The sequence below is a fragment of the Tamandua tetradactyla genome, chromosome 25, assembly GCF_023851605.1.
Source record: "Tamandua tetradactyla isolate mTamTet1 chromosome 25, mTamTet1.pri, whole genome shotgun sequence".
Taxonomy (NCBI): domain Eukaryota; kingdom Metazoa; phylum Chordata; class Mammalia; order Pilosa; family Myrmecophagidae; genus Tamandua; species Tamandua tetradactyla.
The window spans coordinates 30,746,743-30,870,832 of NC_135351.1; the positions used below are offsets into that span (position 1 = coordinate 30,746,743).

Consider the following 124,090-nt stretch of genomic DNA (forward strand, 5'->3'; position numbering starts at 1 on the left):
CCGACAGCCCCCGGCAGCAACTGAGCGCCTGACCCAGGGGGCGCTGTGCCCGGAGAGTCCGGTCAGACTCCAGTGCCCAGAACAGCGCCCAGCACCCCGGAAAGGCGCGGCCCTGCAAAAAACTGTTTCACTGGGGGGTCTTTCTGGAGAGCCTGGAGGAGCGATGGTGGAGGAACTAACAGAGAAAGGTTAAGCGGTCGCTCCTGGAGGGCAGAAATATTCGTGCACATCTTGGGGCCAGAAAACTTGACTTATTCATCGTCCTGGTCTCCCTCTTCTGCAACCCCTTCCTCCCATCTCTATCCATCCCTCCCTTCCCGCGCCCCCCCCCCACACACACACAACCAGAGTTCCGAAAAATATTTTTGGCTGGAAAAAAAGAAGTACAGTTGCCAGCGACAGTTAGATCTTCTGTCTGTTAGTCGTCCCTGCTCATTAAGAAACAAAAAACAAAACAAAAGAAACAAAGCCCACAAACTTTTTATTGAGATATCAGAGCATCCTGCACATGCTTTTTGCCCATTGGAAGTTAGCTATTCAGGCCTTTTGCCCGTAGTCCTCAAAGTGGAAGGTAAATTATTCAACTACTAGAAAAAGAAAAAGAATAGCTTTGTGAGCTTGGAGAGACAAAGTTTTCTTAGAACTGGGGAACAGGGATATAAAAAGTTAAATAAACAGAGCTTCATGAAAATTAAGAATGTTACCAAATAACACCATTGAAGATGTTTTCCAGCCGTAGAAGATATTCCTAATATAATTCCCCACAAAGAACTCTTAACCAGACGATATCACACAACTGAATAATAAAGACGGGAAACCCGATTAAAGATAGGCCTCCCTGATTCTAAAGGGAGTTGTTCACCATTTTATGAACCATGATAGTTTCCATGATTTTGAAGATTGCGGAGCAGGGGCTGCTGCTATTGTCCCACCATCCTCAGGCTCACTAAGGAGCAGCGGACGGGAGACAGAATAGCTGGCCGCCAGACGAGGCACCCCGGGCTGTGTGCTGGGACAACTGGGGAACAGGGAATATTTGAGAATTTGTTAAAATACCTTGTTTCCGCCCGGTTTCGAACCGGGGACCTTTCGCGTGTGAGGCGAACGTGATAACCACTACACTACGGAAACCTCCCTGAGGGGATCACGTCTCCCCAAAACCTAAAATAAATGCTTCCTGAATGCTAACGCTGAATTTTCCTTTCCTTTTTTTTCTCCCCATATTTGCTACGCGGTTCTTTCTTTCCTCAAACTTTTTACTTATCAACACTCACAGAACCTCAGCACCGAAACCAAACAAGCGCTTCCTTCACCCAGTGACCTCAAATTTTCACAAACTCCAGGCCGGGAAAGCTCAGGTAGGACCCAGGAGGAACTTTATTTCAAGACCTTTCTTTGTACTGTACCCATTTCTCTGTCCGTCCAGCACGCCCGAAGCTTACCTATTGATGATCAACAATAACCGTTTAGAAACCAAGTACCCAGAAATGGACCTTGGAGACCACGTGGGCTTTGCGCCAGAAAACTGCTTGGCCCAGAGAGACACAGCTCGAGGTGGGTGAGCGGCCAGCTGACCGCTGAGTCCCAGGCCAGGGGAGAGGCCAGGGCACCCTGCTGTCTTCCAAGGGCGCCAACCAGAGCACGGCACCCAGCCTCATCGCCATCAGCGTCCAATCTCCCCCAACCCCCCAGCATTCCCCGGGACTTAAGCTTTCAGCGGCTTCATCTCAGCACTCCGATTTCTGCATATCTCAGTGATTTTTGTTTTATGGTGCTGAGCTCCCACCCCACTCCCCATCTGTATCTGGTATTGTATCTGTTTTTTGATTGTTTGTTAGCTTTTATCCGACATTGCTTGAGAAGTCTACTGGATTACGACATTTTTATTTGCGTCTCTGGTTGTGCCTGCTGCATAGTGCGTAGAGGTTCGAAGCCACTGCAGTGCGCTCAATCTGCAGATGAGCATCCAGGTTGCTTCCAACCCTCTGCGCCCTCACATTGCTGCCAGGCCTAGGTGAAGCCACCTGTGGAGCTGAGATGGAAGGTCTCTGAGGAACATTCCTAGGAGATGGGATTGTGGGGTACTATAAAGGCTACACAAAAGTAAAGGCTTACTTAATGCCACCACTTGAAAAGATAAAACCTAGATTTTAAAGGTGACGATCTTACCATTTATTTATATGCAGTTTTTTTCATCACTAGCTGAGACAAAGGAAAGACATTGTTCTGAGGATAAGTCCCAGAAAGTCCCAGAAAAAAAAAACAAAAGAAAAACAAAACCTGAGGTAGAACAGGTAAACTTGGGGAGAATAAGGAAGGAAGGTATTTAGAGAGCAAGGAACTTGTAAAATTCAATGCATTCTATCAAATAGTTCCACATCCCTACCCCATAGTAGTGACAGACCCTTCCAATATCAAAAAGTTAGAATGGCCATAACCCAAACAACCCTAAAGAGAAGAATGGAATGCTCAAAGGTGATGGTGGAGTTATACAAAGAAGATAGGATTTAACAAAAAAAAAAATGATGAATTCTGAATCATTACATCATATCTCTTTTAGTCTCCAGTATCTTAGAGCAGCTAGAAGTAAAAACCTAAAATTGTGAAATTGTAACCCATGTCAAACTCTGAAATATGTTCTAAAACTAATTGTGGTGCTGTACTTTAAAATTTATAGCTTTTTAATATCTATGTTATTTTTCACAAAATAAAGAAGGAAAAAAGTCGATTGTGATGATAAACAATATATTTAAGCCCTCTAGCCCCTTACGTTCTGGAGCAGCTAGAAGGAAAAATCTGAAAGGACCATATAGTAGCCCATGACAAACTCTGGGATCTGTCCTTTAACTACTTGTTGAAGAGTACTTTGAAAACTATTGCCTTTTTATTTCTTTGCTTTGTATATATGTTATACTATGCAATAAAAAAGTTAAAAAATAAAAACAGCAAATAGACATAAATCAAAGGAAGAAAACAGACAGCATCCGTAATCTCCATGCCCAGAGATGACCGGGTCAATGTTAGGTGAGACTTCTGTAGAAATAGGATCCTAAAGGCTCAATGTGTTGTTTTCATCTTTTCATTAAACAGCATGTGGTTAATAAAAAAAATAAATGTTTTCTTTGCTACTAATAACAAAATTATTTTCAGCAAAGTCACAATCTTTTGTGGGGCTGTTCTTTTTATAGTTTTGGAGTAATACGTGGATTCTAGAATCTTACAACAGAGATAACAGATTCTTCTCCATATATAGAAGATCAGTGAATTTCCAAATAACTCTCTGTCCAGAAAAAACAAAACAAAACAAGACTCAAGATGTGGATTCCCCATCAACTGTCTCTTTTAAAATTGTTCTCCTGTCTTTTGGTCAGTATGTTGTGGGCTTTCTTTTGTTGTTGTTTTTAAAGTTGAACCATTCTGTCTTCCCTTCAGTCATGTGGGAGACCTGTTCAAGTTTTCCATAAAGAGTCGGAAATGGAATTCCTGACTTGGGCTTACAGCAATCTAGATGGTTCCAGGAACGAGACTTCTCTGAATAGTGTGATCTTTTAATAAGTCGGATTCATGGGTATTAATCGGTCAATGGGTTGTGTTCAAGTGACTTTCCTTCTGTAAGAAATTCAATATTCCAACATCACAAGGAATCCCAATGTCTTTTTCTTCTACAGCCCTCCGGAATTGCGCGGTTTCCAATTAGAAGTACCAGGATTTTTTTCCGGTGTACTCCCTACAAAGAATAAACTGTACTTAGCTCCCACGGAGGAAATTGGCAGAATCTACCAACATTTTAAATGCATATATCCCTTATGCACATTTTCATAAGTGTGCAAAGTTGCACACTTAATTACACACGTAAGAAATCGATTATAGTCGAAATATTCCTTATAGCCTTATTCGTAATAGTAAGATTAGGGGGAAAACCTATTTCTTATAATAACTAGTTAAATAAATTATGGTACATCTACAAAATGGCATGGGAGAATAAGGAAGATGTTTGTGAACTTAATTGTGAAGATCTCCAAGTATATTGCAAAGTGAAAAAAGCAAGGCACAGAACAATGTGTCTAGATGTGGTACCATGGGGAGTGTGGGGTGGGGAGAAAAAATATTTGTATTAGATGTAAGTGCACTTTAAAAAATCACTGAAAAGATAACCAGGCAATTGTTGGGAGCTGGGGACTGGGCAGATAGGAAACAACTGGAAGATGATGTTTGTTTTATTTCTTTCTATGCCGGATATCTTCCCTATATTTTAAATTAAATAAAGAATTCAAGAAAACACTCTAAAGAAGTAGTAAACGAGGAGAATAGTTTCTGGAATGGTGACTGCAACCAAGCTACCAATTCAAATAATTAATTAAGAAACAAATGACAAACGCACAATAACCTGACGAGCGAGGAGAAGAGCAGACCTTATAAGAATTCTTCCTAGTAGCATCTGGGATGGTGGCAGGAGCCACGATCCTGGCCCTAGAAGGAGGCTCGGGAATGGGTGCAAGCCGGGCGCGAGCTGTGGGAGGCTACGGAGAATCACCTGATCCAACCGCAACCAGACCCGCGAGGGATTTCCGCCAGAAATGGGCCTTCGGGGTGAACTGGCAACTGTGGAGCCCTAAGCGATCCTGAATCTGCGCCCTGATTCCCGTCCTCGGGGACGCCAGGGAAGGCTCCAGGGCGTGGCGGCGTGCCGGAGGTTTCCTCTCCCTGGGAGCACACATCCCCTCGGGAGCAGCCCTCTCCCTGGGAGCACCTCTCTCCTAGGGAGCACCCTTCTCCCCGCAGAGCGTCTCGGCGTATTTCCCACCGACCGCGCAGATCTGGCACTATGAGAATTTCCTTATTCAAGGCTATGTGTTCGGTTTTAAAAGTTGGAATTATTTTTCTGTGAAGAACCGTGCTTGTCTTTTTATTAGGTACAAAGGGGGAGGAACTTTTCCCCCCCTCTTTCCAAAAATCACCCCAAAATGAGCTCGGACAGTTCCTTTTGTTGGGCCCTTTCTACTCACGGGTGGTCTTTGTAATCCTAGCTGTTTTGTTAAAATCTCCTTATTCTGGACACTTTCTGCATACACGCCTACTTTCAAAAAACGTCCTCAAGGCGCTTCAGCTGTGGAGAGCGTAGGCTAGACTCCCATTTCTGGCTGGGCTCAGCGCGCAGCCCTGTTCCTTCTTTGAAATCCCTAAGACACCTCTCGGGACCCCAAGGGAGCCGTCCCCGGCGCGTTCAGGGGTCCTGTACCCGGTCCCTCCTCGTGTGGCCGCCTCGGGGGCTTCGGAGACCGCGGGTGCCGAGGGTTAGGGGATGACACGGGCCTCAGCGCGGCTGCGGACAACGAACTGAATACAGGAGTTCTATCAGATTCAGGTGGAGAACATCAGAAGCAAAACGAGGATATTAGAAGCAAACTGAGGATACCCGTGTTTCCGCCCGGTCTCGAACCGGGGACCTTTCGCGTGTTAGGCGAATGTGATGACCACTACACTACGGAAACACCCGCAGGGACTGTCTTTGGGATAAAATATAATGATTATATTTGGGGCTCCAGATTCAGAAACTTTGATTGTAGTTGTCTTACTTTCCATTTATTGTAGTTAATTATATCACACTCTGATGACTGATATTTGCTTAGCAGAAATCAGTACATAGGCTCATAAATACATTTATCAGAATGTCCAGTATCTGATTCTTAATAGTCACAAAAATGGAAACTTCCCCACTGCCTATCAACAGTCCTGAGAATAAGGTCGTATGAAATATGCTGCAATGAGAATGAACATTCTATTTTCATGTGAATATAGTAAGAGAAGTTTACATAATCCTTAATATAGATATGTATAATCTAAAATGTAGACATCACCTAGAACATTTTAAATTATAATTTAGAATATTTTAAATTATAATTTAGAATATTTTCAATTATGATAATTCATATTATATATATATATATAATTTGCATGCAATGTATTGAACAAGTCTTCAGGTACAGCTCTGTATTAGTTTCCTAGGGCTGCCATGACAAGTTACCACAAAATGAATGACTTAAAGCAACAGAAATCTATCCTCTCGCAGTTCTGGAAATCTGAAATTAGGGTGTTGGCAGGGCCACCCTCCCTCTAGAGGCTCTAGGGAGGAATCCTTCCCGGATTCAACAGCTTCTGTGTCCGCCCTAGCATTCCTGGGACTGTGCATTATCCCAATCTCTGCTTCCATCTTCAGAGATACTCCTTCTCCTCTATTTGTGTCGTCTCCTTGTCTAAGGACACTTGTCATTGTATTTAGGGCCCACCTGGATAATCTAAAATGATCTCATCTCAAGATCCTCACCAATTACATCTGCAAAGACCCTTTTCCCAAATTAAGAAATCTTTACATATTCTGGTGGTGAGGAAGCAGACCTGGGGGGGAGAGGGGCAGCCATCACATGTCCCACCACAGCTTAGATGTCTCTTTAATGTGTGTCCTGATTTTGACTAAGATTAAGAGGTAGGATTTTACATCCCCTCAGAAAGTTTGCCTGTGCCCGTTTCCACATGAGAGGCCTTAGGTCTTAGGGAGAAAACAATATTGAGTTCATCTTTATGATTTTTATATACAATACCTGACATGAAAATGAAAATTATGTTATGCAAGAAAAAGCAAGCAATCACATCAAGAAGTAACCATCAAGTTTGGCAGTGTAAGATGTTTGAGATTTTTCTGATTATGGGTCTTGTTCTAGTTTGCTAGCTGCCAGAATACAATATACCATAAAACAGAAAGGTTTTTAAAAAGGTAAATTGAATAAGTTGCAAGTTTACAGTTCTTAGGCCGTAGAAATGTCCAAATTAAAGCAAGGCCATAAATGTCTAATCTAAGGCATCCAGGGAAAGATTCCTTGGTTCAAGAAGGCCGATGAGGTTCAAGGTTCCTCTCTCAACTGAAAGGGCACGTGGCAAACATGGTGATGTCTGCTAGCTTGCTCTTCAGGCTTCTTGCTTGAAGCTCCACTGGGGGCATTTTCCTTCTTCATCTCCAAAGGTCCCTGGCTACTCGTGGCTTCTCATGGCTATGTTGTTCTGCAGCTCTCTCCTCATTCTCAAAAGGAACTCTCCCCCAAATGTTTCCTCTTCTATGGGATTCCAGTAAGCTAATCAAAACCCACACAGGATGGGTCAAGACACGTCTCCATCTAATCAAATTTAATACCCACAATTGATTGAGTTGTATCTCTGTGGAGATAACCTAGTCAAGTTTCCAACCTATAGTACTGAGTAGGAATTAGAAGAAACAGTTGCTCTCACAAGACTGATTAGGATTAAAACACAGCTTTTCCAGGGTACATAAATCCTTTCAAACCTGTACAGGCCCAATTTTACTATAAGGTTCAGAGAGAACTTAAATACTTAATTTCAGGGTGTTGGATGCACCTAATCTCTGTGCGGTGCTTGTTATGGACCAATTTTAAAGTGCAATTGTTGACGCCGACGTGTAGTAAGGCTGACTAGAAGACTAATTAAGGAACCAAGTCCTGATGAACATAGAAACGTAGGACAGATCTACTAAAGTTTTGCTTTCCGGTGAAGAGGTTGTGTAATGTAGTGGTTATCACATTTACACACAAAAGAGATAAAAGATGCCATCTTCAAAATTAGGTGGAGACAAAAAGAAAAAAAATGATGTTGAAAAATATTTATTCCTCCTAGTCTCAACGTTCTGGAGCAGCTAGAAGGAAAATTCTGAAATGATGGTATGGTAGCTCTTGACAAATTCTGGTATCTGTCCTGTAACTACTTGTTGATGAATGTTCAAAAAGCCATTGCTTATAACTTTCTTTTCTTGATATATATGTTATATTATACAATAAAAAAAGTTTTTTAAAAATAGGTAGATCACATATGGAGAGCATCTGTGATCAATTTTTTACTATTTCTCCTTTCCAAGGTTTACATGGATACCTTTTTTTACTTTGTCTATCCAGTTGGAATAGAAAAGGTAGTTGAGCCAAGTCCCTAAGCCAACAACAGGCAAGAACATAACAGAGGAGTGTTCTATTCCATGCTAGAGCATCCCAGGCCAAGTGACATTCCATGGGACCTGGAAGGAAAAGGAGCCATTTGAGAAAAGAATGACTTGGTCAGGAAGGAAATGGTATTTCAGTTGTGAGAAGCCTCTAACAAAGCCATAACTTCAAGAATAGTATTAACAGTGTAACATTTATTTATTCAATACTTTTAAGTTCTCACATCTTTTCTGATAAAGGTATCTTATGTAACCGATCATCATTTTAGATTCCATCCCATTTAAAGGTGTCCTTTAAAATCTTCTGGCACATAATTGCACTCCCTAATAGGGCTGCCTTCATGGGCTTGTGACCAATGCATCTGCCCGGGATCCATGCAAGATTTAAAGTTCTGCTATCAGTGACCTAAAACTCTACATAGTTTATCAAGGGACCCCATATACTCATCTTTCACTGGGCCCCACAAATTATGTAGCCAACTTTTCTCCCCTAAATGCTCACAAGAGAAGTAACCGTCTAGCTGAACCATTCACCTCAGCCAGAACCAAGGGGCTAGGAGCAATGTCATCCTTTGTTTAGCAAGGAATGCCTTGCACGTTACTAAAGATAAGGGCAGGCACTTGGAGAATATGTTCAATAGAACAGCTATATCATGAAAACTTTAGTTTGAGTCTGAAGAAGTTTTTTTCCAAGTCTTTATTTTAATCTGTCTAAAAAATGATCCAAGACTTCAGGTCTCATTTGCCCCAGTCTCATGTAAGGTATTTTTGTAGGCTTAATGACTAATTTCTCTTCTTACCTTTTTTCAAGATATTTTGTTACTCTATTTTTTCAAAATATCCAGTGATGTCCTAAAGGTCAGAATCCTGCAAAACTTAATGCAATATGCATGTACAATCTATTTTTATCTTCTTTTTAAATTGAACTCAGAGTAAAAATGTTTCTTGGGACATGTGGAAAGTAGCTACAAAAGTTTGAAAGAAGAAACTTTTGATTCCAGAGCTTCAGCATAGATTTTGGTAATTCATGCATGAATAATTTCCTAACTCCTTTCACCATCCTCCTTTACCAAGTATCTCAGATACAGTGATTCAAAGTCCGATTATTATAGCCTTCGTCTGGAGTAAATTCAAGTTGTCTTCAATTTAAACAGACTTATTTAAGATGTAAAGCCTACAAGAGAGGCCCTGGTGAGATTCCAACCCAGGAGCTCCTGCCCACTAGACAGGGGCTTTAACCAACTAAGCCTTGGTAAGGACATTTTCCTGGTTTCTTCCAGGGTTTCACGCTTGAAATCTCTCCTGAAGGATTCTTATTCTCTCCTATGAGGTCTCCTGTTCCCTTTGGGTTGACAGTGAGGTATCCTTGACCTGTTCCAGGCTTGAGGAAAACTCCTAAAGCAGCTTTCCAGAAAAGGCTGGATTTAGAGACTTTTCCCCTGTTACAGTCACCTTCCAAAAGTCCCACCGCAGGGAAATTCCGCAAAAAGCGTGACACTTGCTGGAGATTCCAGGGCCTTGGTTATTTGCAGAATGTTGTTTTGCGCTTTATCCTGCACTAGAGGCGGCGCGGTCTTTGACGCCCACCGCCGGCCTCGCTCCCAATCCGAAATCAGGAAACGCAGCCTCGCTGCGCAGACCAGGAAGCTCAGCCTTCCCCAGGCCGGCTCCCGCGGGAAGGGCCCTGACGAGCCCCTGGAAGCGGGTCCCCAGGCCACTAATGAAGTGGCAGCAGCGCTCGTTCGTCGCTTTCTGCTGGACCCCGTCGCGCTCCCGCCGGCGTGAGGACGTCACCAAGATGCTGTTCACCAAGACGCGACTCTAAGACACTCACCGAGAACCCCACGCGGAAACCGATTGTTTCATCGATTTTCATAGTGTGCGCGCCTGCGTCTGTGCGGGAAAGGACAGGTGGGACAGAAGCGGGGACCGTCCTCGAGCGTATTTGGGCGCACGTATTTCCAGGAGGTGGAAGCGGATTCCGAGGGCCGTGGGCCGCGCTCCGTCCTGGGACTCTCCCGAGGGAATCCCTCTCCCCTGCGCCCCCTGAGCTGCGCTCCCAAGCCTGCTTTGCTCTCCTTCCAGCCCTGTCGTCCAAACGCACTCATCTCCGTTTTCCATAAAGCATTTCCACCAGCATCTCCCTCTGGCTTTGGCAGAATCCCTCCATATCGCGTCCGCAAAACGCCAGGTACCACCCCGAGGTAAAGACGATTTTCATGAAAGCAGAACGATGCGCAATGCAGGGTCTCCAGTGTCTGCCTCAGTTTCCTCATCTGTAGAGTAGCCATCTTGGTCCCCACCTCACAGGGTTGCAGCGAGTCCTCGGTGAGGCGCTGACTATAAAACACTTGTCGTAAAACCTGGCACACTGCTCAGTCTGGGTCAACAACCTCACTCGTTTTTCAATTAAGAAACAGAGGAGCGGGGCGCCAAGTCCTGAACCATCTGAAAAAAAGGCCTGGGCGCGGGGGCGAAGGGATTCCTGACGTTTGGAACTCGTTCTCCATTAAGGATGGAAAGGTTGATCTAAAGGATGTTGGGTGTAGGCTTGTGAAAGGCAAACTTCCCTGACTTACTCCTAGAGCAGAGGCAGAATCAGTCTGGGGGGGGGGGGGGGGGGCCTGGATATGGAGAATTAGACTATCAGTAATACAGGGAAAATATAACTGATCAGGGCCCCATGGTGTAATGGTTAGCACTCTGGACTCTGAATCCAGCGATCCGAGTTCAAATCTCGGTGGGACCTCAAGTTACCTTTTCCTTTCTCTACACTATGAGGCTAATTGCCTGCTAGTCTCGGGTTCCAGCCACAAGTTTTCATCTACCAACAAGGAAACTGATTTGAAGAAAAGGTCCCATACCTTTCATCAAGCTGAGCATACTACTGCGACATTTAAAGATAACTCAAACCAGAGAAAAATGTGTAAAACACTTTATTGTCACTAAATATTTCAATTTTCATGTACATTTTTTTGCTGCAGAGTGATGTGTCAGGGTGATTGATAATAGCCTTTGAGCATAAAATGAACTATATTGGTTAAAAATCTCTGACAATTATTTGTTTCCCGTTTTTCTCATAACATTCCCACAAATCTAGTTTATGCAAATGTGCAGGAAGAGTACAAAAGATAATTGTAACATAGATTGCTTTAGAGAAGAGTAGAAATCTATTACCATAAACGTGATCTGAAGTTAGCATACATGCATGGGAATGAATAAAGAAGGGAAACCAGAAGGAGATTCTATCCAAATAAAAACACAACGTGGATTTACAGTACCAACAGTGTCATAACAATGTTTTTCCTATGAGTGAAATAAGATGTGCACGAAATATAAAACCATAACTTACTGCAAGGTTGATTTTATTCACTGGAAGATAGTCACGGAGACTTTGTCACCTCCTGTTCAAAGTAAAAAAGATTCGCCTCTTTCGAAATGAAGTAAAAGGGTCTTTTGCAAATATTTGCGTCGGAGGAGAGGGGAGGAAATCGCCAAAGAATTCCAGAAATTAGATGCAGTCTCAGGAAAACATATTGTGAAGATTCAATACTCTCTCCTATCTATAACCCTTCTTTTAGTCCGCGGTTAAGAAGAGCAAAGAAGGAAAACACTAGTAGAGAACGGTTTCAGTCCATCGACTTCTGGGTTATGAGCCCAGCACGCTTCCGCTGCGCCACACTGGTAGCGCCCCCCCCCCCCTTTTTTTTTCCTGATGTCTTTTATCATCTATAAGGAGTAATGGTCGGGGCTACCTGCCCTGGCATTAAAGTAGCGAACGACGCTACCTGGACTGCTGAGGTACCGCGTATCCCCTGTGCCTGCGAGCCGCTACATGACACACTAGTGTGTGCAGGGCACCCGGAGATCCGCTCTTTACTAGCGGCGGGATCCCAACCGCCCACCGAGCATTGCGTGCCTCGCCTCCGGTGGCGTCTGCTAACCGAGTCCCTCATGGCACTTACTCGATCAAGCAGGGACCCCTGTGGCTGTCCCCAACCCAGGCGCGTACGGATCTGGCCGAAGAGGCCTGTGCGCCGCCGGCTGCCCAGCGCTGAGCGCATTCGCAGGTCCTCCGCGCACACTGGGTCCCGCTGCGCCCACGCTTCAGGGGGCCTCCAGATGGGGATCCCGCCAGTTCCGGGGCGTGGGTGCTCACCGAGGCTTAGAGGCGCTTTCCCAGACTTCCGTCATGGCGTTGATCTTTTCTAACTGATGATTAAGTTATTTTAAACGGAGGATTTGGTCTGCTTGACATCGCAGACAATGTGGAACCCAGTGACCATCAAAATCGCCCTCCCGAGCAGAGAGTCCCCACTCCGCATCCTCTCCGCAGTACCCCCACACTCTGCGGAGCCCCCAGGCCCTTGTGACAGTGTGAGGGACATCGGAGAGTGCAGAACCCCAAGAATAAGTTAAGGAGCCAGAAGGCCAGACCACCTACATTTTTACAAACCCACATCCCACCCCACTCCCATGAAGAGGTGGAGCCCTGGCTTCCTGAGCCCAGGCCTGAACCCCTAAGAAGAAGGCTCTACTCCTGGAGCGCAGAACACAGCCTGAATAAGAGAAACCGTCCTCCACGAGTTCCTTGACCCCCTCAATAATAATTACCATTAGGAATAAATACTGCTCTGCTGGAGACTTCACCGGGCCACGAAAGAGAAAGGGTCCCAGCTCATCACCCCAGCCAGTGGACTGGCCACCAGAGAAAAGGAACCCCACTGGCCTCAGACAGTGAGTCCCTTAGAGAATCTAGTAGTGCTGAGTTGAAAAATCAGAAGATTCTGCTGCTGCTCTCATCCAGGTCTGGGAAGCAGCCGACCCTGACCCGCCTCCCCAGCTTGGCTATACAGCCCTTTGTGAGGACCTGGCCTTGGGGAAGACATGTATTCTCCAATGGAGCAACACTATTAGAGGAAGTGAGAATGAGGCTCCCATTTACCCTGTCACTAAGACCTGCCCTTATAGCTTTCTCTGTCTTGGCCCTTGCCTTCTGTAGGTACAGCTACAGCCCAGAACGCAAATCCTGGGTTGGAAATCTCAAAAAAAACTGCAGAACTCTCCAAGTTCTCTAACCTCCCCCAGTCTACTAGAGAGGCAACTAGTGTAGCCTGCTCACTTCATTACTGAAAATGCCCTCCCTCAGGATATCAGATTGAAAAGAACTAAGCTGCATTTATATCATATTTGCTGCACCGATATGAATTAAGACATCATGGCTGTTGGCATGGAAAAGTAACTCTAAGTACTAAGGGCTAGCAGATATTGCCTCCTGATTGTGTGCCAGGCACTAGTCTAAGAACAACATAGGCTTAATTCTCATAACAGCTCTGAGTTTTCCCTATTATCATCTTCATTCCAATGCAGATGAGGCAAGAGTACACAGAGAGATTTAGTAATTTGCCTTAACCACGTGGCCTAACTGTCTGAGTCTAGATTTGAACCCATTGCCTATTGTCCCAGATGCTCCTCCCCTCTGCGACTGGTTTACAATGGGGACAAATATTATTTTGTCCTTACAATATAAGGACAAAAGAGAAAGATACAGAGGTGACCAATAGTGGAAACTCCTGATTGTTGACAGGTAACTCACTCCACCACTGACCTGGGGTTGCATATGTCCCTAACCTGCATTTGGACAATATCACTGTCTACACACAAAGCCACAGATAGGAATTAAATGGATTAAATTGTGTAGAAAACATTTTTCCATATGCATGAATCCTGATGTGCAGAAGAAGGGGAGGGTGGCACTGAAGGCCAAACTTTGGGATGAAACTTGGAGAGACCTCTGCTCTAGGTGGCTGTGAAACATGAAAGAGGGAACAAGGGGCTCCTTAGGACCACAGAGGATGAGCCCACTGTGATGAGAACTGGGTGGTAGATTTCAGCATTGCCTTCTAATGATTAAAGGCAGAAAGGCTTGGATGTATTGTTTCAAAACTCAGATCTCCAAGATGAGAAACTATGATGATTGGGTAGATTCAGTTCTAACTGAAAGAAGCAAAGCCCTTCAGCTGATAAAACCCTGGGAAAAAATTAAATTAAAGTAAGTCTTAAAATCACAGAACCCTGCCTTCCCCCCATTTGTTCATCAATTGTATAACCTCCTTCTATAACATTCTCCTTACAAACCACTTTCCTAGCCTTGCATCACATGAAGCTCTTTATAGGAGTGAGTTACCAGAGGCATAGAGAGAAGACACACTTACTCACAGCAAGTACTATAGGAGAGAATAACAAATTTGGTCTGCATGCTGGTCTCTCTCTTCCTCTCAGTGAGAGGAGCACTGTGTCTTAGAAGCATCTAAGGATGATGTATTCTACCTTAATTTTTATTTTCTAATAAATCAACTCTAAGTTTCTATATTCCATGTAAAATATGAATTTTAAGTTGTTTAGATCATCATATTCTTGCCAATTTTTACCCTTTTCCTTTGCTTTTAGTGTTTTTGTCAGTTTCATCAACTTGAACAAATCTGCAATGATTTCCTCGCCTTAGTGAGTTATGACTTTCTGAAAGCATGAGGAAAATGTGATTTGCAACTAAAAAGGATATTTTAAATCACTTCATTTTTCTTGGAATCTTAATTTGAAATAATAAGGATTGCTTATTGCTGGTTCATATGTGACATCAGTAACCAAAGAATTACATGAAAATCACGTGGAGCAGCAGAAAGATAAGGAAACATCAATACTGCTTTGATTACATTCTGGTCTCAACTTGGCCAAGTGATTATGCCCAGTTGTCTGGTTAAGCAAGCGCTGGCTGCAAGGATATTTCTTGGCTGGTCAATTAAATCACCAACCAGTTGATTGCAGCTGTGGCTGATTACATTTGCAATCAACTAAGGCATGTCTCCCACTAAGAAGTAATCCAATCCATTGAAGGCTTTTAAGGAGAAAGAGAGGCCCTTTCGCCACTTCTTCAGCCAGCAAGCCTCTCCTGTGGAGTTCATCCAGACCCTCTATTGGAGCAACAGCCTGCCCTATGGATCTTGGACTCTTCCAGTCCCATGGCTGCATGAGACACCTTATAAATCTCCTATTTAAACACCTCTCCTGTTGGTTCTGTTTCCCTAGAGAACTCTTGCTAACACAAATACATAACTTGCAGTAGCAAAATGTAGAAGTAAAAACACATGTAATGTTGAAGAAAGACTTTAAAGAAATGAAAATCAATCCCATCTCATTTATAATGTTTTAACAATAAAAAATGGTTTTTGTTTGTTTTAAATGTAAAGATTTTTAAAGGAATAAGTTTTATGCAATATAATGAAAAGCTGTATCTGTCTGCTTCCCAAGACTATGTACAGTCTCGTGGGTGTCATTTCTATCTATACAGAGAATCAACCATTCTTTCCAGGGGCGTCATGTACTTGAACACTGTGGTTAAAAGCTGATATCAGAAGTTATCTACAGGTGGCAGCTAGTGATGCTTCCAATTATCTATATTTACTGTTAGAAAATGTGGAACCTGTAATCAAACCTGTAATCTTCTAAGCTGTAGTAACAATATTTTCTGTGTACATCGTTCAGAGTGATATTGAACCAACTTATTGGAGTTCTATGGAGGGGAGTTATCATTTCCTCCTCATATGCTGCTAGCAGTCCCACACTGCAATCCTGCCTGTCATTTAAGTCCAAATGGGTCTGAAGGGGCAGTGAAAAACCACCTTCTGAGATTTCCCCCTTTTATCTCTGTATTCTTACTGCTCTTGAGAAGGCTGGTTGACTAAAAAACACCCTTAGGAAGACAATGTTAAAATCAAAGATTTATTTTTTTAAGAAATAAAAATTTACCATTGTTTTCTCCACTAGTATTTTCCCACTTGATAGGCTTCTTACTGGTGTCTCTGCCTTGTACAGCCCTCCCCACCACCCCCACCCCTGCAATAGCTCCTGGAGCATAGACAAAGGAAGTTCCTTGGTGAAAATGTAGAATCGAGAGAGGTATAGTCTTGTGTCAGAGGGTCCCTGTCGGCCCTTCTCATCAGCTGGCTCTCATCCCAAGGATGTGATTCAGTCTTGATTCCTCCACTCAGACCCATTACCCAGCAGTTTCAGGGCATCAGAGAGAGGGTGAGAAACTATCTCAAAGTGATAGGTGCCGGGAATTCCCTAGAGAACAGTGGAGAAGAAAGGATGCTGTACAGGATTAAGAAATGACAGACACAAGAAGATGGTTAAGTGGGGTTGGGGACTCAAGCTCATTAGGAGCAAGAGCCCTGAATATGCTGACGTCCACGTATTTATTATGCCCTTACACAGGGACTGCTTTAGGGAGTGTAATCGAAGCAAGATTATTTTTTAATATCTGTCATGCCAACTGTTCTAGTTTGCTAGCTGCCTGAATGCAATACACCAGAAATGTTGGGCTTTTAAAAGGGGAATTTAATAAATTGCTAGTTTATAGTTCTAAGGCTGAGAAGATGTACCAATTAAAACAAGTCTATAGAAAAGTCCAATCTAAGGCATCCAGGAAAAGATACCTTGATTCAAGAAGACCGATGAGGTTCAGGGTTTCTCTCTCAAGTGGAAGGGCACATGGCAAACACAGTCAGAGTTTCTCTCTCATCTGGAAGGGCACATGGCAAACACAGCATCATTTGGGAGCTTCTTCTCCTGGCTTCCTGTTTCATGAAGCTCCCCGGGAGGTGTTTTACTTCTTCATCGCCAAAGGTTGCTGGCTGTTGGACTCTGCTTCTCATGGCTAGGTCCTACTATTCTGCTCTCTCTGAATCTCCAGCTTTCTCCAAAATGTTTCCTCTTTTATAGGACTTCAGAAACTAATCAAGACCCACCCAAATGAGTGGAGACATACCTCTACCTAATCCAGCTTAAGAACCACTCTTGATTAAATCACATCTCCAAGGAGATGATCTAGTAACAGTTTCAAAAATAGAATACTGAATAGGGATTAGAAGAAATGGCTGCCTTTACAAAATGGGATTAGGATTAAAATATGGCTTTTCTAGGGCACATACCTCATTTCAAATCAGCACACCAGAAAAGCTACAAAGTTTGGTTCTCAGTTCCTCGTCTCAGAAACCATTTATTTCTTGTCAGAATGTTCTCTTTTCAGGTCTCTTCGGACTCTTGAGTCAACATCCTTGAGAACATTTGCTTCTGTAATTTCATACATACATCAGCAGAGCATGGCATGTCTATGACCCATGTCCTCAGCTGTCAGCCAACTGCTCGAACCCTCAGAGGACCATCTGGAACAGATAGGATTCCCAGCAAAAGTTAAACACCTAAGGAAGGGGCAGGAGTGGAAATAAGAGATGGGAATTAGCAGCTTTGGGACAGTGTCACTCTAAACAGATGGGCCTCCTTTCTCTGTGTTTCTGTCTAGGATTCCCTGACTCCTGACCCAGGGACAGAAAGGACAGTCCTATGGAAAAGCCATAAACAAAATCAAAACAGGCAATGAATTTGTAAGTTCATATCATGAAAAGTACATACTCTTTCTCTCATGAAAATGTATTAATATTGGCCAAGACACCCTGTGAGGGGTGCTGGGAATAAAAATAACACATCCTTCAATAATAGATCTACCTTCAGCTGATTCATCATCGTTTCTCTGGTGTGAGCAAGTTCAAAAGGAAATAATGAGGCAAGGGATCTGCTATTTTCCAGAGTAGGGTTTCTCAAACTGTGTAAGTATTAGGATCGCCTAAAGCAAGTTTAAAATTACAGCTTACTGACCAAGCCTGCCGCCTCTCACCCTCATTCTCATTCGGTCTCATTTTCATTAGGTCTGGAGAATTGGCATTTCTACCACCAACAGAGTGAAGCTGATACTCTTAGTCCATGGACCACACTTGGAGTAGCACTGAGCCAGAGCACTACATTTATTCACTGCTTTCTATAGCTCAGGTTGAGAAGGAACTTTCTCAAAAAGTACTTGAGACACCCATGAATTCACTGGAAGGAACATACTGCAGTGTATCCCACTGGAAGATCAAACCAATCACTCTGATAACATTAACACCACCCTCTAGATAAATGAGTAAATTGGCCTTGTACTTACTAGGCTTCCCCCTCTCACCCCCATTCTTGTAAATATCATTTCTGAGCCTCATCTTAGAAAGAAGAAGAAGTCTTTTCTTGCTTTTTCTTCAAAGACAGAAACAAAATGAAACCTGTAATATGTCAACTATTTTTTATTCTAGCATATAATTTTTTATTCCAGCATATTTCAGCATATATATTCTGTACAATAACATGGACTTACCTACACACCGTTTCACAGTAAATGGTGACATTGATAGCATGTGATTCCTGGACTTGAGCTCACTATATTAGATGTATTTGTCAGGCTTGGCAAAAATTCCAACATCTAAAAATAAACTGTGTTGGAGGGATTTTGTTAATTTCCTATAATTAATATCTGTCTTCTCTATCACCAGTATTCTCGGTCCTGAGTAAATGGAAAAAAGAAAAAAAATCTCTGTCTCCAAATTTAAATTCTAGTGGAAGCCAAATGACAATTAAAAAAAATATATATCTATTGTTAAATGAATTGGATAGGGCCTGGAGGCAACTTAACCACAGTGTCTAAAGCAAAGGTCAACTTATTTATACATGACTGAAATGAAAACTAACTTGTCTGTACATCTTGAAATCATCCACACATACCTAAGGCAAATTACCTGTGAAACAAGGTGACCGAGGCTCTCTGATGCTGCACAACGGCTAGGACATTCTAACATTCTTTAAAACTGGGTCTTGATTTCCCTAAACCAGGACTTTTGTTTGGGTAAATAAGTTTTGTTAGTTAGCACTCCATTCCTTTATTTGGCTGCTTTTCTTACTGTTTTTTCTTAACCAATCATATTTTTCTTTGTGTTGTCTCATTGAATTTACTATACAATATGCCCCTTTCTCAGGGAAAAATGGAGAGCTTTGTCTTTGCATATAGTGTTCCCCAGTGTGCAAACTGTCTCCTTTTGATAAATAAAGTCTCTATTTTCTGAATCCTTAAATTTGTCTTATCTTTAACACTATATATCATTGCATATTTGGTGCCCAGTTGTGACTAATTTAAAGGAAGAGAGCCAGATCAGTTTTAACTGATGGGACTGAGTTGAAGGGCAATGTAGCAGAGGGGGTAGACAAACAAGGAAAGAGGAAGCCCAACACCGCACTTCAATCACTGGGCTGAACCCTGCCTGTGGAGTGTTCAATTATGTACACCTGGAAAACGTGTGCATAATCTTAGTCCATTTCTGTGGGTGTGAATCCACTGTAAACAGAACCTTTTTAAGATGTCATTTTTAATTAAGGTGTAGCCAACTGAATATAAGGTTGTGTCTTAATCCTATTACTGTAGGCCTTATAGACAATACCACAGAGAGAAAGCCACAGAAAGGACAGGAAGTTAGAAGTCAAGGGAACTTGGAAGAGAGAGAACACATCACCATGTGCACTGCCATGTGACAGCAAAGTCAAGGACCCGAGGATTCCCAGGAGCTAGCACAGTCTTCAGAGAAAAGATAGCCTTGTTGACAGCTCCATTTTGAATTTCTCCTAGCCTCAAAACCATGAGCCAATAAGTTCCCATTATTTAACTTCAATCTACTACATAGAACCTGTTTTAGCATCCAGGAAACTAAGACCATACCTAAGGGACAGGGAGAAGGAGGTGCTCAGTGAACAGTAGCTGTCACATATACCTACCCTTTAAGTAAACATATTTCTTCAGTAAAATTTCTATCCCAAGCTTTTAGGAAGATGGTGGACCAAGATGGTGGCTTAGCAATGTCCACAATGTAGTTCGTCCTTCAGAACAGCTACTAAATAACCAGAAACAGTACAGAACAGCTCCTGGGGCCACGTCAGTGACCGGACACACAGCATACCCCAGTCTGGACCAGCTGGATCAGCTGCAAGCACCCACAGAACCATGAATTCCCCAAGCTGTGGCAGCCGGCACCCTCCCCAACAGGCTGCTTCTCAGAGAAGAAAGGAAAGAGACTTTTCCAGCAGCAGGGGCTGAGCACAACCAAACGCCAATTGTGGAATTAATTCACAAACTCTGACTACTAAAAATAGGCCCCCACCCAGCTCAGGTGAACCTGGTCAAAATGGAGGTCACTCATTTTTGCCCAGTCACCAAGGGGTCAGGGATGACAGAAAAAGGAAAAAAATAAAAACGAAACAGAGGTTTTTTGTGGCTGTGTTTCTACGGAGGATTGACTGCCTTTGGATACAGGGGCAGGACTTCTCAGGCTGCAACTGCCCCAGGCATAGGCAGAAACAAGCTCTTTTGAGGGCTTGTCTGGAAACTGAGCCTTCCCCAGGGGAGGGGAGAAGTCTGGCTCAGGTGGGATCCCTCCCTTAAGGAACTCAGACACCAGGGCTTGGTAATTTGAAGCCATTAAAACCAGCCTACAACCTCTCCTCTGTCTCCACCACACCCCCAGCAAGGAGAGTCTGCCAAAGTTAAAGGTACCACATCATCTTATGCTGGTGGGACCTGCAGGCAGACAAGCACCTCATACTGGACAGGATAAGAAAAACAGAGTTCAGAGACTTCACAGGAAAGTCTTTCAACCTACTGGGTCTCACCCGCAGGGAAAATTGATGCAGGTGACTCTTTCCTCCTGATAGGAGGTCAGTTTGGTCTGGGAAAATCTGGCTGGGGTCTATAATACCTATGTAGACCCTCCTAAGGGTGGAGGGGAAAAGGCACCATACAAACAGGGCAAGAAACAAGAAAACAAGAACTGAAAAATTCTCCTCTGTTAAACAAAACCTAAGCTAGAGTTCCAGAAAAAGCTGAATGGAATGTCAAAGAACAGATAGACAACAAATTAATCCAACAAGAAAACACTAGGTAAAAGAAGTGAAAGCAATCTCCAGAATAAACTAATTAAGGTAATTAAATGCCTAGGTGCCAGCAAAAAAACAAATCACACTGGGAAAATTGAAGATATGGCCCAGTCAAAGGAACAAACCAACAATTCAAATGAGATACAGGAGTTGAAACAATTAATTCAGAATATATGAAAAGACATGGAAAACCTCATCAAAAACTAAATCAGTGAATTGAGGGAGGATATAAAGAAGGCAAGGAATGAACAAAAAGAAGAAATCGAAAGTCTGAAAACACAAATCACAGAACTTATGGGAATGAAAGTCACAGTAGAAGAGATGAAAAAAACAAAGGAAACCTACAATAGTGGATTTCGAGAGGCAGAAGATAGGATTAGTGAACTGGAGGATGGAACATCTGAAATTTGACAAGAAAAAGAAAATATAGGGGAAAAATGGAAAAATATGAGCAATAACTCAGGAAATTGAATGACAATATGAAGTGCACGAATATACGTTGTGGGTTTCCGAGAGGAGAAGAGAAAGGAAAAGAAGGAGAAAAACTAATGGAGGAAATTATCACTGAAAATTTCCCAGCTCTTATGAAAGACTTAAAATTACAGATCTAAGAAGTGCAGTATACCCCCAAAGAGAATAGATCCAAATAGACGTACTCCAAGACACTTATTAATCAGAATGTCAGAGGTCAAAGAGAAAGAGAGAATCTTGAAAGTACCAAGAGAAAAGCAATCCATCACATACAAGGGAAGCCCAATAAGCCTATGCGTACATTTCTCAGTAGAAACCATGGATGCAAAAGACAGTGGAATGATATATTTAAATTACTAAAAGAGAAAAACTGCCAACCAAGAATTCTATAGCCAGCAAAACTGTCCTTCAAAAACGAGAGAGAAATTAAAACATTTTCAGACAAAAAAATCACTGAGAGAATTTGTGATGAAGAGACTAGCTCTGCAAGAAATACTAAAGGGAGCACTAGAGACAGATAAGAAAAGACAGAAGAGAGAAGTGTGGAGAACAGTGTAGAAAGGAAGACTATGAATAAAGGTAAAAAGAAGAAAAATTAGATATGACATATAAAATCCAAAAGGCAAAATGGTAGAAGAAAGTACTACCCGTGCAGTAATAACACTAAATGTTAATGGATTGAACTCCCCAATCAAAAGACATAGACTGGCAGAATGGATTAAAAAACAGGACCCATCTATATGCTGTCTACAGGAAACACATCTTAGACCTAAGGATAAACATAGGTTGAAAGTGAAAGGTTGGGAAAAGATATTTCATGCAAATAGCAATCAGAAAAGAGCAGGAGTAGCCATACTAATATCCAACAAATTAGACTTTAAATGTAAAACAGTTAAAAGAGACAAAAGATACGATGTGTTAATGAAAGGAACAATTCAGCAAGAAGATATAACAATCATACATATTTATGCACTGAACCAGAATGCTCCAAAATACATGTGGCAAACACTAAAAACACTGAAAAGAGAAATATACATATCTACCATAATACTTGGAGACTTCAATTCACCACTCTCATCAATGGACAGAACATCTAGACAGAGGATCAATAAAGAAACAGAGAATTTGAATAATACAATAAATGAGCTAGACTTAACAGACATTTATAGAACATTACGCCACACAACAGCAGGATACACCTTTTTCAAGTGTTCATGGGTCATTCGCAAAGATAGACCATATGCTGGGTCATAAAGCAAGTCTCAATAAATTTAAAAAGATTGAAATCATACAAAACACTTTCTCAGATCATAAAGGAATGAAGTTGGAAATGAATAATAGGCAGAGTGCCAGAAAATTCACAGATATGTGGAGGCTCAACAACACACTTGAGCCTGTGGGTCAAAGAAGAAATTAATAGAGAAATCAGTAAATATCTCGAGGCAAATGAACATGAAAATACAACATATCAAAACTTAAGGGATGCAGTAAAGGCAGTGCTAAGAGGGAAATTTATTGCCCTAAATGCCTATATCAAAAAAGAAGAAAGGGCAAAAATCGAGGAATTAATTGTCTACTTGGAAGAACTAGAGAAAGAACAGCAAACTAACCCCAAAGTAAGCAAAAGGAAAGAAATAATGAATATTAGAGCACAAATAAATGAAATTGAGAACATGAAAACAATTGAGAAAATCAACAAAACCAGAAGTTGGCTTTATGAGAAAAGCAATAAGATTGATGGGCCCATAGCAATATTGACAAAAATAAGAGAGAGGATGCAAATAAATAAGATCAGAAATGGAAGAGGAGACATAACCACTGACCCCACGGAAATAAAGGAAGTAATGACAGGATACTGTGAACAACTTTATGCTAATAAATACAACAATGTAGATGAAATGGACAACTTCCTAGAAAGACATGAACAACCAACTTTGACTCAAGAAAAAATAGTCAACCTCAACCCCGAAAAATCCACAGCAAAACTACTAGGGCTAATAAATGAGTACAGCAAAATGGCAGGTTACAAGATCAACACTCAGAAATCTGTAGTGTTTCTATACACTAGTAATGAACAATCTGAGGGGGAAATCAAGAAACAAATTTCATTTACAATTGCAACCAAAAGAATAAAATATTTAGGAATAAATTTAACTAAAGAGACAAAAGACCTATACAAAAAAAACTACAAGAAACTGTTAAATCACGGAAGACCTAAACAGATGGAAGGGCATACCATGTTCATGGATTGGAAGACTAAATATAGTTAAGATGTCAATTCTACCTAAATTGATTTACAGATTCAACGCAATACCAATCAAAATCCCAACAACTTATTTTTCAGAAATAGAAAAACCAATAAGCTAATTTATCTGGAAGGGCTGGGTGCCCCCGAATAGCTAAAAGTATCCTGAGAAAAAAAATGAAGCCAGAGGTTCCACACTACCTGACTTTAAGGCATATTATGAAGCTACAGTGGTCAAAACAGCATGGTACTGGCATAAAGATAGATATATTGACCAATAGAATCAAACAGAGTGTTCAGGTATAGATCCTCTCGTCTATGGACAATTGATCTTTGATAAGGCAGTCAAGCCAACTCACCTGGACAGAACAGTCTCTTCAATAAATGGTGCCTAGAGAACTGGATATCCATATGCAAAATAATGAAAGAGGACCCATATCTCACACCCTATACAAAAGTTAACTCAAAATGGATCAAAGATCTAAACATTAGGTTGAAGACCCTAGAAAGAGCTGAGACTTAGCATCAAGGGATTGAGAAAACCTTCTCGACCTAAAGGGGGAAGAGGGAAATGAGACAAAGTGTCAATGGCTGAGAGATTCCAAACAGAGTTGAGAGGTTGTCCTGGAGGTTATTCTTACGCATTAAGTACATATCACCTTGTTATTCAAGATGTAATGGAGAGGCTGGAGGGAACTGCCTGAAAGTGTAGAGCTGTGTTCCAGTTTCTTGAAGATGATTGAATAATGATATAGCTTTTACAATGTGACTGTGTGATTGCGAAAACCTGGTGTCTGATGCTCCTTTAATCTACCTTGTGAACAGACAAGTAGAACATATGGAATAAAAATAAATAATAGGGGGAACAAATGCTAAAATAAATTTAGTTTGAAATGCTAGTGATCAATGAAAGGGAGAGGTAAGGAGTATGGTATGTATAAATTTTTTTTTCTGTTTTCATTTTGCTCCTTTTTCTGAATAGATGTAAATGTTCCAAGAAATTATCATGATGATAAATATGCAACTATGTGATGATATTGTGAATTACTGATTATATATGTAGAACGGAACGATCAAAATAGGAATGTTTGTCTTTGTCATGTGTTTTTTTGGTATTTAAAAAAAAAAACTAAAAAAAATTTCTATCCCAGTGTTTTGTGCCACTTGTTCAAAAATATTTTGTAGCTGTTATGTTGGAGTTGGAGAAATCCAATAAATCTGAGAGCACATACATACAACGCAAAGTTGATCTCTATCTTTACAAGGAGCAGCTATGACTTCCGGCTTGTAAGCCAGAGCTGAAGTAGCTACTCCAAGCCCAGTACACAAGCACCTATGGGGCCAGTCAGACATTTCTTTAGATTAGTCCCAACTGGGACATAAACTTGAGACCTTGGGGCTGCTTGGACAAGGTAGACCACCCCGCTGCTTTTCTGATTTAGAAATTTTGCTCTTGGAGAAAGTTAAGGAAGGGTCTTGCTCATTGTTTCGAGCTGTCCCTTACCCAGCTCCCATGAAAAAGAGGAAAGAAGAAAATCTTACCTGGGGAAGGAATGAACATTGCCATTCCGTCTCTCATGCCGAACAACACAGAGAAACATTCCAGAGTGAGGTTCCCTTCTTCCACCCCAGGAAGCCACCAGGAACTATCCAGAGACCCCTGGAAAAATCCAGAATAGAAGCTGGTAGTTTGAAGCTTTATGGGAAGTGTGAAATTAACTCATCCCCCTCCCACGCCCACCCACCAACCCCACCATCTCCCGCCCAGAACGGGGTGGTGGATTTCCTTCCCATTCTCAACGTGAGGGTCCCATTCTCTCCGAGAGGGAAGGAAATCTCGGGTCCATCTGTCGTGCAGCTTCACAAGGACCACGGAGACGCACTTCTCTGCGCTCGGCGTAGGAACGCCCCGCGGTGTGTCTGTCTATCCCTTCACTTCGCGGTTTGGTTAAAATTAAGTCCTTATGTTCCCCTTTCCTGTCCTGTTCTTTTGTTTTTTCATTTGTCTTATACCTGCTGTGCCGACACAGGGCCCGGCATCTGGTGAATTAGGCAATAATTTGTTAATGAGTGTGGAATAAATGTGCTCACAACAATATTTTTAGTAAAATATTGATCTTACCTTAGTTTTTAAAAAATGGTTCTTAACTTGTAAATAAGTAAATTCAGTCTTTCAATTATTCCCAACCCTCAACATTTCAATGGCCCTGATCTACCTGCTGCCACATTATTTCAGAGGGAGAAGCGGCTCTCCGCCTCGGGCACCTCCTGGAGAAGTGACTCTGAGATAGAAGCGCAGGTGGCGGGACTTTCAAACCCGCCTACGCTGGGAGCCAACCTCCAGCTCAGAGCAAGGCTGAGCTCAGGGATTGTGGTGTTTACTCGCAGCACAGAATTGTACCGTAGAATCTGGAAAGAGACAAGTGGGTTTCATCTATGCAAGGAAAGGTGAAAAGGTAGAGCAGGAAGGAAAGAAAAGACATTAGGGTTTTCATCCTCGTCTCCTACACCAAGTAAATGGCACTGAACACCTATCTTCCAAAGATGGAAATGTTTGTGACGCGTTTTACGAATCCATTCTCGCAACTTTCGTGCTCCCTCCCCCACTGTACCTGGCCCTGCAGCTGGACGTTACTGTGTCACATCCCATGACACACACACACACACACACACACACAAGGCCTGGTGGTCTCCAGCTCTGAGTCCTGCTGGTCCTGGCTCCTAAGGGCCATTTTCTGGTGACAGAGAGGAAAAGATTCAGAGTGTGTTGCTGGGACAGAATTAGGATACTGAGAACTTTCAAAAAATCAAATCCTCCTTTCCTCACTCCTCCAGCTACCTGAGGTTTTCTTTCTCCAGGCTGGTAAGAGAAATTGGATCCACCGCGGGAATACTTTGCTCTCAGCGTTGGAGTCTGTTGAACTTTTTAATGTACTAAAAGTGCAAAGCCAAGAAACTTAAAGCCACCGTGACCATTTCCTGGAGAAAAAGACAGCACTGAAATTATCTACTCTATCTTGGAGAGGAGATTTGCAAGCGAAGGCAAATCTGACAGGTTTTACATTGGCCTGATTCAGGAAGGGCCCCTGGTTTGAAACCTGGAAGGAACATTTTGTAGTTGTTGGAACTGAACCTTTCTGCCGTCTCCGCTGTCCTGGGTGAAATCGGAAGATAACCTGGAGCTTAGAGGCGCGTTCTTCGCCCTCAGCGGGGCGCCAGCTCCTCCCTCCTTCCTGCGGCTGTGCGCAGGGGTGCACAGGAGAAAGCGCCCCCTTGGAGGCCGGGTCAGTCTCCTGCGTGGGTCCGGCTCTCGTCGCAGTCCACGCGGCGGCACAGGCGGGTTTTCCGCGAGGAGGTTCGCAGGGAAGGGAAGGAGAGCGCCCGCGGCAATCCTGGGGCCAGCCAAAGTCACTAGCTGGCCATCGCCAGGACCTGTATTCACCTTACCACATCGACTTTCCGCCTGTGTAGGAGGCCGGAGGGTCGAGGCAAAGTGGGCAAAGGCGCACGCGAGGCCCCAGGCCTCGAGCCCTGCGCGGAATCTTCCCACGGCGCCCGCCCCTCTGCGCTCCGGCGCCGCGCTCGGGTCCCCACGCCCGGGAGCGGTGCCCGGGTGTGCGCGCCACGGGGCTTGGGCTCCGTGTCTCCCGCTCGCGGCGTTTCCACAGGCGCCAGGCAGGGCCTCGCCTTTGCCGCACGCAGGGGGCGGCCCTGGGAGCTGGAACGGCACCCAGCCCTCCACGTCCGCGCGGCCCCGGTAGCTGTTAAGGGCTGTGTGCGCACATCTGGGCTGAGCGAGGGCTCTGCTTCGGGCCTGAGGCTGTTTGCAGGAAACACGACAGCTAACGAAACACCACGTGTTCGCTCTAACTTCAGCCTCGCCTGGGCCATTAGGCCTTTATTCTTCAGAAATCTTCCCTTGAAATTGCCCACCATTTCCTTTCCTTTCCTTTTGTGGGGGGTGGGTGGGGAGGTATTCTTTAAATGATAATCGACATTTAAATACAAAATTCTTTCATCACTTAAAACGTATCCAACACATTATAAGTGGAGGAACATATTTATAAAACCATCGCCTTTAGAAAAATATATAGGATCACAATCTTCTTTCATAGCCTTAAATGTTGTCATTGCTTTTTCCTTCTTGAAACTGAATTTTCCTCAGATTTATATTTTAATGTAATATTTACTTATGCTAATAAGTTTTTAAACATAGCTTTACCCTAATGTTCTTTCCTGCTAATAAAAATAAATAATCAGACTCCTTTTAATTTATTTTTGTTCTGGGGAGCATAAGACTCCTGTTGTTAGAGAATTCCTCTAGATGAAGATATCAGCAAAGTTTGTTGTAACAATGAAGCATTCAAACAAATACATTACAAATTTGAAAACTAATCAATAATTTTAAAAGGTAAAAATAATTAAAAGTATAACTAAGTATTCGCTTTGGCAGCACATATGCTTTTTAAAAAAGAACGATATAGAAAAAATTATAATGCAAGGATGACGCACAAATACATGAAGCATTCCATATTAAAAATAAAAGTTTATAAAGTGGCAGGATTAAAATTAGTTCATAGATTCATGTGTGAATGAATGTATTCTAATGAGCTAAGTTTCTATGTTAATTCTATGCCCATTTTGATGATTAATAATTACTAAAAATGTATTTTATTATACAAATAAGTGGAAATGGATTACGTTGTATTATGCAGCAGTCTTCTAATTTTTCATGCTTTGAGTTATTTGCAAAAATTCACAGTGATATACTATCAATAATTATTCTCACATTCTATCAGCTGACAATTTGATTAGGCCCTCCCATAATTTGATGGAAACAGATCATTGGAAATTTCCTGACTATAATTCAATTACCTTAACTCTTCCTCAGCCCTTCCAATTGTCCCTGCATTGGATCCCAAAGCTCCTTGCACTTTGAGTCAAGAACCTTGGCCAAATTTGTGTGAAGTGTAGGGAACTTTCCTGCAGGGAAGTGAGAAAAGGCCATGGAGAAATACATACGTTATCCCAAAAATGTTCTTAGAAAGATTACTTTCAGATAAAATTAATAAGGTGGCTGATGATTAGGAAGCTGACAGCCTGAGACTCTCTGCCCTCCCATGCCTGTCGGAAACGTGACCTGAGTTCTCAAAGGTCATATCACCTTGGTTTGATGACTGCTGCATTGGGCCACTGGGACCTACTCTCTAAACAATGAAAAGAGTACACATCCACCACTTACTATGCTCCCTATTCTGTGGTACTTGTGGAAACCTGAGGGGCAGGCGCTATTGAGTTTAAGCTCACCAAGGGTAGTAAGTAGCCAAGGCATACCCAGGTCTCCCCAATCTGGGTCCTGGGAAATCAGAATTCAAGCACTTTTGAATCTACTACATATAGCTAGGTAGTCAGCTGAGAGAGAGCTGTAACTAAAACTCCTTCTATAATGTTAGGAAATATATTAATCTAATTACCCACATTGACAGGTTATGAATATAGGCTATTCAGGTTGATGTGAAAAGGATTTTGTGTCCAAAATCACTTTTCATTTTTAGGAGAACAGTCTCACTGCTGAGCACCTTCATGGGAATCTGTACCTCTCCACGAACTTTTTCATATATGATCTAGAAGAAAGCAGCTAGTTTCTTAACTATTATGGTGATATATCTTAGAAGGAAAATGGACAGCGATGAAAGTAAGTTGAAATGTGGCAAAAAATAAATGCATCACCATTCCCAAAATAGATGGTAAGCAATGGCATCTGTGTGTAAAGAGTCCAGGGTAAACGAGTGACCCAGAAAACAAAAAGGGCATTGTGTCTATTATAACCCCACATCTCAACATTTTCTAGTGGACAATTGGACATACCCAGTCCTAATCCCACCTAGCAGTCTCCCCCAACCAAACATTGCTCTGGCTGAAACATGGGCAGTTTTCATTCCTTGGGTCCTGGTTCCTAAATGCTCATTTTTCGCCACCAGAGATGGGCAGATTCAATCGCCTTGCATGATGGGCTGAAATTTCTTGAAATCTGATTTTTCTAGATGATGCTTGAGGTTTACATGCTTGTAATTTAGGGTGGGGGTGCTTGTGTGTGTTTAATTGAGTTCCTGAAAGAAGCCTTTCATTAGTTGTCTCAGAGGTTTTAAAAACTTTAAATTTTGAAATAATTTCAAACTTAATAGTTTCAAGACTAGAACAGAGGATTCCCTTATTTCCTAATCCAAGTTTCATACATTGCAAACATCAATTTGCCACATTTGCTTTATCGATATTATTATCTCTCTTTTTCTTGATACATCCATTTCTCTCTCTTTTAGTGTAGGTTGCATATATCATAACCCTTTACCACTGTAATAATTCAGTTTACTTCCAAAGAGCCAGCATATTCTATTACAGTGGAGTTCTTAAATTCAGGAAATTCAAAGTTTATGTAATACTAATCTGCTGTCTATATTTCAATTGTGGTAACTGCCCCAATAATATTCTCTTTTTTCTTTTCCCAATTAGTTTAATATATCCTTTATAAATCATCCATTACATCTCACCCCACCTCTAGAAGATAAGTGATGGCACATTTTTTTTCTGTTTTCTCCCCCTCATTTATTAGAGAAGTAGTGGGCTTACAGAGCAAGCATGGAAAAAATACAAGATTCCCATATACCACCACACCTTGCATTAGTATGGAACATTAGTAAAATTGATGATAATACATTTTAATTATTTATTTATTTATTTGTGATGCATAACCACATACAAACACATTCTTATCATATGATCATTCCATTCTTGTTATATAATCAATAGATGATAACACATTTTTATAATTGTACTATTAATTAAAGTCCTTGGTTTAACTGAGGGTTCACTGTGCAGTGTACTTCCATGGATTTTTTAAATTTTTTATTCTGATATTATATATACAATATAGCATTTCACCCTTTTAATGATATTCAGATATTATTTCAGTGCTGTTGTGTTCACAGTGTTGCGCTACCATCACGCCAGTAATGCTCTTTATAGCGAATTTTCCCGGTTCAAGATTTAATACAGTCTTCCATTGCGTTTAGTTGTCCCAGTTTAGTCTCCTCTTATCTAGGACTGTTTTCAGCCGTGCCATTTCTTTCATGACATTGGCAGGTTTGAAAAGTAGAGATTAGTTTATAAAATGTCTATTACCTTAAGTCATCAAGTTTTTATATAATAGAGATGTGTGGGGGAAAAAAAACTCACCATGATCTGAATATTGTCTGAAAAAACGTGAAGAGCTAGTAGCAGTCTGTCACCTGAAAGAGAAAGCTGCCCCTTGTGTGGGTTTCCATCGCGTTTGTCGAAAAGTCCCCGGTTGGAAACCGGGTAGAAAGAGTTTCTTAGATGTCGGTGCTGAAGTTAAGGGTTTGTTTATCTTTGTTAAAGTTAGTTTACCTTTAGATCAAGCAGAAGTTTTTTGCCCTTCCACTTCCCTCCTACACGTGAAAAGGCAAGTTTGTCCTGATCGCAGCACTGTGGCAGCGCCGCCCCTTCGCGTTTTGGGGATTCATTGCGCGCAGTTGGCGCCGCATCTACAGCACCCGACCCGACTCGACGGGCCCTGCTGCGTCTTGCGGTGCGCCCGAGCGGCCTCCGATCCAGGGCAGGAGCGGCCGCGGGGTCCGCGTACCGGAGAGGGCCGTGCCCGGAACCACGTGGCGAGGTCCCCCGGTGCCAACTGCAGCACCCGCAGTCTCCGCTGGTCCTATTCGGCTCAGACGGGTTTTAGGAGATGGCCGCGGGGGAGACGGAGAGAGGTGCGGTGGGAAGGGGGGTGGACGTGACACTTTTCTTGCTCTCGGTGCGTCGTCTGTGGATCTGTGTCCAGAGGAGACGGAAGCACCTAACCCTTACAGCCTTGGCCCTCGAGTTCCCTCCGTCCCGCCCGCCCACCGGCCCCGCACCTGGGCTGCAGCTCCCGGGACGTTGGACCCCAGATGGCGTGCGCTGCGCTCCTGCGGGACACGCGGGCCGCGCCTCTGCCCGCAGCCGGGACCTCCGCGGGGCCCGGCCGAGCCGCCCCGAGTCCAGGCCCGGGATGCGCACGGGGGCCGGGGCCGCGCTTTCAGGGCACCGACGTGCTGTTCCCGGCAAACGCCGTCAGCGCAGGGCTGGGCCAGGCTAAGGCGGGTTTACAGGTGCGTGTAGAGAAAGGTCTGTGGGTCCGGTGCTGAGGCCACTGCAGGAAGAGTCTTCCTCCCTGAAATGTCCCCAGAATCAGAATCCAGCAAAGCTGCCCCAGGAAAGGACGGGTTCAAACGTGCTCGCGATTACCAAGGGGAAATCACGTTGCCTTCACGCAATGCGGGCGGGGGGGCTATGTCTGGAAACGGACTCTACGAGGCATCTCTTAGGACTTCATCTCCAATAGTAAATGCTTTGGAAAATTCCGGGGTTAATAGAAACAGACTACTGAGAATTCAGACCCTTCAGGAGTGAAGGTTTGGTTAACTTCACCAAGTAAAGAACCATGACAGCTTGAGCTTCTGCTGAGACAGGGGAAATATGGGCTGGATAGTGAAAGAAGAAAGCCACGGATATCAATTATGACACAGGACCAATTACCAAAAGAAAGACTGTAGCAACCTTGCGTGTTCTCTATTTGTTTATATGTGTGTGTTCCTCCAACACGGAATGAAAGATTTTTTTGCTTCACATCCTTGCTAATGCTTGCTATTTTGTCTTTTTCTTTTTCATTTTAGTCATCTAAAATGTGATTTTTATTTGCATTTCCCTGATGACTAATAAAATTGAGATCCTTTTCATATGTTTATTGGCATTTGGAAGTCTTATTTTAAGAGCTGTCAGTTTCAGTCTTTTGTTTCACTAGGTTGCTCCTACTGATCTGTAGAAGTTTTTAATATTTTAAGTTCAAGCCCTCAGTCATACTTCTGTATTATTAGATTACCATTCTGTTTTTTTATTTTTTTTTTTTACCATTCTGTTTTAAAAAGCTATTCTGTTTCTGGTACATTGCATTTGGGCAGTATTTACAAACCCAAACATTTGGATTGTTTTAATTTTTTGCCATTGCAAATAGAGGATGCAGTGAATAATGTTATACATATATTATTTTGCGCATGTGCAAATATAACTTTAGGATCAATTCCAGAACTGAACTTCGCAGAAAATTTGAATGTGAATCCAGGTTTTGTAAACTCATATTAACTTAATGAACTTGGGAAGTCATTTAAACTTTTAAGAGTCTCAATTTACTCTTGTATAAAGTGAATTGAAATGATAAGATTAATTGATGTACATTTAAATGCTATATATTGCAAAGTGTCATCATCTTTTATATTCTTCCTCCATTCCCAGTAAATATTACTATTACACAGAATAATTTTGCTTTATTAAATAGCTAATTTGCTTTTCCTTAGGGTACGGCATATCTTTAGACTATACCAACACAGATTTAAGATCACATGTTTGTATTAGTATATGACAATACATTATATACACACCTGCTCTTTCCTTCGTTTTTAAATTAATACTGGTCCTGCTGCCTTGTTTAGTTCCTTGCCTTTATTATACTTTGAATGCAGTGGTGTATGTAGATGGTGCTCATAATATCGGTAGAAGTTTTGTTTCCAGCACAAATGTGCAAAACCCCAAAGTTGGCCAAGGTTAGTTCTTTCTGGTTTTGTCTTCTTTCTATAGTCTATCTTGCTCAGGAAGTGAGATCAGGACACCAGGTGATGCAGCAGCAAACGTCTTAGATAACAGCTGCCACTTCTGATATCTGACCCCATCATGGCAACTGGCCCCACTCTTTCACTCCAACTACAGACTGCTCAGCAACCCCTGTTCAAGAACCTCCTTTCAGGACAAGACTCTTCTCTCCAGGAATGAGCTGTTTCTTGCTCAGTAGCTCCCTCTAGCTGTGTTTTCTGTTAATTAACTGCCACTTTTTCTTATTATCCTTTCTACCTACACCAGCTCAGTTTATACCCGAATAATTCTCGTTCTTGTGGATCTTCTCATTCATTTCCTCCACCTCCTCATACACCCATGAGCTCATGCTCAGGAAAGCAGAGCCATGGTATCGCCTGAGAATCAAGAGTGTTTGAAGGTGGGGTTGTAAACCTCATTCAAGTGGAGTCAGGGTTCTCGGACTTTGTTCAGGATTTACTCTTTCAGAATGAGGTTTAAATATGCATTGTCTTTTATGAAAAGCCCCTGGATCTCCTATTCTTTGCAGAGATAGTAGATAAAAGAGAATAGATGATCAGAATTCATTCTTTTTTTTTTTTATTAATTAAAAAAAGAATTAACAAAACAATTAGAAATCATTCCAATCTACATGTACAATCAGTAATTCTTAATAACATCACATAGTTGCATATTCATCATTTCTTAGTACATTTGCATCGATTTAGAAAAAGAAATAAAAAGACAACAGAATAAGAATTAAAACAATAATAGGAAGAAAAAAAAAACAAAAAAAAACAAAAACAAAAAACCTATACCTCACATGCAGCTTCATTCAGTGTTTTAACATAATTGCATTACAATTGGGTAGTATTGTGCTGTCCATTTCTGAGTTTTTATATCCAGTCCCGTTGTACAGTCTGTATCCCTTCATCTCCAATTATCCCTTCTCTTTTTTTTTTTTTTTAATTAACGGAAAAAAAGAAATTAACCCAACATTTAGAGATCATACCATTCTACACATGCAATCATTAATTCTTAACATCATCACATAGATGCATGATCATCATTTCTTAGTACATTTGCATTGGTTTAGAAGAACTAGCAACATAACCGAAAAAGATATAGAATGTTAATATAGAGAAAAAAATAAAAGTAATAATAGTAAAATCAAAACAAAACAACACAAAACAAAACAAAAACCTATAGCTCAGATGCAGCTTCATTCAGTGTTTTAACATGATTACTTTACAATTAGGTATTATTGTGCTGTCCATTTTTGAGTTTTTGTATCTAGTCCTGTTGCACAGTCTGTATCCCTTCAGCTTCAATTACCCATTGTCTTACCCTGTTTCTAACTCCTGCTGAACTCTGTTACCAATGACATATTTCAAGTTTATTCTCGAATGTCCGTTCACATCAGTGGGACCATACAGTATTTGTCCTTTAGTTTTTGGCTGGATTCACTCAGCATAATATTCTCTAGGTCCATCCATGTTATTACATGGTTCATAAGTTTATCTTGTCTTAAAGCTGCATAATATTCCATCGTATGTATATACCACAGTTTGTTTAGCCACTCTTCTGTTGATGGAGATTTTGGCTGTTTCCATCTCTTTGCAATTGTAAATAATGCTGCTATAAACATTGGTGTGCAAATGTCCGTTTGTGTCTTTGCCCTTAAGTCCTTTGAGTAGATACCTAGCAATGGTATTGCTGGGTCGTATGGCAATTCTATATTCAGCTTTTTGAGGAACCGCCAAACTGCCTTCCACAGTGGTTGCACCCTTTGACATTCCCACCAACAGTGGATAAGTGTGCCTCTTTCTCCGCATCCTCTCCAGCACTTATCATTTTCTGTTTTGTTGATAATGGCCATTCTGGTGGGTGTGAGATGATATCTCATTGTGGTTTTGATTTGCATTTCTCTAATGGCCAGGGACATTGAGCATCTCTTCATGTGCCTCTTGGCCATCCGTATTTCCTCTTCTGAGAGGTGTCTGTTCAAGTCTTTTTCCCATTTTGTAATTGGGTTGGCTGTCTTTTTGTTGTTGAGATGAACAATCTCTTTATAAATTCTGGATACTAGACCTTTATCTGATATATCATTTCCAAATATTGTCTCCCATTGTGAAGGCTGTCTTTCTACTTTCTTGATGAAGTTCTTTGATGCACAAAAGTGTTTAATTTTGAGGAGTTCCCATTTATTTATTTCCTTCTTCAGTGCTCTTGCTTTAGGTTTAAGGTCCATAAAACCGCCTCCAGTTGTAAGATCCATAAGATATCTCCCAACATTTTCCTCTAACTTTTTTATGGTCTTAGACCTAATGTTTAGATCTTTGATCCATTTTGAGTTAACTTTTGTATAGGGTGTGAGAGATGGGTCTTCTTTCATTCTTTTGCATATGGATATCCAGTTCTCTAGGCACCATTTATTGAAGAGACTGCTCTGTCCCAGGTGAGTTGGCTTGACTGCCTTATCAAAGATCAAATGTCCATAGATGAGAGGGTCTATATCTGAGCACTCTATTCGATTCCATTGGTCGATGTATCTATCTTTATGCCAATACCATGCTGTTTTGACCACTGTGGCTTCATAATATGCCTTAAAGTCAGGCAGCGTGAGACCTCCAGCTTCGTTTTTTTTTCCTCAAGATGTTTTTAGCAATTCGGGGCACCCTGCCCTTCCAGATAAATTTGCTTATTGGTTTTCCTATTTCTGAAAAATAAGTTGTTGGGATTTTGATTGGTATTGCATTGAATCTGTAAATCAATTTAGGTAGGATTGACATCTTAACTATATTTAGTCTTCCAATCCATGAACATGGTATGCCCTTCCATCTATTTAGGTCTTCTGTGATTTCTTTTAGCAGTTTTTTGTAGTTTTCTTTATATAGGTTTTTTGTCTCTTTAGTTAAATTTATTCCTAGGTATTTTATTCTTTTAGTTGCAATTGTAAATGGGATTCGTTTCTTGATTTCCCCCTCAGCTTGTTCATTACTAGTGTATAGAAATGCTACAGATTTTTGAATGTTGATCTTGTAACCTGCTACTTTGCTGTACTCATTTATTAGCTCTAGTAGTTTTGTTGTGGATTTTTCCGGGTTTTCGACGTATAGTATCATATCGTCTGCAAACAGTGATAGTTTTACTTCTTCCTTTCCAATTTTGATGCCTTGTATTTCTTTTTCTTGTCTAATTGCTCTGGCTAGAACCTCCAACACAATGTTGAATAATAGTGGTGATAGTGGACATCCTTGTCTTGTTCCTGATCTTAGGGGGAAAGTTTTCAATTTTTCCCCATTGAGGATGATATTAGCTGTGGGTTTTTCATATATTCCCTCTATCATTTTAAGGAAGTTCCCTTGTATTCCTATCTTTTGAAGTGTTTTCAACAGGAAAGGATGTTGAATCTTGTCGAATGCCTTCTCTGCATCAATTGAGATGATCATGTGATTTTTCTGCTTTGATTTGTTGATATGGTGTATTACATTAATTGATTTTCTTATGTTGAACCATCCTTGCATACCTGGGATGAATCCTACTTGGTCATGATGTATAATTCTTTTAATGTGTTGTTGGATACGATTTGCTAGAATTTTATTGAGGATTTTTGCATCTGTATTCATTAGAGAGATTGGTCTGTAGTTTTCTTTTTTTGTAATATCTTTGCCTGGTTTTGGTATGAGGGTGATGTTGGCTTCATAGAATGAATTAGGTAGTTTTCCCTCCACTTCGATTTTTTTGAAGAGTTTGAAGAGAATTGGTACTAATTCTTTCTGGAACGTTTGGTAGAATTCACATGTGAAGCCATCTGGTCCTGGACTTTTCTTTTTAGGAAGCTTTTGAATGACTAATTCAATTTCTTTACTTGTCATTGGTTTGTTGAGGTCATCTATGTCTTCTTGAGTCAAAGTTGTTTGTTCATGTCTTTCCAGGAACCCGTCCATTTCCTCTAAATTGTTGTATTTATTAGCGTAAAGTTGTTCATAGTATCCTGTTATTACCTCCTTTATTTCTGTGAGGTCAGTAGTTATGTCTCCTCTTCCATTTCTGATCTTATTTATTTGCATCCTCTCTCTTCTTCTTTTTGTCAATCTTGCTAAGGGCCCATCAATCTTATTGATTTTCTCATAGAACCAACTTCTGGCCTTATTGATTTTCTCTATTGTTTTCATGTTTTCAATTTCATTTATTTGTGCTCTAATCTTTGTTATTTCTTTCCTTTTGCTTGCTTTGGGGTTAGCTTGCTGTTCTTTCTCCAGTTCTTCCAAATGGATAGTTAATTCCTGAATTTTTGCCTTTTCTTCTTTTCTGATATAGGCATTTAGAGCAATAAATTTCCCTCTTAGCACTGCCTTTGCTGCGTCCCATAAGTTTTGATATGTTGTGTTTTCATTTTCATTCGCCTCGAGGTATTTGCTAATTTCTCTTGCAATTTCTTCTTTGACCCAGTCGTTGTTTAGGAGTGTGTTGTTGAGCCTCCACGTATTTGTGAATTTTCTGGCACTCTGCCTATTATTGATCTCCAACATCATTCCTTTATGGTCCGAGAAAGTGTTGTGTAAGATTTCAATCTTTTTAAATTTGTTAAGACTTGCTTTGTGACCCAGCATATGGTCTATCTTTGAGAATGATCCATGAGCACTTGAGAAAAAGGTGTATCTTGCTGTTGTGGGATGTAATGTCCTATAAATGTCTATTAAGTCTAGTTCATTTATAGTAATATTCAGATTCTCTATTTCTTTGTTGATCCTCTGTCTAGATGTTCTGTCCCTTGATGAGAGTGGTGAGTTGAAGTCTCCAACTATTATGGTATATGAGTCTATTTCCCTTTTCAGTGTTTGCAGTATATTCCTCACGTATTTTGGGGCATTCTGATTCGGTGCGTAAATATTTATGATTGTTATGTCTTCTTGTTTAATTGTTCCTTTTATTAGTATATAGTGTCCTTCTTTGTCTCTTTTAACTGTTTTACATTTGAAGTCTAATTTGTTGGATATTAGTATAGCCACTCCTGCTCTTTTCTGGTTGTTATTTGCATGAAATATCTTTTCCCAACCTTTCACTTTCAACCTATGTTTATCTTTGGGTCTAAGATGTGTTTCCTGTAGACAGCATATCGAAGGATCCTGTTTTTTAATCCATTCTGCCAATCTATGTCTTTTGATTGGGGAATTCAGTCCATTGACATTTAGTGTTATTACTGTTTGGATAATATTTTCCTCTAACATTTTGCCTTTTGTATTATATATATCATATCTGATTTTCCTTCTTTCTACACTCTTTTCCATATCTCTCTCTTCTGTCTTTTTGTATCTGACTCTAGTGCTCCCTTTAGTATTTCTTGCAGAGCTGGTCTCTTGGTCACAAATTCTTTCAGTGACTTTTTGTCTGAGAATGTTTTAATTTCTCCCTCATTTTTGAAGGATAATTTTGCTGGATATAGGAGTCTTGGTTGGCAGTTTTTCTCTTTTAGTATTTTAAATATATCATCCCACTGTCTTCTAGCTTCCATGGTTTCTGCTGAGAAATCTACACAAAGTCTTATTGGGTTTCCCTTGTATGTAATGGATTGTTTTTCTCTTGCTGCTTTCAAGATCTTCTCTTTCTCTTTGACCTCTGACATTCTAACTAGTAAGTGTCTTGGAGAACGCCTATTTGGGTCTAATCTCTTTGGGGTGCGCTGCACTTCTTGGATCTGTAATTTTAGGTCTTTCATAAGAGTTGGGAAATTTTCAGTGAAAATTTCTTCCATTAGTTTTTCTCCTCCTTTTCCCTTCTCTTCTCCTTCTGGGACGCCCACAACACATATATTTGTGCGGTTCATATTGTCCTTGAGTTCCCTGATACCCTGTTCAAATTTTTCCATTCTTTTCCCTATAGTTTCTGTTTCTTTTTGGAATTCAGATGTTCCATCCTCCAAATCACTAATTCTATCTTCTGTCTCTTTAAATCTGTCATTGTAGCTATCCATTATTTTTTCTATGTTTGCTACTTTATCCTTCACTTCCATAAGTTCTGCGATTTGTTTTTTCAGTTTTTCTATTTCTTCTTTATGTTCAGCCCATGTCCTCTTCATGTCCTCCCTCAATTTATCGATTTCATTTTTGAATAGGTTTTCCATTTCTGTTCGTATATTCAGGATTAGTTGTCTCAGCTCTTGTGTCTCATTTGAGCTATTGGTTTGTTCCTTTGACTGGGCCATATTCTCAATCTTTTGAGCGTGGACAGTTATCTTCTGCTGCTGGCGTCTGGGCATTTATTCAGATTTCTCTTGGTGTTGGACCCAGCAAGGTTGTAATATTTTTCTGTGAAATCTCTGGGTTCTGTTTTTCTTATCCTGCCCAGTAGGTGGCGCTCGTGGCACACGTTTGTCTGCGGGTCCCACCAGTAAAAGGTGCTGTGGGACCTTAAACTTTGGAAAACTCTCACCGTCCTGGGGGTTCGCTAGCCGAAGCGGCTTGAGCCGGCCCTCGGTCCGAACGCAGGGAGGGTTGCTGGTCGCCGCAGCCAGGGAAAGAGCCCGTCCGAATTTCCTAGTCGGCCCTGGGCAACAAGCGTGGCGGGAGGGCGCCAGCGGCAGCGGCCCGCCCGAGAGAGTGCACGTTCCCCGGGAGTCACGGGTTTGGAAGGGGCCTCCCCCACCCGTCACCGTTCTCCGCGGGCTGGGGATTTCCGATCCAATTCTCTCAGTTGGTCCGGGGGCTGCTCGTGGTGTGGGCGCCAGTCGCCTTGGTTTCAGGGGACCGCCTCTCCAATTCTCCCAGCCGGCCCGGGAAGGGGGAAGGGAGTAACTCCGGCCGCTTCCCGCCCCGCCCAGTAAGGCCCGCGCGCCTCGCGATCTCACCCGAGCTGCTTCTCTCAGCCAGCCAGCCGTTCCAGGATGGGGTACGCTGTCTTTTTTTATCTCTGTTGTGGCTTTGGGCGCTTTCTGTATCGTTTCTACTCCCCTAGTAGGTGTCCTGGAGAAGAAACTAAGATCCGCGCGTCTTACTAAGCCGCCATCTTCCAGGAAGTCCAGAATTCATTCTTGAACTGCTCTTTCAATGCCTCTCCATGTGTCTATGTGGAGAAGTTAATACTTTAAAACGGATCTTGTTTTCCAGGCGCACAGGTTGGAAGAGAGAATTTCCAAGTAGTAGGAGTATGAACAAATGAAGGGCTGCTTCATTTCTTTCTAGCTGCTCCAGAATATTGGAGGCTAGAAGGAATATATATATTTTCATCATCACTTTTTTTCTTTTCTTTTTCTTTTTTTGCTTAAATGACATATACACACAAAAGCAATGAATTTCAAAGCACAACACAATTAGTTGTAGAACAGATTTCAGAGTTTGGTTTGGGGTACAATTCCACAATTTTAGGTTTTTACTCCTAGTTGCTCTAAGATTCTGGACACTAAAAGAAATACCACTATAATGATCCAGCAATCATACTCATTTGTTAAACCCTACCTTCTCTGTATAACTCTACCATTACCTTTGCTCTTTAGGGGTATTTGGGCTATACCTATTCTACCTTTTTCATGTTGGAAAGGCTATCAATAAGGGGTAGGGAGATAGAACTAGCCGCTTCAGAATATAGGAGGCTAGAAGGCTTAAATATTTTTTTACCACTACAATCGACTTTTTTTTTTTGTGAAAAATAGCATAGATACAAAAAGGCAATAAATTTCAAAGCACAGCACTACAATTAGTTGTAGAACATATTCCAGAGTTTGACATGTGTTACAATTCCATAATTTTAGATTTTTACTTCTCACTGCTCTAAGATATTGGAGACTAAAAGAGATACCAATTTAATGATTCAGCAATTATATTCATTTGTTAAATCCCGTCTTCTCTGTATAACCCCACCCTGTCCTTAATCCTTGTTCAATATTGCTGGGTGGAATCTTTATTTTTTTAACTTTTTTTATTGTCAATATTTTTTGAAATGAGTGTATTATTTCTCTTGATCACCAGCTGCTTCTGACATTCTATTTGAGGATATCACATTGCTTTAGGCAAAAAACATGTCTTGTGGTGTACAGTGGAAAAGAAGTTTTCAGATTCAACTGCTGCTTGGCTGTGCAAATTCGTTTGAAAATGAGCCGTAATTTTCAAACTGATTTGAAAGTAAGTTTGTGCAGTTTGCAAAATTGAAAGTACTACATAAGAACTGATAAAATAGAGATCTTCAAAATATATTAAGTTTAAAAAGCAAACTGCAGAATAATGGAAAAGTATTTTACCTTTTTTTTTTAAAAAAAATTTAGGCAAAATAAAATGTTCATGTCTTCAAGTGCCTTTGGTGAGAACTGGGGAGATGAGAGAAAGGAGGGGCGAAAGAGTTTTTCATTATGCCTTTTAATACTTTCTCATTTTTGAACCATTTGTATATAATACTTATGTAAAAAGTGTTAAATAATAAAAAATCTTGTGTCTGTTTGTTTTGATCTTTACTAAGGTTGGTGAAAATTGTTCTTCCTTAATTTTTTAATCTTGTTTTCCCTTACACCAAACTGTTGGAGACAGAATGGTCTAGAGTGAGGTTGCAAAAGTGTGGGATGATTTTACAACTTTTGTCTAAAAATAAAAGCAATCCAATAAACTAATTTTTTTTCTCCTTGAATCCATTTCCCATTGAAAAGAAAAGCTACCTGCAGGGTCTCTTCCTTTGCTCAGAAAGCCTGGAGGGCAGGAAATCGGGGTTTTTACCCCTTCAGTGCCGCATTCCTAGTGTCAGGAAGCATGCTGCAGGCAAAATATTAGTTTAAGGAATGAATAACTGGCTGCTATTGTGACGTTATGTGTTGGATATGAAATTAAAATCTGTAAGTTTATGTCTATATATAAACTGTACTTGTGCACTTGGGAAAAATATGCTTAGAGGAATCTGAAATGTAAATAATATCCGTTTTGAAATATCCATTAGGAAAAAGTGTGTGAGTCATTCAGAGGGTCAGTGTCCCAAAAAAGGGACAGGAAGGCAAGATGCTCAGATGGAGTGTGCCCAGAGGCATTGCACACCCCACCTTATACCGTTCAATTTTCTGCTATAATATTTCCATCTTAGCACTTCTATGTTACTTGCTTTGAACAAACAAAAATAGAAATGTACTGATTTTCTATTGCTGCATAGCAGATTATCAGAATTTAGCAGCTTTAAATAACACCTGTTTGTCCGCTCATCTCTGTAGGTGAGCCATCTGGGCACAGGGTGACTGGGTTCTTGTCCCTTGATCCAACAAGGATAAGATCACCTGCAGGATTGTGTTCTCAACTGAAGTTTGGGTCCATTCTCTCATGATTAGAGTCCCTGTTTCCATGCGGACTGTCTAGTAGCTGAGATCTTAGAGGCCGCCTGCATTCTGATGAGGTCTCATCCTTCTTTAAAATGAGCAGGAGAGAGACTCTCATTTCAAATCCCTCAATTCCTCTCATCCATCCAATCTCTCCCTTCAGAAAGAACCCAGTCCCTTCTAAGGACTCACCTGATTAGATCAGGCTCACCCCAACCACTCCTTTCTTAAAGTAAACTGTGCCATGTAACAATCTTATCATATTCACAGTCCGGAGGATTTTGCAAGGCTTATACAGCATGACATCTTGGGAGCCACCCTAGAGTTGTACTTGCTGCAAGAAACAATAGTAAAATTAGTTGGAGTTATTACATGCCGTAATATGGGCAGAAGATTAAAAAGTATTTGCAAAGACCCCCTGAGGGACTGAGAAAAAAGGTGGCAATATTAAACTGGCAAGCATTGGGCCCTGCCAATTTGATGAGCCAATCCCTCGATCTTGGAACTTGTCGTTATGAAGCTTATTACTGCAAAGGAGAAGCTAAGCCTACTTATAATTATGCCTAAGAGTCACCTCCAGAGAACCTCTTTTGTTACTCAGATGCAGCCTCTTAAAGCCAGCTCTGCAGGTACTCACTGCCCTCCCCACTATGTGGGACATGACTCCCGGGGGTTCAAATCTACCTGGCACATGTTCCAGGGATGAGCCAGGCCCTGGCCATGTGGGATTAAGAAAGGCTTCTTGACCAAAAGGGGGAAGAGAAATGAAACAAAATAAAGTTTTAGTGGCTGAAAAATTTCAAATAGAGTTGAGAAGACATTCTGGAGGTTATTCTTAGGCAGTATATAGCTATCCTTCTTCAGCTGGGTATTTAGCTATTAGAGTAGCTAAAAGGAAATATGTGAATCTATTGAACTGTAATCAAGAATCAGCCTTGATTCTTGAAGATGACTGAATAACCATAGAGCTTTTAAGGGTGTTCATGTGATTGCAAAAACCTTGTGACTGACACTCCCTTTATCCAGTGTATGGTCAGATGAGTAAGGAAAAAAAAACAAAACAAAACAATGAAAGGGGATATGACAATATAGGATATTTTGAGGGTCCTCTTTTATTTTTACTTTTAATTTTTAGTCTTATTTTTATTTTTTACTTTTGGAATGATGAAAATGTTCAAAACTCGACTGTGACGATGAATGCGCAGATGTATGATGATACCGTGATCCACTGAATGTAAACTTCGGATGATTATATGGTATGTGAATATATACCTCAATAAAAATAAATAAATTGCACAAAAAAGAAAAAAAGTCGATTGCGATGATAAAAAAATATTTATTCCTTCTAACCTCCAGTGTTCTGAATCAGCTAGAAGGAAAAATCTGAGATAATGGTATGGTATTCCATGACAAACTCTGGGATCTGTTCTGTAACTATCGAAGAATGTTTTGAAAACCATTGTTTTGTTTTTCTTTGCTTTGTATATATGTTATATTATACAATTTTAAAAAGTTAAAAATAAGTAAATAAGTTGGAGTTGAGTCAAAATTGCCAGTGTTGGCAATTGACACTGTATTGACTCTGAGGTGACTTGTATGGGAATCGAACCCACAACATTGGGGTCCTTAGCACCATGCTCTAAACAACTGAACTAGGGGGCACTGCTGTACTTGCCTCTTGGGAAATTTAATTTCAGGTAAAATCTTTTTCACCTGAAATTTCATTTCAGAAAAGGCAAGTCCTCCATTTATCCTCTCCTTCCTTACCCTACGCACTGGGTTAAAAAAACAAAATTAAGAAAACCCACCTTCCATAGGAATGAATCTTTCCTCTCCAGGGAAACACATGTTTCCTGGAGGTGCTTCCTTCCTTCCTTCCCCACCTGCCCCAGGAAGGCCAGGAGCAAGGGCGAGGCTGCTGGCTCAGAGACTTGATGTCTCAGGGAAACAATCTCTGAGTTGCTGCATTTCAAGGTGGAATCTTGGGGCTTGCTCTCAAAACACAGAAGCACTATTTATCAGGGCACTAGCTAGCCAATTTCTGGGTTTCTGTTAAGGACAGCTAAGAAGGAAATACACTTCTTCTGAGGGTAAATGTACCTAATCTATATAAGGCAAAGAACCTATTTGCCAGCACTTTCTTACTTATAATAAACATTTCTTTTAATCTTTACAACTGCCTTCTATGAGGTAGGTATCATTATCTTCATTTAACAAACAAAGAAATAAAAGCTCAGAAAGTCCGTGAGAAAACCAGAATCAGAACATGATTACCGAGTTTCAAAGTCCATGTTCTTTCTCCTCTTTAAAGCACCAGGCTTCTGGTCCTCTGAATTTTTAAAGTAAACTATATTTGCTATGCTGACATTTCAATTAATGAGGAGAAACACAGATGAATAGAACATACAAAAAGAAGCTCAATGCCAAAATCCAGGAAATGCAAAGTGAAACAGAAATAAGGGACAATTTTCACATTTGAAATGAAACAATTTAAAAACTTCACTCTGCTAGTGAGGATTTATGCATTCATTTATCCGTTCGCCCTCCTACATACCGTCTTCAGAGTAAACAGAGAAAGACAACCTTGGCAAAGATCTGAAGTTTCCAGAGTTCCACTATTTGGCTACAGCGGGAACCCGAAATGGCGAGTCTCACTTCTTGGGGGCCTTAGAGAACTTTTCTGTCGCCTTAGGGGCAAATGGCCTCACAGGTTCAAATACTGTGGGAACTGAAAGGTCTGGAGTGTTAAAATCTCAGCATAGCCCGTGGACTTCAGTGACTTTTCTTTATGTTGACAATCTGATAGACCCATTGCAGAAATTAATTCAAGTACATAATACTGCTCAAGAAGGAATTTTCTTTAGGTATGAAGACAAAACCGAGGGCAGTTTAGGTTTGAAGACAATTAACTGAGGGCAAGTAAGCTGCTGGATATTAATATATGTTTGCAGGGATTGGTTTACTCTTATAAGAAGCATTTCGTAACTTAAAAGCTAACTTACCGAGAGTGGGGTTCGAACCCACGCGGGCACTAGCCCATTGGATCTTAAGTCCAACGCCTTAACCACTCGGCCATCCCGGTCTTAGGCACTTATGTTACGCAATTATTCTTTATTAGAATCGTTACATCTGAGCCTCCTGTACCTGGGAGACCATTATTCCATAATTGTGAAACCTGGCTTTGGACTCTGAAAAGCCTAGGAAGAAAACAAAGCTTTTCATATTGCTTGGAGGGAAACTAATGAAAAATTTTATTTTCAGCAATTATTTTCGAAACATAAATTTCTACAACACATTTGCTGAGCGTTAAGAAAACGCTAAATTATCCCTGTTTTAGTGGGGTTGCATTTGCAAGTGAGGACGGCTATATAAGGAAAATGCAGAAGTGCTTTCTGGAAGTGCCCCCTTTTCCCAAGGCCCGTCACTGGATCACGACTTCTCCTCAAGACGGGGTATTGTTTTTACTTGATCTGAAAGAAAAACCCGTGATGGACAAGCAGGGGGTGACGCCGCCGCACTGACAGCCCCGCACTAACAGCCCCCTACCTCTACTCCACCAGAGAATTCTTCCCACTGATTTCTTCAAAGAGCCCCGCTCTGCCTGCTGAATCCAAGGCTCCACTCCAGACCCACCGAGGCATTGGCCGCATCAGGGTTGAGGACCCAAAGGAACTCCCCTGGGGTACATTTGGAAACCCCTAGTAGACAGTAAGGCAGTTCGAATTCGTGACTGTGATTTTAATGATCAATGCTTTAACCGACAGCCCAAAATATCCACTAAAGCAGCACAGTGAGCAGGGTGGGCTCTGGACTACACAGGAGCGCTCCCAGGAAGGTCAGCCTGCAATTGTTATCATGGAGAACCCAGCGACATGGCCCAAAGTATCCCGGGGGAGATTTACTACAAATGCAGATTCCATGTAACCTATATCAAACTCTGAAATCTGTTCTATAACTAATTGTTGTGATGTGCTGTGAAATGTATTACTTTTGTCAGCTGTATGATGACATTGTGAGCCATTGATTATACACTTTGGATGATTACATGGCATATGAATATGTAATATATATCAACAAAAAAATTTTAAATACAAATTCCACAACTCCTCTTCCAATGATCCTGACTACAGCAATTCGCAGTGGATCCCAAGAGTCTTAATTTCACCTGCAATGATGTGTTGACTGCGCTCAGTTAAGGGTGCTAAAAGACATTATAGAGAATTTAACAACCTATGAAAGAAGCTCCCAGATGAGGAATTTGTGGTCTCTGGAAGAGACACAGCTGAAATGAAATCCTGAAGCAGGGACTGGAATATAATTAATTAATACAACAATACTGAACATCTGGTACTTGTAGCAAATGATGACTTCGATATATTCCCTTTCTGAAAGCCTCATGAAAGGATGTTATTTAATAGGAAAAGATTTTTATAGGCTACACTTCTTTGGGGAACTTGAGGGTGGGTGGAAGAAGAAAAAGTTATTTCCTAAAATCTCCATAATTAACACAACATAATAAATAATTTTAGGCAAAATAAAGAGGTTTCACAATGAAATAACTAAAAGATGACAAGTTGATAAGGAAAAAAGTTATTTGACCTTGAGAATGAAGCTGAGCTGGAAACTGCAAACTATTCTGAGGTAGCACTGAAATGATACCAGGATAGGTATGCAAGGACTTATGAGGATATTTGAGGTTTGAGGTGAGATAATCAATTGAGTCTTATAATAGGAAATAAAGGAAATATGTTGAGCTTGAATGTGAATGTGGTATTTTATGGATAACAGGACTCTACTAATCACTGATACCTAATTATTTTCTGTTTTAAAGATTTTCAGATTTAGAAGATAATAATTGTAAATTAAAACTTGCATAGTACCCAGTATGATGTACTATTACACCTGATGAAGCTTTATAATAAAGGAGGATAGTGAGTGGAGTTAGGAAATTATTCAAGTATGAATTACCAAAATATATACTGGAGACCAATTATTTGGAATCAAAGCTTCTCCTTTTAAACTTTTGTAGCTACTTTCCACATGTCCCAAAAAACTTGCAGTTTCCCTTAACATCTTTGCTCTGAATTCAATTTAAAAAGAAGGTAAGAAAAACAGATCGGACATGCATATTGTATAAGTTTTGCATGATTCTGTTCTCTAGGACATCACTGAATATAATGAAAAATAGAGTAACATGACATCTTGGAAAAGGGTGAGAAGAAAAATTAGCCATTAAGCCTACAAAAATATGTAAACTAAACTAAACTAAAAATATGTAAACTAAACACTGTGTTGCCTCATTTAATCATAACAACAAAATTATTTTAAGTAACTTGCTTAAGATCACACTACTAGTAAGTGGTAGAGCCAGCATCTGACCAGGTAGGTCAGCTCTAGAGCCCTATTAACTATTTGTAAGGTATTTTTTTAAAAGATATATTCACAAACCATTCAATCCATCCAAAGTATACAATCAGTGGCTCACAGTATCATCACATAATTGTGTGTTCATCACCACAATCAATTTTAGAGCATTTTTATTACTCCAAACCCTATTAACTTTCAAACTGTACTGCAGGTACAGTTAACTGTTAAACTGTATTATTTAAACTGAAGAACAAGTTCATAATCTTAATTCTGAGTGATTCTTGCATTCAAATAACTAAATTCAGACAACATGACTTATAAACTAGGAGGTTGTTGTAATCAGACTACAATATCCCTCACCTCCTGTTACTCACACCTTTGTGTAGTACTCTCCCACACAGATTCAGGGCTAGCCCTGTGTGGGGGTTAGAGCACAGCACAATAAATACAGTGGAATTGATGGGGTATGTCCTCTCATGGCTTGGTCATAAAAGACTTTGTAGCTTCAGCTTTGATCTCTTGGATTACCTGCTGTGGGGGAAGTGAGATACTTTGCTCTGAGGACATCCAAGGAGCCTGATGGAAAGGCCCACATGGAGAGAAACTGAGACCTCCAGGTAACATTCAGCACTAACTGGCCAACCATGAGACTGAGCCACATTGGAAGTAGGTCATTTGATTATTGCAGTCCTAGATAACATCTGAAAAACAAGGAAGGAAAATATTATTTGAACCTGGAAGAAAAAGGATTCTACAATGAAGTGGCAGAACACTGTCAGCTTTAGCTAAAAGGCATAGAGACAGTGCGAAATGAAAACGGAACTTTGGATTCCCAGACAACTTTTGGAAGGAAACCGGCTAAAAACTGCTCAGGTACAAGCATCAGGCATTTCTAATTAAGAAGGGTGAATGAGTGGAGGACGGTCTTCCACGGTCCACCCAGAGTGTGGAGCGGAAAGCCGTGAGAACCACACCAAACAGAACCTCCGAGTTCTCATCACCGCACTAGCGCCAGCCTCCCGGCTGGATTGCAGGGTAGAGACGGACGTGTCCCTGCTTTTTGCCTTGTGAACGCGGGTGTGCACAGCCGTTATCCTCTGCCAGTTCCACCATTGTATAACGGGTGGATATGAACCAGAAGTACACCCAAGGGATCTCGTCCACACCTTTACCTGATTTAGACGCCGCGACCTGGACTTAGAGTTGATGTGATAAAGGAATTGGAGGGGCTGAGAAATTTTGCATGGAGGAAAGGTGGAATAACGGGGGTCAAAAATCAGAGGAAATTATGGGTTTAAATCCATGACGTTGGTCCTGATACCACTCCCCCATTGAACGGACGAGTGAAATGAGAGTTTATGAGAATGCAAAAGTTCTCTAAGCCCGGCGCGGTCCCGCGTGGATGCCGCAGCTTATCACCAAGTCTGCTCCTTGGCACCTCGACATGACAGCTGATTCTCCAAGGGAGAAAGTCTCTTTAACCCATGCTGGCCTCACTCTAGAGCACACCTGACTGAGGCCCCAGTGTATCTTCTTGTTACACCCTGGGGAAATTGCTGGGAGGAAACCTCCAGAATGAGGGATAAATTTTAGTAAAATAATGTGTGACGTCCATACTGTCAGACGTGGGGCTCCGTGGCTTAGTTGGTTAAAGCGCCTGTCTAGTAAACAGGAGACCCTGGGTTCGAATCCCAGCGGGGCCTCTCCTACAGGCTTTTACATCTTAAACAGGTCTGTTTAAATTAAAGACAACTTGAATTTACACCTGATGAAGCTTTATAATAAAGGAGGATAGTGAGTGGAGGTAGGAAGTTATTCAAGTATGAATTACCAAAATATATACTGGAGACCAATTATTTGGGATCAAAGTTTCTCCTTTTAAACTTTTGTAGCTACTTTCCACATGTCCCAAAAAACTTGCAGTTTCCCTTAACATTTTTGCTCTGAATTCAATTTAAAAAGAAGGTAAGAAAAACAGATCGGACATGCATATTGTATAAGTTTTGCATGATTCTGTTCTCTAGGACATCACTGAATATAATGAAAAATAGAGTAACATGACATCTTGGAAAAGGGTGAGAAGAAAAATTAGCCATTAAGCCTACAAAAATATGTAACATGAGACTGGGGCAAATGAGATGTGAAGTCTTGGATCATTTTTTAAACTTTTTTTGTACTGTATAATAAAACATATATACAAAGTGAAGACATAAAAAAGCAATAGTTTTCAAACCACTTTTCAAAAAGTGGGTTATAGGATAGATCCCAGAGTTTGACATGGGCTACCAGATGATACTCTCACATTTTGCCTCCTGGTTGTTCCAGAATATAGGAGGCTAGCGGGCTTAAATACTTTTTATCATTGCATCATTTTTTAGGTAGATTAAAATAAAAGTCTGAAAAAAATCTTTATCAGACTTTGAACTAAAGCTGTCATGATATAGCTGTTCTATTGAACATATTCTCCAAGTGCCTGCCCTTATCTTTAGTAATGTGCAAGGCATTCATTGCTAAACAAAGGATGGCATTGCTCCTAGCCCCTTGTTTCTGGCTGAGGTGAATGGTTCAGCTAGACGGTTGCTTCTCTTGTGAGCATTTGGGGGAGAAAAGTTGGCTACATAATTTGTGGGGCCCAGTGAAAGATGAGTATATGGGGTCCCTGGATAAACTATGTAGAGTTGTTTTAGGTCACTGATAGCAGAACTTTAAATCTTGCATGGATCCCGGGCAGATGCATTGGTCACAAGCCCATGAAGGCAGCTCTATTAGGGAGTGCAATTATGTGCCAGAAGATTTTAAAGGACACCTTTAAATGGGATGGAATCTAAAGTGATGATCAGTTATATAAGATACCTTTATCAGAAAAGATGTGAGAACTTAAAAGTATTAAATAAGGAAATATTACATTTTTAAAACTATTCTTGAAGTTATGGCTTTGCTAGAGGCTTCTCACAACTGAAACACCATTTCTTTCCTGACCCAAGTCATTCTTTTCTCAAATGGCTCCTCTTCCTTCCAGGTCCCATGAAATGTCACTTGGCCTGGGATGCTCTGGCATGGAATAGAACACTCCTCCGCTATGTTCTTGCCTCTTGTTGGCTTAGGGGCTGGCTCAACTACCTTTTCTATATTCTGTGTGGGGAGAGACCAGGGTGGTATTCCAATTTTATAGAAAAAGTAAAAAAGTGTCCATGTAAACCTTGGAAAGGAGAAATAGGAAATTGCCCAAAGGTGTTCTCCACCTAATTTTTTTCTTCTTTTTATTGTGTAATATAACATATTTGCCAAGCAAAGAAAGAAAAAGACAAAGTTTTCAAAGCACTCTTCAACAAGTAGTTACAGGACAGATCCCAGAGTTTAACATGGGCTACCATACAATCCTCTCACATTTTTCCTTCTACCTGCTCTAGAACATTGGAGACTAGGAGGAATAAATTTTTTCATCATCACAATCACCTTTATTTTGGTCTCCACCTAATTTTACACATCATATCTTTTATCTTTTTTATGTGATAACCACTACACCGCTGAAACTTTTCACTAGAAAGCAAAACTTAATTAGATCTATCCTATATTTCTTGTATTCATCAGGACGTGGTTCCTAAAATTAGTCTTCTATTCAACCACAGCATGAGTCAGCATCAACAGTTGCATTTTAAAGTTGGTCCATAACAAGCATCACACAAAGATTAGGAGCATACAGTACCCTGAAATTAAGTATTTAAGTTCTCTCTGAACCTTATAGTAAAATCAGGCCCACAATCAGAAAAATCTCAAATATCTTACACTGACCAGACTTGATGCCCACTTGACGTGATTGCTTGCATTTTTTTTTTTGTACAACATAATTTACTGTTGCATGTCAGGTATTACATATAGAAATTATAGAAATGAACACAATATTACTTTCCCCTGAGAAAATATGGTCTTTATTTTGTCAGCCATCTAGTGTGGGAAAGGGGACAGGTAAACATTCTGAGGTGATGTAAATATTCTACCTCTTGCTCTTAGGATCAAGACACATATTAAATACACATCTAACCTGTAGTGGGATGCATGATAGCTTCCCCTCCCTCACCCTACCACCACTGCCAGGTCTCCTTCCTCACTACCAGAATATGTAAATGCAACCTAATTTGGGGAAAGGGTCTTTGCAGATGTAATTGGTGAGGATCTTGAGATGAGATCATTTTGGATTATCCAGGTGGGCCCTAAATACAATGACAAGTGTCCTTAGATAAGGAGATGGCACACATAGAGGAGAAGTAGTACTCCTGAAGATGGAGGCAGAGATTGGAATAATGCACAGTCCCAGGAATGCTAGGGTGGACACCAGATGCTGATGAATCCGGGAAGGATTCTTCCCTGGAGCCTGCAGAGGGAGGGTGGCCCTGCCAACACCCTGATTTCAGATTTCCAGAACTGTGAGAGGATAGATTTCTGTTAAGTCTCGCATTTGCGATATTTTTCAGGGCAGCCCTAGGAAAGTAATACAGCTCTACCTGAAGATTTGTTCAATACACTGCATACAAATTATATATATATATAATATGAATTATCGTGATTGAAAATATTCTAAATTATCATAATTAAAATATTCTAGGTGATCTCTTCATTTTAGATTATACCTATCTATATTATGGACTATGTAAACTTCCCTTATTACATTCACATGAAAATAAATTTTTCATCCTCATTGCAGCATATTTCATACGACCTTATCCACGGGACTGTTGACAGGCAGTGGGGAAGTTTCCATTTTTGTGACTATTAGGAATCAGATACTGGACATTCTGATAAATGTATTTATGAGCCTATGTACTGATTTCTGTTAAGCAAAAATCAATCAACAGATCGTAATATGATTAATTTTAATAAATGGAAAGTGTGAGAGAACTATCACCCAAATTTCTGAACCTGGAACCCCAGATATAATCATTATATTTTATGCCAAAGGCACCCCTTGTGGGTGTTTCCGTAGTGTAGTGGTCATCACGTTCGCCTAACACGCGAAAGGTCCCCGGTTCGAGACCGGGCGGAAACATGGGGTCTCTGGTTCCTTTTGCTTCTGATGTTCTCCACCCGACCCGGATAGAATTCGTGAATTCAGTCCGTTGTCCCCAGCCGCGCTGAGGCCCGTGTCACCCACCAACCCTCGACATCCGCGGGCTCCGAGGCCCCCGAGGCGGCCACACGAGGAGGGACCGGGTACAGGACCCCTGAACGCGCCGGGGACGGCTCCCTTGGGGTCCCGAGAGGTGTCTTCTCAGGGATTTCAAAGAAGGAACAGGGCTGCGCGCTGAGCCCAGCCAGAAATGGGAGTCTAGTCTACGCTCTCCACAGCTGAAGCGCCTTGAGGACGTTTTTTGAAAGTAGGCGTGTATGCAGAAAGTGTCCAGAATAAGGAGAAGATTTGTGCCGTAGGGGGACTGAACGCGTAACCTCGGTCTTTCTATCAGCGCTAAACTGACCACCAACTCTGCTTTTCTCGAGCACAGGTTAAGAGCGCCCCAAGGCAGCGCTGCCACTGCAAGTCCCGCCTAACAGCACAGACCCGGCTCTCGTTCTTCCTACTTCTGCCTGCCCTAAACGCCCGGAGCACCCCACCTAATTCTTCAAGACGCCGTCCCTCTCAGGGCTTTACCTGCTTGTTTTTAGTAAAGCAGCAGGGACCACAAAGACCACCCGTGAGTGGAAAGGGTCCGACAAAAGGGACTGTCTGAACTCATTCTTGGATGATTTTTGGAAATAGGGGGGAGAAAAGTTCTTCTCTCTTTGTACCCGCACCTAAATAAAAAGACAAGCACGGTTCCTTATAGAGAAACAAAACTAACCTTTAAAACCGGACACATAATCTTGGAGGAGGAAGTTCGCATTGTGCCAGATCTGCGGAGTAGGTCGTGAACCCGCGGAGGAGTGCTTCCTGGGAGAACAAGGCTCCCGGGGAGAAGGGTGCTCAATGGAAGGGGGGTGCTCCCGGGAGGAAGGATGCTCCCGGGAAGAGGAGTGCTCCCTAGGAGATGGGGTGCTCCCAGGGAGAGGGGTGCTCCCAGGGAGGAGAAGCCTCCCGCGCGCCGCCACGCCCTGGAGCCTTCCCTGGCGCCCCCGAAGGCGGGAATCCGGGTGCGGATCCAGGATCGCTTAGAGCTTCACAGTTGCCAGTTCTCCGCGAGGGCCCATTTGTGGCGCAAATCCCTCGCGGGTTTGGTTGCGGTTGCATCAGGTGATTCTCCGTAGCCTTCCACAGCTCGCGCCCGGCTTGCACCCATTCCTGAGCCTCCTTCTAGGGCCAGGATCGTGGCTCCTGCCACCATCCCAGATGCTACTAGGAAGAATTCTTATAAGGTCTGCTCTTCTCCTCGCCCGTCCGATTATTGTGCGTTTATCATCTGTTTCTTAATTAATTATTTTTTGAATTGGTAACTTGGCTGCGGTCACCGTTCCAGAGACTACTCTCCTCGTTTACTACGTCTTTAGAGTGTTTTCTGGAATTCTTTATTTAAATTAAAAAATAGGGAACACATCCAGCATAGAAAGAAATGCAACAAACATCCTCTTCCAGTTGTTTCCTATCTGCCCAGTCCCCAGCCCCCAACAGGTTACCAATTGCCTGCTTATCTTCTCAGAGATTTTTAAAAAGTGCGCTTACATCTAATATACATATTTTTTCTCCCCACCCCACACTCTCCATGGTAACACATCTAGACACATTGTTCTGTGCCTTGCTTTTTTTCACTTTGCAATATACTTGGAGATCTTCCCAATTAAGTTCATAAACATCTTCCTTATTCTATTCCATTTGTAGATGTATGGTAATTTATTTAACTAATTACATTATTATAAGAAATAGAATTTTCCCCCAATCTTACTGTCACGAATAAGGCTGCAAGGAATAGTTCGACTATAATTGATTTCTTACATGTGCAATTAAGTGCAATAAGGGACATATGCATTGAAAATGTTGGTAGATTCTGCCAATTTCCTCCGTGGGAGCTAAGCACAGTTATTTCTTTGTAGGGCGTACATCGGAAAAAAATCCTGGTACTTCTATTTGGAAACCAGACAATCCCGCAGGGCTGTAGAAGAAAAAGAAGTTGGGATTCCTTGTGATGTCGGAATGTTGAATTTTCATTAGAAGGAAAGTCACTTGCACACAGCTCATTGACCTATAAATACCCATGAACCTGATTTATTAAAAGATTACAGTACTCAGAGAAGCCTCTTTCCAAGAATCATCTAGATTGCTATAAACCCAATGTAAGAATTACATTTCTGACTCTTTGTGGAACCTGAACCTCCCATGTGACTGGAAGGGAAACTGAGTGGTTAAACGTAAAACAAAACAAACGAAAAACCATACTACCAGAAAGACATGAAAACACAAACAAAAGACACTCCAGTAATGGGGAATCCACACATTGGGACCTGTTTTTTTTTTTTTTTTCTAGACAGAGAGTTACTAGGGAATTCACAGGTATTCCATACGTGGAGAAGAATCTGTTATATTTGTTGTGAGACTCTAGGAACAGCTATCTTCGTATTACTCCAAAACTCTCAAAAGGACAGCCCCACAAAAGATTGTCACTTTGCTGAAAATAATTTTATTAGTAGCAAAGAATGCATTGAATTTTATAAGCTCCTTTCTCTCTAAATATTTTCCCTCCTTATTCTCCTCAAGTTTACCTGTTTTATCTCTTGGGGTCTTTTTCTGGGACTTTCTGGGACTTATTCTCAGAACAATGTCCTTCCTTTATGTCAGCTAGTGGATGATAAAGACTGCATATATAAAAATGGTAAGATCTTTGTCTTTCAAATGTAGGTTTTAGATTTTCAAGCGCTCACATTGTGAACCTTTACTTCTGTGAAGCCTTTATAGTACCCCACAATCCCATCTCCTAGGAATGTTCCTCAGAGAAATTCCATCTCAGCTCCACAGATGGCTTCACCAAAGCTAGGCCTGGCAGCAATGTGAGGGCGCAGAGGGTTGGAAGCAACCTGGATGCCCATCTGCAGACTGAGTGCACTGCAGTGGCTGTGAACCTCTACACACTATGCAGCAGGCACAACCAGAGAAGCAGATAAAAATGTCGCAATCCAGTAGACTTCTCAAACAATGTCAAATAAGAACTAACAAACAATCAAAAAACAGAAACAATACCAGATACAGATGGGGGTGGCATGGGAGCTCAGCACCACAAAACGAAAATCACCAAGATATGCAAAAATTGGATTGCTGAGATGAAGCAGCTGAAAGCTTAACTCCTGGGGAATGGTGGGGGGATTGGACGAAGATGGGATGAGGCTGGGTGCTGTGCTCTGGTTGGCACGTGCTCTGGTTGGTGTCTTTGCCTCTCCCCTGGCCTGGAACTCAGCAGTCAGCTGGCCGCTCACCCACCTCGAGCTGTGTCTTTCTGGGTCAAGCAGTTCTCTGGCACAAAGCACTCATGGTCTCCAAGATCCATTTCTTGGAATCTTGGTTTCTAAAGGGTTATTCTTTGTCATCAATAAGCATCAGGGGCCCTGGACAGACTGAGAAATGTGTTTAGTACAGTACAAAGCAAGGTCTTGAAATAAAATTCCTCCTGGGTCCTGCCTGAGGTTTCCTGTCCTGGAGTTTGTGAAAGGTTTGGGTCACTGAGTGAAAGAAGCACTTCTTTGGTTTTGAGTGCTGAGTTTCTGTGAGTGTTATTTTAGATAAGTGAATGTATGAGGAAAGAAAAAAGCGTGCAGCAAACAAACAAATCAAAGAAAATGAAAATTTAGCGGTACTATTAAGGAAGCATTTATTGCATGCTTTTGGCAGAAGAGCTCTCCCCGGTCCCCCGCTTTGTCCCAACTCAGTTTCCGTAGTGTAGTGGTTATCACGTTCGCCTCACACGCGAAAGGTCCCCGGTTCGATACCGGGCGGAAACAGGCGTTTTAACAGATGCTCAAATACTCACTGTCCTTCGCAGTAGACGGCAAAGTTGTCCCAGCTGCCCGGCAGGCTGCTCCTTCATGATCCGGGGATGGTGGGGTAATAGCACAGGCGTCTGCTCCGCACTCTATGAAGCCGCCTTCGAAATCATTGAAACTCTCATGGTTCATAAAAAACGGGAAAGAACTCCCTTTAGCACTTGACTTTAATTGGGTTGCTTGTCTTTACTAGTCACTTGTGTAATATTTGGTTAGTTCTTTGTGGGGCATTATATGAGGAATATCTTCTCTATGGCTGGGAAGCACCTTAACGGTAGTATTCGGTAACATTCTTAATTTTCATGAAGCTTAATTTATTTAACTTTTTGTGTCTTTTCTAAGAAATCTTTGTCTTTCCAAGTCCACAGAGCTATTCTTTTTCTCTTTTTCTAGTAGCGGAATTCTTCACCTTCCACTTTAAAAAACATGGGCAAAAAACCTGAACAGTTCATTTCCAATGGCCAAAAAGCATGTACAAGATGCTCTGATATCTCAATAAAAAGGTTGTTTGGGTTTGGTTTGATTTTAGTGAGTGGCGACAACCAGCAGACAAAAGACCTAACTATCGCTGGCAACTTTATTTCTTTATTTTCCGGCCAAAAGTATTTTTCGGAACTCTGGTTGTGTGTGTTTGTGGGCGTGGCGCGGGAAGGGAGGGATGGAGAGAGACGGGATGGAATGGGTTGCAGAAGAGGAAGACGAGGACGATGAATTAGTCAAACTTCCTGCCCCCAAAATCTGAACGAGTATTTTTGCCCTCCAGAAGCGATCGTTTAAACTTTCTCTTTTAGGTTCCTCCAGCATCACTTCCCCAGACCCTTCAGAAGGCCCCCTGGGCAGATAGTTCTTTTCAGGACTTGATCTACATCTCTTCCACCTCGGGGCCGCGCCTTTCCGCGTGCTGGGCGCTGTTCTGGGCCCTGGAGTCTGACCGGACTCTCCGGGCACAGCGCCCCCTGGGTCCGGCGCTCAGTTGCTGCCAGGGGCGCTCGGGCGGGGAACCAGAAAACTGTTCTTCAGTGGGTCTACTGGGAAGTGCCCCCAAAACTCAGAATCCGGCTCCGTCTGAGGTGGGGGCTCAGACAGCCAAGACGGTCGCGAGCTGGAGAAGGGACCCTCCGTCCCTGGAGTCGCTAAAGTGCGGTTACGGCCAGTGGGAGATGTATTGGAATTGAGGAAAGAAAGGAAGAAAAGATTTCAAAGTTTTAGTTACTTGGTGCTTTTCTCTCAAATTTTGTTAAAGAAATCATCATGACTCATAATGTTCATTTAAGGTTAACACCTGCTGTTTCAGTAAACGAAAACCATGAGGGACGAATCAGGGACTTGAAATTCTAAATGGACACTGGTTTTTGCCCCTGAAGGCCAAGAGGATTTTTTTACACAATTGTTCTGACTGTGTGAATTCTCTCATAGCCATAGGAGTGAATTTCATTGGTTGTCCCTTGAATTAAATCAGATTCTGATTTTGAAACAATAAAGAACAGAGAAGGCAGAAACTGATATTTACTGAGAATCTCATATAAATGACTCATTCTAAAGATGTTAAATCATTTAACCCTTATTAAAATGGCCTGACATGCTGTTCATGCTCAAACTGTAACTACTTTCTAGCATTGTTTCAAACCACACTGCCTCTTGCTCTATGTGCTCCAGCTACACTGGTCATAGTGTATTCTGTCCTTTTGTTTACAGAGTTATCTCCCACCACAGGGCTTTGGCACATGCATTTCCACTTCTTGGGTAACTCCTCTCTCCTCTGACCATTCTTAAACCCAGATCAGCAAATACTTCCCAAGAGGCTTCTCTGAAACCCATAAGTGTAAGGATTTTGAATTGCTCATAGAAAAAGGTATCACTCCTCTTAGTCATTTTACATTATTTGTTTGATAACTTGATTACTGTCTATCTCCCTCAGTGAAATGTAAGTTCCATTAGAATAGAAATAGTATTTATTCTTGCTATCAGTACATCCCTGCTGTTTATCACAGAGCCTAGTTTATAATAAGCACTCAGTAAATATTAGTGAAATGAATATATATTAATACATACCTAATTGGATCTTTGCCATAGCTCTATTAGGTATGAATTATTATAGCAATTTTAAGAGGAGGCCCTAAGGCTCAGATAGATGAGATTAATTTGACATTGATTAATTTGCCCAAGCTGCAGATCTAGTAAATAATAAAATTATAATTTAAATTTGGATTTGTTTATCTCCATCGAGATGAGGCATAATGCTTAAGACCCTCAGTGGGTTGTAGCATGTTTCAGTACATCGTGCTCTTTATGGCCAAATAATATCCCATATGTATATAGCAAAATATGTTTGTCCATTCATCTATTGATGGAGATTTGGGTTGTTTCCACCTTTTGACTGTTGTGAACAGTGCTGCTATGAACATTTGTGAATAAGTACTTGTTTGAATACCAGTTTTCAATTCTTGTAGGAATATACCTAGGAGTAGAATTGCAGGGCTATGTGGTAATTCTGTATTTAACATTTTTAGGAGCATCAACTGTTTTCCACAGCATCTGAACCATTTTACATTCCCACCAGCAATCAATGTACAAGGATTCCAATTTCTCCATATCCTCAACACTTGTTATTTTCCATTTTCTTTTTAAATTACAGCCATGCTAATGAGTGTGAAGAGGCATTTTCCAGATCTCACTTTGTTATTTCTAGCTTCCTCATGGTGAGAGTGAATATTTTTTATGATTTCAATTTTTAAAAATTTATTGAGACTTGCTTCGTGACCTAACATTTGGTCTAGCCAAGATAATGATCTGGGCTCTGGACAGTAAGTTCCATTGATCCGCATGCCTATCTTTATTCCAGTACCACACCGTATTGAATACTGAAGCTTCGTAGTACAATTTGGAATTGGGAAGTATGAATCCTCCAACTTTGTTCCTCCTTTTCAAAATTGTTTTTGTTATTAAGAGTCCTTGGTAGTTTCGTATGAATTTGATGATCAACTTCTCCATTTGTTCCAAAAGGCTCCTTAGATTTTAATAAGGATTGCACTGAATTTGTAGTGAGTAACATCAGGATAGGTCATACTCATATCTACTGGAGGCCTTATAGAAAAGACCAAAGAGAAAAGCCAGCGGGAATAGACAAAAGCTAGAAGTAAATGAAACCTGGAAGAGAAAGGAGGAGATGCTGCAATGTGCATTGCCAGATGATAGACACACCAAGGACTAAGAATAGTCAGCAGAGAGCCCCACAATCCACAGTCTTTGGGGAGAAAGCATTGACTAGCTGACACCTTGATTTTGGACTTCTAGCCTTAAAACCATGAGCCAATAAAATCCCGTTGTAAAGGCAACCCATTGTATGGTATTTGTTTTAGCAGCTATGAAACTAAAACACCAAATTAACTTCAATAGCATACATAAACTGTCTTTCTATACTCCTTCTTTCTTTTACTTTTATGTTGTTCTTCACAAATTGCATCATTACACATTGTTTGTACAAAACCATAACTCTATCATTGCTTTTTATTCATTTTAGATCCTGTAAGAAATAAAAAGTGAAATTACAAACCAAAAATATAATACTACTGGCATTCATTTTTACCCAAGTTGTGACCTTTACTAGAAATCTTTATTGCTTCATGCAACTTTCATCTATTGTCTGATGTCCTTTCCTTTCAATCTGCAGAGCTCCCTTTTACATTTCTTGTAGTGGTGACATACCACTTTTGTTAATCAGCTAATGTCTTAATCTCTCCCTCATTTCTGAAAGGGATTTTTGCCAGATAGAGAATTCTTGGTTGACAATTTTTATTTTCTCTCAGCACTTTAAATATTTTATCCTACTGCTTTCTTGCCTCCATAGTTTCTGATGAGAAATCAATATTTAATCAGTATTCAATCTTATTGAGACTCCATCGTATACTACAGGCTGCTTCTTTCTTGTTGCATTCAGGATTCTATCTTCATCTTTGATATTCAACAATTTGATTATGTGTCTCTTTTTGAGTTTATCCTGTATGCAGTTTTCTTCTCAGATATATATATTAATGTATTTCATTAAATTTGGTACATTTCCAGAGATTATGTCTTTGAATATTCTGCCTCTTTCCCTCTTTATTTCTTCTGAAAGTCCTATAATGCATATATCATTGTGCTTGATGGTGTCCCAGATGTCTCACAGGATCTGTTCACTTTTCGTCATTCTTTTTTCTTTCTACTCTCAAGACTGAATAATTTCAATAGTCTTATCTTCAAGTTCATGGACTCTTTCTCCTACCTGCTCCAATTTGCTGTTTAATTCATTCTTTTAGTTTGTTAAGTGCTGCCAGGATGAAATATACCAGAAACGGAATAGCTTTTAAAAAGAGAAATTATTATTCACAAGTTTACAGTTCTAATGCCATGAAAATGTCAAAACTAACACATCCAGATAAAGATACCTTGACTCAAGAAAGGCTGATCTGGGAAGGCATGTGGCTGGCATCTGCTGGTCCTTGTTCCCGGTTCTGTTGTTTCCAGTTTCTGATGACAGTGGTTTCCTCTCTAAGTATCTCTGGGCCTTCAGTTAGCTCCTCTGGGACACAACTCTGGATTCTGGCTTGCTTAGCGTCTCCTGGGAAGGTACGTGTCGACGTCTGCTGGGCTTTGCATCTCCAAATGTCCCTGTCTATGCATCTGTTTTCTCTGCTGGCGCTCCAAGCATCTCCAAAGGTCCGCATGTCTGTTGGCTCTCAAGCAACTGTCCTGTAACTGTCTAAGCTTCCTTCAAAATGTTTCCACTTTCAAATGACTCCAGTAAATTAATTAAGACCCACCTTGAATGGGCGGAGTCACATCTCTATCTAATCAAAAGGTCACACCCACAACTGAGCATGTCACATCCCCATGGAAGTAATCTAATCAATATAGAATCAGGATTAAAGGAAATACAGTTACCTCCACAAGATTGGATCAGGAAAAAGGACATGACTTTTCTGGGGCATGTAACAGCTTCAAACCAGCACATCCATCTAGGGAATTTTCACTTCACTTATGGTGGACTTTACCTCTGTTTGGCTTCTTTTTACAATTCCTATCTCTTTAATGGAAAATGCTTATTTCATTCATATAGAATTTTTCCTGATACCCTTTAGTTCTTGTCTACGTTTTCCTTTAGTTCTTTGAGATGTTCAAGACCATTTTTTTCCCATCACATAGTTGTGCATTCATCACCATGATCATTTTTAGTATATTTTTCTCCACGAAAAGAAATAAAAAAGAACAAAAGTTCATACATCTCATGTCCGTTATCCCTTACCCTTACCTCTTATTTACCACTAGTACTTCAATCTACTCAATTTGTTATCCTTTATCCCCATACTATTTATTTATTTATTTTTTATGTTTGTTTCTATTATTATTCTTATTTTTTACTTATCTGCCAATGCCCTGGATAAAGGAGCACTACACACAAGGTTTTCACAATCACAAAGTCACATTTTAAAGCCATATCATAATACAATCATCTTCAAGAATCAAGGCTACTGGAACACAGCTCAACAGTTTCAGGTATTTTCTTCTAGCTATTCTAAAACTCTAAAAACTATAAAGGGATATTTATATAATGCACAAGAATAACCCCCAGAATGATGTCTCAACTCTATTTGAAATTTTTCAGTCACTGAAACTTTATTTTGTTTCCTTTCTCTTCCCCCTTTTGGTTAAGAAGATGCTCGCAATTCCATTTTGTTAGGTCCAGGCTCATGCCCACATTTCCAGGAAGATTTACACCCCAGGAGTCATGTCCCATATAGTGGGGAAGGTTGGGAGTCTACCTGCCAAGTTGGCTGTGAGAGAGAGGCCACATCTGAGCAACAAAAGAGGTTCTCTGGGGATGACTCTTAGGTATAATTATAAGTAGGCTCAGCTTCTCTTTTGCAGGAATAAGTTTCATAGGGGTGAAGTCCAAAATCGAGGGCTCAGATATTGAATTGGTTCACCCCACTGTTAAGACCATTTTTCTTTCATTAATAACTAAATGGCCGCATTTAATCTCATGTAAATGTCAGAACTTCTTGAATTACCACTATAAATATATTATTTTTTAAAGGAAAACAGAGATAACTAACAACAGTGACTAAGAATAAAGACTAAGTTAATGTACATTGCATGTACTGCAGGAAAGACAGAGGCATTTTTTAAAAAAGCTTTTGCACAAACTTCATATAATCTTAAAAAAAATATGTAGGCCATCACAAGATTTGACTTGCTAAAATCAAAAAACAATTTCAAATTATGAAACTTTCTAAGACTCCAGCTTTTAAAAAAATACAAATAAAAATAACAACAAAAAAATGGTTCTAGCCTTAGACCAAAATAACCCTGGAAGAGTCTGGTAATTTGATTAAACGAGCCGGTCAGGCTTGGAAACTGTGCTAGTTTGAAAGGATGTATGGACCCTACAAAAGCCATGTTTTAATCAAAATCCCATTTCATAAAAGCAGAATAATCCCTATTCAATACTGTATGTTTGGAACTGTAATTAGACCATCTCCCCAGAGATGTGCTTTAATCAAGAGTGGTTGTTAAACTGGATTAGGTCTCCACCCATTTGGGTGGGTCTTGACTGGTTTACTGGAATCCTATAAAAAAGGAAACATTTTGGAGGATGAGAGTGATTCAGAGAGAGCAGAGAAGAACAACATAGCCACGAGAAATGGAGAACCCACAAACCAGCGACCTTTGGAAATGAAGAAGGAAAATGCCTCCCGGGAGCTTCGTGAAGGGAAGTCAGGAGAGAAAGCTAGCAGGTGATGCTGTGTTCGCCACATGCCTTTCCAGATAAGAGAGAAACTCTGACTGTGTTCGCCATGTGCCTTCTCACTTGAGAGAGAAACCCGGAACTTCATCGGCCTTCTTGAATCAACGTATCATTCCCTGGATGCCTTTGATTGGACATTTCAATAGACTAGTTTTAATTGGGACATTTTCTTAGCCTTAGAACTGTAAACCAGCAACTTATTAAATTCTCCTTTTTAAAAGCCATTCTGTTTCTCATATATTGCATTCTGGCAGCTAGAAACTACAACAGAATCTAAATGTACTTTAGAGCAAAAGCTCAAAGTTTGCTAGGGGTAGAGGGAGACTGGGGGGAGGAACAACCTATTTGGTACCAGAAGGTATTACTATAAACTGTAATATTAAAAAGGTATGGTGAAAATGTACCTTTCACTAAAACTTACACAAGTTCCTTGGTCCATAAAACTATATTAGGTTTGTATCTTTTACTATGCTTAACTTTTATTCCAGCCACATTTCTATTTCTTGCCCATTAAAACAAAACCGGCCGAGCGCGGGAGGCAGAGCTTCTCCAGCGGCTCTCCAACCACCACCGTGCCCTCTTCCGCCTTCACCGGCTCCTCCGCCACCGTCCTCGACAGCCTTGCCATCCTCACCTTTCCTCCTCCAGAACAGCTACTAGGGGAGTAGAAACGATACAGAACAGCTCCCGGAGCCACAACAGAGATCAAGAAGACAGTGTAGCTCTTCCTCCGCCGGCCCGCCGCGCGGCGCCCACGCCCCGCAGCAGCCGAGCCGCCCGACCTCCTTCTCCCCTCTCTTTCCCCGCCGGCCCGCCGCGCGGCGCCCACGCCCCGCAGCAGCCGAGCCGCCCGACCTCCTTCTCCCCTCTTTCCCCGCCGGCCCGCCGCGCGGCGCCCAAGCCCCGCAGCAGCCGAGCCGCCCGACCTCCTTCTCCCCTCTCTTTCCCCGCCGGCCCGCCGCGCGGCGCCCACGCCCCGCAGCAGCCGAGCCGCCCGACCTCCTTCTCCCCTCTCTTTCCCCGCCGGCCCGCCGCGCGGCGCCCAAGCCCCGCAGCAGCCGAGCCGCCCGACCTCCTTCTCCCCTCTCTTTCCCCGCCGGCCCGCCGCGCGGCGCCCAAGCCCCGCAGCAGCCGAGCCTCCCGACCTCCTTCTCCCCTCTCTTTCCCCGCCGGCCCGCCGCGCGGCGCCCAAGCCCCGCAGCAGCCGAGCCGCCCGACCTCCTTCTCCCCTCTCTTTCCCCGCCGGCCCGCCGCGCGGCGCCCAAGCCCCGCAGCAGCCGAGCCTCCCGACCTCCTTCTCCCCTCTCTTCCCCCTCCTGCTCCGGCTGCTCTCCAACCACCACGGTGCCCTCTTCCCCCGCCTTCACCGTGCTCCTCCGCCACCAGCCTCGACAGCCTTGCCGCCCTCACCTTTCCTCCTCCAGAACAGCTACTGGGGGAGTGGAGATAATACAGAGCAGCTCCCGGAGCCACGACGGAGATCAAAGGGACAGCGGACCCCATCCTGGAACGGCTGACTATCTGGGAGAACCAGCTCCGGTGAGATCACCAAGGGGCACGGGCTTTCCTGGGAGGGACGACAAGCGACCGGAGTCCCTCCCTTCCACCTTCCTGGGCCAGCTGGTAGAATTGGACAGGCGGTCCCCTTAGGCCGCGGCGGCTGATGCCCCCACCACACGAGGCCCCCCGGAACAACTGAGATAGTTGGGTCGGAAACCCCCAGACTGCGGAGAACAGTGACCGGGGGATCCCTTCCAAACACGTGACTCCCCTGTCGGCTGGGAACAGTGCACTCTCCCGGGCTGCGACAGCTGGCGCCCTCCCGCCACGCTTGGTGCCCCGCGCTGACTGGCTAATTTGGCCGGACGCTCTCCTGTGCTGCGATGGCCGGCGACCCTCCCCACGTTTGGAACCCCGGGCCGGCTGGCATTCTTCCAAGACGCTTCGGTTGCCGAACCTCCCCTACGGCGAGAGTTTTCCAGAGTTGAGGGACCAACAGCAACTTTCGCTGGTGGAACCCACAGACAGGCGTGTGCCACGAGCGCCACCTACTGGGCAGGATAGGAAGAACAGAACCCAGAGATTGCGCAGAAAAATCTTTCAAGCTGTGGGGTCGAACACCCGGGGAAATCTGACTAAATGCCTAGACGCCAGCAGAAGATAACGGATCACGCTCAGAAAATTGAACATATGGCCCAGTCAAACGAAGAAACCAATAGTTCAAATGAGATACAGGAGCTGAAACAACTAATGCTGAATATACGAACAGAAATGGAAAACCTCTTCAAAAATGAAATCGATAAATTGAGGGAGGACATGAAGAAGACATGGGCTGAACATAAAGAAGAAATAGAAAAACTGAAAAAACAAATCACAGAACTTATGGAAGTGAAAGATAAAGTAGAAAAGATGGAAAAAACAATGGATACCTACAATGACAGATTTAAAGAAACAGAAGATAGAATTAGTGATTTGGAGGATGAAACATCTGAATTCCAAAAAGAAACAGAAACTATCCGGAAAAGAATGGAAAAATTTGAACAAGGTATCAGGGAACTCAAGGACAATGTGAACCGTACAAATATACGTGTAGTGGGTATCCCAGAAGGAGAAGAGAAGGGAAAAGGAGGAGAAAAACTAATGGAAGAAATTATCACTGAAAATTTCCCAACTCTTATGAAAGACCTAAAATTACAGATCCAAGAAGTGCAGCGCACCCCAAAGAGATTAGACACAAATAGGCGTTCCCCAAGACACTTACTAGTTAGAATGTCAGAGGTCAAAGAGAAAGAGAGGATCTTGAAGGCAGCGAGAGAAAAACAATCCGTCACATACAAGGGAAACCCAATAAGACTATGTGTAGATTTCTCAGCAGAAACCATGGAAGCTAGAAGACAGTGGGATGATATATTTAAGTTACTAAAAGAGAAAAACTGCCAGCCAAGACTCCTATATCCAGCAAAATTGTCCTTCAAAAATGAGGGAGAAATTAAAACATTCTCAGACAAAAAGTCACTGAGAGAATTTGTGACCAAGAGACCAGCTCTGCAAGAAATACTAAAGGAAGCACTAGAGTCAGATACGAAAAGACAGAAGAGAGAGACATGGAGAAAAGTGTAGAAAGAAGGAAAGTCAGATATGATATATATAATACAAAAGCCAAAATGGTAGAGGAAAATATTATCCAAACAGTAATAACTCTAAATGTCAATGGACTGAATTCCCCAATTAAAAGACATAGACTGGCAGAATGGATTAAAAAACAGGATCCTTCTATATGCTGTCTACAGGAAACACATCTTAGACCCAAAGATAAATATAGGTTGAAAGTGAAAGGTTGGGAAAAGATATTTCATGCAAACAACAACCAGAAAAGAGCAGGAGTGGCTATACTAATATCCAACAAATTAGACTTCAAATGTAAAACAGTTAAAAGAGACAAAGAAGGACACTATATACTATTAAAAGGAACAATTAAGCAAGAAGACATAACAATCATAAATATTTACGCACCGAACCAGAATGCCCCAAAATACGTGAGGAATACACTGCAAACACTGAAGAGGGAAATAGACACATATACCATAATAGTTGGAGACTTCAATTCACCACTCTCATCAATGGACAGAACATCTACACAGAGGATCAATAAAGAAATAGAGAACCTGAATATTACTATAAATGAACTTGACTTAACAGACATTTATAGGACATTACATCCCACAACAGCAGGATACACCTTTTTTTCAAGTGCTCATGGATCATTCTCAAAGATAGACCATATGCTGGGTCACAAAGCAAGTCTTAACAAATTTAAAAATATTGAAATCATACACAACACTTTCTCGGATCATAAAGGAATGAAGTTGGAAATCAATAATAGGCGGAGGGCCAGAAAATTCATAAATACATGGAGGCTCAACAACACACTCTTAAACAACAAGTGGGTCAAAGAAGAAATTGCAAGAGAAATTAGTAAATACCTAGAGGCAAATGAAAATGAAGATACAACATATCAAAACTTATGGGACGCAGCAAAGGCAGTGCTAAGAGGGAAATTTATTGCCCTAAATGCCTTTATCAGAAAAGAAGAAAAGGCAAAAATGCAGGAATTAACTGTCCACTTGGAAGAACTGGAGAAAGAACAGCAAACTAATCCCAAAGCAAGCAAAAGGAAAGAAATAACAAAGGTTAGAGCAGAAATAAATGAAATTGAAAACATGAAAACAATAGAGAAAATCAATAAGACCAGAAGTTGGTTCTATGAGAAAATCAACAAGATTGATGGGCCCTTAGCAAGATTGACAAAAAGAAGAAGAGAGAGGATGCAAATAAATAAGATTAGAAATGAAAGAGGAGACATAACTACTGACCTCACAGAAATAAAGGAGGTAATAACAGGATACTATGAACAACTTTACGCTAATAAATACAACAATTTAGAAGAAATGGACAGGTTCCTGGAAAGACATGAACAACCAACTTTGACTCAAGAAGAAATAGACGACCTCAACAAACCAATCACAAGTAAAGAGATTGAATTAGTTATTCAAAAGCTCCCTAAAAAGAAAAGTCCAGGACCAGACGGCTTCACATGTGAATTCTATCAAACATTCCAGAAAGAATTAGTACCTACTCTCCTCAAACTCTTCAACATAATCGAAGTGGAGGGAAAACTACCTAATTCATTCTATGAAGCCAACATCACCCTCATACCAAAACCAGGCAAAGATATTACAAAAAAAGAAAACTACAGACCAATCTCTCTAATGAATACAGATGCAAAAATCCTCAATAAAATTCTAGCAAATCGTATCCAACAACACATTAAAAGAATTATACATCATGACCAAGTAGGATTCATCCCAGGTATGCAAGGATGGTTCAACATAAGAAAATCAATTAATGTAATACACCATATCAACAAATCAAAGCAGAAAAATCACATGATCATCTCAATTGATGCAGAGAAGGCATTTGACAAGATTCAACATCCTTTCCTGCTGAAAACACTTCAAAAGATAGGAATACAAGGGAACTTCCTTAAAATGATAGAGGGAATATATGAAAAACCCACAGCTAATATCATCCTCAATGGGGAAAAATTGAAAACTTTCCCCCTAAGATCAGGAACAAGACAAGGATGTCCACTATCACCACTATTATTCAACATTGTGTTGGAAGTTCTAGCCAGAGCAATTAGGCAAGAAAAAGAAATACAAGGCATCAAAATAGGAAAGGAAGAAGTAAAACTATCACTGTTTGCAGACGATATGATACTATATGTAGAAAACCCAGAAAAATCCACAACAAAATTACTAGAGCTAATAAATGAGTACAGCAAAGTAGCAGGCTACAAGATCAACATTCAAAAATCTGTAGCTTTTCTATACACTAGTAATGAGCAAGCTGAGGCGGAAATCAAGAAACGAATCCCATTTACAATCGCAACTAAAAGAATAAAATACCTAGGAATAAATTTAACCAAAGAGACAAAAAACCTATATAAAGAAAACTACAAAAAACTGTTAAAAGAAATCACAGAAGACCTAAATAGATGGAAGGGCATACCGTGTTCATGGATTGGAAGACTAAATATAGTTAAGATGTCAATCCTACCTAAATTGATTTACAGATTCAATGCAATACCAATCAAAATCCCAACAACTTATTTTTCAGAAATAGAAAAACCAATAAGCAAATTTATCTGGAAGGGCAGGGTGCCCCGAATTGCTAAAAACATCTTGAGGAAAAAAAACGAAGCTGGAGGTCTCGTGCTGCCTGACTTTAAGGCATACTATGAAGCCACAGTGGTCAAAACAGCATGGTATTGGCATAAAGATAGATATATCGACCAATGGAATCGAATAGAGTGCTCAGATATAGACCCTCTCATCTATGGACATTTGATCTTTGATAAGGCAGTCAAGCCAACTCACCTGGGACAGAGCAGTCTCTTCAATAAATGGTGCCTAGAGAACTGGATATCCATATGCAAAAGAATGAACAAAGACCCATCTCTCACACCCTATACAAAAGTTAACTCAAAATGGATCAAAGATCTAAACATTAGGTCTAAGACCATAAAACAGATAGAGGAAAATGTTGGGAGATATCTTATGCATCTTACAACTGGAGGTGGTTTTATGGACCTTAAACCTAAAGCAAGAACACTGAAGAAGGAAATAAATAAATGGGAGCTCCTCAAAATTAAACACTTTTGTGCATCAGAGAACTTCATCAAGAAAGTAGAAAGACAGCCTACACAATGGGAGACAATATTTGGAAACGACATATCAGATAAAGGTCTAGTATCCAGAATTTATAAAGAGATTATTCAACTCAACAACAAAAAGACAGCCAACCCAATTACAAAATGGGAAAAAGACTTAAACAGACACCTACCAGAAGAAGAAATACGGATGGCCAAGAGGCACATGAAGAGATGCTCAATGTCCCTGTCCATTAGAGAAATGCAAATCAAAACCACAATGAGATATCATCTCACACCCACCAGAATGGCCATTATCAACAAAACAGAAAATGACAAGTGCTGGAGAGGATGCGGAGAAAGAGGCACACTTATCCACTGTTGGTGGGAATGTCAAAGGGTGCAACCACTGTGGAAGGCAGTTTGGCGGTTCCTCAAAAAGCTGAATATAGAATTGCCATACGACCCAGCAATACCATTGCTAGGTATCTACTCAAAGGACTTAAGGGCAAAGACACAAACGGACATTTGCACACCAATGTTTATAGCAGCGTTGTTTGCAATTGCAAAGAGATGGAAACAGCCAAAATCTCCATCAACAGAAGAGTGGCTAAACAAACTGTGGTATATACATACGATGGAATATTATGCAACTTTAAGACAAGATAAACTTATGAACCATGTAATAACATGGATGGACCTAGAGAATATTATGCTGAGTGAATCCAGCCAAAAACTAAAGGACAAATACTGTATGGTCCCACTGATGTGAACAGACATTCGAGAATAAACTTGAAATATGTCATTGGTAACAGAGTTCAGCAGGAGTTAGAAACAGGGTAAGACAATGGGTAATTGAAGCTGAAGGGATACAGACTGTGCAACAGGACTAGATACAAAAACTCAAAAATGGACAGCACAATTATACCTAATTGTAAAGTAATCATGTTAAAATACTGAATGAAGCTGCATCTGAGCTATAGGGTTTTTTTTGTTTTTGTTTGCTTGTTGGTTTGTTTGTTGTTGTTGTTTTTTACTATTACTACTACTTTTATTTCTTTTCTTTATATTAACATTTTATATCTTTTTCTGTTGTGTTGCTAGTTCCTCTAAACCGATGCAAATGTACTAAGAAACAATGATCATGCATCTATGTGATGATGTTAAGAATTACTGAGTGCATATGTAGAATGGTATGATTTCTAAATGTTGTGTTAATTTCTTTTTTTTTTTTTTTCCGTTAATAAAAAATAAAAATAAAATAAAAAAAAAAAAAAAAAAAAAAAAGAAGACAGTGTACCCCATCCTGGAACAGCTGACTGGCTGGGAGAACCCGCTCCAGTGAGATCGCCGAGGGGCGCGGGCTTTCCAGGGCGGGGCCGCAAGCGGCCGGAGTCCCTCCCCTCCTCCTTCCCGGGCCAGCTGGCAGAATTGGGCAGGCGGTCCCCTCAAGCCGCGGCAGCTGGTGCCACCACCACACGCGGCCCCCCAGACCAACTGAGAGAATTGGATCGGAAATCCCCAGGCCGCGGAGAACGGTGACCGGGGGGGTCCCTTCCAAACACGTGACTCCCCAGTCCGGCTGGGAACGGTGCACTCTCCTGGGCCACGGCGGCTGGCGCCCTCCCGCCACGCTTGGCACCCCGGGCCGACTAGGAAATTCAGACAGGTGCTCTCCCGGGCTGCGGCAGCCGATGACTCTCCCCGCGTTCAGACCCCCGGGCCAGCTGGCACTCTTCCAAGCTGCTTCAGCTGGTGAACCTCCCCCACGGCGAGAGTTTTCCAAAGTTAAAGGACCCACAGCACCTTTTACTGGTGGGACCCGCAGACAAACGTGTGCCACGAGCGCCACCTACTGGACAGGATAAGAAAAACAGAACCCAGAGATTTCACAGAAAAATCTTTCAACCTGTTGGGTCCAACACCCAGGGAAATCTGACTAAATGCCCAGACGCCAGCAGAAGATAACAGATCATGCTCAGAAAATTGAAAATATGGCTCAGTCAAAGGAACAAACCAATAGTTCAAATGAGATACAGGAGCTGAGACAACTAATGCTGAATATACGAACAGAAATGGAAAACCTCTTCAAAAATGAAATCGATAAATTGAGGGAGGACATGAAGAAGACATGGGCTGAACAAAAAGAAGAAATAGAAAAACTGAAAAAACATATCACAGAACTTATGGAAGTGAAGGATAAAGTAGAAAAGATGGAAAAAACAATGGATACCTACAATGATAGATTTAAAGAGACAGAAGATAGAATTAGTGATTTGGAGGATGGAACATCTGAATTCCAAAAAGAAACAGAAACTATCGGGAAAAGAATGGAAAAATTTGAACAGGGTATCAGGGAATTCAAGGACAATATGAACCGCACAAATATACGTGTTGTGGGTGTCCCAGAAGGAGAAGAGAAGGGAAAAGGAGGAGAAAAACTAATGGAAGAAATTATCACTGAAAATTTCCCAACTCTTATGAAAGACCTAAAATTACAGATCCAAGAACTGCAGCACACCCCAAAGAGATTACACCCAAATAGGAGTTCTCCAAGACACTTACTAGTTAGAATGTCAGAGGTCAAAGAGAAAGAGAGGATCTTGAAAGCAGCAAGAGAAAAACAATCCATCACATACAAGGGAAACCCAATGAGACTATGTGTAGATTTCTCAGCAGAAACCATGGAAGCTAGAAGACAGTGGGATGATATATTTAAATTACTAAAAGAGAAAAACTGCCAACCAAGACTCCTATATCCAGCAAAATTATCCTTCAAAAATGAGGGAGAAATTAAAACATTCTCAGACAAAAAGTCACTGAGAGAATTTGTGACCAAGAGACCAGCTCTGCAAGAAATACTAAAGGGAGCACTAGAGTCAGATACGAAAAGACAGAAGAGAGAGGTATGGAGAAGAGTGTAGAAAGAAGGAAAGTCAGATATGATATATATAATACAAAAGCCAAAATGGTAGAGGAAACTATTATCCAAACAGTAATAACACTAAATGTTAATGGACTGAATTCCCCAATCAAAAGACATAGACTGGCAGAATGGATTAAAAAACAGGATCCTTCCATATGCTGTCTACAGGAAACACATCTTAGACCCAAAGATAAACATAGGTTGAAAGTGAAAGGTTGGGAAAAGATATTTCATGCAAATAACAACCAGAAAAGAGCAGGAGTGGCTATACTAAATATCCAACAAATTAGACTTCAAATGTAAAACAGTTAAAAGAGACAAAGAAGGACAGTATATACTAATAAAAGGAACGATTAAACAAGAAGACATAACAATCATAAATATTTATGCACCAAACCAGAATGCCCCAAAATACGTGAGGAATACACTGCAAACACTGAAAAGGGAAATAGACACATATACCATAATAGTTGGAGACTTCAATTCACCACTCTCATCAATGGACAGAACATCTAGACAGAGGATCAATAATGAAATAGAGAATCTGAATATTACTATAAATGAGCTAGACTTAACAGACATTTATAGGACATTACATCCCACAACAGCAGGATACACCTTTTTCTCAAGTGCTCATGGATCATTCTCAAAGATAGACCATATGCTGGGTCACAAAGCAAGTCTTAATAAATTTAGAAAGATTGAAATCATGCACAACACTTTCTCGGATCATAAAGGAATGAAGTTGGAAATCAATAATAGGCGGAGTGCCAGAAAACTCACAAATACGTGGAGGCTCAACAACACACTCTTAAACAACGAGTGGGTCAAAGAAGAAATTGCAAGAGAAATTAGTAAATACCTCGAGGCGAATGAAAATGAAAACACAACATATCAGAACTTATGGGACACAGCAAAGGCAGTGCTAAGAGGGAAATTTATTGCCCTAAATGCCTATATCAGAAAAGAAGAAAAGGCAAAAATGCAGGAATTAACTTTCCACTTGAAAGAACTGGAGAAAGAACAGCAAATGAATCCCAAAGCAAGCAAAAGGAAATAAATAACAAAGATTAGAGCAGAAATAAATGAAATTGAAAACATGAAAACAATAGAGAAAATCAATAAGACCAGAAGTTGGTTCTATGAGAAAATCAATAAGATTGATGGGCCCTTAGCAAGATTGACAAAAAGAAGAAGAGAGAGGATGCAAATAAATAAGATCAGAAATGAAAGAGGAGACATAACTACTGACCTCACAGAAATAAAGGAGGTAATAACAAGATACTATGAACTATGTCCACTATCACCACTATTATTCAACATTGTGTTGGAGGTTCTAGCCAGAGCAATTAGACAAGAAAAAGAAATACAAGGCATCAAAATTGGAAAGGAAGAAGTAAAACTATCACTGTTTGCAGATGATATGATAGACAGACAGCCTACACAATGGGAGACAATATTTGGAAACGACGTATCAGATAAAGGTCTAGTATCCAGAATTTATAAAGAGATTGTTCAACTCAACAACAAAAAGACAGCCAACCCAATTACAAAATGGGAAAAAGACTTGAACAGACACCTACCAGAAGAGGAAATACAAATGGCCAAAAGGCACATGAAGAGATGCTCAATGTCCCTGTCCATTAGAGAAATGCAAATCAAAACCACAATGAGATATCATCTCACACCCACCAGAATGGCCATTATCAACAAAACAGAAAATGACAAGTGCTGGAGAGGATGCGGAGAAAGAGGCACACTTATCCACTGTTGGTGGGAATGTCAAATGGTGCAACCACTGTGGAAGGCAGTTTGGCAGTTCCTCAAAAAGCTGAATATAGAATTGCCATACGACCCAGCAATACCATTGCTGGGTATCTACTCAAAGGACTTAAGGGCAAAGACACAAATGAACATTTGCACACCAATGTTTATAGCAGCGTTATTTACAATTGCAAAGATATGGAAACAGCCAAAATGTCCATCAACAGAAGAGTGGCTAAACAAACTGTGGTATATGCATACGATGGAATATTATACAGCTTTAAGACAGGATAAACTTATGAAGCATGTAATGACATGGATGGACCTAGAGAACATTATGCTGAGTGAGTCTAGTCAAAAACTAAAGGACAAATACTGTATGGTCCCACTGATGTGAACCGACATTTGAGAATAAACTTGGAATATGTCATTGGTAACAGAGTCCAGCAGGAGTTAGAAACAGGGTAAGATAATGGGTAATTGGAGCTGAAGGGATACAGACTGTACAACAGAACTAGATACAAAAACTCAAAAATGGACAGCACAATAATACCTAATTGTAAAGTAATCATGTTAAAACACTGAATGAAGCTGCATCTGAGCTATAGGCTTTTTTTTTTTTTTACTATTATTATTACTTTTATTTTTTTCTCTTTATTAACATTCTATATCTTTTTCTGTTGTGTTGCTAGTTCTTCTAAACCGATGCAAATGTACTAAGAAACGATGATCATGCATCTATGTGATGATTTTAAGAATTACTGATTGCATATGTAGAATGGTATGATTTCTAAATGTTGGGTTAATTTCTTTTTTTCCGTTAATTAATAAAAAAAAAAAGACAGGAAAAAAAAAAAACCAAACCAAAACCAAACACACACACACACACAAACAGCTGAAAAATTGATTTCCAATAGAGTTTTTACATTCTGATGCTTTTCTTTTTCTTTTTTTGGTTTGTTGTTTGTTTGTTTTTTACTGTGACTTCTGTATTTGAAGTCAGCACTTCCGTGTTTTTGAGTAGTATTCATCTGGTATGAAAAGTTTTCCCACCAAACCACAAAAGATTGTTCATCTTTTTACTTTCCTTTTTTTTTTCCTTGTCAACTTTTTGCAGCACTCAAGTCAGTTTAAGTCCTAGCAAAAAGACAGTAGTTAGGACACCACTGTTGCTGTAGATGATGTGACACTGGCTGACATTTGTGTAACTTCCCTCGCTGTTTGTGTTTGATTCATCTGGGGACACTGGGCTTGAATTGGCTTGAAGGATTGCTCCAGCTGCACTGCAGTGTGACCTCAGGCCTGTGTTCTGGTGTGTAGGTAAAAGTAAAACTGGTGGAATAAATGATTCCGTCATAACAAACCAAAGTTACTGGAACCTGGACTGGCTGCCGGGCCCATCTCCAACCCTCTCGGAATGCAGAAATGTCTGGGACAACACATGGGATACTCTCTCCACATCTGAAGGCTTTCTACGACAGGCACAGTTGTGACAGGGGCAAGGACAGGACTCATTCCCTCATAAAATGTATATTCTGCCTTATCTGTGGTAATGATTGTCCAGGAAGTGCCATCATTTATCATCTCTTTATTTGGTTCTTTTGGGCATGGAGTGGCCTGAAACTGGATTATTCTTTCTTGAGAAAGGCACAGATACATTCGTTCTGTATCCTTAAGGTAAAATGCACATGTGTGGAGTTGTCACACAAGATCATCTGCATCCAGAAATGCAGCGTGCTTATCAACTTCTCTAATTATCAATCTGGGGAGTGCCATGCCAGTAACTGAACACAGAAGTTTGACTGCCCATGATGGATGTAGCCATCACGCACTGCAAATTCTTCTCCTTCTGATTCATCATCATCCCAGAGATGGATGTAAAATGCTTCCCATTGCTGGGAATTGGCATGGAAATGACCTCCTTCTACATGCAAGTATCTGCTACTAACTGTCTGGGATCTAAGTCGATTCAACAGAGCCACCTTTGTTCCTGATGCAATGCACAAGTCAGCATTTTTCAATGACTGCTTCTTTTTGAAAGGTTTGGAAGTGACTTTTATCCACTTGCTGAGGAACACACCAATGTCATCACTGTTACCGCAGAACATCTTTACAGACAACATGAAGCGCTTTCTCTTGTCTGAATCAGATATGTTCAATGTTTTGGCTGTGCAATAGTTCTTTCCTTCTAAGTTCAGCTGTTGCATTTCTTGATCACTATTTCCTATTCCAATAAATGCACATGGTTGAGATTCTTGTTCAGAACAACCATCGCATTTCATTTGTTCTTTATTTTTTCTTCCACCCACTGCCCATAAGATACACACATGAGGGAGGGCAAAAACAAACAAACAAAAAACAAAAAACTTTTTTTCATTTCCGTATGACTTTTGTGCAACTTTTGCATGAAGAATTAGTACTGTCGAGCCCCCTCCCTCTTTTACTCTTTTAAAGAATTTCGCACAGTTTCCCTAGTGAGTCGTTTAGGTGGAGGCCGCTCATGAAGTTTCCTTTTAATCCACCCCATGGTACTTCAAGAACATGATATGGTAAGCCGCAGTTTGGAACACTTCGATGCACCTCAAAACACCTCAGCCAGTGCATCTTTATCATTCTCCCTTTCCTTTGAGATCATAATGCCTCCGAAGAACTATAAAGCTTCTATTTGAATGATAGTCTTATAATGTCAATGACTTATCACAAGAGGCTCCATCTTCCACAAACTCTCGCCCAAACTCCAACCCTCGCGATATTCCGCCGAAGCTTTCTCTAGTTCATTTCATCCGTCCCTCCCCTTTTTCCGCGCTCCTGGGTTCCACCCAGACCCCTAGTTCCTTTTCCCTTCGCACCCACCGCGAAAGCCAGATGCCTCGAGCCGCCTCGAGTAGGGCATCCAGCTTGCTGCCTTCCCTGGAAACCTATCCAAGTGATCAAGACCACTTTTGAAAAGTCTTTGCCTAGTATGTCCAAAGTCTAGGATTCTTTATTGATGGTTTCAGGTGTTTTACCTTGCTTCTTTGGACGAGACATCACTTCTTTTTTCTCTGTATGTCTTGTAATCTTTAATTGCACAATTTTGGTATCTTATTGGATTAATTCTTGATTTGAGGCCCTTAAGCTTGTATCCAACCAGTGTTATGACAGAGATTTCCTTGAATGCCAAGAGCTAACAACATAAAAGAAAACAAAACAAAAACATTTACAGTCTTTGCAGATCGGCTCTGTGCTCGCTGGTACTCTCTTTCCGGGTTTCTTCAGCCTAATGAGCCTGAAGAACAGCCTGAGGTGAAGGCACAGGGACATTTCTGATCTTTTCTGAGTATGTCTTATCCTTAGCATGCACTCCTTGCCTTAGGAATTTTCCCTATTTACATTGATCTAAATGTCCCCTTTCCCACCATCAGGTTGTTCTGTTATATGCTTTAAAACTAGCAATCTTTGGCTCAAGCCAGTGTGGTCTGATTGTGTTTTTTTACACTGATTTAGCTGCCCTGTGAGCCATTTCTGTGTGCAGGCAAATTCTAGGATGAAGAGCCAGAAACAGTGCTGTGGTTCACTCCTTCAGGCTGCTAACGGACAGACTGGTACAGACATACTTGCAGCCCACTATTCATATAGGGTTATTCTGCTCCATCTGGAATCACCTCCAGGGTTCTGCATTGGTTGGGGATGAAGTTCTAAGAGATGGCCGGTAGAGTCCGTTTCCAGACATAGCCCCTAGCCTCCACTGCGTGAAGCAACGTGATTTCCGCTTGGTAATCGGGAGCAGATTTGAACCTATCCTTTCCTCGGGGCAGTTTTGTTTCCTGGCCCGGAATTTCCATCTATGCTGAATTCTGATTCCGGGGAAATTGCTGGGAGGAAGACTTTTCTTGCAGTGGCCGCAGCACCGGACCCACAGACCTTTCTCTACACGCACCTGTAAACCCGTCTTAGCCTGGCCCAGCCCTGCGCTGACGGTGTTTGCCGGGAACAGCACGTCGGTGCCCTGGAAGCGCGGCCCCGGCACCCGTGCGCATCCCGGGCCTGGACAGGGGGCGGCTCGGCCCCGCCCCGCGGAGGTCCCGGCTGCGGGCAGAGGCGCGGCCCGCGTGTCCCGCAGGAGCGCAGCGCACGCCATCTGGGGTCCAACGTCCCGGGGGCTGCAGCCCAGGTGCGGGGCAGGTCGGCGGGCGGGACAGAGGGAACTCGAGGGCCAAGGCTGTGAGGATCAGGTGCTTCCGTCTCCTCTGGGCGCAGATCCACAGACGACGCACCAGGAGCAAGAAAAGTGTCACGTCCACCTCCCTCCCCACCGCACCTCTCTCCGTCTCCCCCGCGGCCATCTCCTAAAACCCGTCTGAGCCGAATAGGACCAGCGGAGACTGCGGGTGCTGCAGTTGTCACCGGGGGACCTCGCCACGTGGTTCTGGGCACGGCCCTCTCCGGTACGCGGACCCCGCGGCCGCTCCTGCCCTGGATCGGAGGCCGCCCGGGCGCACCACAAGACGCAGCAGGATCCTTCGGGTGCTGTAGATGCGGCGCCGACTGCGCGCAATGAACCCCCAAAACGCGAAGGGGCGGCGCTGCCACAATGTTGCGATCAGGACAAACTTGCCTTTTCACGAGCGGAAGGGTAGTGGAAGGGCAAAAATACTTTTGCTTGCCTAAAGGGAAACACTAAGGTAACTTGAACAAAAGTAAACTTTGAGTGAGAGGTGACATTCAAAAGAAAGCTGTTTCCGCCCGGTTTCGAACCGGGGACCTTTCGCGTGTTAGGCGAATGTGATAACCACTACACTACGGAAACCAGCCTGACGGTGGTCTCTCCTTACAGATTCTGATGCCTCTTTCCGGTTTTTCAGCCAATACACAGATTGTCGTGAGTTCGTTTTTTTCCACATTTACCTGTAATATAAAAAGTTGATGACTGAAGTCAACAGATATTCTATAAACAACTAATTTCTATTTCTCAAACATGTCAGTGCTATGAAAGATATGGAATGGCTGAGAACAATCCTAGATAAAATAAACGCAATGGAAGATAATGAATTGAATCTTGAACCTGGGAAATTCGCTATAAAGAATATTACTGGGTGATGGTAGCGGAATATTGTGAGCACAGCAGCACTGAAATAATATCTGACTATCATTAAAAGGGGAAAATGTTATAGTGTATATATGGTATCAGAATAAATTTTTTAAAAATCCTTGGAAGTGTACTACACAGTGAATCCTAAATTAAACCATGGACTTTAATTAATAGTACAATTATAAAAATGCGTTATCATCAATTGCAGCAATGTTCCATACCAATGCAAGGTGTGGTATATGGGAATCCTGTATCTTTTCCAGCTTGCTCCATAAGCCCACAACTTCTCTAATAAAGGAGAGGAAAAACAAACAAACAGAGAAATGGATCTAATCAAGTTGTCATCTGATAGAATGTGAAAATAATTATTGATAGTATATCACTGTGATTTTTGGCAAATAACTCAAAAAACATGAAAAATTAAGAGACTACTATATTAAAAACAATGCATTTCCATTTTTGTATAATAGAATACATTTTAAATACTTACTAATCATCAAAATAGGCATAGAATTAACATAGAAACTTAGCTCTTTAGAATACATTCATTCATACATGAATCTATAAACTAATTTTAATCCTGTCATTTCATATACTTTTATGTTTAATATGGAATGCTTCATGAATTTGTGTCATCTTTGCACAGGGGTATCTTAATTTTCTCTGTATCTTTCCTTTTTTTTATTTTTAAGTATATGTGCTGCCAAAGCAAGTACATAGTTATACTTTAAATTATTTTTATCTTTTAAAGTTACTGATTGGTTTTCAGATTTGTGATTATTTGTTTGAATGTTTGATTGTTACAGCGCACTTTGTGGATATCTTGATCTAGAAGAATTCTTTTGAAAACAGGAGGCCTGTCCTCCCCGGAAAAAAATAAATTAAGAAGTCTGCATATTTATTTTTATTAGCAGGAAAGAATAAAGGGTAAAGGCATGTTTAAAGACTTACTAACATAGGACGAGCGAAAGTGGCTCAGCAGGCACAGTTCTCCCCTCCCATGCGGGACACCCGAGTTCTGTTCCTGGTGTCTGCTCGTGCACGGGGGGAAAAAAAAGGACTTGCTAACATAAATGAATTTTACACTAAGATATGAATCTGGGGAAAATTCAGTGACAACATGTCAGGGCATAAAAGAAGACTGTGGTGAGAAAAAGGATATGTTTATAGTTTTCTACAAGTGATGTCTTTATGATTGTTCTCCCTCTTTTCTCTCTCTCGCTCTCTCTCTCTCTCTTTTTATTTTTATTATTTTTTTGCATGGGCAGGCGCGGGGAATCGAACCCGGCTGTTAATTTTCTCCCGTTTATAATCTGTTGGATACGTTTTAAGTGATGCAAGAGATCTGTATTTAAATGTCAATAATTATTTAAATAACACCTCCACCTACCAAAAGAAAAAAAAAAAGGAAATGGTGGGCAATTTCAAGAGGAAGGTGTCTGAAGAATAAAGGCCTAATGGCCCAGGCGAGGCTGAAGTTAGGGCGAACACGTGGAGTTTCGTTAGCGGTTGTGTTTCTTGCAAACAGCCTCAGGCCCGAAGCAGAGCCCTCGCTCAGCCCAGATGTGCGCACACAGCCCTTAACAGCTACCGGGGCCGCGCGGACGTGGAGGGCTGGGTGCCGTTCCAGCTCCCAGGGCCGCCCCCTGCGTGCGGCAAAGGCGAGGCCCTGCCTGGCGCCTGTGGAAACGCCGCGAGCGGGAGACACTGAGACCAAGCCCCGCGGCGCGCAGACCCGGGCACCGCTCCCGGGCGTGGGGACCCGAGCGCGGCGCCGGAGCGCAGAGGGGCGGACGCCGTGGGAAGATTCCGCGCAGGGCTCGAGGCCTGGGGCCTCGCATGCGCCCTTGCCCACTTTGCCTCGACCCTCCGGCCTCCTACACAGGCGGAAAGTCGATGTGGTAAGGTGAATACAGGTCCTGGCGATGGCCAGCTAGTGACTTTGGCTGACCCCAGGATTGCCGCGGGCGCTCTCCTTCCCTTCCCTGCGAACCTCCTCGCGGAAAACCCGCCTGTGCCGCCGCGTGGACTGCGACGAGAGCCGGACCCACGCAGGAGACTGACCCGGCCTCCAAGGGGGCGCTTTCTCCTGTGCACCCCTGCGCACAGCCGCAGGAAGGAGGAGGAACTGGCGCCCCGCTGAGGGCGAAGAACGCGCCTCTAAGCTCCAGGTTATTTTCCGATTTCACCCAGGACAGCGGAGACGGCAGAAAGGTTCAGTTCCAACAACTACAAAATGTTCCTTCCAGGTTTCAAACCAGGGGCCCCTCCTGAATCGGGCCAATGTAATAGCCACAAAACCTGTCAGATTTGCCTCCCCTTGCGAATCTCCTCTCCGACATAGAGTAGATAACTTCAATGCTGTCTTTTTCTCCAGGAAATGGTCATGGTAGCTTTAAGTTTTTTGGCTTTGCACTTTTAGTATATTAAAAAATTCAACAGACTCCAGCACTGAGAGCAAAGTATTCCCGCGGTGGATCCAATTTCTCTTAACAGCCTGGAGAAAGAAAACCTCAGGTAGCTGGAGGAGTGAGGAAAGGAGGATTTGATTTTTTGAAAGTTCTCAGTATCCTAATTCTGTCCCAGCAACACACTGTGATCTTTTCCTCTCTGTCACCAGAAAATGGCCCTTAGGAGCCAGGACCAGCAGGATTGAGAGCTGGAGACCACCAGGCCTTGTGTGTGTGTGTGTGTGTGTGTGTGTCATGGGATGTGACACAGTAACGTCCAGCTGCAGGGCCAGGTACAGTGGGGGAGGGAGCACGAAAGTTGCGAGAATGGATTCGTAAAACGCGTCACAAACATTTCCATCTTTGGAAGATAAGTGTTCAGTGCCATTTACTTGGTGTAGGAGACGAGGATGAAAACGCTACTGTCTTTTCTTTCCTTCCTTCTCTACCTTTTCACCTTTCCTTGCATAGCTGAAACCCACCTTCCAGATTCCATGGTACAATTCTGTGCTGTGAGTAAACACCGCAGGCCCTGAGCTCAGCCTTGCTCTGAGCTGGAGGTTGGCTCCCAGCGTAGGCGGGTTTGAAAGTCCCGCCACCCGCGCATCCCTTTCCCTCTACCTCAGAGTCATTTCTCCAGGAGGTGCCCGAGGCAGAGAGTGGCTTCTCCCTGTGAAATAATGTGGCAGCAGGTAGATCAAGGCCATTGAAATGTTGAGGGTTGGGAGTAATTAAAAGACTGAATTTACTAATTTACACGTTAAGAATCTTTTATTTTAAAAAACTAAGGTTAGATCAGCACTAAAAATATTGTTGTGAGCACATTTATTTCACACTCGTTAACATAAATTATTGCCTAATTCAGGCTGCCAGGCCCTGTGCCGGCACGGCAGGTACAAGAGAAATGAAAAAAAACAAAACAACAGGATAGGAAAGAGGAACATAAGGACTTAATTTTAACAAAACTGTGAAGTGAAGGGATAGACAGACACACCGCAGGGCGTTCCCACGCGAGCGCAGAGAACTGCTCTCCACCGTCCTTGTGAAGCTACAGGGCACTTGGACCAGGGATTTCCTTCCTTCCTAGAGAGAATGGGACCCTCATGCTGAGAATGGGAAGGAAATCCACCACTCCGTTCTGGGCGGGAGATGGTGGGAATGGTGGGTGGGCGTGGGGGGAGAATGAGTTAATTTCACACTGCCCACAAAGCTTCAAACTACCAGCTTCCCGTTCTGGATTTTTCCAGGGGTCTCTGGATAGTTCCTGGTGACTTCCTGGGGTGGAAGAAGGGAACCTCACTCTGGAATGTTTCTCTGTGTTGTTCGGCATGAGAGACGGAATGGCAATGCTCATTCCTTCCCCAGGTAAGATTTTCTTCTTTCCTCTTTTTCATGGGAGTTGGATAAGGGAGAGCTCGAAAGAATGAACAAGACCCTTCCTTAAATTTCTCCAAGAGCAATTTGAAGACACAGGTCAAAATTTCTAAATCAGAAAAGCAGCGGGGTGGTCTACCTTGTCCAAGCAACCCCAAGGTCTCAAGTTCATGTCCCAGTTGAAACTAATCTAAAGAAATGTCTGACTGGCCCCGTTGGTGCTCATGTCACTGGCTTGGCGTAGCTACCTCAGGTCTGGCTTACAAGCCGAAAGTCATAGCTTCTCCTTTTAAAAGATATAGATCAACTTTGCATTGTATGTATGTGCTCTCAGATTTATTGGATTTCTCCAACTCCAACATAATAGCTACTAAATATTTTTGAACAAGTGGCACAAAACATTGGGATAGAAATTTTACTGAAGAAATATGTTTACTTAAAGGGTGGGTATATGTGACAGCTGTTGTTCTCTAGAGGGGGAAGCCTAGTAAGTACAAGGCCAATTTACTCATTTATCTAGAGGGTGGTGTTAATGCTACCAGAGTGATTGGTTTGATCTTCCAGTGGGATACACTGCAGTATTTTCCTTCCAGTGAATTCATGAGTTTCTCAACTACTTTTTGAGAAAGTTCCTTCTCAACCTGAGCTATAGAAAGCAGTGAATAAATGTAATGCTCTGGCTCAGTGCTACTCCAAGTGTGGTCCATGGACTAAGAGTATCAGCTTCACTCTGTTGGTGGTAGAAATGCCAATTCTCCAGACCTAATGAAAATGAAACCAAATGAGAATGAGGGTGAGAGGCGGCAGGCTTGGTCAGTAAGCTGTAATTTTAAACTTGTTTTAGGCGATCCTAATACTTAACAGTTTGAGAAACCCTACTCTGGAAAACAACAGATCCCTTGTCTCATTATTTCCATTTGAACTTGCTCACACCAGAGAAAAGACTACGAATCAGCTGAAGGCAGATCTATTATTGAAGGATGCGTTATTTTAATTCCCAGCTCCCCTCACAGGGTGTCTTGGCTGATATTCATACATTTTCATGAGAGAAAGAGTATGTACTTTTCATGATATCAACTCACAAATTCATCACCTGTTTTGATTTTGTTTATGGTTTTTCCACAGGACTGTCCTTTCTGTCCCCAGGTCAGAGGTCAGGGAATCCTAGACAGAAGAAACACAGAGAAAGGAGGCCCATCTGTTTAGAGTGACACTGTCCCAAAGCTGCTAATTCCCATTTCTTATTTCCATTCCTGCCCCTTCCTTAGGTGTTTAACTTTTGCTGGGAATCCTATCTGTTCCAGATGGTCCTCTGAGGGTTCAAGCAGTTGGCTGACAGCTGAGGACATGGGTCATAGACATGCCATGGCTCTGCTGATGTATGTATGAAGCTACAGAAGCAAATGTTCTCAAGGATATTGACTCAAGAGTCCAAAGAGACTTGAAAAGAGAACATTCTGATAAGAAATAAATGGTTTCTGAGACGAGGAACTGGGAACCAAACTTTGTAGCTTTTCTAGTGTGCTGGTTTGAAATGATGTATGTACCCTAGAAAAACCATGTTTTAGCCCTAATCACATTTCGTAAAGGCAGCCATTTCTTCTTATCCCTATTCAGTATTCTATGTTTGAAACTGTAATTAGATCATCTCCCTGGAGATGTGATTTAATCAAGAGTGGTTCTTAAGCTGAATTAGGTAGAGGTGTGTCTCCACTAATTTGGGTGGGTCTTGAGTAGTTCCTGAAGTCCTATAAAAGAGGAAACATTTTGGAGAAAGGTGGAGACTCAGAAAGAGCAGAAATAGTACAACCTAGCCACGAGAAGCAGAGTCCACCAGCCAGCAACCTTTGGGTATGAAGAAATAAAATGCCTCCCAGGGAGCTTCATGAAACAGGAAGCCAGGAGAAGAAGCTAGCAAATGATGCTGTGTTCACCATGTGCCCTTCCACATGAGAGAGAAACTCTGACTGTGTTTGCCATGTGCCCTTCCATTTGAGAGAGAAACCCTGAACTTCATTGGCCTTCTTGAATCAAGGTATCTTTTCCTGGATGCCTTAGATTGGACATTTCTATAGGCTTATTTTAATCGGTACATCTTCTCAGCCTTAGAACTGTAAACTAGCAATTTATTAAATTCCCCTTTTAAAAGCCCAACGTTTCTGGTATATTGCATTCAGGCAGCTAGCAAACTAGAACAGCTGGCATGACAGATTTAAAAAAAAATCTTGCTTCAATTACACTCCCTAAAGCAGTCCCTGTGTAAGAGCACAATAAATATGTGGACATCAGCATATTCTGGGTGCTTGCTCCTAATGAGCTTGAGTCCCCGACCCCACTTAACCATCTTCTTGTGGTTTCTTAATCTTGCGCGGCACCCCTCCTTCTCCCCCATTCTCTGGGGAATTCCTGGCACCTATCACTTTGAGATAGTTTCTCACCCTCTCTCTGATGCCCTGAAACTGCTGGGTAATGGGTCTGAGTGGAGGAATCAAGACTGAATCACATCCTTGAGATGAGAGCCAGCTGATGAGAAGGGCAGACAGGGACCGTCTAACACAGGACTATACCTCTCTTGATTCTACATTTTCACCAAGGAACTTCCTTTGTCTATGCTCCAGGAGCTACTGCAGGGGTGGGGGTGGTGGGGAGGGCTGTACAAGGCAGAGACACCAGTAAGAAGCCCATCAAGTGGGAAAATACTAGTGGAGAAAACGATGGTAAATTTTTATTTCTTAAAAAAGTAAATCTTTGATTTTAACATTGTCTTCCTAAGGGTGTTTTTCAACCAACCAGCCTTCTTAAGAGCAGTAAGAATACAGAGATAAAAGGGGGAAATCATAGAAGGTGGTTTTTTACTGCCCTGTTAGACCCATTTGGACTTAAATGACAGCCAGGATTGCAGTGTGGGACAGCAGCATATGAGGAGGAAATGATGACTCTCCTCCACAGAACTCCAATAAGTTGGTTCAATATCACTCTGAACGATGTACACAGAAAATATTGTTACTACAGCTTAGAAGGTTACAGGTTTGATTACAGGTTCCAACAGTCTAAGTTGGTTCAATATCACTCTGAATGATGTACACAGAAAATATTGTTACTACAGCTTAGAAGTTTACAGGTTTAATTACAGGTTCCAACAGTCTAACAGTAGACATAGGCAATTGGAGTCAGTTCTCAGTGACAGGGTAAATGGGAGCCTCATTCTCACTTCCTCTAATAGTGTTGCTCCATTGGAGAACACATGTCTTCCCCAAGGGCAGGTCCTCACAAAGGGCTGTATAGCCAAGCTGGGGAGGCGGGTCAGGGTCGGCTGCTTCCCAGACCTGGATGAGAGCAGCAGCAGAATCTTCTGATTTTTCAACTCAGCACTACTAGATTCTCTAGGGGACTCACTGTCTGAGGCCAGTGGGGTTCCTTTTCTCTGGTGGCCAGTCCACTGGCTGGGGTGATGAGCTGGGACCCTTTCTCTTCTGTGGCCCTGAGAAGTCTCTAGCAGAGCAGTATTTGTTCCTAATGGTAATTATTTTTTATCTGGTCAAGAAACTCGTGGAGGAGGGAGGTTTCTCTTATTCAGGTGTGTTTTGTGCCCCAGAAGTGGAGGCTTCTTCTTAGGGGCTCAGGCCTGGGCTCAGGAAGTCAGGGCTCCACCTTTTCATGGGAGTGGGATGGGATGTGGGTTCCTAAAAATGTAGTGGTCTGGCCTTCTGGCTTCTTGACTTATTCTTGGGGAATATTGGAGAGCTCCACCTTTACTCTCCTTTTTCTGCACTCTCTGATGTCCCTCACACTGTCACAAGGGCCTGGGGGCTCCGCAAAGTGTGGGGGAACTGCGGAGAAGATGCAGAGTGACAATATTTAGTGACAACAAAGTTTTAAGCTTTTCTTTCTGGTTTGAGTTATCTTTAAATGTCGTAGTAGTATGCACAGCTTGATGAAAGGCATGTGACCTTTTATTCCAATTAGTTCCTTATTGGTAGATGAAAACTTGTGGATGGAACCAGAGACAGGCATGTAATTAGCATCATAGCGTACATGAAACGAAAAGGCAACTCAAGGTCCCACCGAGATTTGAACTCGGATCGCTGGATTCAGAGTCCAGAGTGCTAACCATTACACCATGGGGCCCTGATAAGCCATGATTTCCCTATATCCCTGATGGTCTAATTCTCCTTGCCCAGACCGCTAGTCCCTCTGATTCTGCTTTACCTGCTCTGGGAGTAAGTCAGGGAAGTTTGCCTGTCACAAGCCTGTACCCAACATCTTTAATGGAGAACATTGAGTTCCAAACGTCAGGAGTCCTTCTTTCTCGCTCCGAGGCCTTTTTTCCCAGGTGACTCAGGAACTCGGCGCCCCGCTCCTCTGTTTCTTAACTGAAAAACGAGTGAGGTCGTTCACCAAGACTGAGCCGTGTGCCAGGTTTTATGACAAGTGTTTCATAGTCAGTGTCTCACCGAGGGCTCGCAGCAACCCTGTGAGGTGGGGACCATGATGGCTACTTTACGGGTGAGGAAACTGAGGCAGACCCTGCAGACCCTGCATTGCGCATCGTTCTGCTTTCATGAAAATCGTCTTTACCTCGGGTGGTACCTGGCGTTTTGCGGACGCGATATGGAGGGATTCTGCCAAAGCCAGAGGGAGATGCTGGTGGAAATGCTTTATGGAAAACGGAGATGAGTGTGTTTGGACGACGGGGCTGGAAGGAGAGCAAAGCAGGCTTGGGAGCGCAGCTCAGGGGGCGCAGGGGAGAGGGATTCCCTCGGGAGAGTCCCAGGACGGAGCGCGGCCCACGGCCCTCGGAATCCGCTTCCACCTCCTGGAAATACGTGCGGGGAGACGCCCAAATGCGCTCGAGGACGGTCCCCGCTTCTGCCCCGCCTGTCCTTTCCCGCACAAACGCAGGCGCGCACACTATGAAAATCGATGAAGCAATCGGTTTCCGCGTGGGGTTCTCGGTGAGTGTCTAAGAGTCGCGTCTTGGTGAACAGCATCTTGGTGACGTCCTCACGCCGGCGGGAGCGCGACGGGGTCCAGCAGAAAGCGACGAACGAGCGCTGCTGCCACTTCCTTAGCGGCCTGGGGACCGGCTTGCAGGGGCTCGTCAGGGCCCTTCCCGTGGAGGCCGGCCTGGGGAAGGCTGAGCTTCCTGGTCTGCGCAGCGAGGCTGCCTTTCCTGATTTCGGATTGGGAGCGAGGCCGGCGGTGGGCGTCAATGACCGCGCCGCCTCTAGTGCAGGATAAAGCGCAAAGAAACATTCTGCAAATAACCAAGGCCCTGGAATCTCCAGCAAGTGTCACGCTTTTTGCGGAATTTCCCTGTAGTGGGACTTTTGGAAGGTGACTGTAACAGGGGAAAAGTCTCTAAATCCAGCCTTTTCTGGAAAGCTGCTTAAGGAGTTTTCCTCATACCTGGAAAAGGTCAAGGACAGATCACTGTCTACCGAAAGGGAACAGGAGACCTCATGGGGGAGAGTAAAAATCCTTCAGGAGAGATTTCAAGCGTGAAACCCTGGCAGAAACCAGGAAAATGTCCTTACCAAGGCTTAGTTGGTTATAGCCCCTGTCTAGTGGGCAGGAGCTCCTGGGTTGGAATCTCACCAGGGCCTCTCCTATAGGCTTTACATCTTAAATAAGTCTGTTTAAATGGCAGACAACTCGAATTTACTCCTGACGAAGCCTATAATAATCGGACTTTGAGTCACTGTATCTGAGATACTTGGTAAAGGAGGATGGTGAAAGGAGTTAGGAAATTATTTCAGTATGAATTACCAAAATCTATGCTGAAGATCTGGAATAAAAAGTTTCTTCTTTTAACCTTTTGTAGCTACTTTCTACATGTCCCAAAAAAAAAAAAACTTGCGGTTTCCCCTAACATTTTTGCTCTGAATTCAATTTTAAAAAAAGATAAAAGTAGACTGGGCATGCACATTGCATTAGTTTTGCAGGATTCTGGCTTCTAGGACATCACCAAATATTTTGAAAAATAGAATAACATGACATCTTGAAAAAGGGTGAGAAGAAAAATTGGCCATTTAAGACTACAAAAATACATTATATGAGACTGGGGTAAATGAGACCTGAAGTGTTGGAACATTTTTTAGATGGATTAAAATAAAGGTTTGGAAAAAACCTTTATCAGACTCAAGCTAAAGTTGTCATGATATAGCTGTTCTATTTAACATACTGTCCAAATGCCTGCCGTTATTCTTAGTAACGTGCAAGGCATTCCTTGCTAAACAAAGGATGGCATTGCTCCTAGCCCCTTGCTTCTGGCTGAGGTGAATGGTTCAGCTAGAAGGTTGCTTCTCTTGTGAGCATTTGGGGGAGAAAAGTTGGTTACATAATGTGTGGGGCCCAGTGAAAAATGAGTATATGGGGCCCCTTGATAAGCTATGTAGAGCTTTAGGTCTGATGGCAGAACATTAAATCATGCACGGAGCCTGGGGCGGATGTATTGGTCACAAGCCCATGAAGGCAGCCCTATTAGGGAGTGCAATTACGTGTCAGAAGATTTTAAAGGACACCTTTAAATGGGATGGAATTTAAAGTGATCATCAGTTATATAAGACATCTTTATCAAAAAAGATGTGAGAACTTGAAAGTATTGAATAAATAAATGTTACACTGTTAAAACTATTCTTGAAGTTATGGCTTTGTTAGAGGCATCTCACAACTGAAATACCATTTCCTTCCTGACCCAAGTCATTCTTTTCTCAAATAACTCCTCTTCCTTCCAGGTCCCATTAAATGTTACTTGGCCTGGGATGCTCTAGTATGGAATAGAACACTCCTCCATTATGTTCTTGTCTCTTGTTGGCTTAGGGGCTGGCTCAACTACCTTTTCTATTCCAACTGGATAGAAAAAGTAAAAAAAGGTATCCATGTAAACCCTGAAAAGGAGAAATAGTAGAAAATTGACCATAGATGCTCTCCATCTGTGATTCATCTATTTCTTTTTAAGCTTTTTTATTGTATAATATAACATATATATCAAGAAAAGAAAGTAAAAAGCAATAGTTTTCAAAACACTCATCAACAAGTAGTTACAGGACAGATACCAGAGTTTATAAGAGCTGTCATACCATCATCTCAGATTTTTCCTTCTACCTGCTCCAGAACGTTGGAATCTAGGAGGAATAAATATTTTTTCATCATCACAATCGTAATTTTTAAATTTTTGTCTCCACCTAATTTTGAACATGTTATCTTTTATTTCTTTTATGTGTAAATGTGATAACCACTACATTACAGAAACTCTTTACCAGAAAGCAGAACTTTAAGAGATCTGTCCCATGTTTCTGTGTTTATCAGGACTTGATCCCTTAATTAGTCTTCCATTCAGTCATACTATGAGTCAGTGTTAACAATTGCACTTTAAAATTGTTCCATAACAAGCACCACACAGATTAGGAGCATCCAACACCCTGAAATTAAATATTTAAGTTCTCTCTGAACCTTATAATAAAACTTGGCCTGTACAGGTTTGAAAGGATTCATGCACCCAGGAAAAGCCATGTTTTAATCCTAATCAGTCTTGTGAGAGCAACTGTTTCTTCTAATCCCTATTCAGTACTATATGTTGGAAACTTGATTAGGTTGTCTCCACAGAGCTACGACTCCATCAATTGTGGGTATTCAATGTGATTAGATGGAGACCTGTCTTGACCCATTCTACATGGGTCTTGATTAGTTTACTGGAATCCCATAAAAGAGGAGACATTTTGGGGAGAGTTCTTTTTGAGAATGAGGAGAGAGCTGCAGAACAACATAGCCATGAGAAGTGGGGAGTCCACCAGCCAGTGACCTTTGGAGGTGAAGAGGGAAAATGCCCCCAGTGGAGCTTCATGAAGCAAGAAGCCTGGAAAGCAAGCTAGCAGACATCACCATGTTTGCCACGTGCCCTTCCAGTTGCGAGAGAAACCTTGAACCTCATCGGCCTTCTTGAACGAAGAAATCTTTCCCTGGATGCCTTAGATTAGACATTTATGGCCTTGCTTTAATTTGGACATTCCTGTGGCCTAAAAACTTGCAACTTATTCAATTTCCCTTTTTAAAAGCCTTTCAGTTTGTGATATATTGTATTCCGGCAGCTAGTAACCTAGAACAAGATCTATGATCAGAAAAATCTCAAACATCTTACACTGACCAGACTTAATGGTTACTTCTTGATGTGATTACTTGCTTTTTCTTGCATAACATAATTTTCAGTTGTGTGTCAGATATTGTATATAAAAATCATAAAGATGAAATCAATATTGTTTTCTCCCTAAGAAAATACGTTCTTTATTTTGTCAGGCCTCTCATGTGGGAATGGGCACAGGCAAACTTTCTGAGGTGATGTAAAATCCTACCTCTTAATCTTAGTCAAGATCAAGACACACATTAAAGACACATCTAAGCTGTTGTGGGGCGTGTGATGGCTGCCCCTCCCCCACCATGCCACCCCACCAGGTCTGCTTCCTCACCACCAGAATATATAAAGGTTACTTAATTTGGGAAAAGGGTCTTTGCAGATGTAATTGGTGAGGATCTTGAGATGAGATCATTTTGGATTATCCAGGTGGGCCCTAAATACAATGACAAGTGTCCTTAGACAAGGAGACGACACAAATAGAGGAGAAGGAGCATCTCTGAAGATGAAGGCAGAAATTGGAATAATGCACAGTCCCAGGAATGCTAGGGCGGACACAGAAGCTGTTGAATCCGGGAAGGATTCCTCCCTAGAGCCTCTAGAGGGAGGGTGGCCTTGCCAACACCCTAATTTCACATTTCCAGAACTGAGAGAGGATAGATTTCTGTTGTTTTAAGTCACTCATTTTGTAGTAATTTGTCATGGCAGCCCTAGGAAACTAATACAGAGCTCTACCTGAAGATTTGTTCAATACATTGCATACAAATTATATATATATAATATGAATTATCATAACTGAAAATATTCTAAATTATCATAATTTAAAATATTTTAAATTATCATAATTAAAAATGTTCTAAATTATCATAATTAAAAATGTTCTAGGTTTACATTTTAGATTATACCTATCTATATTAAGGATTATGTAAACTTCCCTTATTACATTCACATGAAAATAGAATGTTCATTCTCATTGCAGCATATTTCATACGACCTTATTCACAGGGCTGTTGACAGGCAGTGGGGAAGTTTCCATTTTTGTGACTATTAAGAATCAGATACTGGACATTCTGATAAATGTATTTATGAGCCTATGTACTAATTTCTACTAAGCAAATATCAGTCATCGGATGGTGATATAATTAATTACAATAAACGGAAAGGAAGACAACTACAATCAAAGTTTCTGAACCTGGAGCCCCAGATATAATCATTATATTTTATGCCAAAATAACGTCTGTGGGTGTTTCCGTAGTGTAGTGGTCATCACATTCGCCTAACACGCGAAAGGTCCCCGGTTCGAGACCGGGCGGAAACACGAGGTCTTCCTAGTTTATTTTGTTTCTGATGTTCTGCCCCCGAACCTGATAGCATTCGTGTATTCAGTCCGTTGTCCCCAGCCGCGCTGAGGCCTGCGTCACCCCCCAACCCTCAGCATCCGCGGTCTCCGAAGCCCCTGAGGCGGCCACACGAGGAGGGGCCGGGGTACAGGACCCCTGAACGCGCCGGGGACGGCTCCCTTGGGGTCCCGAGAGGTGTCTTCTCAGGGATTTCAAAGAAGGAACAGGGCTGCGTGCTGAGCCCAGCCAGAAATGGGAGTCTAGTCTACGCTCTCCACAGCTGAAGCGCCTTGAGGACGTTTTTTGAAAGTAGGCGTGTATGCAGAAAGTGTCCAGAATAAGGGGAAGATTTAAGCCCTAGGGGGACCGAACACGTAATCTTGGCCTTTTTATCAGCGCTACTGTGCTGGTTTGAAAGGATGTATGTCCCCTAGAAAAGCCAAGTTTCAATCTAAATCCCATTTCATAAAGGCAGAATGATCCCTGTATGCTTGAAACTGTAATCAGATCATCTCCCTGGAAATGTGATTTAATCATGAGTGGTTGTTAAACTGGATTAGGTGATGACATGTCTCCACCCATTTGGGTGGGTCTTGATAAATTTCTGGAGTCCTATAAAAGAGGAAACATTTTAGACAATGAAAGAGATTCTGAGAGCAGAGCAGAACGACATAGCCATGAGAAGCAGAGTCCATGAGCCAGTGACCTTCGGAGATGAAGAAGGAAAATGGCTCCCAGGGAGCTTCATAAAACAGGAAGCCAGGAGAAGAAGCTAGCCGATGACACTGTGTTCGCCATGTGCCCTTCCAGATGAGAGAGAAACTGTGACTGTGTTCACCATGTACCCTTCCACTTGAGAGAGAAAACCTGACTTCATCAGTCTTCTTGAACCAAGGTATCTTTTCTTAGATGCCTTAGATTGGGCATTTCTATAGACTTGTTTTAACTGGGTCATTTTTTCGGCCTTAGAACTGTAAACTAGTAACTTATTAAATTCCTCTTTTCAAAAACCATTCTGTTTCTGGTATATTGCATTCTGGCAGCTAGCAAACTAGAACAACTACTCAATTGATCACGAACTCATTCCTTTTCTCAAGCACAGGTTAACAGTGCCCCAAGGCAGCGCTCCCAAGGCAAGTCTTGCTCCCCAAGGCAAGTCTCCCCTAACAGCGCAGACACCGTCTCGTTCTTCCGACCTCTGCCTTTCCTAAACGCCCCGGAGCACCCCACCTAATTCTTCAAGACACCCCCCTCTCAGGGCTTTATGCTACTTGTTTATAACAAAACAACTAGGACCACAAAACCATCCCTGAGTGGAAGTGGCCCTATAAAAGGGACTGTCCGAGCTCATTTTTGGGTGATTTTTGGAAATAAGAATAATTCTTCCCTCTTTGTACCCACACCAAATACACAGACAAGCAGGGTTCTTCACAGAAAAACAATTCCAACTTTTAAAACCGAACACATAGCCTTGAAGAAGGAAGTTCTCATTGTGCCAGATCAGCCCAGTGGGTCGGAAACACTCCGAGAGGCCCTGCGGGGAAAGGAGTACTCCCTAGGAGAGGGGTGCTCCCAAGCAGAGAGGTGTTCCCAGGGAGAGGGCTGCTCCCGAGGGGATGTGTGCTCCCAAGGAGAGGAAACCTCCGGCACGCCGCCACGCCCTGGAGCCTTCCCTGGCGCCCCCGAGGACGGGAATCAGGGCGCAGATTCAGGATCGCTTAGGGCTTCACAGTTGCCAGTTCACCCCGAGGGCCCATTTCTGGCGGAAATCCCTCGCGGGTCTGGTTGCGGTTGGATCAGGTGATTCTCCGTAGCCTCCCACAGCTCGCGCCCGGCTTGCACCCATTCCCGAGCCTCCTTCTAGGGCCGAGATCATGGCTCCTGCCACCATCCCAGATGCTACTAGGAAGAATTCTTATAAGGTCTGCTCTTCTCCTCGCCCGTCAGGTTTGTCATTGGTTCTTAATTAATTATTTGAATTGGTAGCTTGGCTGCTACATTCCAGAAACTACTCTCCTCGTTTGCTATGTCTTTAGAGTGTTTTCTTGAATTCTTTATTTAATTTAAAGTACAGGGAAGACATCCTGCATAGAAAGAAATAAAAGAAACATTGTCGGGGCGGGCCGCGGTGGCTCAGCGGGCAAAGTGCTTGCCTGCCATGCCGGAGGACCTCGGTTCGATTCCCGGCCCCAGCCCATGTAAAAAACAAACAAACAAACAAAATACAATAAAACAAGAAAATGTTTAAAGATGTTTCCCTTTCTTCCTTCCTTCCTTCCTTCTCTCTGTCTTTCCTTCCCTTCCTCCCTCTTTAAAAAAAAAAAAAAAAAGAAACATTGTCGTTCAGTTGTTTCCTATCTACCCAGTCCCCAGCCACCAACAGGTTACCAATTGCCTGGTTATCTTTTCAGTGATTTTTTTAAAAGTGCACTTATATCTAATACAAATATTTTCTCTCTCCCCACCCCACTCTCCCCATGGTACCACATCTAGACACATTGTTCTGTGCCTTGCTTTTTTTCACTTTGCAATATACTTGGAGATCTTCACAATTAAGTTCACAAACATCTTCCTTATTCTCCCATGCCATTTTGTAGATGTACCATAATTTATTTAACCAATTATTATAAGAAATAGGTTTTACCCCTAATCTTACTATTATGAATAAGGCTATAGGGAATATTTCAACTATAATTGATTTCTTATGTGTGCAATTGTATGAAACTTTGCACACTTATGAAAATGTGCATAAGGGATATATGCATTTAAAATGTTGGTAGATTCTGCCAATTTCCTCCGTGGGAGCTAAGCACAGTTTATTCTTTGTAGGGAGTACATCGGAAAAAAATCCTGGTACTTCTAATTGGAAACCGCGCAATTCCGGAGGGCTGTAGAAGAAAAAGACATAGGGATTCCTTGTGATGTTGGAATATTGAATTTCTTACAGAAGGAAAGTCACTTGCACACAACCCATTGACCGATTAATACCCATGAATCCGACTTATTAAAAGATCACACTATTCAGAGAAGCCTCGTTCCTGGAACCATCTAGATTGCTGTAAGCCCAAGTCAGGAATTCCATTTCTGACTCTTTGTGGGAAACTTGAACAGGTCTCCCACATGACTGGAGGCAAGACAGAATGGTTAAACTTTAAAAACAACAACAAAAGAAAAAACCCCACAACATACAGACCAAAAAGACAAGAGAACAATTTTAAAAGAGGCAATTGATGGGGAATTCACATCCTGAGTCCTGTTTTTTTCTCTGGACAGAGAGTTATTTGGAAATTCACTGATCTTCTATATATGGAGAAGAATCTATTATCTCTGTTGTAAGATTCTAGAATCCACGTATTACTCCAAAACTATAAAAAGGACAGCCCCACAAAAGGTTGTGACTTTGCTGAAAATAATTTTGTTATTAGTAGTAAAGAAAACATTTATTTTTTTTTATTAACCACATGCTGTTTAATGAAAAGATAAAAACAACACATTGAGCCTTTAGGATACTATTTCTATAGAAGTCTCACCTAACATTGACCAGGTCATCTCTGGACATGGAGATTATGGATGCTGTCTGTTTTCTTGCTTTGATTTATGTCTATTTGCTGTTTTTATTTTTAAACTTTTTTTATTGTAGAGTATAACATGTATGCAAAGCAAAGAAATAAAAAAGCAATAGTTTTCAAAGCACTCTTCAACAAGTAGTTACAGGACAGATACCAGAGTTTGTCATGGGCTACTATATAATCCTTTCAGATGTTTCCTTCTAGCTGCTCCAGAATATTAGGGGCTAGAGGGCTTAAATATATATTTTATCATCACAACAGACTTTTTTCCTTCTTTTTGGTGAAAAATAACATAGATATTAAAAAGCTATATATTTTTAAGCACAGCACCATGATTAGTTGTAGAACATATTTCAGAGTTTGACATGGGTTACAATTTCACAATTTTAGGTTTTTACCTCTAGCTGCTCTAAGATACTGGAGACTAAAAGAGATATCGATGTAATGATTCAGAATTCACCTTTTTTTTTTTTTTTAATCCTATCTTCTCCGTATAACTCCACCACCACCTTTGATCATTCCATCCTTCTCTTTAGGGGTGTTTGGGCTATGGCCATTCTAACTTTCTCATATTGGAAAGGTCTGTCACTAATACGGGGTAAGGAAGTGGAACTGTCTGATAGAACGCATTGAATTTTACAAGTTCCTTCCTTTCTAAATACCTTCCTTCCTTATTCTCCTTAAGTTTACCTGTTTAACCTCAGGTTTTTTTTTTTTCTGGGACTTTCTGGGACTTATCCTCAGAACAATGTCTTTCCTCTGTCTCAGCTAGTGATGAAAAAAACTGCATACAAATAAATGGTAAGATCGTCACCTTTAAAATCTAGGTTTTATCTTTTCAAGTGGTGGCATTAAGTGACCCTTTACTTCTGTGCAGCCTTCATAGTACCCCACAATCCCATCTCCAACGAATGTTTTTCGGACACCTTCCGTCTCAGCTCCACAGGTGGCTTCACCTAGGCCTGGCAGCAATGTGAGGGCGCAGAGAGTTGGAAGCAACCTGGATGCTCATCTCCAGACTGAGCGCACTGCAGTGGCTGCGAACTCCTACTACTATGCAGCAGGCACAACCAGTGAAGCAGATAAAAATGTCGCAATCCGGTAGACTTCTCAAAAGATGTCAAATAAAAACTAACAAGCAATCAAAAAACAGATACAATACCAGATGCGGATGGCGTGGGAGCTCAGCACCACAAAGCAAAAATCACCGAGATATGCAGAAATCAGATTGCTGAGATGAAGCCGCTGAAAGCTTAAGTCCCGGGGAATGCTGGGGGGTTGGGGGAGATTGGACGCTGATGGCGATGAGGCTGGGTGCCGTGCTCTGGTTGGCGCCCGTGGAAGACAGCAGGGTGCCCTGGCCTCTCCCCTGGCCTGGAACTCAGCGGTCAGCTGGCCGCTCACCCACCTCGAGCTGTGTCTCTGGGCCAAGCAGTTTTCTGGCACAAAACCCGCGTGGTCTCCAAGGTCCATTTCTGGGTACTTGGTTTCTAAACGGTTATTGTTGATCATCAATAGGTAAGCTTCGGGCGTGCTGGACGGACAGAGAAATGGGTACAGTACAAAGAAAGGTCTTGAAATAAAGTTCCTCCTGGGTCCTACCTGAGCTTTCCCGGCCTGGAGTTTGTGAAAATTAGAGGTCACTGGGGTTGGAAGCGCTTCTTTGGTTTCGGTGCTGAGGTTTTGTGAGTGTTGATAAGTAAAAAGTTTGAGGAAAGAAAGAACCGCGTAGCAAATATAGGGAGAAAAAAAAGGAAAGGAAAATTCAGCGTTAGCATTCAGGAAGCATTTATTTTAGGTTTTGGGGAGAAGGATCCCCTCAGGGAGGTTTCCGTAGTGTAGTGGTTATCACGTTCGCCTCACACGCGAAAGGTCCCCGGTTCGAAACCGGGCGGAAACAAGGCATTTTAACAAACGCTCGAATAATCCCTGTCCCCCCCACCCCCTCCTCCCCCGCAGTTGAGAGCAAAAGTTGTCCCAGCCACGCTAAGGGGTTGTCCCTCTGGCCAGCTGTCCTGTCTCGTCTGCAGCTTGCTCCTTAATGAGCTTGGGATGGTGGGACAATAGCAGCAGCCCCTGCTCCACAATCTTCAAAGTCATTGAAACTGTCATTGTTTATAAAACGGTGAACAACTCCCTTTAGAATCAGGGAGGCCTATCTTTAATCGGGTTTCCTGTCTTTATTATTCAGTTGTGTAATATCATCTGGTTAAGAGTTCTTTGTGGGGCATTATATTAAGAATATCTTCTACTGCTGGGAAGCATCTTAATGGTGTAATTTGGTAACATTCTTAATTTTCATGAAGCTCTATTTATTTAACTTTTGTTCCTTTTCTAAGAAAACTTTGTGTCTCCAAGTTCACAAAGCTATTCTTTTTCTTTTCTAGTAGTTGAATAATTTACCTTCCACTTTGAGGACTACGGGCAAAAGGCCTGAATAGCTAACTTCCAATGGGCAAAGAGCATGTGCAGGATGCTCTGATATCTCAATAAAAAGTTTGTGGGCTTTGTTTCTTTTGTTTTGTTTTTTGTTTCTTAATGAGCAGGGACGACTAACAGACAAAAGACCTAACTGTCGCTGGCAACTGTACTTCTTTTTTTTCCAGCCAAAAATATTTTAGGAACTCTGGTTGTGTGTGTGTGGGGGGGGGGAGGGCGCGGGAAGGGAGGGATGGCTAGAGATGGGAGGAAGGGGTTGCAGAAGAGGGAGACCAGGACGATGAATAAGTCAAGTTTTCTGCCCCCAAGATGTGCATGAATATTTTTGCCCTCCAGAAGCGACCGCTTAACCTTTCTCTTTTAGTTCCTCCACCATCGCTCCCCCAGGCCCTCCAGAAAGACCCCCCAGTGACACAGTTCTTTGCAGGGCCGCGCCTTTCTGGGGTGTTGGGCGCTGTTCTCTGCACTGGAATCTGACCGGTCTCTCTGGGCACAGCTGCCCCAGGGTCAGGCTCTCAGTTGCTGCCAGGGGCTGTCGGGCGGGGAACCAGTAAAATGTTGTTCAGTGGGGTCACTGGGAAGTCCCCCCACAACTCAGAATCCGGCTCCGTCTGAGGTGGGGGCGCAGACAGCCAAGACCGGCGGGAGTTGGAGGAGGGCCCCAGTGACCCCAAATTTTCACAAACTCCAGGCCAAGAAAGCTCAGGCAAGACCCAGGAGGAATTTGATTTAAGACCTTACTTTGTACTGTACCCATTTCTCTGTCCGTCCAGCACGCCCCGATTTTTATCTATTGATGATAAACAAAAACGTTTAGAAACCAGGTACCCAGTAACGGACTTTGGAGACCACGCGTGCTTTCTGCAGGAAACTGCTTGGCTCTTGAGTCACTAAAGTGCTGGTGCGGCCAGTGAGAGATTTATTGTAATTGAGGAAAAACAGGAAGAAAAGATTTCAAAATTTTAACTACTTGGTAGTGTGCTTTTTCTCTCAAATTTCGTTATAAAGAACACAAGTGTCAGGAAGTTAATTTTCTTCTTCTTTTCAACATAAGATAGAATATGGGTGCTACTACCTCCTTAGTTACTTGAAGGAAATCGTTCTACTTTTCATCGTGACTTGTAATGTTGTTCATTTCAGTTAAGGTTAACACCTGCTGTTTCAGGAAAAGAAAACCATGAGGGAGGAGTCAGGGACTTGAAATCCTACATGGACACTGGTTTTTGCCCCTTGAAGGCCAAGAGGACTTACACAATTGTTCTGACTGTGTGAATTCTCTCATAGTTATAGGAGTGAATTTCATTGGTTGTCCCTTTAATTAAATCAGATTCTGATTTTGAGACAATAAAGAACAGAGAAGGCAGAAACTGATATTTACTGAGAATCTCATATAAATGACTCATTCTAAAGATGTAAAATCATTTAACCCTTATTAAAATGACCTGACATGCTGTTCATGCCCAAACTGTAACTACTTTCTAGCATTGTTTCAAACCACACTGCCTTTTGCTCTGTGCGCTCCAGCTACGCTGGTCATAGTGTATTCTGTCCTTCTGTTTACAGACTTATCTCCCACCACAGGGCTTTGGCACATGCATTTCCACTTCTTGGGTAACTCCTGTTTTCCCTGTCCATTCTTAAACCCAGATGAACAAATACTTCCCAAGAGGCTTCCCTGAAGCCATGAGTGTAAGGACTCTGAATTGCTTGTAATAAAAGGTCTCTCTCTTCTTAGTCATTTTTACATTATTTTGTTTGATAACTTGATTAATGCCTGTCTCCGTCAGTGAAATGTAAGTTCCATTAGAGCAGGAATAGTATCTGTTCTTCTATCAGTGAATCCCCACTGCCTAGTTTATAAAAAGCACTTAGTAAATAGTAGGTAAGACATACCTAATCGGACCCTCACCATAATTCTGTTAGATATATATTATTATACCAACTTCAAGAGGAGGCCCTAGGGCTCAGATGGGTTAATTAATTTTCCCAAGCTGCAGATCTAGTAAATAATACAATCATAATTTAAATGTGGATTTGTTTGTCTCCATAGGAACATGTCATAATGCTTAAGACCTTCATCAGGTTGTAGCATGTTTCAATACTTCATGCTCTTTAGGGCCAAATGATATTCCACATGGATATATCACAATCTGGTTGGCCATTCATCTCTTGATGGATATTTGGGTTATTTCCATCTTTTGGTTATTGTGAACAGTGCGGCTATGAATATTTGTATATAAGTATTTGTTTGAGTACCAGTTTTGAATTCTTGTAGTAATATACCTAGGAGTGAAATTGCAGGGTCATATGGTAATTCCGTATTTAACAATTTTAGGAACATCAACTGTTTTCCACAGCATCTGAACCATTTTACATTCCCACCAGCAATCAATGTACAAGGATTCCAATTTCTCCACATCCTCAACACTTGTTATTTTCCTTTTTCTTTTTCTTTTTAATTACAGCCGTGCTAGTGAGTGTGAAGGGATACTTTTCAGGTCCTGCTTAGTTATTGATTTTTAGCTTCATTGTGGTAAGAGCAAATACTTTGTATGATTTAAATTTTTTAAAACTTATTGAGACTTTTTTCTGGGATCTGATATTTAGTTTATCTGAGATAATGATGGGCTCTGGACATTAGATTCTGTTCCATTGGTCTGCATGTCTCTCTTACGACACCATATTGAATACTGGAGCTTTGTAGTACAATTTGAAATTGGGAATTGTGAATCTTCCAACTTTGGTCTTCCTTTCAAAATTGTTTTGGTTGCTAAGAGCCCCTTGCAGTTCCATACGAATTTGATGGCCAACCTCTCCTTTGGTGCCAAAAAGGCTCCTGTGATTCTAATAGGGATTGCACTGAATGTTTAGGGAGTTGAATCATGATAGGTCATAATCGTATCTACTGGAGACCTTATATAAAAGACCACAGAGAGAAAAGCCAGGGGAACAAACCAAAGCTAGAAGTAAATTGAACCTGGAAGAGAAAGAAGATGCTGCAATGTGCACTGCTAGATAATGGAAATGCCAGGGACTAAAGATGTCAGCAGCCAGCCCCATAATCCACAGTCCTTGGGGAGAAAGCATTAACTTGCTGACAACTTGAATTTGAATTTCTAGCCTCAAAACCATGAGCCATTAAAATCCTGTTTAAAGGCAACCCACTGTATGGTATTAAACTAGAACACAAACCTAATTCAACAGCATATATAAACTGTTTTCCTACACTTTGTCTTTTTTTCATTTTTATATTGTGATTGTCACAAATTACATCGTTGCACGAAGTTTGTACAGAATCATAGATCTATCATTGCTCTTTTATGTATTTGCATTTTAGATCTTGTAAGATATAAAAAGTGGAGTTACAAACCAAAAAATACAATACTAGTGGCATTTATACTTACCCAAGTTGTTACCTTTACTAGAAATCTTTATTTCTTCATGTGACTTTTATCTACTGTCTGGTGTACTTTCCTTTCAATCTGAACAGCTCCCTTTCACATTTCTTATAGGGCTAGTCTAGTGGTGACATACTCCCTTAACTTTTGTTAATCCGGGAATGTCTCAATCTCTCCTTCATTTTTGAAAGAGATTTTTACCAGATAGAGAACACTTGCTTGGCAGTTTTAATTTTCTCTCAGCACTTTAAATATTTCATCCCACTTGTTTCTTGCCTCCATAGTTTCTGATGAGAAATCAGTATTTAATCCGTATTTAGTCTTATCGAGACTCCATTGTACATGACATGTTGTATCTCTCTTGCTGCATTCAGGATTCTCTCTTTGTCTTTGGTATTCAACAATTTGATTATGCATCTCTGTGTGGATCTCTTTGAGTTTATCCTGCATGTAGTTTGCTTCTCAGAAATATTTATATATTCATATCTTTCATTTGGTAAGTTTCCAGACTTTCTGTCCTTGAATGGTCTGCTTCTTTCTCTTTCTTCTCCTTCCGGGAGTCCCATAATGTGTATATTGGTGTGCTTGATGGTATCCCAGAGCTCTCTTAGGATCTGTTCACTTTTCTTCATTCTTTTTTCTTTCTATGCTTAAGACTGAATAATTTCAATAGCCTTATCTTCAAATTCAGGGACTCTTTCTTCTGCCAGCTCTAATCTGCTGTTTAACCCACTGTTTTCATTTGTTAAATGCTACCAGAATGCAATATACCAGAAATGGAATGGCTTTTAAAAAGAGAAATAATTATTTTCAAGTTTACAGTTCTAAGGCCATAAAAATGTCCAAACCTAGGCATCCAGAGAAAGAAACCTGACTCAAGAAAGGCCAATGTCTGTCACATGGGAAGGCATGTAGCTGGCATGTGCTGGTCCTTGTTCCCCGTTCTGTTGTTTCCAGTGTCTGATGCCAGTGGTTTCCTCTCCAAGTGTCTGTGGGCCTTTACATAGCTCCTGCAGGACTCTGGGTTCTGGCATGCTTAGCATCTTATGGGAAGGCACATGTTGATGTCTGCTGGGCTTTGCATCTCCAAACATCCTTGTCTAGGCATGTGCTCTTCTGTAGGTACTCCAAGCATCTCCAAATGTCTGCATGTCTGTTGGCTCTCAAACTGTCCTTTAAGCATCTAAGCTTTCTCCAAAATGCTTTTGCTTTTAAAGGACTCCAGTAAATTAATCAAGACCTACCTGGCATGGGTGGAGTCACATCTCCATCTAATCAAAAGGTCACAACCACAACTGGTCATGTCACAACTCCATGGTAGTAATGTAATTAAAAGGTTCCAATACACAATATTGAATCAGGATTAAAGGAAGCATGGCTGCCCCCACAAGATTGGATCTGGAAAAAAGACATGGCTTTTCTGGGGAATGTAACAGCTTCAAACCAGCACATACATCTAGGGAATTTCTTATTTCAGTGATTGTGGACTTTACCTCTGTTTGTTTCTTTTTACAGCTTGGTTTCTTTTTACAATTCCTTCCTCTTTATTGAAATTTTTGTTTTGTTCATATAGAATTTCCCTGATATCCTTTAGTTCTTTGTCTATGTTTTCCTTTAGCTCTTTGAGTATAAGACCGTTTTTTTAAATCAAATGGTATTTATCACCATGATCATTTTTAGGACATTTGCATCACTCCAGAAAAAGAAATAAAAAAGAAAAAGGAGAAAATTCACACATCCCATACCCCATACCCCTCCCTCTCATTGACCACCAGTATTTCAATCTACCCGATTTTTTACCCTTTATCTCCCCTCTTAGTTGTTTTCTTTTCCCTTATTTTTTACTCATCTGTCCATATACACTGGATAAAAGGAGGACCAGAAACAAGGTTCTCATACTCACACAGTTACATTGTAAAAGCTACATCATAATACAATCATCTCCAAGATTTAAGGCCACTGGAACACAGCTCAAGTTTCATGTATTTCCTTCTAGTTATTCTAATACGCTAAAAACTAAAAAGGGATATCTATATAATGGATAAGAATAACCCCCAAAATGACCTCTCAACTCTATTTGAAATCTCTCAGCCACTCAAACTTTATTTTGTTTCATTTTTCTTCCTCCTTTTGGTCAAGAAGTCTGTCTCAATCCCATGATCCTGGGTCCAGGCTCATCCCCTATTAGAGTCATGTCCCATGTTGCCAGGGAGATTTACACCCATAGGAGTCATGTACCACGTAGTGGGGATATCTGTGAGTTTACCTGCCAAATTGACTTTGAGAGTGAGGCCATATCTGAGCAACAAGAAAGTTCTCTCGGGCAGGCCACAGGCAGAGTTCTCAACTGCCATGCCAGAGCCCTGGGTTCGATTCCCGGTCCCTGCCCGTGCAAAAAAAAAAAAAGGATTCTCTAGGGGTGACTCTTCAGCATAATTATAAGTAGGCTCAGCTTCTCTTTGCAGGAATAAGTTTCATAGGAGCGAACCCCAAGATCCAGGGCTCAGCCTATTGAATTGATTGTCCTCACTGTCAAGACCATTTTTAGAAAAACTTTGCCTAGTGTGTCCAAAGTCTAGGATTCTTTATTGATGCTCTCTGGTGTTTTACCTTGCTCCTTTGGATGATACACCACTTCCTATTTCTCTGCATGCCTTGTAATCTTGAATTGCACAATGGACATTTTGATATTTTATTGGGTTAATTCTTGGCTTGGGGGCCTGAGGTGTCTGTTCCTTAAGCTTGTATCCAACTAGTATTATGACAGAGATTTCCTTGACTGCCAGGAGCAAACAACATAAAAACAACAACAACAAAACCATCTTTCACAGTGTTTGCAGTTTGGCTCTGTGCCGGCTGGTACTCTCTTTCAGTTTAGCTAGCCTAACAATGAGCTTGTAGAACAGCCTGAGATGAAGGCATAGGGTCTTTTCTGGTATTTTATGAGCATGTCTTGTCCTTTGCGTGCACTCCTCACCTTGGGAATATTCCCTATTTACATGAATCCAAATGCCTCCTCTTCCCCTATGAAATAGTCTTTCTCGCCATCAGGGTGCTCTGTTATATGACTTAAAACAGGCAATCCTTTGCCCAAGCCACTGTGATTTGTTTTTGTTTGTATGTTTGTTTTTTTTCACACTGATTTAGCTGCCCTGGGAGCCATTTCTGTGTGCAGGCAAATCCTGGGATGAAGGGCCAGAAACAGTGCTGTGGTTCAGTCCTTCAGGCTGCCAACAGACAGGCCGGTACAGACATTCATTCAGCCCACTATTCACAGAAAGGTTATTCTGCTCCCTCTGGAACCACCTCCAGGGGTCTGTGCTGACAGCATGAGCTGGCTCTGCACTGAGCTGGGGAGTGGGTGGGGTAAAGGCCAGCAATGGCACTGAGGTTTACCTGATATTTGTAAGTTGTTGCTTCCTTGATTTGGAACTAACCTAGTAACTGCAACCTTTTGACTGTTTTCTGGAGCTCCGAGAGAGTTGGTTCTGTCAGTTTTTTTTTAATCTGTTGAGGGATTAAAAATCCCTGGCGCATATTGCTCCACCATCTTGTCAACGTAACCTTCTGACAGACAAATCTTTAATTCACCAAATACACTAGGATCAGTCTGGTGATTTCTATTGCATTGATTGTTAAAATCTCTGATAGGCTAAGGTCCCCTGTACCTGGTCTAATTCCACACCCCTTTCTTCTCTGAGGTTTCTCTGACTCCTTGGGACCTTGTAGATGGATACAGGGGAAGGTTCATTGCATAGGACCTCATAACCTCCATTTTCTCAGTATTCACCTCTCTGTCCTTTCCCCACTCCAGAGGAATCTTTGCTAATCTCTGGCATGTCCCATTGTCCACAACCAACATCTCCCTAAATCATACCTCTGTACTGATCCCTCTCTGCACAACCCCTCACGAGGTTTTAAGGTTTTTGGAAACCAAAACCAGAAAAATACTTAAGTTATAGTTTTTCCTTTCTGCCCTGTTATCCCTTAATTGAGAAAAAGAGCCTGGAGCAACCCCACTGATTGATAAGAATAAAGGGCAAATAAATGAATATCTGAAAAAACATACAAGCATATATTGGTTGTGGTAAGTATCAGTCTGCAGGGCTAGATAGGCTATCATGGTGGGGGTTGGCAGGGAGGAATCGTTTGGGATCGGAGGAGGCTGGGGTGAACTTGGAGTCTGGTAGCTTGACTGTTGTCTCTGTCTGCTGGAGATCCAGGCTTTGCAGTTTCCTGGGCTCATCTAAGAATTCTGTGCCTTAGAAAGAAAATAAACTGGGGAATCCCAAGTCAGATTCCCTCAGAGATTCCCCCTCCATGTCTCCTTGTCCCTGACTCGGCCCCTCTCTGAGAGACAAATACTCCCCATTTAACTATTCCTAACTCCACCTTCTCCCTCAGTCCTAAGTCCTGATAGAGAGGCTGGGGACTCAGGACCAAGACACGGGTTGCCTCACTGGGCACATGATCCACTCCATCTCTTGATTAGTACTTTTTTTTTTTGCCACAAGAAAACTGCGAGTGAAGTGGAGAGAACAGAAACTGGAAGCACCCCCTCCCTCAAGAAAGAGAGGTGCTGAGTCTTTGTTCTTTGTACCTCCAGCCTTGATATGAAATGCTCTTCACCTCACTATTAGAACCTACTTCCCTGGCCAAGTTCTTCTTCCCAGTTCTCCTCAGCTAGAGCCACTGAGATTCAACTGCAGATCGCCTCACCAGCCCTTAAACTGGCCCCACCCAAGAGAGGCAGCCCTAAGATGGCACAACTACACCTGAGGGCCAAGTCTGGAGTGGGTCTGGCTGCCCATGGCTCTCTACCTATGGGAGCCTGGAATGCCTAGTTCCTTAGGAATTCTGTCCTCCCTCTAAGCCTTAGCGTCCTGGGTCTGGCTTTAAAGCTAAGCTCTTTCTTTTTCTCTTGCTTTTCCATCCATTCTGATCTTGGGAAACTGTTCTTGAACTCCCACCTAATTAGTTGGCACTGCCTTTTCCCACTTCCAGAAGAGCAGACCCAGCTACCCGTTTCTCCAGTCTCGGATACATTTTCTTCCCAGAGGAATGATCTCTTCCTTCTCTCCCATCCACCAGGCCAACTACCTAATTAAGAATTTCTGTTCATCAAAAGATGTCATTAAAAGAATGAAATGACAACCACAGAGTAGGAAAGAATAATCAGAATGCAGAAATGTGACAGGGGGCTTAAATTTAAAATATTGAAGAACTCCTACAGATCATTAGGAAATACAGACACCCTAATAAAACAAAAGACCGAAACTGATAGCACTTAAAATCAGACTTCTAAATGTCAATGAACATATGAAAAGGATTTCAATTTTATTAGTTATCAGGGAAATGCAAATTAAAACCACATTTTAGATGACGATAATGAAAAAAGAAAAAGAAAAAACAACAAGCATCGGCAAGGATGTGATGCAAAAATCTTTACCATGTTGGAGGAACACACACATGTAAACAAACAGAAAGCACGCAAGGCTGCTACAATCCTCGTTCTGGTAATTGGTCCTGTGTCATAACTGATGTCCATGGCTTTCTTCTTTCAATATCCATTCCATGCCACATTTCCCCTGTCTCAGCCGAAGCTCGAGCTGTCCGAGTTCTTTACTTGGCGAAGTTACCCAAACCTTCACTCCTGAAGGATCTGAGTTCTCAATAGTCTGTTTCTATTAACCCTGTAATTTTCCGAAGCATTTACTATTGGAGATGAAGTCCTAAGAGATGCCTCGTAGAGTCCGTTTCCAGACATAGCCCCCCGCCCGCATTGCGTAAAGGCAACGTGATTTCCCCTTGGTAATCCGGAGCACGTTTGAACCTGTCCTTTCCTCGGGGCAGCTTTGCTGGATTCTGATTCTGGGGACATTTCAGGGAGGAAGACTTTTTCTGCAGTGGCCGCAGCACCGGACCCACAGACCTTTCTCTACACGCACCTGTAAACCCGCCTTAGCCTGGCCCAGCCCTGCGCTGACGGCGTTTGCCGGGAACAGCACGTCGGTGCCCTGAAAGCGCGGCCCCGGCCCCCGTGCGCATCCCGGGCCTGGACTCGGGGCGGCTCGGCCCCGCCCCGCGGGGGTCCCGGCTGCGGGCAGAGGCGCGGCCCGCGTGTCCCGCAGGAGCGCAGCGCACGCCATCTGGGGTCCAACGTCCCGGGGGCTGCAGCCCAGGTGCGGGGCAGGTGGGCGGGCGGGACAGAGGGAACTCGAGGGCCAAGGCTGTAAGGGTCAGGTGCTTCCGTCTCCTCTGGACGCAGATCCACAGACGACGCACCGAGAGCAAGAAAAGTGTCACGTCCACCTCCCTCCCCACCGCACCTCTCTCCGTCTCCCCCGCGGCCATCTCCCAAAACCCTCGTCTGAGCTGAATAGGACCGGCGGAGACTGCGGGTGCTGCAGTTGGCACCGGAGGACCTCGCCACGTGGTTCCGGGCACGGCCCTGTCCGGTACATGGAGCCCCGCGGCAGCGCCTGCCCTGGATCGGAGGCCGCTCGGGCGCACCGCAAGGCGCAGCAGGGCCCATCGAGGCCGGTCGGGTGCTGTAGATGCGGCGCCAACTGCGCGCAATGAATCCCCAAAACGCGAAGGGGCGGCGCTGCCACAGTGCTGCGATCAGGACAAACTTGCCTTTTCCGAGTGGAAGGGAAGTGGAAGGACAAAAATACTTTTGCTTGCTTAAAGGGAACCACTTTGGTAACTTGGACAAAGGTAGACTAAACGGAAGCACTTCGGTAACTTGGACAAAGGTAAACTTTGAAAGGCCACATTCAAAAAGGGGCTGTTTCCGCCCGGTTTCGAACCGGGGACCTTTCGCGTGTTAGGCGAACGTGATAACCACTACACTACGGAAACTGACTGAGCATGTTGCTCTTCTTTCTACTTATAGGTACTGCTGACTGTTCCCGGTTTTTCCAGATAATATTCAGATTGTGGTGAGTTTTTTTTCCACACTTCTGTATAATATAAAAACTTGATGACTTAAGGTAACAGACATGCAATAAATACATAATATCTACTTCTCAAACATGTCAATGTCATGAAAGACATGGAAGAGCTGAGAACAGTTCTAGATAAATTAAACGTAATGAAAGATTATGGATTGAATCCTGAACCCCGAAAATTCGCTATAAAAAACATTACTGGGATTATGGTAGCGCAACATTGTGAGCACAACAGCACTGAAATAATATCTGACTATCATTAAAAGGGGGAACTATTATATTGTATACATGGTATCAGAATAAATTTAAAACAATTCATGGAACTACACTATACACTGTGCCCTAAATTAAATCATGGACTTTAATTAACAGTACAATTGTAAAAGTGTGCTGTCATCAATTGTAATAAATGTCCATACCAATGCAAGGTGTTAGTGGTGAGGTGGTATCAAACCTGTATTTTATTGAGGAAATCCTGTATTTTTTCCATGCTTGCTCTGTAAGCCCACAACTTTTCTGATAAAGGAGGAGGGAAAAAAAAAGTACCACCACTCATCTTCCGGAGGTGTGTAAGACATAATGGATAAATTTATAAAAGGTACATTAAACTAATTGGGAAAAGAAAAAAAAAGAGAACATTATAAGGGCAGTTTACACAATTGAAATTTAGACAGCAGATTAGTACTGTATAAACGTTGAATTTCCTGAATTTAATAACTATACTTTAATAGACTATGCTGCCTCTTAGGGAATACCCTGAATTATTAAGGAGGTAAAGGGTTGTGATGTTTGCAACCCAGCTCAAAGAAAGAGAAATGGAGATATAGAGACAGATAATAATAACATCAATAAAGCAAATTTGGCAAACTGATGTTTGAAATGTACGAAGCTTGGATAAGGAAATAAGGAAATTCTCTGTTCTAGTCTTGGAACTATTATTTAAATTTGAAATTATTTCAAAATTGAAAGTTTTTAAACCTCTGAGACAACTAATGAAAGGCTTCTTCCTGGAACCCAACTAAACACACACTGGCATCCCCGAAAATTGCAGGCATGTGCTCTCAAGCATCATCTAGAAAAATCAAATTTCAGGAAAGTTCTGGCTGTCATGCAAGTTTGCTCAAATCTGCCTTTCTCTAGTGCCTGAAAATGAACATTTAGGAACCAGGAACCCAAGGAATGGAAATTCTCCATGTCTCAGTCAGAGCAATGTTTGATTGGGGGAGACTGCTAGGTGGGCATTGGGACTGAGTATGTTCAGTTGTTCACTAGAAAATGTTGAGATGTGGGGCTAGGGATTCTGGTGGTTGTGCATGATAAACATGTGTGCCCACTATAGTAGACACAATACCCATTTTGTTTTCTGAGTCACTCATTTACTGCTCTGTACTCTACACATAAATGCCATTGCTTACCATCTATTTTGGGGATGGTAATGTATTTACTTTTTTGCCACATTTCAACTTCCTTTCATCACTGTCCTTTTTCCCTCTAAGATATTTTCCCATAATAGTTAAGAAACTAGCCGTTTTCTTCTGGGTTATAAATGTTTCATGGGAAGGTAGAGATTCCTAAGAAAGGGGCTCAGCAGTAAGACTGTTCTCCTAAAAATGAAGTGATTTTGGACACAAAATCCTTTTCACATCAACCTGGATAGTCTGTAATTCATAACCTGATTCTCCTTTATCCTGTCAATGTGGGTAATTTGATTAATATATTTGCTAGCATTATAGAAGGAATTTTGGTTACAGCTTTCTCTCAGCTGACTACATAGATACAGATTCAACAGTGTTTGAATTCTTGTTTCCCCAGGCATGGATTGCAGAGACCTGGTTATGCCTTGGCTTCTTATTAGCCTTGGTGAGCTTAAAATCAATAGCGCCTGCCCCTAAGGTTTCCACGGATACCACAAAATAGGCAACATAATAAGTGATGGATGTACTCTTTTCACTTTTCAAAGGGTAGGTTCCAGTGGCCTGATGCAGCAGAAATAAAACCAGGGTGATATGACCTGTGAGAACTCAGGTCACCCTTCCAGGAGGCACCAGAAGGCAGATAGTCTCAGGCTATCAGCTTCCTAATCATCAACCACCTTATTCATTTTATCTGAAAGTAAACTTTCTAAAACATTCTTGGGGTAAAGTGTACATTTCTCCATGACCTTTTCTCACTTTCCTAAAGAAATATGTTCTGTGCACTCCAGTTAAATTTGACCAAGGTTTTAATTCAAAGTGCAAGGACCTTTGAGCTCCAATGCAGGGATAATTGGAAAATCTGTGAAAGAGTTAAAATAATTGAATTATTCTAATGGTATCACTTAGCAAGTCAGGAAATTTCCAGTGATCTGTTTCCATCAAATTAAGAGCGGGCCTAATCAAGTTGTCAGCTGATAGAATGTGAAAATAATTATTGGTAGTATATCACTGGGATTTTGGCAAATAATTCAGAAAGCATGATAAATTAGGAGACATTGGTATATAACAAATCCTAATCCATTTCCATTTATTTGTATAATAAAATACATTTTTAGTAATTTTTAATCATCAAAATTAAAAATGGACATAGAATTAACATTGAAACTTAGCTTGTTAGAATACATTGATTTATCCATGAATCTGTGAACTAATTTTAATCCTGTCATTTGATACACTTAAAAAAAATACATGGAACACTCCATGAATTTGTGTGCCATCCTTGCACAACGGCCATGCTAATTTTCTTTGTATCTTTCCATTTTTTTTGTATATATGCGGCCAAAGCAGCGCATAGTTATACTTTTAATTATTTGTTTACCTTTTAAAATTACTGATTAGTTTTCAAATTTGTAGTGTATTCGTTTGAATGCTTGATTGTTACAACTAACTTTACTGATATCTTGATCTAGAGGTATTATTTTAAAAACAAGAGCCCAGGCAGTGCAAGGGTAGCTCAGTGGTAGAATTCTCGCCTGCCATGCGGGAGACACCGGTTGGATTCCTGGACCCTGCACCTCCCCTCCAAAAAAACAAAAAAACAGAAAACAAGAGCCCTACGTTCCCCAGAATAAAAATATATTAAAAGTATGCATATTTATTTTTATTAACAGGGAAGAGTAATAGGGTAAAGTTATGTTTAAAGACTTCTTAGCATTAATACGTATTACATTAAAATATAAATGTGAGAATTCAAGTTCAAGAAGGAAAAAGCAATGACAACATTTTAAGCAATAAAAGAAGATTGTGATCATGTATATTTTCAACAGATGATGGTTTTATGAGTTTGTTGTCCCACTTATAATCTGATGTTTTAAGCGATGCAAGTTTCGTATTTCAATGTCAATTGTCATCTGAAGAAAACGATATCGTATGTAAATATTTAATTTTACGATAAAATATTGGATACATTTAAAATGTGTCAGAGGTATTCCCCTCCCCCCCCCAAAAAAAAGAAAGAAAAAGAAAATGAAATACAATGGTGGACAATTTCAAGAGGAAGATATCTTGAGGCTGAAGTTAGGGCGAACACGTGGTGTTTCATTAGCTGTCGTGTTTCTTGCCAACAGCCTCAGGCCCGAAGCAGAGCCCTCGCTCAGCCCAGATGTGCCCACACAGCCCTTAAAAGCTATCGGGGCCGCGCGGACGTGGAGGGCTGGGGGCCGTTCCAGCTCCCAGGGCCGCCCCCTGCGTGCGGCAAAGGCGAGGCCCTGCCTGGCGCCTGTGGAAACGCCGCGAGCGGGAGACACTGAGCCCAAGCCCCGCGGCGCGCACACCCGGGCACCGCTCCCGGGCGTGGGGACCCGAGCGCGGCGCCGGAGCGCAGAGGGGCGGGCGCCGTGGGAAGATTCCGCGCAGGGCTCGAGGCCTGGGGCCTCGCGTGCGCCTTTGCCCACTTTGCCTCGACCCTCCGGCCTTCTACACAGGCGGAAAGTCGATGTGGTAACGTGAATACAGGTCCTGGCGATGGCCAGCTAGTGACTTTGTCTGGCCCCAGGATTGCCGCGGGCGCTCTCCTTCCCTTCCCTGCGAACCTCCTCGCGGAAAACCCGCCTGTGCCGCCGCGTGGACTGCGACGAGAGCCGGACCCACGCAGGAGACCGACCCGGCCTCCAAGGGGGCGCTTTCTCCTGTGCACCCCTGCGCACAGCCGCAGGAAGGAGGGAGGAGCTGGCGCCCCGCTGAGGGCGAAGAACGCGCCTCTAAGCTCCAGGTTATTTTCCGATTTCACCCAGGACAGCGGAGACGGCAGAAAGGTTCAGTTCCAACAACTACAAAATGTTCCTTCCAGGTTTCAAACCAGGGGTCCTTCCTGAATCAGGCCAATGTAAAACCTGTCAGATTTGCCTTCGCTTGCGAATCTCCTCTCCAACATAGAGTAGATAACTTCAATGCTGTCTTTTTCTCCAGGAAATGGTCATGGTAGCTTTAAGTTTCTTGGCCTTGCAATTCAGCATATTAAAAAAATCAACAGCCTCCAGCGCTGAGAGCAAAGTATTCGCACAGCGGACCCAATATCTCTTACCAGCCTCAAATAAGAAAACCTTAGGTAGCTGGAGGAGTGAGGAAAGGAGGATTTGATTTAAGAAAAGTCCTCAGTATCCTAATTCTGTCCAAGCAACAGACTCTGATCTTTTCCTCTCTGTCACCAGATAATGGCCCTTAGGAGCCAGGACCAGCAGGACTGGGAGCAGGAGAACACCAGTCCGTGTGTGTGTGTGTGTGTGTGGGTGTGTGTGTGTGTGGGTGGGTGGTATGGGATGTCACTCAGTAACGTCCAGCTGCAGGGCCACGTAGAGTGGGGGTGGGGGTGCAGAAGTTGTGAGAATAGATTCGTAAGCCGGGTCACAAACATTCGCATCTTTGGAATATGAGTTTTCAGTGCCATTTATTTCATTTAGGAGATGAGGATGAAAACACTAATGTCTTTTCTTTCCTTTGTTCTCTACCTTTTCACCTTTCCTTGCATAGCTGAAACCCACCTGTCTCTTTCCAGATTCTTCCTTTCAATTCCGTGCTATGAGCAAACACCACATGCCCTGAGCGCAGCCGTGCTCTGAGCTGGAGGTTGGCTCCCAGCGTAGGCAGGTTTAAAAGTCCTGCCACCCATGTGTCCCCTTCTTCTATCTCAGAGTCATTTCTCCAGGAGGTGCTCGAAGCACAGAGCGGCTTATCCCTGTGAAATAACGTGACAGCAGCTAGATCAGGGCCATTGGAATGTTGGGGGTGCGAGTAACTGAAAGACTGAATTTACTAATTTACTTGTTAAGAACCTTTGGTTTTGTTTTAGCTAAGATTAGATCAGCATTAAAAATAATGTTGTGAGCACGTTTATTCTACATTTGTTAACATAAATTATTGCATAATACACCAGATGCCAGACCCTGTACCGGCACATTTGTTACAAGGCAAATGAAAAACAAGACAACAGGACAGGAAAGAGGTTTTTTTGTTTTGTTAGTTGCTTTTCCATAGGACCTTCCTTTCTGTCCCTGGGTCAGGAGTCAGGGAATCCTAGACAGAAACAGAGAAAGGAGGCCCATTTGTTCAAAATAACACTGTCCCAAAGCTGCTAATTCCCATCTCTTATTTCCACTCTTGCCCCTTCGTTGGGTATTTAACTTTTGCTGGGAGCCTATCAGTTTGAGACAGTTTCTCACCTTCTCTCTGATGCCCTGAAACTGCTGGGATCTCCTATGGAAGGTCATGGGTTTGAGTGGAGGAATCAAGGCTGAATCACATCCTCGGGATGACAGCCAGTCAACATGAAGGGCCAACAGGGACCCTCTGATCAAGGACTATACCTCTCTTGATTCTACATTTTCTCCTGGGAACTTCCTTTCTCTGTGTCCAGGAGCTACTGCAGGTGGGGGTGGGGGGGAGGGCTGCACAGGACAGAGACACCAGTAAGAGGCTTACCAAGTGGGAAAATACTAGTGGAGAAGACAATGGTAACTTTTTATTCCTCTAAAAATTTTTTTTGATTTTAACATTGTCTTCCTAAGGTTGTTTTTCAGCCACCCAGGCTTCTCGAGAGCAGTAAGCAAACAGAGGTAAAAGGGGAAAATCTCAGAAGGTGGTTCTTTATTTCCTCTTTAGACCCATTTGGACTTAAATGACAACCAGGATTGCAGTGTGGGACAACAGCATGTGAGAAGGAAATGATAATTCCCTTCCGTAGAATTCTAGTATGTTGGTTCAATATCACTCTGAATGACGTACCCAGAAAATATTGTTACTACGGGTTAAAGGGTGTCAGGGTCAGGGTCATGTGTCAACTTGGCCAGGTGGTGGTGCCCGTTTGTCTGGTCAGGCAAGTGCTGGCCTGTTTGTTGCTGTGAGGACATATAATGGACTTAAATCATGTCAGCTGCATCCACAGCTGATTGCATTTGTAATCAGCTAAGGGGAGTGTCTTCTGCAATGAGTGATGCTTAAACTAATCACTGGAAGGTTTTTAAGGAGGATTCAGAAGAGACAGTCTTCCTTCCTACTTCAGCTGCCGGACCTCTCCTGTGGAGTTCATTGTGGAACTTGATCAGAGTTACCAGCTTGCAGCCTGCCCTACAAACCTTGGACCCTGCATTCCCATGGTTACATGAAACAGTTTTATAATTTTTATGTCTACGGATATTTCCTGCTGATTCTGTTTCTCTAGAGAACCCTAGCTAATACAAAAGGTAACAGGTTTGGTTACAGGTTCACATTTTCTATCAGTAAACATAGGTAATTGGAGCTATCATAGCTGCCACCTGTAGATAACTTTTGATATCAGCTTCTAACCACAGTATTCAAGTACATGACGCCCATGGAAAGAATGGTTGATTCTCTATATAAATAGAAATGACACCCACAAGACTGTACAGATTCTTGGAAAGCAGACAGATATGACTTTTCATCACATTGTATAAAACTTATTCTCTTAAAAGTATTTACATTTAAAACAAAAAATTTCACTGTTAAAACATTATAAATGAGATGGAATAGACTATCATTCTTTTAAAACTTTTCTTCAATTATTACATGTGTTTTTGCTCATACATTTGGCTATTGTGAGTTATGTATTTGTGTTAGTCAGGGTTTTCTAGAGAAACAGAACCAACAGGAGAGGCCTGTAAATAAGAGATTTATAAAGGTGTTTCATGCAACTGTTGGGCTGGAAGATTTCAAAATCCATAGGGCAGGCTGTGAAGTTGGGAGCTCTGATGGAGGGTATGGATGAACTCCACAGGAGAGGCTCACTAGTGAAGAAGCAGTGAAAGAATCTCTCTTCTTCCTTAAAAACCTTCAATGGATTGGATTATCTCTTAGAGGGAGACACGCCTTAGTTGATTGCAGTTGTAATCAGCCACAGAGGCAATCAACTGATTGGTGATTTAATCAGCCAGCCATGAAATATCCTTGCAGCCAGTGATTGCCTGGTCAAACAACTGGGCATAATTATTTGCCCAAGTTGACACCAGAACCTAACCAGCACAGTATTGATGTTTGCTGTTTGCTTATCTTTCTGCAGCTCCACCTGATTTTCATCTTTTTCTCATGTAATTCTTTGGTTACTGATGTCACATGTCAACCAGCAATAAGTAAGCCTTATTATTTCAGATTTAGATGCCAAAGAATAAAGTGATTTGAAATATCCTTTTTAGTTACAAATCACATTTCCCTTATGCTTTTGGAAAGTCATAACTCACTAAGAGGAGAAAATCATTGCAGAATTGTTTAAATAGATGAAACTGACAAAAGTACTAAAAGCAAAGGAAAAGGGTAAAAATTGACAAGAATTTGATGAATAAAACAATTGAAAATTCAAATTTTACATGGAATGTAGAACCTTGGGGTTGATTTATTAGAAAATAAAATATTAAGGTAGAATGTGTTCATCCCTAGATGAGCTGTCTTATAAGGCACAGTGCTCCTCTAGCTGAGAGGAAGAGAGAGGGAATAGCACGCAGACCAGATCTGTTGTTCTCTCCTATATCACTTGCTGTGAGTAGGTGTGTCTTCTCTCTGTACCTCTGGTAACTCATTCCTATAAACAGCTTCATCTGATGCAAGGCTAGGAAGCTGGTTTGTAAGGACAATGTCATAGAAGGAGATTCTACTGCTGAGGAACAAATGGGGGGAAGGTGAGGTTCTGTGATTTTAGAGCTTAATATAATTTAAAAACTTCCCCAGAGTTTTATCAGTTAAAAGACTTTTCTCTTTCGTTTAGAATTGAATCTACCCAATCATCATAGTTTCTTATCTTGGAGATCCAAGTTTTGAAACAATACATTCAAGCCTTTCTGCCTTTAATCATTAGAAGGCAATGCTGAAATCTACCACCCAGTTGTTATCACGGTGGGCTCAGCCTCTGGGGTTCCCGGGAACTCCTTGTTCCTTCTTTCTATGTTCCACCGCCGCCTGGAGCAGAGGTCTCCCAGGATATCGTCCCAGAGTTTGGCCTTCAGTACCACCTTCCCGTTCTTCTGCACATCAGGATTCACACATATGGAAAGAATGTTTTCTCCACAGCTTAATCCATTTGATTCCTATCTATGGCCTTGTGTGCAGACAGTGATATTGTCCATATGCATGTCAGGGACTTAGGCAACCCCAGGTCGGGGTGGAGAGAGTTACCTGTCACCAGTCAGGATTTTCCACTATTGGCCACCTCTGTATATTTTCTCTTTTGTCCTTACTGGGCACCATTGCAACCCAGTCACAGAGGGGAGGAGGTTCAGGGATAATGGGCAATGGGTTCAAATCTAGACTCTGACAGTTAGGCCACCTGGTTAAGGCAAAATACTAAATTTCTCTGCGTACTCTAGCCTCACCTGCACGGGGATGAAGATGATAACAGGGAAAACTTCCAGAGCTAGAAGGAGAATTAGGCCTGTGTTGCTCTTGGATTAGTGCCTGGCACACAGTCAGGAGGCGATACCTGTAACTCTTAGTACTTAGCCTTATTTCTCCATTCCAGCAGCCATGATGTCTTAACTTATATCAGTGCAGCAAATGTTATGTAAATGCAGCTTAGTTATTTTCAATCTGAAATCCTGAGGGAAGGCGTTTTCATTGATCAGGAGTTCATACTGATCAGTTGGGTGGCCCAACTGCCTCAACTCTCTTTAACTCATGAACACGAGAGGCTTTGCTAATTAGTCAAAAGAATTTCAGAAATCAGTTTTCATAGGTGCATTAGTGGTAATGGGTTTATCAATGGATATTGGCAATAAACTCATTAATAAAATTCATGATATGCAACATGCAAATCATCTAACACAGGCGTAGATCAATCAAATATAATTCAAGGCACGATGCAAGTCACATAGTAGCCATATTAAAAATACTCCTTAATATGAAAGTTCTACAACTGATGCTGGAGAGAGTACGTATCAAAAACCTCCTCTCTTTCCTCCCAGGTTGTTCAACATGGGGAAGGGGGGGGAGACATTGCAGCAGAAGTTGCAGATGTAGAAGGATGGGGAGCTGGGCAATATGTTTATCATTCCAAATAAAATATTTGGCATAGTGTAAGGGGTAAGAGCAGGAGGCCCTGGGGACGTGATAGACATGTCAACCTTAGAGGTGAGAGGTGACCTGGTGTGTCAGTGATCATTGACATGGCAGAAACTGGGTTCAGCAGGAGGAAAGCAGTTGTGGACTTTGGGTCTGAAGAGGTGCCTGGCAGGGGCTCTGGCTGTGAGAACCCAGGTAGGTGCCCTTAGGAATGAGTAAGCCACACTAGTTGCCTCTAGGAGACCGGAGGAAGGTTAGTGGACTTGGAGAGTTCTGCAGTTTCTTGAAGATTTCCAACTGAGGATTTGTTTCCTGGGCTGTAGTTGTGCCTGCAGAATGCGAGGGGCAAGACAGAGAAAGCCGACTATCAGGCCAGGTCTCAGTGACAGGGTAAATGGGAGCCTCATTCTCACTTCCTCTAATATTGTTGCTCCTGTGGAGAACACCTTTCTTCCCCAAAGCCAGGTCCTCCCCGAGGGCTGTATAACCAAGCTGGGGAGGTGGTTCAGGGCCAGCTGCTTCCCAGACCTGGATGGTGGCAGCAGAATCTTCTGATTTTCCAACTTAGAACTTCTAGATTCTCTAGGGGACTCCTTGTCTGACACCAGTAGGGCTCCTTTTCTCTGGCTGGGGTAATGAGCTGGGACCCTTTCTATTCTGTGGCTCTGAGAAGTCTCCAGCAGAGCAGTATTTATTCCTAATGGTAATTATTATTGATGTGGTCAAAGAACTTGTGGAGTATGGATGGTTTCTCTTATTCAGGCTGTGTTCTGTGCTCCAGGAGTGGAGGCGTCTCCTCAGGGGCTCAGGCCTGGGCTCAAAGGAAGTCAGGGCTCCACTTTTTCATAGGGGTGGGAGTAGGGTGGTGGTTTGTAAAAATGTATGTGGTCTGGTCTTCTGGCTCCTTGACTTATTCTTGGGGAATATTGGAGAGCTCCACCTTTACTCTCCCTTTTCTGCACTCTCCGATGTCCCTCAGCACTGTCACTAGGGCCTGGGGGCTCCGCAGAGTGTGGGGGTACTGCGGAGAGGATGCGGAGTGGGGGCTTTCTGCTCCAGAGGACGATATTGATGGTCACTGGGTTCCACATTGTCTGCGATGTCAAGTAGACCAAATCCTCCGCTTCAAATAACTTAATCACCATTCAGAAAAGATCAACTCCATGAGGAAGTCTGAAAAAGCGCCTCTAAGCCTCGGTGAGCATCCACGCCACGGGACTGGCGGGATCCCCGTCTGTAGGCCTGGAGCGTGAGCGCAGTAGGCCTGGACTCTGTGCGCGGGGTGGATGCGCAACTGCGCTCAGCGCTGGGCAGCCGGCGGCGCACAGGCCTCTTCGGCCAGATCCGTACGCACCTGGATTGGTGACAACCACCGGGGTCCCTGCTTGATCGAGTAAGTGCGTTGGGGACTCGGTTAGTGGACGCCGCCGGAGGCACGCAATGCTCGGTTGGTATTCGGGATCCGGTCGCTAGGAAAGAGCGGATCTCCAGATGACTTTGCACACTCCATGTTGCCGGGCCCCTAGTGTGTCAGGTAAGTGCCCCGCCGGCAGAGGGCAGTCCAGGTAGCGAGTTTTGCTACTGTAATGCCAGGACAGGTAACCCCAACCACTATTCCTTCCACATATTAAAAGATATCAGAAACCGGGAGAAGGACGCCAGCAGAGTGGCGCAGCGGAAGCGTGCTGGGCCCATAACCCAGAGGTCGATGGATCGAAACCATCCTCTGCTACAGCTTATCTGTTTTACCTTGACCGCAGAGTAAAGGGTTTTCTGAGCGTATTGGACCAAATAAGCACTCTTTCTGAGACCCTTCTCATTCACTTCAAAAGAGGCAGGTCATTTTTTTTTTTTTTTTTGGATAAGGAGGTGACAAATATCCTAAGACTATCTTCCAGTGAGTAGATCAACCTTGCCATAAGTTAAGGTTTTATGTTTTTGTGCTCATCTTATTTCACTCAAAGGAAAAACATTGTTATGAGATTGTTGGTTACTGTAAATCTATATTGTGTTTTTATTTAGGTTAAATCTCCTACTCCTTTCTCTTCTTTTTTCATTCTTATGCATGTATGCTAACTTCTGATCAAGTTTATGATAATGTTCTCTAAAGCAATCTATGTTACGAAAATCTTTTGTACTCCACCTGCGCATTTACATAAACTAGATTTGTTGTTTAAGTCCCTGTGACTATCTTCCAGTGAATAAAATCAACCTTGCAGTAAGTTATGGTTTTATATTTTCATACACATCTTATTTCACTCATTGGAAAGACATTGTTATGAAACTGTTGGTTATTGTAAATCCACATTGTGTTTTTATTTGGATGGACTCTCCTGCTGGTTTCTCTGCTTTACTCGTTCCTATGCATGTATGCTAACTTCAGATCACGTTTATGGTAATAGACTTCTGTTCTTCTCTAAAGCAATCTATGTTACAATTATTTTTGTACTTCTCTCGCACATTTGCATTAACTAGATTTGTGGGAATGTATGAGAAAAACGGGAAACAAATAATTGTCACAGACATTTAATCCAATGTAGCTCATTTTATGCTCAAAGTCTATTATCCATCACCCTAACACATCACTCGGCAACAAAAAAATGCATATGAAAATTGAAATACTTTTAGTGACCATAAAGTGTTTTAAGCATTTTTCCTCCAGCTTGATTTATCTTTAAATGTCCTTGTAGTATAAACTCAATATGAAAAAGTTGTGTAAGAAATGTACCGCTTAACGAAAAGTACGAGACCTTTTCTTCCAATCGGTTTACTTGTTGGCAGATGAAAACTTGTTGTGAATGTAAGGAGATGGGTCCTGTAGAAACCAGCACGCAATTAGCCCCATAATGAGGGGTGAGGGAAAAAACAGCTCCAGGTCCCACCGAGATTTGAACTCGGATCGCTGGATTCAGAGTCCAGAGTGCTAACCATTACACCATGGGGCCCCGATAAGCCATGATTTCCCTATATCCCTGATGGTCTAATTCTCCTTGCCCAGACCGCTAGTCCCTCTGATTCTGCTTTACCTGCTCTGGGAGTAAGTCAGGGAAGTTTGCCTGTCACAAGCCTGTACCCAACATCTTTAATGGAGAACATTGAGTTCCAAACGTCAGGAGTCCTTCTTTCTCGCTCCGAGGCCTTTTTCCCCAGGTGACTCAGGAACTCGGCGCCCCGCTCCTCTGTTTCTTAATTGAAAAACGAGTGAGGTCGTTCACCAAGACTGAGCCGTGTGCCAGGTTTTATGACAAGTGTTTCATAGCCAGTGTCTCACCGAGGGCTCGCAGCAACCCTGTGAGGTGGGGACCATGATGGCTACTTTACAGGTGAGGAAACTGAGGCAGACACTGGAGACCCTGCATTGCGCTTCGTTCTGCTTTCATGAAAATCGTCTTTACCTCGGGGTGGTACCTGGCGTTTTGCGGACGCGACATGGAGGGATTCTGCCAAAGCCAGAGGGAGATGCTGGTGGAAATGCTTTATGGAAAACGGAGATGAGTGTGTTTGGACGACGGGGCTGGAAGGAGAGCAAAGCAGGCTTGGGAGCGCAGCTCAGGGGCCGCAGGGAAGAGGGATTCCCTCGGGAGAGTCCCAGGACGGAGCGCGGCCCACGGCCCTCGGAATCCGCTTCCACCTCCTGGAAATACGTGCGGGGAGACGCCCAAATGCGCTCGAGGACGGTCCCCGCTTCTGCCCCGCCTGTCCTTTCCCGCACAAACGCAGGCGCGCACACTATGAAAATCGATGAAGCAATCGGTTTCCGCGTGGGGTTCACGGTGAGTGTCTTAGAGTCGCATCTTGGTGAACAGCATCTTGGTGACGTCCTCACGCCGGCGGGAGCGCGACGGGGTCCAGCAGAAAGCGACGAGCGCTGCTGCCACTTCCTTAGCGGCCTGGGGACCGGCTTGCAGGGGCTCGTCAGGGCCCTTCCCGCGGGAGCCGGCCTGGGGAAGGCTGAGCTTCCTGGTGTGCGCAGCGAGGCTGCGTTTCCTGATTTCGGATTGGGAGCGAGGCCGGCGGTGGGCGCACACCACAGCGCCCTCTCGTGGACTACAGAGGGCAAAACAAAACAACATTCTGCAAATAACCAAAGTCCTGGAATCCCCAGCAAATGTCAGGCTTTTTGCGGAATTTTCCTTCAGTGGGACTTTTGCAAGGTGCTGTAACAGGGGAAAAGTCTCTAAATCCAGCCTTTTCTGGAAAGTTGCTTTAGGAGTTTTCCTCAAGCCTGGAGCAGGTCGAGGATACCTCACTGTCTACCCAAAGGGAACAGGAGACCTCATAGGAGAGATTCCAAACTGTCAAACCCTGGCAGAAACCAGGGTAATGTCCTTACCAAGGATATGATTGAAAAGTAGATGTTCCTAGACAGAGCCAGCCCATTCCGTCATTTTCCAATGCCACAGGGAAAACTAGTTGCAACTGTTTGGACCCTGCGAGGTTCTGACAGGTTCTCAGAAGTGCACCCATGCAGGAAGGTGCTGTGCATTGGGCAGCGGCTCCCAGACTAGCAGAGAACACGCACGTTCTCTTTCAGGGCCTCCTCCCTAAAACTGGGTCAGACCCTCACGCACAGGCAGCGGTGATGAGGTGATGCTGAATGTGTGGGGATCAAAACTCAACTCAGTCACAAATGTGTAGCTAGTGCTGTGTCAGGTACAGGCGGCCCTGCAACCAATAGGTCACCAAACTCTGGCACACAGACTTCTAGGATGACTGGCCAGGATTATATGGAAAAAGAAGAAAGGTCTTCTCTGATGTAAAATTTCATCCAAAAATATGCAAAATGCTGCAGTTTAATCCCATCCCCCCTTCTGCAGCCGTAGCTGCTGAGTGGCCTCATCAAGGCAGATGGTGAATCACCATCTCTTCAGGGAGACATCTGCTCCAGTCTTGGATAAAGATTTTTCTTAGAGTGGGTGTAGACTTGGAATCAGGGAATGAAGAAGACCGTGAAGAAATCTGGGACGAAGTGGACCACATAGATTTGAAAGCAGACATGGGTGTGAATTATCCTGGGATCTAGGATGATCAAACCGGATCAGGTGAAAGTTCCTGCACTCCCTACATGAGCTGGGCACTGTGGGAAAGATGAACGAGGTCACAGAGCTGATCCCTGCCCTGGGAACTTAGTAAGCAATTAAAATCCACAGTGCTGTGGGCAGGTGAACTCAAGGTGCTGGGGAAACACAGAGGGGTCACCTAAGCTCAGACAGAGAGCATAAGCAAAGGCCCCAGTCAGAGGGCTGGAGGGGCTGAGCTCAGATTTGAGGAATGAGCAGAGAACTAGGGTTCCTACTGTGGGGGCAGAGGGGAGGGCAAAAATGTTCTGCAGGTCTAAAATGAGCAGGGAAAAATCAGGT

The 124,090-nt window shown here is 42.4% G+C and overlaps 1 long non-coding RNA gene, 15 other non-coding genes and 1 pseudogene across 17 annotated transcripts; 8 read left to right on the plus strand and 9 right to left on the minus strand.

The window, feature by feature from the left end:
- Positions 1-1,058: 1,058 nt before the first annotated feature.
- On the minus strand, positions 1,059-1,131 carry TRNAV-CAC (transfer RNA valine (anticodon CAC)). Its single transcript has one exon. It is a non-coding gene; the product is annotated as a tRNA-Val (tRNA).
- A 4,288-nt stretch (positions 1,132-5,419) lies between these two features.
- On the minus strand, positions 5,420-5,492 carry TRNAV-AAC (transfer RNA valine (anticodon AAC)). The gene has a single exon. It is a non-coding gene; the product is annotated as a tRNA-Val (tRNA).
- Positions 5,493-10,676: 5,184 nt separating this feature from the next.
- TRNAQ-CUG (transfer RNA glutamine (anticodon CUG)) lies at positions 10,677-10,748 on the plus strand. Its single transcript has one exon. It is a non-coding gene; the product is annotated as a tRNA-Gln (tRNA).
- Positions 10,749-45,524: 34,776 nt separating this feature from the next.
- Positions 45,525-45,607, minus strand: TRNAL-UAA (transfer RNA leucine (anticodon UAA)). Its single transcript has one exon. It is a non-coding gene; the product is annotated as a tRNA-Leu (tRNA).
- Positions 45,608-49,521: 3,914 nt separating this feature from the next.
- TRNAT-AGU (transfer RNA threonine (anticodon AGU)) lies at positions 49,522-49,595 on the plus strand. The gene has a single exon. It is a non-coding gene; the product is annotated as a tRNA-Thr (tRNA).
- A 3,268-nt stretch (positions 49,596-52,863) lies between these two features.
- Positions 52,864-52,936, plus strand: TRNAV-AAC (transfer RNA valine (anticodon AAC)). Its single transcript has one exon. It is a non-coding gene; the product is annotated as a tRNA-Val (tRNA).
- Positions 52,937-56,732: 3,796 nt separating this feature from the next.
- TRNAV-CAC (transfer RNA valine (anticodon CAC)) lies at positions 56,733-56,805 on the plus strand. Its single transcript has one exon. It is a non-coding gene; the product is annotated as a tRNA-Val (tRNA).
- Positions 56,750-84,920, plus strand: LOC143669242 (uncharacterized). Of its 2 annotated transcripts, none has more exons than XR_013168798.1 (3): positions 56,750-56,908; positions 83,301-83,418; positions 84,696-84,920. It is a non-coding gene; the product is annotated as an uncharacterized LOC143669242 (long non-coding RNA). The 2 variants fall into 2 exon arrangements; XR_013168797.1 differs by having other exon boundaries at positions 84,732-84,920.
- Positions 75,688-77,059, minus strand: LOC143669000 (recombining binding protein suppressor of hairless-like; annotated as a pseudogene).
- Positions 79,249-79,321, minus strand: TRNAV-AAC (transfer RNA valine (anticodon AAC)). Its single transcript has one exon. It is a non-coding gene; the product is annotated as a tRNA-Val (tRNA).
- Positions 84,921-87,483: 2,563 nt separating the features above from the next.
- TRNAQ-CUG (transfer RNA glutamine (anticodon CUG)) lies at positions 87,484-87,555 on the minus strand. The gene has a single exon. It is a non-coding gene; the product is annotated as a tRNA-Gln (tRNA).
- Positions 87,556-92,803: 5,248 nt separating this feature from the next.
- On the plus strand, positions 92,804-92,876 carry TRNAV-AAC (transfer RNA valine (anticodon AAC)). Its single transcript has one exon. It is a non-coding gene; the product is annotated as a tRNA-Val (tRNA).
- A 5,418-nt stretch (positions 92,877-98,294) lies between these two features.
- On the plus strand, positions 98,295-98,367 carry TRNAV-CAC (transfer RNA valine (anticodon CAC)). The gene has a single exon. It is a non-coding gene; the product is annotated as a tRNA-Val (tRNA).
- A 10,728-nt stretch (positions 98,368-109,095) lies between these two features.
- Positions 109,096-109,168, minus strand: TRNAV-AAC (transfer RNA valine (anticodon AAC)). The gene has a single exon. It is a non-coding gene; the product is annotated as a tRNA-Val (tRNA).
- A 2,746-nt stretch (positions 109,169-111,914) lies between these two features.
- On the minus strand, positions 111,915-112,024 carry LOC143669426 (U6 spliceosomal RNA). Its single transcript, XR_013168935.1, has one exon. It is a non-coding gene; the product is annotated as a U6 spliceosomal RNA (small nuclear RNA).
- Positions 112,025-120,390: 8,366 nt separating this feature from the next.
- On the plus strand, positions 120,391-120,462 carry TRNAM-CAU (transfer RNA methionine (anticodon CAU)). The gene has a single exon. It is a non-coding gene; the product is annotated as a tRNA-Met (tRNA).
- Positions 120,463-121,603: 1,141 nt separating this feature from the next.
- On the minus strand, positions 121,604-121,675 carry TRNAQ-CUG (transfer RNA glutamine (anticodon CUG)). Its single transcript has one exon. It is a non-coding gene; the product is annotated as a tRNA-Gln (tRNA).
- Positions 121,676-124,090: the final 2,415 nt, after the last annotated feature.